The sequence below is a fragment of the Eulemur rufifrons genome, chromosome 24 (assembly GCF_041146395.1).
Source record: "Eulemur rufifrons isolate Redbay chromosome 24, OSU_ERuf_1, whole genome shotgun sequence".
NCBI lineage: Eukaryota > Metazoa > Chordata > Mammalia > Primates > Lemuridae > Eulemur > Eulemur rufifrons.
This window is the reverse complement of record NC_091006.1, coordinates 16,967,206-17,103,972: the sequence shown is the minus strand read 5'-3', so window position 1 is coordinate 17,103,972 and position 136,767 is coordinate 16,967,206. Positions and strand designations below refer to the sequence as shown.

The 136,767-nt window shown below is 51.2% G+C and overlaps 10 protein-coding genes across 19 annotated transcripts; 2 read left to right on the top strand and 8 right to left on the bottom strand.

The window, feature by feature from the left end:
* The first annotated feature begins 5,191 nt into the window (after positions 1 to 5,191).
* On the top strand, positions 5,192 to 13,789 carry LOC138374768 (sialic acid-binding Ig-like lectin 8). Of its 2 annotated transcripts, none has more exons than XM_069457889.1 (7): positions 5,192 to 5,615; positions 5,819 to 6,097; positions 6,318 to 6,365; positions 7,163 to 7,432; positions 8,058 to 8,148; positions 8,404 to 8,500; positions 13,598 to 13,789. In XM_069457889.1, exons 1-7 carry the CDS (start codon positions 5,192 to 5,194, stop codon positions 13,787 to 13,789), a joined length of 1,401 nt encoding a protein of 466 aa, XP_069313990.1. The 2 variants fall into 2 exon arrangements, with proteins under 2 accessions (XP_069313990.1, XP_069313989.1); XM_069457888.1 differs by having other exon boundaries at positions 8,052 to 8,148.
* Positions 13,790 to 41,878: 28,089 nt separating this feature from the next.
* Positions 41,879 to 56,604, top strand: IGLON5 (IgLON family member 5). The gene is made up of 8 exons (XM_069458339.1): positions 41,879 to 41,957; positions 50,333 to 50,411; positions 51,132 to 51,364; positions 52,741 to 52,860; positions 54,132 to 54,266; positions 54,444 to 54,564; positions 55,108 to 55,262; positions 56,516 to 56,604. Exons 1-8 carry the CDS (start codon positions 41,879 to 41,881, stop codon positions 56,602 to 56,604), a joined length of 1,011 nt encoding a protein of 336 aa, XP_069314440.1.
* Positions 56,605 to 60,109: 3,505 nt separating this feature from the next.
* Positions 60,110 to 67,878, bottom strand: VSIG10L (V-set and immunoglobulin domain containing 10 like). The gene is made up of 11 exons (XM_069456953.1): positions 67,858 to 67,878; positions 67,229 to 67,367; positions 66,323 to 67,150; positions 65,561 to 65,854; positions 65,155 to 65,439; positions 64,311 to 64,565; positions 63,499 to 63,777; positions 62,984 to 63,280; positions 61,138 to 61,251; positions 60,762 to 60,916; positions 60,110 to 60,265 (listed from the first exon to the last, which is right to left on the bottom strand). The coding sequence occupies exons 1-11, from the start codon at positions 67,876 to 67,878 to the stop codon at positions 60,194 to 60,196; spliced, it is 2,739 nt and encodes a 912-aa protein (XP_069313054.1). The 3' UTR covers positions 60,110 to 60,193.
* A 2,067-nt stretch (positions 67,879 to 69,945) lies between these two features.
* On the bottom strand, positions 69,946 to 80,220 carry ETFB (electron transfer flavoprotein subunit beta). Its single transcript, XM_069457072.1, has 6 exons — positions 80,095 to 80,220; positions 75,998 to 76,156; positions 75,720 to 75,878; positions 73,635 to 73,697; positions 71,273 to 71,431; positions 69,946 to 70,172 (listed from the first exon to the last, which is right to left on the bottom strand). The coding sequence occupies exons 1-6, from the start codon at positions 80,149 to 80,151 to the stop codon at positions 70,002 to 70,004; spliced, it is 768 nt and encodes a 255-aa protein (XP_069313173.1). The 5' UTR covers positions 80,152 to 80,220; the 3' UTR covers positions 69,946 to 70,001.
* Positions 80,221 to 80,811: 591 nt separating this feature from the next.
* Positions 80,812 to 82,603, bottom strand: CLDND2 (claudin domain containing 2). Its single transcript, XM_069457734.1, has 4 exons — positions 82,175 to 82,603; positions 81,625 to 81,765; positions 81,173 to 81,292; positions 80,812 to 80,926 (listed from the first exon to the last, which is right to left on the bottom strand). Exons 1-4 carry the CDS (start codon positions 82,341 to 82,343, stop codon positions 80,853 to 80,855), a joined length of 504 nt encoding a protein of 167 aa, XP_069313835.1. The 5' UTR covers positions 82,344 to 82,603; the 3' UTR covers positions 80,812 to 80,852.
* Positions 82,604 to 83,355: 752 nt separating this feature from the next.
* NKG7 (natural killer cell granule protein 7) lies at positions 83,356 to 86,445 on the bottom strand. Of its 2 annotated transcripts, XM_069457417.1 has the most exons (4): positions 84,821 to 86,445; positions 84,599 to 84,745; positions 84,378 to 84,512; positions 83,356 to 84,282 (listed from the first exon to the last, which is right to left on the bottom strand). In XM_069457417.1, the coding sequence occupies exons 1-4, from the start codon at positions 84,975 to 84,977 to the stop codon at positions 84,224 to 84,226; spliced, it is 498 nt and encodes a 165-aa protein (XP_069313518.1). In that variant the 5' UTR covers positions 84,978 to 86,445; the 3' UTR covers positions 83,356 to 84,223. The 2 variants fall into 2 exon arrangements, with proteins under 2 accessions (XP_069313518.1, XP_069313517.1); XM_069457416.1 differs by having other exon boundaries at positions 84,218 to 84,512.
* Positions 86,446 to 90,083: 3,638 nt separating this feature from the next.
* On the bottom strand, positions 90,084 to 96,444 carry LIM2 (lens intrinsic membrane protein 2). Of its 2 annotated transcripts, XM_069457936.1 has the most exons (5): positions 96,388 to 96,444; positions 95,779 to 95,959; positions 91,915 to 92,064; positions 90,675 to 90,809; positions 90,084 to 90,434 (listed from the first exon to the last, which is right to left on the bottom strand). In XM_069457936.1, the coding sequence occupies exons 2-5, from the start codon at positions 95,951 to 95,953 to the stop codon at positions 90,373 to 90,375; spliced, it is 522 nt and encodes a 173-aa protein (XP_069314037.1). In that variant the 5' UTR covers positions 95,954 to 95,959; positions 96,388 to 96,444; the 3' UTR covers positions 90,084 to 90,372. The 2 variants fall into 2 exon arrangements, with proteins under 2 accessions (XP_069314037.1, XP_069314036.1); XM_069457935.1 differs by lacking the exon at positions 96,388 to 96,444 and having other exon boundaries at positions 90,373 to 90,434; positions 95,638 to 95,953.
* Positions 96,445 to 97,458: 1,014 nt separating this feature from the next.
* Positions 97,459 to 98,688, bottom strand: C24H19orf84 (chromosome 24 C19orf84 homolog). The gene is made up of 2 exons (XM_069457409.1): positions 98,654 to 98,688; positions 97,459 to 97,975 (listed from the first exon to the last, which is right to left on the bottom strand). Exons 1-2 carry the CDS (start codon positions 98,686 to 98,688, stop codon positions 97,459 to 97,461), a joined length of 552 nt encoding a protein of 183 aa, XP_069313510.1.
* A 6,700-nt stretch (positions 98,689 to 105,388) lies between these two features.
* Positions 105,389 to 111,451, bottom strand: SIGLEC10 (sialic acid binding Ig like lectin 10). 7 transcript variants are annotated; one of them, XM_069457103.1, is made up of 11 exons: positions 111,415 to 111,451; positions 110,956 to 111,336; positions 110,557 to 110,841; positions 110,186 to 110,241; positions 109,795 to 110,053; positions 109,481 to 109,528; positions 109,094 to 109,351; positions 108,737 to 109,021; positions 108,364 to 108,457; positions 108,162 to 108,273; positions 105,389 to 105,692 (listed from the first exon to the last, which is right to left on the bottom strand). In XM_069457103.1, the coding sequence occupies exons 1-11, from the start codon at positions 111,449 to 111,451 to the stop codon at positions 105,426 to 105,428; spliced, it is 2,082 nt and encodes a 693-aa protein (XP_069313204.1). In that variant the 3' UTR covers positions 105,389 to 105,425. The 7 variants fall into 7 exon arrangements, with proteins under 7 accessions (XP_069313204.1, XP_069313205.1, XP_069313206.1 ...); XM_069457104.1 differs by having other exon boundaries at positions 110,557 to 110,670; positions 110,959 to 111,336; XM_069457105.1 differs by lacking the exon at positions 108,737 to 109,021.
* A 15,916-nt stretch (positions 111,452 to 127,367) lies between these two features.
* On the bottom strand, positions 127,368 to 132,405 carry LOC138374354 (sialic acid-binding Ig-like lectin 8). The gene is made up of 7 exons (XM_069457111.1): positions 131,976 to 132,405; positions 131,514 to 131,786; positions 131,246 to 131,293; positions 128,653 to 128,910; positions 128,225 to 128,318; positions 127,795 to 127,875; positions 127,368 to 127,426 (listed from the first exon to the last, which is right to left on the bottom strand). Exons 1-6 carry the CDS (start codon positions 132,403 to 132,405, stop codon positions 127,803 to 127,805), a joined length of 1,176 nt encoding a protein of 391 aa, XP_069313212.1. The 3' UTR covers positions 127,368 to 127,426; positions 127,795 to 127,802.
* Positions 132,406 to 136,767: the final 4,362 nt, after the last annotated feature.

Below are 136,767 nucleotides of genomic sequence, written 5' to 3'. Positions count from 1 at the left end.
TTTTAATCATGCATAATACTTTATCATATGGATCTACTATTTGCCCCAATTATCTTCCTATTGTATGTTTAGATTAATTTAAATTTGTCACTATTTTAAATAAAGTTGAAGGAATGTCTCCTCCTAGTCATACTTCCAAAAGATAAGTGCTTAGACAAGGATTGATTAATAGATCAAATGGTATGAAACAAGAAAAATGTATTTTTCTACCATAAAAGTACCATATAATTTTTTGAAAAATTAATATAAAACCAGTAGAAACAAGAAAAAAGTCACTTCAGTTGCTTAGCTTGGAGAAAATCATTGTATGATATATTTCCTTCATGCCTTTATACAATTATGTGGAAGATATGCAAATATATTTGCTGGTTCAAAAACAGATTTTTCTATCATAAAATTAATTTGTACACCCATGTTCATAGAAGCGTTATTTAAGGTAGCCAAAAGTTGGAAGCAGCCTATATGTCCATTGATGGTTGAATGGATAAACAAAATGTGGTATACACATACAATGGAATATTATTCAGCCTTGAAAAGGAAGGAAATTGTGACACACATTACAACATGGATGAAACTTGATAACATTATGCTAAATGAAATGTAACTCACAAAAAAATACTATATGATTCAACTTACATGAGGTATTTGGAATAAAAAAATCAAATTCACAGAGACAAAGTAGAATGGTTCTTGCTAGGGGCTAGAGGAAGAAGGGACTGGGGAGTTAGTGCTTAATTGGTATAGAGTTTTTGTTTTTCAGGATGAAAAAGTTCTGGAGATGGACACTGGTGAGGACTGTACCACAATGGAATGCACGTAACACTGCTGAACTGTACACTTAAAAGTGGTTAAGATGGTACATTTTGAGTATTTTGCACCATTAAAAATAAAGGATTTTATGCTCATTATGGATAAATTGGAGAATGCAGAAAAAACATACTTAAAACCTCATCACTCTGCAATTAACAGTTTAACATTTTAAGATAATCTTTTATTTACATATAAATACATCAGAAAAGTGTGCAAATCATAACTTTTATAAGGGTTGATGAATTATTTTAAAGTGACCATCAAGGTCAGGAAATAGAGGATTGTGGTCATCCCAAAATCTCTGCTCATGGCCCCTCACAATCTCATGTCCCTGCCTCCACCTGAAAATGTAACCACTACCCTGTTTTCTCCACCACAGACTAGTTTTACCTGCTTTTGGATGTAGATAAAAGGAATCACACAGTCTTTTGTGTCTGTCTTCTTTTACTGCGCATTCTCTCTGTGAAATGGATTCATGCTGATGCAGTTGCAGCACTTCATTCATTATCACTGCTGTGTAGTATTCGATTGCATGAATGCATCACTATTTATACATTGTATATTGGGCATTTGGATTGTTTCCACTTTTGTATAATGCGAATAATGCTCTTATAAACATTCTTCTATGTGTCTTTTGTTGAATATATGTATGTATATTTGTTACATACATACCTAGGAGATAGAATTGTTAGCGCATGGAGCATTGATATCTTCAGCTTATTTATTACATTCTAACAGAGAAGAAAGGCCTGATGTGCAGTGTTTGCCAAGGTCTGTGGTGTAAATACTCCCACCACGGCTGATTTAAGCTACCAGTGGGAGGTGGCTGAGTGAGGAGGTGGGAAGACGTATGCACTCCCACACCCCCATACAGTGTTTCCACCCTACAGACACAGTGTACGTCAACCACCTCCAGAGCACGGATCAGGAGTCGGTAAACTATGGCCCGTGGGCCAAATTTGGCCTGCTACTTGGTTTTGTGCAGCCCATGAACAAAGAATGCTTAAAAAATATATATATTTAAATGGTTAAAAAACATTAAAAGAATGATATTCTGTGACACATGAAAAATAATTGAAATTAAAATTTTAGTGTCCACACACTGTTTTATTGGAACACAGCTATGCCCATTTATTTACGTGCGGGCTACGGCCACAGCAGAGTTGAGTCATTGTGACAGGGACTGTATGGCTCACAAAGGCAAAGATGTTTTTCATCTGGCTTCTTACACAAAAAGTTTGCTGAACCCTAGCATTGATTATAGTAAAACAGTAAAATAATTAGGAAGTGATATGTTCTGATAACTGGCTACCTTTGTCTTTTAATTATATTTGTAAGTTCATATTATTTAATTTTTAAAAATGCTATCTAATAACTGGATCACAAAATTTCTGAATATTTAACAACCTGCTCTTGCAAGCCAGCATGAGCTGGCTCCAGCTCACCACTGGGGTCAGGTTTTCTTATGTCAGAGAGATCTAGAACATTGTCAAATTGTACTTTGAATGTGAAATGAAACTAACAGCAAAACAAAGGAAACAAGACCTGCGTACTTAATCACCGCCCCTGAAAAGACGGTCTGGGTAGCAGGTTTGCCCTCCACCCCCATCTCACATTGTACCTCAGACACTGCAGCTGGCACTGGGGGCATTTCATATAGAGTATGTGCAGTGTTTTGATACAGTCACACAATGTGAACTAATCAAATCAGGGTAATTGGGGTATCCATCTCCTCAGGCATTTAACATTTCTTTGTGTTAGGAATATTCCAATTCTATTCTTTAAGTTATTTTAAAGTATGCCCTAGTTTATTGTTGAATATAGTCACTTCGTTGTGCTATCAAATATTATTCATTCTAATTACCTAACCACAGTTTTGCACCCATTAACCATCCTCACTTTATCCTCCCACCCCGATACCCTTCCCAGCCTCTGGTAACCTTCATTCTACTCTCTGTCTCCATGAGATCAATTGTTTTTAATATTTAGCTCCCAGATATGAGTGAAAACATGAGATCTGTCTTTCTGTGCTTGGCTTATTCACTTAACGTAATGTCCTTTAGTTTGATCCATGCTGTCTCAAATGAGAGAATGATGTATATTTCAAAATAGCTAAAAGAGAGGATTATAAATGTTGTTACTGAAAAGAAATGATAATAGTTGAGTCGATGTTAAGAAACAGAACTGGGTCCTTTTCCCCACGCACAGTGTAAAGGGAAACATGGAAGCACGAGGTTTTTGCAGCAAGAAATGTTTATTTCCAGCCAGCCAAAGAGACTGGAGTCAGGCTCAAATCTGTATCCCTGAGTGGGGGTTACGACAGGTTTTATAGTTTGAGGGTAATGAGGGTGATACGAACCTGCCATGGGGGTGACGCCAGGGCTCAATCTGATTGGAACCTGGATCCTTCCGTGTGTTGTGCACTTCTGAATTCAGTCCCCACTCCTGGGCCCAAGCACTTAGGTTCCGCCTGTGGTTGCATGATCAGGGCATACTCAGGTTACCTGATCTTCAAACCGGGGGGTCCATGGCAACTGCAGGTCCTGGCACCCAGCCCTCTCGGGTCATAAGTGGATCATAAGTTCCTCTTTGGCACACGGTTAGATTCTCTGTGGCTTCCCCATGTTTCATCTGCCTGTTCTGATTTCATTTGCAAACTGGGGTCTCGGGGAAACAGAAGCCACAGCGCACCCCTTCTGACCACTGCAATGCTGCAGCTTCCCTACTGGGAGAGAGCCACTGGGCAAGGAAGGGGGCCCAGGGGGGAATGGGGCTGTGGGAGGTGATACCAGCAGGAAATGGGGGTGGGGGCGGCTGTGCCTGCTCAAACCCTGCACTGTCCTATCCCAGTCATCACAGCCAAGGGATACCCCAGGGTATGGACAACTAGAGGAAAGCAGGGGACGGGAAAATCCAGGAGGTTGAGAGGAAGAAAAGGCTGTAATTTTCTATGTGTCAAAGGCTTCAGAAAATATTCTCAAAGCCACAGGATTCAAGGCAGCATGCTCAGATGTAAAATTACAAAAAAAAAAAAAAAAACAACAAGGCGATAATTAGCATTACTGTGGGGCAGGGGCTCCTCTAGGAGGGAGTGGGGGCATCATCCCTAGCAAGGAGGAAAAGTAGGTGGTCCTGGGTGCTCATTTGTGTAAATCACTGAGTGGTTCATTTGAGGGCACTTTTATTTACGTGTCTTGTATTTCCCCCAGAAAAAGTTTGAACAAAGACTGACCTAGGTCAGTTTTTTCACGTCTCACAGCTTCCCCCACTCTCTCCCAGCCTCTAGCCACACAGTTTAAAATCATCTTCCATTCAATTCAAGTACAGGTTTCTTCTCCCTCTTAACCCTGGCCATCCCTGAGGGTGGGCAGCCCCAAGGCTCATGTTCCTTGCTCCATGTCTCCCGTGTTCCGGACACTTCTGGGAGCAGAACCTGCAGCAAAGCCCTGGGGGCCGGGGACCCATCATGCTCTGGAGGAGCCAGAAGTGTGGCTGAGTGAGGTGACAGTGGTGAGAAAATCTGACCTGATGCCCAGAGTGTCTTGACAAAAAGAGAAGTTTCTACCCCTTTAAAAATGTTGCCTTCCCTTCTCACTTTCTTTCTTGAAAAATCGCAGTGGACAACAACCACAGCCTCAGGTTCCCAGGCCTCCCCTGAGCCCAGCTCCCTTCTGTCCCCGTGGGGAATCCTCACCCTGCATCCCATGTCCCTGTGCTCAGTCTCCTGATGCTACACCTCTAGCCTCAGGGGAGCTACCCCCACCCTGCCTGTGTGTCCCCCTTGAAGCTCCTATCACAGGAAGCTCAGAGGTAGGGAGATTTATTGTCCCCCCTGGATGGTGACTCCATGAGGACAGGATCCAGGTCTGGTGTGCTGACCTCGATGTGCAGAGAGGGGACACCCACATGTGGTTGCTGAGGGTCAAGGAGGCTGCTGCCCACCCCTCCTGGGCCTCCTCCATCACCATGTCCCTGAGCCCCACCCCTGCCCTCCGCAAATGTCCACAGCCCAAAACTCAGGAGTCCAGCCAGATGGGACCCACTGTCACCTTCCAGAAAATGTCCCTTGAGGGGAAGGGCGTTGACAGGGAGGCAGGAGATGTGGCTGGGCCCTGCATGTGGGGGGAGCATAGCTGAGTGTCTCACCCTCTCTGGCCACAGGGTACCCAGGAGTGGACGTGGGTGGTGACAGTCGATCTCTGAGGGCCGCCCAGGCCCTGATAGTATCAGGGTGTGAGGTTCCTCCCCTGAGGAGGGCCACAACTCTGACCTCGCCCCCGTCTTCCTGTGGGGCCTCCTCTGAGTCCTGAGCTCTCAGTTCCTGCGAGAAGAACCCCGAGGAGCAGCCTTTCCCCGGTGGGCGCTGGCACCTGCACCCGCCATGCTGCTGCTGCTGCTGGCCCTGCTCTGGGGGAGGGCGGGGGTGGAGGGACAGAGATGGTACTGGGACAGTTACACACTGGAAGTGGAGAGGGTGGTGACAGTGCAGGAGGGCCTATGTGTCTATGTGACCTGCTCCTTCTCCTACCGCTGGTATGGCTGGAGGGACTCTGACCCAGTTCATGGCTACTGGTTCCGGGAAGGTGCCGATGTGGAGAGGGACGCCCCTGTGGCCACAAACGACCCAGCTAGGAAGGTGCAGGAGGCGACCCAGGGCCGATTCCACCTCCTCGGATTACCCAAGACCTGCTCCCTGAGCATCAGAGATGCCAGAAGGAGGGACAGCGGACCATACTTCTTTCGGGTAGAGAGAGGAATTGTGAAATGGAGCTACACATGTCCCCAGCTCTTTGTACAAGTGACAGGTAAGGCTCGGGCTCCAGGGGTGCCCACAAGGGGAGGTGGTGGGGGCTGCAAGGCAGGGCTGGGCTGGGACTTCCACCCTGGGAGGGGCTGGGGGTGAAGCCTGTGGGGCTCAGGGGAGGAGCTGGACCAGAGCCTGAGCTCCTCTCAGGGCCGCACCTCGGACCCTCCCTCCTGACCCTGCGTGTCCCCCTCTCCTCCCCAGACCTGACCCACACGCCTGACATCCTCCTCCCGGGGACCCTGGAGTCTGGCCGCCCCGTGAACCTGACCTGCTCTGTGCCCTGGGCCTGTGAACAGGGGACGCCTCCCAGGATCTCCTGGGTGGGGGTCTCTGTGTCCCCCCAGGGCCCCACCATCGGCCGCTCCTCGATGCTCACCCTCATTCCAAAACCCCAGGACCACAGCACCAGCCTCACCTGCCAGGTGCTCTTGCCTGGGGTCCATGTGACCACGACAAGGACCGTCCACCTCAATGTATCATGTGAGAGCTGGGCTGGGATGTTCAGGCCCCTGCTTGGGGTCCCCAGGGCAGCGGGATGGGGTCAGGGATGCACAAAGAGTGCTGGGCCCTGGGGTCCAGGCGGGAAGGTAGAGGAGACTGCTGGCTCCACCCTCCCCCTTGACATGGCTCCTGGGGACAGAGGCCAGCGTCCACTCAGCCCTCAGCAGTGACACAGGGGTGCCATGTTTTTCTGCCCCAGACTCTCCTCAGAACTTGACTGTGACTGTCGTCCGAGGAAACGGCACAGGTAGGACGGGGCCCTCCGTGGGCTGTGGGAGCAGGGCCTCTTCAGTCAGGGCAGGCGCATCCTCCTCACCCGGGACTCACCCTGGTCACCTGAGAGCCCCTTGTGGTCATCCCAGGGCCCCTGCCCACCCTCAGCCCCCTGTGCCCTTCCCTCCCCTCAGACTCCTCCACACCCCCCTCAGCCCACAAGGACAGGGTGACACTCACAGCAGAACCAGCCTCCAGGCCTCTTGCCATTCATCTCCTAAAGACTCCTCCAGCCTCATCTTTTATTTCCCCAATAGTTTATGTGCTAGAGGCCCATCCCCCCTCCCAGAACCCACCAGTGTTCACACAGGCTGTTCACCTGAAGGACCTCAGAGGTGGTTTGACGTCAGTAGTGCAGACTGTCCCCGTGCTCCTCTGGGACTGTGTGGTGTCCCACTGCATGGGTGGACTCTGATTCTATATACATCTTATGCTAACAGAAAATCATGGCATTATTTTATCCTACCAACAGACACACTGCAAGGAATATCTTCTATCTCCTTTCACACCTGTGTGTGTGTCTGTGGGATAAATTCCTATATATGATATGAATAGGTCCTAAGTTTCCTTTAATTTTGAGAAATATGATCAAGTGTTTCTGGATCGAGGTTGTACAAGTTACATTCCCAACTGGGAGGGGTGAAAGTGTGTGTTTTCCTATACTTTGGTTCCCGTCTGTGTGTTTGTTCTCCTCACCAGTCTCTTTCTCTGTCCTTGCTTCCTGTCTTCAGATCTCTCTGTCTCTCTGACCCTCTGTCTCTTTCTCTACAGCACCCACTGCTCTTGAGAACAGTTCATCTGTGTCAGTCCTGGAGGGCCAGTCCCTGCGCCTGGTCTGTGCTGTCAACAGCAACCCCCCTGCCAGGCTGAGCTGGACCCGAGGCAGCCTGACCCTGTACCCCTCGCAGCCCTCAAGCTCTCTTTTGCTAGAGTTGCCTCAAGTACACCTCAGGGATGAAGGAGAATTCACCTGCCGAGCTCAGAACTCTCTGGGCTCCCAGCACGTCTCCCTGAGCCTCTCCCTGCAGACTGAGTACACAGGTGGGTAGGGGAGGGTCTAGACGAGGAGAACACACCTGCCCCACCCTCACGGACAACCCAGCAGCCCCCTGAGCTACAAAGGGGGGCTCAGCTGTGAGGCCTGGAACTTCCCTGTGACCCAGAGCATCACTGTCCTCTCTCTACCCAGCAAGGGGCCTGGGGTGGGGCGAGGGGAGGAGGTGGACCTTGGAGGGGAGGGGCTGGGGCATCGACAGGGGTGTTTGGGGAGACAAGGTCCTTGCTTTGCAGGGCTGGGACTAGGGTGAGACACATTAGGAACTCACCTTGGGCACAAAATTTAAGAAGACACAAAGACGAACTAGTCAGCAATCAAGGGAAGTAATATTGTGATGTAATGATCTTGTTAAAAAAATAAAATTGAACACAAAAGAATCAATGATGAACAAAATTTCAAAATCTTAAATAAAGAAAAGCTGCACCCAGCACTTCCATGTGTCACTGGTCCCACGAGCAGTCTCCCCCTTCCTCCTTCCCATCTCTGTTCTTTTCCTCAGAGATGGGGGGAGGGGAGTAGGAGCCCACGGCCCTACAGGGGTGGGAGGAGGAGAGACCCAGCTCTTGGAGTTGAGTCACCAGAACGGCTCTCATGCTTCTGTAGACAAAGTGCGGCCTGCCTCAGGGGTGACGCTGGGGGCTGTCTGGGGAGCTGGAGCCACAGCCCTGGTCTTCCTGTCCTTCTGCATCATCTTCATCCTGTAAGCATTGACCTTCGGGGGAGGGCAGGCGGGGAACAGAGTCCCTGCAACCAGAGCTGGAGGGAGCTGGAGGGCCCCCTATCCAGGAGGGAGGTGACTGTGTTCTCAGTATTGGCATCTCTGGGACTGGAAACCTCTCTCCCACCATGGTCACCCCTCCAGCCCCTTACTAGAAAACAAAGGTGGGATCACCCTGCCCTCTGTGCCCTCATTTTCATCTGCCCAGACTGAAGGCTCTCTGGTCTCTCCTCTCAGAGTGAGGTCCCGCAGGAGGAAGGCAGCAAGAACAGCAAGGGGAGTGGGGGACACAGGCGTGGAGGAGGCAGACGCTGTCAGCATCCCAGACTCTCAGGTAAGTGACATGGGTGTCTCCACATCCAGCTTCCAGCCTGGACACCTCCCACAGGATGGCCTTCAGGATTGCTCAGCTGGACATGGCCAACGTTGCCTCCTCATCTCTTCCTCCTACCTAAAAGCTGCCCCTCCCCCCGCTGCATTCCCCATGGTGCCCACAGCACGGAAGCCCATCCCTTCTGCTTCCTCCATGGCCAGGCACACCAGAAGAGTTACCTCCTATATATCCTTTCTTTCTTATCCTATGGCCAAAAGTTCACCATGTCTTGCCTATTTTTCCCCTAAGAACAGCCAGCATTGGTCCCCACCCTCCATCCTGACCCCTCTCATTGCTGAGACCTCAGGTTCTCTTCTTGGACCTCCTCACCTCCCTGCCTCTCACCTCCTCTTCCCTACCTGGAGGGATTATCCAAAAGCCATCACTGCCTAGTCCCTCTGCATTTGAACAGCTGCTCCCCCGCCCCCAACACTGCTAGAACAGACACCAAGAAACATTTTTGGTAAGGGCCAGATGGTAAATACGTTTGGTTCTGTGGATTATATAGTTCCTGCTGCAGCGACTCCACTCTGTTGTTGTAGCATGAAAGCCGCCATAGACCATGTACAAATGATGAGTTTAGCTGTGTTCCAATAAAACTTTATTTACAAAGGCAGGCAGTGGGTGGGATTTGACCCAAGGGCTGTAGTTTGCCCACCCCTGATCAAGAGAATAAAGCCCCAACTCCTCAGCCTGCAGCCCTGCCATCCTGGCCTCTTAAATACCTACATGTCCCCTAAGGATGGAATTACCCTTAGGAGAGTGAGACTCTTGACTTGGATGCAAAATTTAAGGGGTCGCCAAAAATCTCAGTAATTGAGACAATTTAAGTAATTTTCTAACAGATGGAAATCAATGAAACAATTCATGTTGAGTAAAATATCAAAATTTTAAATAATGGCAGGTCCAGTAAACTGAAGTTAGTTAAAATTATTTAAGATCATCACTTAATCAAGACAAATTGTCTTATAGGGCAGCATTCTCAGTTGAGAATTAGGGAAGCAAAGAAGTAGATTTTGAAAATATCATCTCTTTTTTGCCTCCAGTAGAGCTAGGCTCCAATTTGCTCAGGAAAGCACACTCACTAATCTGGATTTATTTAAATTTTTATTCTTCATGGTTATTTAGCATTAATTTTATTTTTAAACTGTTGCATTGAAGTAGTCTTCATCTCAATCCTGAGATCTTTGGCTGCATTTTCATTTTGGACTCTGGCGAGTACCACACTTCTTCATCTCATCTCAGCCCTGCCCTCCAGCCACTTCCTGCCTCTTGCTCTGAGCTCCACCCACGCTGGGCTTTTCACTATTATCATCATCCACAGCAAGGGTATTTGCACCTCTGCATCTTTGCATGGGCTGTTTCTCCATCCTCAAATGCTCTTCCCTCCTCATTTCACTTCCTGTAGAAGATTTGGAGCAGCAGAATGACACACATCCTTTCATTCTTTAATTTGGTCAGGAAATTATTGAGCACCTACCAAGAGACAAGCACTATATATGCCAGGATCCCATCCATGAAAAGCACTTAAAAATACTGGGCTCAGTGAAGTCTTATTTTAGAGAGAAGGATAGATCGAAACCAATCACTAAGCAACCAACAAAACAACAAATAAATGAAGAAAATGTGAAAAATAGACGAATAATTTGGCAAAAATCCAGGTTACAGGAAATAGGAAGTGTTGAGGAGATGGCTTGTGGCTTGTTTTTGTTTCCTGTCATCTACATATCATCTATCTACATATCTATCCATCTATTATCTATCTATATATCTATATATCTCACTATCTCTTCATCTTTCCATCCATTCATCCATCTATCTGTCTTGCCTATAAATAAAAGCACATGACACAAAATTGAACATCTTAGCCATTTTTAAGTGTACAGTTATACAACAGATTTTAGAATTTTTCATCTTGCAAAACTGAAACTCTATATCCACTGAATAACAACTCCCCACTTCCCTGCCCGGCCCTCCTCTTCCCAGTGATACCCTGGTGACCGCCATTCAACTTTCTGTTTCTGTGTATTTGACCACTAGATATCTCATATAAGTAGAGTCATACATTATTTGTCTTCTTATGACTGGCCTATTTACTTAACATATGTCCTCAGGGTTCATCCATGTTGTAGGATATGACAGCATTTCCGTCCTTTTAAAGAATGATTATTAATATTCCATTCTGCATATACACACTGCTTTTTGAAATCCATTTATCTATGGATGGGCATTTTGGTTGCTTCCATTTCTTGGCAATTGTGAATTATGCTGCAGTGAAAATGGGTGTGCATATATCTTCTCAAGATCTTGCTGTCAATCCTTTTGGATATATGTCCAAAAGGAGGAATGATGGATTCCATGTTAATTCTATTTTTAATTTTTTGAGGAACTGCCATACCCTTTTCCATAGTGGCTATTTTACATTCAGATCAACAGTATCTAAGCATTCTCATTTCTCTACATACTCACCAGCAGCTGGTATTTTCTGTGTTTTGTTTGTTTTTGACAGTAGCCATTCTAATGCGTGTGAGGTGACATCTCACTATGGTGCTGAATTCCATTTCTCTTACAATTAGTGATCCAAGCATCTTTTCATGTGCTCCTAGGCCACTTATATATCTCCTTCTGAGAAAAGTCTATCAGAATCTTTTGCCTATTTTGAAACTGGTTTAATTGGTTTTCATTGCTGAGGTATATGAGGCTTTTGTATATTCTGGATATTAACCTCTAATCACATGTATGCTTTGCAATTTTTTTCCCCCATTCGTAGGTTGACTGGTGGTTTCTGTTAATGATTTTTGAGCAAAGGCCCAAAAGAGGCTCAGAGTCTGGCATTCTATTGTGTGTCTTAGAGTCTCCAAGGAGAGGAAAGAGCAGGGGCAGTGCTCAGACACAGGAGGCTGACGGGGGAGTGGGGAGCCACAGCGGGTCCGTGCGGTTAGACAGAGGGAGGCAAGGGCCGTGAGCAGGAAGTGAGTGTGAAGAAGCCCAGCCTGTGCATCCGTCATGTCTGAGCATGCAGCCGCATGCTCTGAGCATCTGGAGAGTTTTGTGCAGAAGACAGCAAGGGTGGTAGAGGAAGAGCAGAAGCAGAGAGTTAGAGAGGCGGCTGGTGGACATTCCAGGCAGGAGATGTTGCAGCTGGAGGATGGCAATTAAGGCCGCCAGGACTGGACTCCGGACCAATCTGAAGTGAAGGCTCATGAGAATTGCTAATAACTCAGGAGTGGGCCGTGAGTGACAGAGAGGGTGAGGGATGTCGCCTAGATGTTTTACCTGAGCTGCTGGAAGAGTGGAGGTGCCAGTCACTGAGGCTAAGAATATTGAAGGAGAAAGAGATTTGGGGGAGAAAAGAAGAAGTTCAGTGTAAATAGGTTGAGTTTGATGTGTCTTTGGACAAGGGAGTCAGAGTTTCAAGTATACTGTTGGATGAAAGTTTATAACCAGGAGAGAGGAATGGGCTGGAATTATGGATTTAGGGATCATCAGCCTATTGATGACGTGAAGCCAACTTAGTGGGTGAGATCACAAAGCAAAGTTGAAGAAGTAAAGAGTCCGGGGCATCTCTGCTATTTAGGGGTCAGGGACATGTGGCATCACCAGCAAAGGGGTTGCCAAGGAGATTGGAGGGACCCGGGAAAGTGTGACGTCCTGCAGTTGAGTAAAGGGCCTCCGTGCAGGTACGGCGTGCAACTGCGTCCTCTGCTGCTGCAACAACCAGGATGAGGAAGACTGATAAATGGTCATTTGGATTAGCCAAGTGAAGATCATTGGTGATCTTGATAATAGCAGTGCTTAAAAGTGGTGCGTGCGAGTGCGTGCATGTGCGGGTATGTGCGCGAGTGCGCACGCGCGTGAATCCTAATTTGAATAACCAAAAGAGAATGGAAGAGCAAAATCATTGACAGTTCTGTAGGCATGTTCTGTTGTTCAGGGGGGCAGTGGAGAAGGGCTCAGGTTAAGCAGGAGGCCTTGTGGGCAGCCTCCATCACTCTCTGTTGTGGCTTCAAACAGGATAAAGGTATTATCTTACAGTTCTGGTGGTCAGATGACTACGGTGGGTTGCCCTGGGCAAAAATCAAGGTGTTGACTGGCAGGGCAGTGCCTTCTGGCAGCTGCAGGGGAGGATGTACTTTCTTGCCTTTTCTAGCTTCTAGAGATGCCTGCGTTCCTCGGCTCTGGTCCCTTCCTCCACCTACAAGGTGACCAGTGAAGCATCTAATACTGTCTACCTGGCCCCCTCTTTTTCTTGTTAAGACTCATTGACCACATTGGGTCCACCCACATAATTCAGAATAACCTTCCCATCTCAATGTCCTTAACTTGACTCGATCTGCAATGTCCCTTTTGCCATGTAAGGTTACATACCTCCAGGGTCCATGGGGTTAGGGTGGGGATATTTTTGTGAGCCATTCCTCTTCTTATCAGAGGGATATACTTGTTGTGACTGGCTTGTCCCTACACCGGGCCCCTCACCAAACTGTGAGCTTCCTAGGGCAGGTGCCATGTCTGAACAAGGGCCTGTACTTCTCACAGACCGTGTTTTGGGCCATCATACAGTAACTCACAAATGAGTGTTTGTTTGATGGTCATTTATTCCACGTCCCTCAGTTACAGAGTGAGCTGCAAGAGGTCAGGGCCCCTGTCCACCTTGTCCACCCCAGCACATCCAGCACCCAGCTTAGGGCCTCACACACAGGGGCCTCCTCGGGACACCAGGCTGTGGGGTCAGAAAGAACTGACTGGGTTGGACCCTGGTGCAACAGGGAGTTGGGCAGGCTGCTTCCTGCCTCCGCCTCAGTGCTCGTATCTATAAAATGGAGGCAATTTGATATTTTCCTCATGGGGTTGTTCTGAGAAGCTAATGAAATTGGTAAACACCAAGTAAGTTGCTCATGAAGCACTAAATATTTATAGAAAGCTTGAATGGAGGAGATTCCACCAAAAATGCCTGAAGGACAAGTGGATGAAGGAACTCATGGACTTCCTCCCCGAACTCCCTGCCTCGTTCTGTCCCCATTGTTCTGCTCTGACTCCCTCCTTTCTCTTTTCACTCAGGTGTCCCCGATTGAACCCCAGGCAGATGACAGCCCCCCAGACCAGGCTCCCCGAGCTGTGGCTGCCCTCTTCTCAGGGCAGGAAGAAGAGGTGCAGTATGCATCCCTCAGCTTCCAGAAGAGGAAGCCTCAGGACCCTCCGGGACAGGAGGCCACATGCAGCGAGTACTCCGAGATCAAGATCCACAAATGAGAAACTGTGGAGACTGGGCCCTGTTTGAGGGATCCTGTCCCCTCCTGGCAAAGGAGACATCAGAGGCTGATTCCTGTAGAATCAAAGACCTCTATAGCCCCATGCTGTGCAGCAGAACCCCAGAGCTTTTTCCTCCTGTGAAACTGAAACCTTGTACCCATTGACCACTGTCGTCCCTTTCTCTGTCCACCTTGACCGTGCCTCCCAGCTTCTGACACCCACTATTCTACTTTCTACTTTTATGAGTTAGACTGTTATGGATTCCACATGTAAGTGAGATCAAAAGGTATTTGTCTCTCTGCACTTGGCTTATTTCACTTAACATAATGTCCTTTAGTTTCATCCATGTTGTCTCAAATGAGAGAATAATGTATATTTCAAAACAGCTAAAAGAGAGGATTATAAATGTTACCGAAAAGAAAAGACGATAGTTGAGTCGATGTTAAGAAACGGAATGGGGGCCTTCTCCCCACGCACAGTGTAAACCCAAACGTGGAAGCACCAGGTTGTTGGAGCAAGAAAGGTTTATTTCCAGCCAGCCGAACAAGGAGACAAGAGTCAGGCTCAAATCTGTATCCCTGAGTCGGGGTTAGGACAGGTTTTATAGTCCGAGGGTAATGAGGCATGACTGGATCCTGCCATGGGGGTGATGGGAGGGCACAATGTGATTGGAACCTGGATCCTTCCATGTGTTGTGCGCTTCTGAATTCAGTCCCCACAACTCGATCAAGCACTTAGGTTCTGCCTGTGGTCCCATGCTCAGGGCAAACTCAGGTTACGTGACCTTCAAACTGGGGGTCCACTGCAACTGCAAAACAAATAAATCACAACTTTGTTACATAAAATTGGAACCAGATTGATCCGATGCAGTTTCAGTGATGGATATACTGACTCTCCTGACCTGATCATTCCACAAGGTGTACCTGTATGGAAACCTCACTGGGGCTGGCTCAAGGCCACTCAGCTACTCGGGGCAGGGCTGGAATTTAAACCCCACCTGATTCTGAGGTCTCTGGTCTCATCTAACATTGAGTCAAGCAAACAGCAGGCCAGGCCCCCTTTGGCAATAAATTAGCAGGAAATAATATTCCTGAATGGTCTTAAAATTTGTTAAAGAAGGGGTAGTAAATGGCCCAGAGTCTTAGGGACAAGAAAGGTGCAGTTGAGGAGATGAAGGCTGGGGATCTCTGCTCAAACTTTTTGGCAGGTCTTCATTTATTTGTTTGTTAACACCCAATTATTAACTCTTTTAATTCAAAGTTGTTTATTTGGTTATTTTTTTTCTGAAAATTAAAATTATCATTTGTTTTTTTAATTATAGCAAAATTCACCTACCATAAAATACACAAATCTTAAGCATGTGATTCCATGAGTTTTGCCAACTTGTACACCTGTGTACCCATGTCAAGACTCCAGTCAAGGATATGGAAATTTCCTACCACAGCAGAAAGATCCTGGCTCCCATGCTCGGTCAATCCCCAACCTTGAGAGCCAACACTTTCTGATTCCTACCACTAGACATTACTTTTCCATGTCTTTAAACATTAACATGTCTGTTAAACATTTTAACAGGAGTAAGGTGTTATCTCATTGTGGTTTTAATTTGCATTTCCCTGATAATTAGTGATGTTGAGCATTTTTTCATATGTTTGTTGTCCATTTGTGTACCTTCTTTTGAGAAACTTCTTGTCTTTTGCACACTTTTTAATGGGATTGTTTGGTGTTTTCTTCCTGATTTGTTTGAGTTCTTTGTAGATTTCAGGTATTAGCTCCTTATTGGATGTGTAGATTGCAAATATTTTTTTCCTACTCTTCAGGTTGTGTATTTGCTCTGTTGATTCTTTAGCTGTGTAGAAGCATTTTAATTTAATCAAGTGCCATTGATTTATTTTTGTTGCTGCTGTAGTTGACATTGGGGTCTTAATTATAATTTTTTTCCTAGACCAATGTCTAGAAGAGGTTTTCCTAAATTTTCTTATAGAATTCTATGGTTTTATGCCTTACATTTAAGTCTTTTATCCATCTTGAATCAATTTTTGTGACTGGTGAGAGATAGGGTTCCTGTTTCATTCTTCTGCATGTGGCTATCCAATTTTTTAAGTGCACATTAACTCCAATGTGGTACTTTCTGGACAGTGCCTGATTTCCATATTGTGGGAAAGGCTGTGAAAGCAACCACAAGCCCCATGGAGATCGAGATTGTGGAACCAGCAAAAGGCCAAAGGCTGTAAGACTTAGAAAACCTGTCTTGATAAGTGATGATATTTCCATATGCAAACCTGTCTCCAGAGAAGGCACACTCCCATCCATTCAATGCAGTTGATCCTTCTAAAAAATTCCAGTGGGATATTGCCGGTGAGAAAGGGTTTTTTGCATGTTTATTCATCTGCTCTTTCTTATTCATCAGAAGGTATTTTTCTATGCATCTCTCATTGTCAATGATTACTAGGATGAAATTCCTTGTACTTCTCAAACTTTTATTAACTGACACTGTATGCAAGAAAGTCCCTATGTCTCCTTGCAGTTCCACAGACAAAGCCCTGGGAAATTCCAGCTGTTAGTGTCAGGGAGATGAGGTGTAAATGGCAAGAAGACTGAGATGGAGCAGCTAGGGAAGAGAAATGAATGACCAGGAGAGTACAAGGGTTGGGTCCTGGTGGCTAAAGGACATAGAGCTTCAGGGAAGAGAGACTGGTCATTTGTTTCCAATACTGTTTTTTTTTGTTTTGTTTTTTTTTTTGAGACAGAGTCTCACTCTGTTGCCCGGGCTAGAGTGAGTGCTGTGGCGTCAGCCTAGCTCACAGCAACCTCAAACTCCTGGGCTCAAGCAATCCTCCTGTCTCAGCCTCCCGAGTAGCTGAGACTACAGGCATGCGCCATCATGCCCGGCTAATTTTTTCTCTATATATTTTTAGCTGTCCATATAATTTCTTTCTATTTTTAGTAGAGATGGGGTCTCCCTCTTGCTCAGGCTGGTCTCGAACTCCTGAGCTCAAACGATCCGCCCACCTCGGCCTCCCAGAGTGCTAGGATTACAGGCGTGAGCCACCGCGCCCGGCCTCCAATACTGTTAAGTCCTGTAAGTTAGGGACTGAAAATGACCATTTGAATTTAAGTAAGTGGTATCACAGCTGATCTTGGCAAAAGCAGATCTGGTAGCCTAGTGGAGATATATCTTCATTGCACAGAGTTCAAGAGAGAATGGAAAGGGAGGAAGTAGAAACTGTGAATGCCAAGGACTCTTTTGAGACATGTTGCAGTAAATCTAGAGGACAGAAATGGGCCTGCAGCAGGAAATGGCTACACTCTCTAAATCTGTGCCATTTCTGGCAGAATCTGACTGCCTGTCTCCCATGACACTATATGGGCTTATATGCATGGAGCTTTTTCACCTCTTGTGGTGACTGTATTCCCATGGCTTCCCCACCACACTGTGAGCTCCAAGAGGACAAGGTTGGGTCTGATAAGATCTTCGTTATTCTACTCTGTCCTGTTCACCTGCACGGTGTCACAATCTGCAATTGAATGTTTATTACCAGTCTGCATCTGTCTTCATCTCTTTCAGTATTGGAGGTCACAGGGCCTACCTCTGCTTTGCTCCCTGCCTGTGGATTTAGTTCCCAGTACATAGGAGGTCTCAGAGAGCTCTGGGGTTGAACTCATGGTCAATGCATGTGTTACCTTGGGAAGTATCTAATTCCTCTGAGACTTCCTTTCCCTGTCTGTAATATGGGTAAAATAATAATGTTTTCTATAGAGATCTGTGTGAGTGTTCAGGAGAATTGGAAATCAATCAATATGTGCTCTATGTGTTCATTCACTGAATAAGTGGACCTTAAGAAATGTTTGATGAAATAATAGAAAAATGAAGAAATGTCTTCTCAGAATCAAACTCACTTCATGGACCCTCTCTGCCTTCTCCTGGTCTCCCTCCCACTGCCCTTTTCTGGCCGCCTTCCCTCCTCACCACACAGGAACAGCAGAAGACGTCGAAGTTCCATGGCTCCCCTGACCCATCAATCTCATTGGGGGCTGCCTCCACCATGAGAATGGAGGAGGAGCTGTGTTATGCCTCCCTCAGCTTCCCTAGGATGAATCCTTCGAAGGGCACCTCCAGCTACTACTCAGAGATCAGGACCCAGTGAGGAAGTGACAGGAGCATTGGTCTCAGCCAGAAGATCCACATCCTCTATGGGAAACACTAAAGGCTGACTCTCGGAGATTTAGCACCCTATGTGAGATAACTTTATAGACTGTATGTGAGTTACATGTTATATTGACATTATCTTAGACTTTGTAATCAGAGATATTTGGGAACAAACCTGTGCTTTCTCATTTGCTAAGAGCTTGACACCGGGTGAGCTACTTTACCTTCTGTGTCTCAATTTCCTGCTCTGTAAAATGGGTGAACAACGTCCTATCTCACAGGGCTGCTGTGAGGATGAAATAGAGGTACACATGGAAAACACCAGTCCTGGTGCGTAGTGAGAGTTTCCTGCCTATAGTTACTTCTCCCTCCGCCAGAAAGGAGTGAGTGACATTTGGTTCAGAGGCTCAGCATGGACAGTCACATAAACTGTACCAGCAACATGTCAGTGTCACTGGCTACTCAAAACACCATTGATCACGTCCTGGACTTGCCCTCCAATATCACCACTTTCCACTTCCCTTTCGATACTACCTGTCTCCTACTAGAATTTCTGCTTCCTTTATGTCCTGCTACAGGTAAAATCACATAGTAGCATTTTGGGAATTTTCTAAATCTCAGAGCTGACCATAGTCAAAATGCTGCCCTAATTCCCGAACCAAAAGAATAATTTGCAAACTTCTCAACATGAGATTCTAAGTCAGAGAAGGGCAAACCTTATTTGTAAAGGGCCAGAGAGTAAATATTTTAGGCTTTGCAAGACATAGGGTCTGTTGCAACTATTCTACTCTGCTGTTGCATGCAAAAACAGCCATAGACAATGTGCAAATGAGTTAATTATATATATGGCTGTTTTCCAACAAAATGTTATGTACAAAAACAGGCAGCCCACAGGCTGTGGTGTGCTGACCTCTGTTCTAGGTGGTCTGAATCTCACCCTGTCTCCTCCTCCATGGCCACATCTGACCCTCAAGCTATTCTCTGTGGACCCCGTTCTGATGCTCCACTCCCTGTCCGTGTAGCCACGTCCCCCTCCAAGAAGGCTCATCACCAGGTCCTCATGGGGCTAACACCTTCTCATTCTTCAAAATGAGCTCCAAAGTGGATGTCTGGGTTCAGATGGCAGAGGGACTTATGGGCTCATAATATTCCTGCTAAAAACCCTAATTATACAACGAAAACCAGTTTAAGCAACAACAGCCCCAAATTCACCAGCAGCACCCAAGCCACGACAGAAGTGAAAGCATTATGTCATAAGCTCAAAATGTCTTTAAATAAACACATGGAAGATTCTGGTGTTGCTTAAAAAAATGCCTGATGCCTAAACCCCACTTCCTTATCCACAGAAAAAACAGTTGAGTAAGACTTCCGTCTATGACTATGGCAGGTGGCTGATATGGATCAGCTGCCTGATAAAACCTTAGACGTTGACCGTTAGACCTCTGATCCAGACAGGGTGGCATCGGCCCATTTTTTCCCCTGCCGCTTTCTTCTAAACACAACCATAAGCCCTATAAATGGTCCCGGAGACAATCACAGGAGAGCTCTGGACAGTGGTTAGAAGGAGGAGAGCTGGCTTCAGACCCCAGGAGTAGAGGAACAACACAGAGGCCATCATCATGTCTCCCCCCACCCCCCACCCACCCATCTGAGGAAGGACACCCAGACCCACCGCTTCTCAGCCCCTGACTCAGCAACAGAGGGCAGGTGGCCTCATTAGGCTCATTCCTGTCCGGGGTGAATGGGGAGCCGCTCTGACAGCATCAGTGAGTCTCACACCACTGGAAGGGGGAGAGTTGGAGCCAGAAATAAGTGGCCATGAAGTGCTGTCCTTGCCTTTCAGGCCTGACACTGTCCTCTTCTGCACACTGAAGCCAGTGCACAGAGCTGGAGAAAGGGACCCAGTCACAGTGTCTAGATTCCTGACCCTCAGTCTGCTCCTCTGTCAGACACGAAGTCTAGCCCCTCACTTTCAGAGCTTATTTTTATTCTTGCGTGAGGCTGTTACGAAGCAAGACAGGCACAGAAGCAGTACAACGACCAGTAAACAGAGAGGTTTAGCAAGCACATCCTCCTTCCTTGTGGCTCAGCCAGGTGGGGCAGACAGGCAGTGTCCACAGGAGGGACATTGCCTATGAGTTGACAAGAGGAGGGAGAAAAGGAGCTGGAGAGAGAGCCCAGCACCACCCACTGCTGTTGTCTGTTCCCGCCCTGACACCACCCATCCCTCTCCTTCCCGCTGGCCTGAATACGTCCCAGCCTTTGCCCTCCTGGGCTAGCACTGGGACCAGGAGCCTCTGAGGTCAAGCCCTCCTGCAGAGCTGGCAGGTACTTGAGCTCACATGACATGCAGTGACAGCTCCCCTGCCTGGGTCTTCCCAGGGGCCAGAGTGTGTCCTGGTAGGTGGAGCATCTTCCCTGGGGGGTGGGGCAGAGCCTGGATCAGACTCCAGTGTAGATGCAGCAGGAGCCCAGGAAAGGGTCTAGTGACATCCCAGATCAGGGCAGCTGGTCAGAGGTGTCTAAGACCCTCCAGGGAGTGCCATCCTCACACTTGGGCTCCTCACCTCCTGTGGGTATTAACTAGGGATCAGGGCAGTTCTGGGGGAAGGACAGGAAACATGGGTATCCCCAGTAACTATTTGGGACTAACAAAGCTGATTTGGAACATCATTAGTAAGAAATCATTAATCACTCAAAGAGGGGTCCTCATGGCATTTCACAGCTATTGCAAGACCTGGGGAGAAATAAGATTTCCTTTTAATGTAGCTGTCCTGCTACAATAACTTCAAGGCTGCTATTTTTCTTTCTCCATCTGAGTTGATTTGCACTTTTTGAGCCTGGAACACATTTTTTCTCTTTCTATGTTTTCTCACAGTTCTGTCTGGAGCCTTCCGGTCTCTCTTTCTGTGATCTCGACCCCTCCAAGGCTCCCACCCCAATTTCTGCCCAGACACGCTCTGCAGTTCCTTTCTAGCCCAGGCTGTTTAAGCCCCACAGTCACACAGTGGCAAGAAGTCTGGGTCCTGTCGATAGGGCTCTGAGACCTAGAATCAGGAACCTCATGCCCCCCAGCACGCCCCTAGGTGTGCCTTTCTTTCTGGTCCTCACCCTGCTCAGGGGCACCCACCTGGGGACTGGCTTCCTCCTCACCTGTGGCTCTCCAGGACCTACTACACCAGGTGATCAGCCCTCTCCCCAAGGTAACACCTTATCTAAGTCCTCCAAACCCTAGAACAGGGCTCACCAGCTGATGTGCCCAGAGCCAGCCTTTTCAGGCCTGACAGCTCTACTGGATTTCCTGGCAGGGTTGGAGGTTTCTAGAGAAGGATGGAGGAGAACAACTGGAGTTCCTTTCCTCCTGAGGACAGAAGATGATCCTGGACATGGGAGCCCAATGGGAAGGGCCAGATGGGGACAAGATGGTCATTATCTCCTGAACCTCTCTCCCCACTCCTAACCCACCTCCACATGCCAGAGAGGCACTTTGCTGATTTGGCCCTGCCTCTACACAGAAAAGCAAACTTCTACTCACCTCTCAGGGTTGGTCTCCAAAACTATGTCCTCTGGTTGTGCACGCACAAATGCAGGGAAAGGAAAGGCCAACCTAGGTATATAGTTTTTTCTTTACCAAAATTAAAGCAGTACTTCATGCAAGATCCTGCTACTTGTGTATATACCTTTCTGTAGATTTGGTAAGCCTGCCCATCAACACATATTTATCACCTGCTGTGTGCGAAGCAAGTCCAAAGTGCTTGGGACAGATGCACCTGGAACTCACTTTCCAAGGTGGAGACTTCAATACACAGTTAAGGAAACTTCTCCTCTTACCTGTTCCCTGCCCACCTCCAGTCTGCTCTTCACAGAGGAGACAGAGGGAATTTTAAACACCCAGTGGTGTTACTTTCCTGCTGCCTTCAGGGGCTCCCAGTTGCCCAAAGGGAAACAGGCAAAATCCTTACGATGAGCCCAAGACGTTACAAGGTCCCTCTGACTTGGCGCACGAGTGGAGGGGGCCTGTTTCTAGGGCCTTGAACATAGCACACGCCACACGGCAAATGCACGCAGAGAGGCGAACACAAATTTCTTCATTGTATTCTATTAAAGGATACTTTTCCCAACAAGGGTAAAAGAATGACTCTCATGCAAATATAAAATTAGCACGTTAAGCATTTTAACTCACAGGCGCCAAGCTCCACTGCCTCGCTGATTGGCTACGGAATGAATAGACCTGTGCAGCCGCTGATGAGCTGCTGCGTAGACGCCCACAACGCCCGAGGCAAAGGGGTGAGACCCGGCGCGACTGTCCTGCGCCCTCGCGCCGGGCTCCCTGCGCCCCAGACTGAAGACCGCTGGCCGCGCAGGACCGCGCCGGCCTTGGGCCGAGAGGCAGCCACAGGTCGGTCAGGCCGCCAGCCGGGCTCTCAGGCCTGTGAGGCCCCCGCGAGCCCCTTGGTTGGACAGAGACCAATTCTGGATCAGCCAGATGGGGAAACTAAGGACTAGGTAGTCAGGTCGCCAGGAGCCCTTTGTGAGTTCATCAGCCCGTCACTGCCACGCCGGTCACCCGGCCAGCCCGGAGGGCAGCCAGTGGATCTTCGGGCCACCAATAACCTTCTGTCGGTTAACGATCAGGTGAGTGTCCTTATGAGTCAACGGTTTATCGCCTTGTAAATCAGTTAATCAGATAATCCACCCCTTCATAGCCTGCCCCTGTTCATCGGTTAACTAGGCTCCCACTAAGTCTCTTAGTCAGTGCCCCTGTAACGCACTCAGGCCTTAGTCACACCGTTATCCCGTGTGTGTCAGTTAATCAGTTTAACAGTTAGTCGTCATCAGTTTCCCGAGAAAATCCGTTTTTCCGTTAGGGTGAGTAGGTCAGTCATTCCTAAGTCAGTCCTTCCCTGAGAAAATCGGGAACTTTGTATCACTTACACCCTGCCATGGAAATGCACACGTGGAAGGTAAAACTGAGTGATGGTCCAAGAAAATTGCAAGTGGGTGCATGAGGAGGCGTCCCATGTATGTTCTGAAGCCTGGCAGAGAGGAGCAAGAAGAAATGAGAATTTTATAGCTAGACTGATCTTTACATCTCCAGCAATAAACCCACTCATGTTACAGATGAGTAGTTAAAAGGAAAACCAGAGAGGGGGAAATAGTCGATCAAGGTTGTTCTGTGATTTACTGTTAAAGCCCGGGCCAGGACCCAGGCGGGGCTCATTCCAACATCCAACATGAGGTTTTAAATTGGAGAAAGGGCAGTTAAAAATGGCAGTGTGAAAAGAAAGTGGTTATGCAGTATGAAGGAGAGAAGCACTCTCTCTGGTGGTCTGGGCAGCATCTTTTTCATGTAAGAAGGAAAAAGGGCAATCAGTGTTGACATTTGGAGGTTAAGGGCTAGGGCAGAGAGACCACTCAGAGGGGTCCTGTAAAGCACGCAGAAATACGGAATAGGAAAGGAAAGGGCTAGTTCCAGAACACTGGGAAGGGATTAGAAGTGATCAAGAGTGGTCCCAAATCAAATGCTAATAGGAGATAAACAGGTAATTTAATAAATAGTAACAAGCATTTATCAGGTGCTTACCATATGTGAGGTTCTGCCCTATGAACTCATTTAGTCCTAACCACAACCCTATAAGATGGGTGGTGTTACCATCCATGTTTTATATATGAGCAAACAGGCCTAAGGAGAAGCGAAGCAGCTTGCTTATTATAATAAAACTAACCTTCATACCTGGGTGATTTGACTTGAATTTAAAATAAAAAAGGAGAGAAGCTGGATGTTTGGATTTTTTTTTATGAAATATCCGGATTTTTAAATGTTATTCCATAAAAAAGTTAACTTTAAAAAGTAAGCATTTAGTAGGCCAAACAAAATCTATCTATGGGTCAAATCCAGCTAGGCTACCACAAAGTTGTAATCTCTGAAGCAGGATGACAGTGAGGGAAATGACTTACCTAGAGTCACCCAGGAAGTGGAGGCAAAGATTAGGTCTTCTGACTTCTGGTCAACTTCCAGGAAGAATCTAAGTATATTTGTGTACCACATAAGGTCATAGCTGAAGATATCTGTAATGCTGTAGGCCTAGCGACAGCTATCTATTGGTGGCACAAGGGCCAGAGCATGAAGAGAGCCCCCGCCAGGGCCAGGTATACAGGGATTGCTAAAAGTTGAAGTTGGAGCATGAATATAAAAAAACAAACCCTTCAGCGCCCCAGGCCCCACACTAAGAACAAAATAGAAGCAGCCCCCTCCTGGAGGAATTGAAGTCTATGATACAGTGAAAATAACTAACTCAATAGCAAAATCCATACCCTGATCACCTACTAATTAGATTCACTCAACCTCCCTCAATAAGGGGGCCCAATCAAAGAAGAGGTATGCCTTTTTCTGAGCACGAATACTATTTACCTCAGTCTTCACTCTTCTTCTTCACCTAATAACTGTCATTTAATAAAAAATTCAGACAAAGAATCAAAAAAACCTACCCATTTTCCAGAGATAAGTCAATAGACCCAGAGCCAGAGATGATTCAGTTTTTGGAACTACCAAACACGGACATTAAAATAACTATGATCAATAAGTTAAAATATCTAGTGGGAAAGGAGACGTCATGTATGGAAAGATGGTGAATATTAGCAGAGAAATGCAAACGATAGAAAGATTCAAATGGAAACACTAGAAATGAAAACTGTGTTAACAGAGATGAAGACTTATCAGCAGACCGGACACAGCTGAGCAACGCCTCAGAGACCTTAGAGATAGGTCAATAGAAATGGCCTAAACTGAAACACAAAAAGGGAAAAAAGTGAAAAGGAAAAAAAATCCAAAGACTATGGAACAATAACAAATGCTCTAAAATATGTGCAATTGGAGGGCCAAAAAGGAAAGACAGAAGATAGTGGGACAGAGACATATAGTGGCTGAATTTTTCCCAAACTATTGAAAGACAATGAAGTACAGATCCAAGAATCTCAGAGAACCCCAAGCAACATAAAATTTTTTTTTTAAATATAAGGGCATTTATACACATCATAGTCAAACTGCTGGAAATCAAAGATACAGGGAAAATCATAATGGCAACCAGAGAAAAAATAAATATATAGAGAGAGGAATAATTATAAAAACCAGTCTGGGCGCGGTGACTCATGCCTGTAATTCTAGCACTCTGGGAGGCCGAGGCAGGAGGATCATGTGAGCTCAGAGTTTGAGACCAGCCTGAGCAAGAGCGAGACCCTGTCCCTACAAAAAATAGAAAATTTAGCTGGGCATGGTGGCACGCACCTGTAGTCCCAGGTACTCCGGAGGCTGAGGCAGGAGAATCGCTTGAGTCCAGGAGTTTGAGGTTGCTGTGAGCTAGGCTGATGCCACTGTGCTCTAGTTGGGGGAGTAACAGATGGAGACTCTGTCAAAAAAACAAACAAACAAAAAAAAAAAAAACAGACCCTTTTTCAGAAACTAATGCAAACCAGAAGACAGTGAAGTATCATCTTTAAAGTACTGAAAGGAAAAGAAAACTGTCAACTCAAAATTCTATATACACTGAAAATACCTTTCAAAAATTAACTTGAAATAAAGATTTTCACAGACAAATAAAAGCAGGCAGCAAACCTGCACTACAAAAAAACATTAAAGGAAGTTCTTCCGATAAGAACATGACACCAGAGGGAAATTTTGATCTATACAAAGAAATGAAGAGTGCTGGAAATGGTAAAATTGAGAGTAAGTATAAAAAACAATTTTCGTATTAGTAGTTTTAACATATAAATGAATGCCTAAACGAAAAAATAGCAACACAATATTAGGGAATTTATAAAATACTGAGAAACACAATGTATAACAATAGCTCAGTGGATAAGGGAGGAAATGGAAATACAGTGTTGTATGGTTTTTATACTGTATGTGAAGTGGCAAAGCATTATCTGAAGGCAGACTGTGATGATAACTGTAGGAGGCATATGGTAATCCTAAAGCAACCTCTTAAAAATTATCTAAGAGGTATAACGATAAGCCAATAGTGGAAATAAAATAGAATCACAAAAATATTTTCTTAATCCAATACTAGTCAAGGAGAGAGGGGGAAGAAAGAACAGCTGGAACAAATAGAAAACAAATAGCAAGAGGGTAGAATTAAAACCAACCATATCAATAATTACACTAACTATAAATAATGTAAACGTTCCAATCAAAAGGCAGAGCTTGGCAAATTGGATTTTTAAAATTTCCAATTACATAATATCTACAAGAAACTCATTTTCCATATAAAGCCTTAGATAAGTTAAAAGAACAAGGAAAGATATAAAAGGAAAATACTAATCCTGAGAAAGCCAGAGAGACTATATTACAATCAGACAAAGTAAAGTTACCAAGTGCAAAGAGGGACATTACATAATGATGAGGTCAACTTATCTAGAAGGTGTTAGAGCCTAAATATGGTTGTCTCTAATAAGAGAGCTTCAGAATATATAAAGCAAAAACTAATAAGTGACCTCTAATGGGTATGGAGTTTCTTTTTGGGGTAATGGAAGTGTTGTAAAATTAGGTAGTGGTGATGGTTGTACAACTCTGTGAATACACTAAGAAAACACTCAATTATATACTTTAAAAGAGTAGATTTTCTGGTGTGTGAATTATATCTCAAAAAATCTATTTTAAAAAAGAATAAAGGTATTCTTGATTTGAAGTCAATTAGTTTCAGATGAAGAGAAGCTCGTCAACAATAACCTGGTTTCACCGTTTAGTTATGATTTAACCAGATTCCACCATGGATGAATACAGAATCAGAATAGCCATCCCCCAAAATTGCTATATTCTCCGAAATAGATTCTGAGAATTAATTCTTATCGAAATTTTTTAAATTAAGAAAACAAAAACACCTAGTCTAACTGAAAGGAGAACTAGACAAACTGCTCCCTCTCAGTAATTGATAGAGCAAGTACATGGAAAAAATCAGTGTGGATATAGAATACTACCAACCAAATTGGCCTAAGTGCCATTTATAGAATATTCCATTCAACAATAGTAGAATACACATTCTATTCAAGGTCTCATGGAACAGTTACCAAGATAGACCAAATCTGGGCCATAAAAGAAATCTCGACAAATTAAAGGGAATTGACGTCATATAAAGTATGTTTTTTAATCACAATAGGATTAAGCTAGAAATTAATAACAGAAAGATATTATGCCTAGAAAATGACCAAATATCTCAAAATTAAACAATACAATTCTAAACAACTAATGGATCAAGAAAAAAAATTATAAGGTGTTATTAAGGCTAGTTGTTCCCATCGAAGATCAGAAGTGAGGCAAGAACATATACAGGCACCCCTATATTCAGCATCGTACAGGAGATCTTCACCAGTGCAGTAATGCAAGAAAAAGAAATAAATGGCATACAGACTGTAAAAGAAGAAATGAAACTGTCCTTATTCACAGATAACATGATTTTCTACATAGAAAATCCCAAAGAATCTGCAAAAAAGCTACTAGAATTGATGAGTGAGTTTAGAAGGGTCAAGATACCAACTGGATTTCTATATGCTAGCAAAAGAAATAGAGGTTGGTGGAAATGTTCTATATCTTGACTGAGATGGTGATGAAATATGAGCATTCACTTGTCAACATACATGGAACTGTACTCATAAAATGGATGCCTTTTATTTTATATAAACTACACCTCAATAAGGACGATTTTTAAAAATCTTTTAGAACCCCAGCAGACTTCCATTTGTGCTACATAGATCAGAACTGTGTCATGTGGCCACCCCTACTGCTAGGGAAGTATTCATGATTTCTGGCCTCCCTATTGGTACCAGCAAGGGATGGCGTGGTTGGGAGGGTCCACTGGGTGACCTGGAAAGCCGTGCCAGGCACAATGAACAGCTGAGGCTCAAACTCAGGCAACTCAATTCCAAGTGAATCCTTTTTTGCCAAACCAGGTAAAAATTGTGCTTGTTCGTTTTTTTCTTTCCAGCAAATATTTATCAGACAAGAACCTTTCTCAGCATTGTGAAGGACACAAAAGTCTATTTAATGTAGGGCCTTCCCTGAAGGAGTTCACTCTTCAGTAGATTTCCTGGAAAGATATTTCATCAGTTCCCCAACTTGCGTGACAACCACATGCAGAAGAAATATGGCAGTAGGCTGTGTTGTGGTAGCAGCTCCCCAAGGAGTCAGGGAGCCCGGCTCCCTGTGTTGTTCTCAACAACATCCTCAAACCTCTGATTTTCATCTGTGTGGTTATCTCATGATCGCCAGGTGGCTGGTCCACCTCCATAATCACATCCGTCTTCCAGGGAGGAAGGAGAAAGCAGTGGTGTTGCCAAGATCAGAAAAGCAGAACTCCTCAAACTCTCTAGCCAATGGCCTCTTATAGTTGATATTTTAAGTAGACAAGTCTCTCAACATATTTGCTTAATAATAAATCTAGCAAAGTCAAAGGTTTTTATTTTTGCATTGTTCATGAGGAAGGAGAGAAGAGAGCAGTCCTACAGATAGGTATACAACTTAGGAATACAGAGGTGTCAGTGACAATGTTGTTATTACCAGAGCAAGAAATCATGTAGTAAGACAGCCCGTCAGAATCTTATTTTGGAGATAGTTTTCATGAGACCGGGAATAATTTCTAACATCTTTGGAGTCTCATAAGACTGCTTTGTTTAAGTTGTTCTTCCAAGGGCAGATTTGTATTAACAAAGACAAGAACAAGTCAGCAATCATCATGAATATTCATAGGAAACTATATTGCAGAGGAGAACATAAATGATATTCTCACAAACAATTCTTAGTTTTGCACAGTATCAAAGTAGATTCCTTGAAACATTTTATGACACAGAACAATATCTTTTGATTTATTGCTTCAGGGGAAGGAAACATTTCCTTCCACTCTTTCTGAGACTCATGTACTTTATTATGAAAACTTACCTTTTTATAAACCAGGCCCTGGAATTCTGTTAGCTAGTATTATTATATGCAAAAAGCAAAAAAGCCTTCAGAGCTCAATTATGATGGCAAAAAAAGGGCAGGGAGGCTGAATAGGCTTTTATTTGCTGATAGTAACTTGATAGAATTTTTCTTCTACTTGGCTCACTGGCCAGAACTGTGGCCCCCCCAGATGTAAAGGAGGCAGGGACATAGAGATTTTTTTTTTCAAACTTGGGCTTGATCACCTGAACAAATTTGAAATACTAAGGAAGAAGGGGAGGGTGGACATCAGACAGGAAGCTCTCGGAGTCTTCCTGGGACATTGCCCTAGAAGAGATGGACAGATGGGGTGTGGAAGCCAGTCCGAGAGAGGAGGCTCCTTTCTGGTTGTGGAAACTCGGGAAAGAACTTCCAGGAGAAGGTTACATTTGACCTGGTCTTGGAAGGAGGGGAGGATTTGAATGTGGTGGAAGACAGAGGTGCAGAAGGATGCCATGAAAAGCGGGGTGGCCCGAATAAACATACAGAAGTAGGATGTGTGGAGTATCTGTAGAAACGGTACCTTTCTCTCTTTGGCATGGGAAAATTGTCAGGGGTGTAGGGCAGGGGGCAGGGGAGAAAGAGAAAATGTGGGGCAAAATCATGGAGAGCTTTGAGTGCAAGGCACGGGAGTTTGGAAATTATGCCATCAGCCACAGAAACGTTTATTTCTCAAATGCCTCTCCTAAATATATGTGGCTTTCTCTCCATTCCCTGTACCTACCGTTCCAGCTCAGCCTTCCTCATCTTTCTCCTGGACCGTTGCCTCCTCCTCCGTGCAGACCCACGGAGACCTTCAGGACACCCAAACTGGTGCCCCATGGTTCAAAACCTTTCCATGATTTCCGTGACTTCCCCACTGACTTGGGAGCGAGTCCAAGCTCCTGAGCCTTGCATCTGAGGCCCTTTGAAGGGGGAGTGACCTGGGAATGAAGACTGGAGGAGAGAGAGGAAAGCAGACGTGGGGTTGGGGCTTCACAGGGCCATGGCAAGACTGCTGGTCCATCAAGCAGCGACCCCGCCTGACTCCAGACCTGGAGGCCTGCAACCCGGATCCCCAGCCACTCAGTGAACATCCCCCCGGGCCTCCCGGGTGCCAGGCCTCACGTTAGCCCATGCAGGGAACACGTCTCACACCTGCCCCCGAGGGCACGCCACTGCGGCAGGCAGGACGACATGCAGGAGCAGAGACCACACGCCAGGACTCGCCAGGGAGGCAGCACTAGGACACAGGCTGCTGCTATTGCTGCCGCACGGGTCACTGTGAGCCCCAAGTGACCACGGACCAAGGCCAGCCTCACCCTGCCTTCTGCAGGGAGAGGAAGTGAGAGCCGTAGGTGGGAAGTAGCTGAAACACTAAAAAACCCCCAAGGGCACCTCTGCAGGGACATTGGGGATGATGAGGCTCTATACTCCACATAGTAAATACTGTGCAAACAGGGAAACTGAGGCTCACCACCCCTCAGGCCACACAGCAAAACTGCGGAGCTGCTTGGGACTCCTGCATCCCAGGACTGCTGGCCCTTCAGCAGCCATCCTGAGCCTGCACACTTTCTCCTGACACTGTAAGACTCTGGTGCGGAGGCTTCAGGCTCAAAAGCCCACAGCGGCCAGGCAGGGAGCAATGTGAGCGCAGCTGGCCTGGTGGGGGCCCCTCCTGAAGGGTGTGGCCAACAGCAGGGGACTCCTCCTACCACCTCCCCACCCTGCCGGGGCATTGGCAACACAGAGCCACTATTGCCAGCTCCTCTGATTTTTTCTGTTTTCAGGAGAATCCAGAGATCCCGATTTCAGTGTGAAATTTCTTGATTCAAATGCATTAGTAATTGAGAACGTGTTTTTAAAAGGCAAGGTGGGTCAAAGTCAGACCTCTCATTTGCACACCTGATCAGACCAGAAGCCTAGATACGGAGGGGACCCCTCTCCCTAAACCCCTCCTGCCAAAGCAGGTGCAGTTGTTCAGAACACAGACACCTTGCCAAGGGCAACCAGAATCCCCAGGTGCGGGAAAAAGCTTAGATCTGGAAGGACGAAGAGGGTTCCCAGGTAGAGAAGAATGGTCCGGTGTTCACTCGTGTGGCCGCAAACATCCCCAGAGCCTCCATGTGCCAGGCCCCAGGTAGTGGACACAGAGAGGAGCCAGACCCAGGTCCTGCCCACAAGGAGCTCCAGGTCATCACAGCCCCATGTGGCCAGGCTGTGTCTTGGGAGCTTCTGGGGGCAAGGGGCTGGCAGTGGGGAGGGAGGGCTGGACACCACCTGGGGGGGCAGGTGTTGCCACCTGAGCAGGGAGACTTACAGGTGGGGTGATGGCAGGCCAGGTGCAGGGAGCCCCAGGATGTAAGGCAGGAGGCATGGGGGATGCTCAGAGCACTCCAGCAGGACAGGGCGGGTGGCATGTCTAGGGCCGGGGACAGATGACCGTGAGAACTGAGCCAGGTGAGGTGTCATAGGCTGGGCCTGGGCAAAGCTCCCCTGCAAACAGGCCTCAACTCTCACCCAACCCACCCTAGGGAGGGCAAGGGAGGAGCTGGTACCTGGCAGCCAGTTTTCTCTCCCGGCTGAAGGACACACACACACAGCGACAGTGTCCCTGCATTTGGCTTCAGAGTCCTGATGCCCCACCAGTCGGAGCATCATTAAGAGAGAGCAGGTGTGGTCAGTCATGGGTGGAAAAACGTGGCACCCCCATGGGTGGGCGGGTGGGGACGGGGAGTAGCTGGGAGCCAGCAGCAGCTCCACCAACAATGAACGATGAGGTTGAAAAATGGAATCGTCTCCCAAGAAGGCACTCAGGGTCAGACAGACAGACAGGGCTCCAATCCCAGGCTGTGTGACTCTGGGCAAATCACTTAGCCTGTCTGAGCAGGGTCAAGAATCAAACTTGAAGGGTAGTGAGGAGGCCCCGGGGAAAACCCCTGCAGAGGGCCTAGAGGAGCCTGCAGCACCCCCTCTGAGCAGACACTTTCTGATACCTGTTGTGTACGAGGTCCCCAAGGCCACCCTCAGGTTCAGTGACTCATTAGAAGGACTCACAAAGCTCAGCAAAGCTGTCGTCCTCACAGTTATGTTTTATTGCAGCAAAAGGACATAGACTAATATCTGCAAAGGGAAAGGATGCACACGGCAGAGTCCAAGAGACACTAGGTGCAAACCTCCGGCTGTCCTGTCCCAGTGGAGTCATAGGGACAGCACTGAATCCTCCTGGCAATAACGCGTGGCAGCATGGACAGAGTGTTGCCAACCAGAGCAGCTCATCTGAGCCTTGCTGTCCCAGTGTTTACTGGAGGTGGGTCATGCAGTCACGGCTGACCACCCACAGGACTGACTTCAGTTACTCAGTCTCTGGCTCCTTCAGAGATCAAATGGGTACAATGTGGCCCGGGACCTCTACCATCAAAGGTATTGTCAGCATAGACTATATCTCATGTGGCCCAAAGCTCTCTTATGGTGGCATGTCTGGATATCCCAAGGGCTTAGACATGATCTCCTGAGCCAGTTAAGGACTCGACTTTTCTTTAGAATGTGCAGGGTTTGGACAAGACAGGCCTGCTGAGTCAACCCTTGGCTACATGCCTGTCTGATGCCAGCTCTGGGGCTGGCAGTGCAGGAGACCCAGATCCAGTGGGTGCAGCAGACAGAGATGGCTCGGGAGAAGGGGAAGATAGCACAGGGAATCCTGGAAGTGGACACGGACACGTGCCTGAGCCCAAGTTGAGTCGTGTGGGGCGTGTGGTAGTTCCCCAGGCAGCCAGGAGTGGGGAGGATTTCCAGGCACAGAGAATCAGCTCTCCCACTCATCCCTTCCTTCATTCATTCAGACAGCTGTCCCAAAGCCTTCTGGGGCTAGGCGCGGGCTGAGTGAAGGTGGGGATCCAGCTGTGGTCCTGAGGGCTCTGTTACACGGTCTGTCCCGGGCTTACCACTGTGCTTTGTTCCTTCTCACCCTCTGAGGTTTCTCTGTCCTCCCTCCCACTCTCTGCCTGGGTCCTTCTTTCTCTCTCCAGTTTATCCCCACCTGCCCCGAGTCTCACTGTCATTCTCCACCTCGTCACCATCCTCTTCCCTCTCTCTCTGTCCCTCCTTAGTTTTTTTCATTTTGTATTGTATATATTTAAACTGTGTAGCATGATGTTTTGGTATACATATGCATAAGAAATGGTTGCTATAGTCAAGCAAATGAACATATCCATCATCTCACAGTTTCCCCTTTTTCTCATGGCAAGACCACCTAAAGTATACTTTTTCAGCAAAAATACTGAATACCACACACTGTCGTTCCTACAGTCCTCTTGTCTGCCTGAGGTCTCCCGACCTGCTCATGCTGCACGTGTGTCCTCTGGGCTCCATCTCCCCGTGTCCTCCCCACCCTGCCCGTGATTCTCTACCTGTGTGTGTTTCACTTCCCTCCCCTCCCCCCAGATTTCACGTATAAGTCAGATCATGTGGTTGCTGTCTTTCTTGCCTGGCTTATTTCAGTTCGCATAACGTCCTCCAGGTTCATTCATGCTGTTTCAAAATGGCAGGATGTCCTCTTTCAAGACTGCATGATATTCGTGTGTGTGTGTGTGTTTGTGTGGTCCTCTTCATTTCCGGCTCTCTCTGTTTCTCATTCTTCCCTCCTTCCCTTCATTCACTCATTTAGCAAACATTTCCCCAAGGCCCCCAGGTGCCACACTCTGGGGACACAGAGATGAGACGGCCGATGCCCGTCCAGACCAGGACACAGATTCATCCAGTGGGGTGGGGTGGGGCTGCCGGGGCTCAGAAGTGGGAGCCAAACAGCCTAAAGCACCAAGACCCATCAGAGGAGGATGCTTGTGTCCTCTTCTGGGCTGAGGTCACTCTGGGTCCTTGGCACTCTCCGTGTGGACCAAAGAAGGGGCTGAGTTCCTGGAGTAAACTGCTGGTCCCACCACTGGTCAGTCGTGTGGACGAGTAAATCTATGAGGAGGAGAGCCAAGGAGGAGGACGTGGCCAGAGGCTCGGCATAAGTCTCCTCTATCTCCCCAGGAGATGATGGAGCAACAGTGATAACGTCCCTGGCCAGGACTGAGTGTGCCCTAAGCCCTCACATGCCCTCGTTCATGCAAGCTGCCCTGTGAAATCAGTCCTGTTACCATGCCCATTTCACAGAGGTGGAAACTGAGGCCCAGAGAGGTTAAGAAGCCTTCCCGGGATCTCACCCCTACCTTCTGAGACAGACGCTACACCTGCCCTTGGCCATGATGAGCTCAAGTTCAGAAGGGGGAGGGTCCTTCCCAGGGTCTCACAGCCCGAGGGGCAAAGCCACAACCCGGTGACCCCTGGCCTGTCCTGCCTGCCCCTAGGATCTAGGCCCGTCAGAGTTGCTTCTCCCCATTCCAAGACAGGAAGGCGGGAGTGCAGACTGGGGACGGGATCTGTCGGGGGCTACGCAGCCCGCTCAGGCTCTGCTGCCTCAAGGAGCAGGTCCAGCTCCCCCTCCAGCCTCACCCCCAACATCTCTCTCAGTCTCTCTCAATTCCATTCACAGATCATTAACCTTCCGCTGCCCTGCACCCAGCTAGGTTTGGAGACTGCTGTCCCTGCCTCTCCTGGGTAAGGATCCCCCGCCACAGGTCACCGAAGGGGGTGGGGGCCTTGGTACCATGAACCTTTGTGTTTGGCCGCTTGGACAGCAGAGCTCGCAAAAGGGGCGGCCTTGCTGAAATAACAGGAAAATATCTAATCCCGCAATTTCCTGATAGCCAAAGATCAATCATGAGCTCTCCCGGCCCTCTCGCCCTTTCTCTCCCTGGCCGGCAGGCACCCTGCACAGTTCCGTTTTCACAACACCTGAAAAGACCCAAAAGACAGAAAGAAAATGTAAATCTTTCTCTGAACACTACCAGCTCACAGCCTTTAGAATCTGTTTCTGTGGCCTCAAGGAGTTCCTGAGAAGCCCCTGAACGGACAGCAGGGGGCGAGCTTGAGGCCTCCGTTTCCTGCCCAAAACCACATCTCAGGGGCAAAATCACGTCCTCTGCCATAAGCCTGACGACATCTCAGAGATGACCAAGTCCCCAGGAGCAGAGGAAGTGAGAAAGAGACAACCTGATGTAACACAGCTGCCTCCTGCTAATTACCACAAAGACGCTTCGGCTTCAACTGACAACGATCACTATTTTTTCTCCTTTCTCTTCGTGCCCCTTAAAATCAGCAAGCCACTTGGCCTCAGGGCTGGCACCCCCTTCTCTTTCTTTGGGATGCCAATGCTGTCTCCCTGCTTGCCCTCCCTTTCCTCTCTCTCTTTCACTTTCTCATTCTCTCTCTCTTTCTAAAAGGATAAAAGAAACTTTTTTACTTTTATATCTTAATCTTTGCATGAGAAACTTTCCTCCGCCCACGTAGTGAGCACCAACTAGACTGTCCATTGTAACAACTGTGCCACCTGTGTTTGATCCCAGCTCTGGCCCCGAGTGTGGCCAGTTCTACGTCCCTGAACCCCAATTCATCGGCAAAGTTGGAGCACAATAGAGCCTGCGCCACGGGGAGGTGCAGAGGGGTTAATGCCTGTCTGGTGCCCAGCATGGAGCTGAGGGCACCCAATAGCCACTTGTGTCCATTGAGTGCTTTGTCCGTGCCAGGCCATGTTCTAAGCACCGTACACAGGTCCTCCCGTGACGGCTCCACTAGAGAAATGGAACGCGCAGCAGATCCACGTTAAGAGACATATTGCAAGGCAATGGCTTACTCGATAGTGAGGGTTGGCTAGGCAGGGGCTATGGACTGGATGTTTGTGTCCTCCCAAAATTCATGTGTTGAAACTTAACCCCCACCTCGGTGGTATTCGGAGGTGGGGCCTTTGGGAGCAGATTAGGTCCCAAGGGTGGAACCTTCAGCTGAATCTGCCAGGGCCTTGATCTTGGACTTCCCAACCTCCAGAACCGTGAGAAAGAAATTTCTGTTATTTGTAAGCCGCCCAGTCTATGGTATTTTGTTATAGGAGTCCGCATGGACTGGGACAGCAGGCAGATGAGAGGGGCAGGCTGGAAATTCTCAGGCAGCAGCTAAAGCAATTTCCTTTTTTCCTGGGAAACCTCCATTCTGCTCCTAAGGCCTTTCAACTGATTCAATCAGACCCACCTACATTATTGAGGATAATCTCCTTCACTTAAAGTCTACTGATTAGAACAACAACAACAAGAAAAAGGTAACTGTGGGAGGGGATGGATATGTTAATTTGCTTGACTGCAGCAATCATTTCACTATGTATGTGTGTAGCAAAACATCATGTCGTACACCTTAAATATACACAACGAAGTCAACTGATTAGAGATGTCGTCACATCTACAAATACCTTCAAGGCAACACATTTCTCAGTGTTTGAACCATTGGGGACTCTCAGTGAGCCACAGTGACACATAAAACAGACTATCAGCCACGTGGTCCCCACCACAGCCCTGTGAGGTGGATGCTATGATTATCCTCATTTGGGAGAAAAGAAGGAAAATCTAGTGGGGACACTGTAGCCCCTCTCATGTTGAGCATGAGCACACATTTGTGAAGATGTGTGAGCCAGCCCTTCATGCTTTCATCTCCCCCTGTTTTAGACAACCAATGTGGTATCTACTCAGTCCACTTCTCCATCAAGCCATTACTGTGAGTAGGATATCTCCCTGCCCCTTGTTGGATGTCATGCACTGTACAGCATGTTCCTGGGTCTGAAGACATGATGGTTGTCTGTACAAATCCATGCAATATCTTCTGTTCTGATTTTTTATAACACCCTGAGCATTTGCACCTTCTACCAGGTAAGCAAACCTCAGTCCAGAGTCAGTGTCTATTCCTGTCAAGATCAATTTGTATCTCCCAGGGCCACCAGCATCAGTCCCACGTACCAGCTCTGTTCAGGGCCTTCCCACCAGGGGATCTGCCCCACAGCCACCTGCTGTCTTGGTCTCTCTTGCTGGCAGTCAGAACAATTCTTATTGGCATTATGAGCCTCAGCGGGTACAAAAGGAACATGTCTAGATTCAGCCCATCTCTGCACTGCTGCGGTGCCCTCAGAGCATCTCATTTTGTGGACCCAGAGGGCCAGCTGAAGTGAGCACACAGGGATATCTGCCTGTCTAATCCAATCACCTTTCAAACCTGGAAGGAATTTCTTCTGACGGGCCATCGACAAGTCCACCCCTCAGGTTCCCACAGGGCAGTGTCCCATGTGAACATCCCTTTAATAGGTCCGGTTTCCATTGCCCTCCTGCCTGAGTGTATGACCAGGCCATTGGCCACCTCGCGTGAGTCAGGAAAAACCCAAACACAGGGACCTTTTACCAATATCCAACTCTTGAGCGTGCAATCCTTCAGCCCACAGAGCTGATTTGTTTTTATCATCTTTGATCAGAATGGCATCCTTCTAAACAGGGTGTTGTCTGTTCATCGTGGAACTGTCATCCACTCATCCAGCACCTCTCTGTTGGCAAGTTGAGGACTGTTTGTAGGGCACTGTTGATGTGATAACAGAATCCAGCTGTTCCTCATACAGTTCCAGAGTCAGTCCTAGGGGAAAAGAGGCTCCTTTCTCATTAGTGTCTCCTCCTTGCATCCCCCAGGTAGCACGATGCTATATAATCTATTTCTGTTTTATTATGGAACTCTTCTGGGCACTGCCATCCCCATTTGAGTATTTTTCTGACATCACCCAAGACATCGTTGGCATTTCAGGTTTTAGATCATTTTATGTGCTCAGTCATAGAGGTAGCTTCAATTAATGTCCCATAGCAAGGCAGTAAATGCTCTTCAAATGGGAATTCTCTAGTCCAGAGCCCCAGTTGTTGTCGCTGGGAGTTGTTCATGGGCTTCTGCTATAAGCCCAAGTCTATGCTCCATATATGGCTATGGCACAGAGAATCTGCCCCCACCAGCGCTCCAGCTTCTGTTGGGCTTATGCAATCTTACCAGTTCCCATTTAGCACATCCAATTAACACTGTTTAAAGGCAGATCTACGTGCCTTCTGTTTTATAAGACTAAGTGTGGGAAACACTTCCCAGTCAGATACAATGTCCATCCCCACAATACAATCCTGCAAAACCACTTCACAGAAAGTGTATTCAAATACACCAATGCCCCTATAAACTTTATCTTAATTCCATCAACCTCACTTTCCTAACTGTAGCCTCCATTAGGACTTTATCAAAATGTTCTGGTTTTACAATACTAGGTAAGGGAAGTGTTCTGCAGCCAGACATAATATCCATTCCCATAAAACATTCAGGTAATGGAGACAATTTCTTTACGTAAGTCCTGTTTAAGCATTCCAACCTTCATAATTCTATCAACCTTTACATTTTTATTGTCTCCCAATCTAATTGTATCCCAAGCCAGGAATTCACCAACGGATCTTGGTGCCACAGTGCTTGGGCCTTCTGTACCAAAGAATTCCAGGAATTTCTCTTCACCACCCCCCTGACCATTTTATCCACTTGTGTATATAAAGCTTTGGATCCCCAACAGAGGGTTAGATCCTTGCCTATTTGTTAATCTTCATCTCAGTGAATCTGCCTGGCTGTTGCCCCAGGCAATTTCAAATCAGATTTCACATTGTAATCTTTGCCTTCTGTTTTTTTAAATTTCCCAAAACTGGGGTAAATACAGCAAACTGGTTTGGAACTCTTTAATGCTAGGGAACCAGCAAGGACTCCCTTTGGTCCACCCAACCTTCAATAGTCTTGTATTAAGACCTTTGTTTTAACCCCATTGGTTTCCATTTTATTCATCCCACTTCTGACACCAAATCTGAGGCTACAGAGAGAAAAACCAAAGTGCTTTCCCCCCTCCCCACACTCTGACTCAACAATCAACACAGAAGACTTCTGTCACTTCTGATCATCAAGAAGTATGTGGGGCAGCCAGGCATGGTGGCTCACACCTGTAATCCTAGCACTCTGGGAGGCTGAGGCAGAAGGATTGCTTGAGGTCAGGAGTTTGAGGTTGCTCTGAGCTAGGCTGACACCATAACACTCTAGCCCTGGACAGAGTGAGACTCTGTCTCAAAGAAAAAAAAAAAGTAGGGTGGGGGATTTCTGCCCACCAGCAACCAATCATTTCTGGAGTGAGCATCAGCTGGGCGTCCTCCAATTCAATTCTGATAGTATCTACCTGTAGATAATGTCAGATCCCACAAGTTGAGGGCTCAGTCCCACAAGACTGTCTCCACTTCTGATGCCAACTGCAAGCCCTGGGTGGTTTTACCTGTACTTCTGACTGAACAACTACAAAGTGGGATTCCCATGACCCTCTCCTTGGGTTCAAATAAGTTGCCACAGCAGCTCACAGAACTCAGAGAAACACTTACTCATATTTACTGGTTTATAATAAAGAATATTACAAAGGATACAGGTGAATAGATGCACAGGGCAAGGTGTGGGAGAAGGAGCACAGAGCTTCCACACCCTGTCCAAGCACACCACCCTCCAGTAACCTCCATGTGTTCAGAAGCCCCCTGAACCCAGTCCTTTAGGGTTTTTATGAAGGCTTCATTATACAGGCATAATTGATTAGATCATTGGCCAATGGTGATCGACTTAACCTTCAGCCCCTCTCCCCTCCCCACAGGCTGGAAGTTGGGCTGAAAGTCCTAACCCTTTAATCCTGCCTGGTTCCTTCCTGTGACCAGGCCCATCCTGAAGCTGCCTAGGGGCTGCCAGCAGGGGAGGGAGGAATAAAGACCAAATATATATATTTCACAATCACACATCTATGGCTTTTGGCAATTTTTTAAATTCCCTATGTCTCTGTTTCCTCGTCTGTGAAATAAGGTTAAGGTAAGACTCACTTCAGCAGGATGATGCTTAAAGGAAATAATGTGCAAAAAGTGATTCCTGCACAGAGTAAGCACTAGTATTGCTATCAGGCCTGGGATGACCAGTTCAGGAAGAGGGTGCTCCTGTTCTCATTCTAAGTCTGAATGGTCCTGAATTCAAAGGGGAGCAATACATGGCATTTTGCCAGGATCACAATGGATTTTGGAGAGTGGTGTGCTGGTAAACTGGTTCTTCCAAAAATACAAAGTCTTGATTTGTGGTGTTTGCCATTTCCTGTGGTTTATATACTCCCACTGTGGACCATTTCAAGCTAATAATGGTTTAACATCTGGCTTGCAAATTTTCTGAAAATTTAACAATCAGCACATTGAGCCAGTGCAGGCCAGCTCCGGAACACCACCAGCTCTTGCACCACCTAGTTGTGTGAACTTGGGTGGGTCTCTTCCCCTCGCTGGGCCTTAGTTCCCTCCATCCATCCAAATGGAGCTAATAAGTCATCCAACTCATTCATGCAATCCGTATTTATTGAGTTTCTACTATGTGTCAGTCACTGGGTTGGGTAGACCCTGTCTACCCCAGTGAACAAATGAAATGAGGAAATTGTAAATGCTATGAAGAGGTATGGCATAGAATTACTGTGCTTTGGATAGCATGAGCAACGGAGCCTTCTGAAAGGCGAGACCTACACGATAAGGAAGTCATGTGCCAATCTGGTGGGAAGAGCATTTTAGCAGAGGCAATAGTAAGTGCAAAGGTCCTGAGGCTGGAATAAGTTTGGCTTGTTTGAGGAACAGAAAGAAAGCTGCAAAAGGCTGAGTACTGGAGGCGGGTAGTGGCCCCACCTGGTCCACCTGTTAAGTGATCGTTGATCTGAAGGTGGAGGCAAAGGTAGAGGTGGAGAGACCTGGGCATTGGCTGCCGCAGCGAGTCCTACAGGGAGAGATGATGGCAGCTCAGACCAGGGTAGAATAGGAAGAAACAGACTAAATAGAGATCTGTTTTGGAGGCAGAGCCAGTGCCTCTTGCAGACAAATTGGTTGTGAGAAGAGAGGGGAAGAATTAAAGATGGATATGTTTTTGAGGTAGAACAGCCCCTACTGGGGGACTTCAAAAGCTCCTGCCTTGGACTACTGCAGAAATACAGTAGGCTCAGAGATTGTTTTCCTCCTGCCTCCGAGGCCTGTGCCAAGGGGCCAGGGATGGGAGGGTGGACTTTACAGCTAATAGATGCAAAGTGCACGGAGAGGACGGAACTATCTACAGGTTGTTAGGTGCTGGGTGGAGTCAGGAGCTCCTCCAGCGTCTCTCTTCTTCTCAGTGACCTTAGGCAATACGGATTTTTTTTTTTTTTTTTTTTTTTTCCGATCTTGCAGGAGAAGACACTGTCGTTCTGGGAAGAGAAGTGACTTGTCCAAGGTCACACAACCAAGTCAGTGAAAAATTGGGGAGTTGAGACTTTTTGCTCCTAAACAGTGGATTATGGTTTCCTTCCCACCCCCACCCCCAAGGTCAGGTCCCCCAGGCGCTTCCCATTGTCCTGTTATTCTGGGGACAAGGGTTGGGATGGAGGGAAAAAGAAAATTTTACCCTAAAAGTCAGTGTTTTAGTTATTCATAAAAGTAGATGGAGGAGCTGAATTGTGTCCCACAGGAAGAGGGGGCTGGGGGCCTGAACTCCTGGGTCTGAGGGAGGAGGGGCTGAGGTCTGGACTCCTGGGTCTCAGGGAAGAGGGCTGCCGGGTGGGGGCTGGACTCCTAGTTCTAAGGGAGGATGAGATTCGGTCCTGAAGGAGGAGGGAGCTGGGTTCTAGAGTGTCCCAGACCCGAGGTTCTGGGGATCCGGGTGGAAAGACCTGGGGACGCCTGGGGCGGGAGGGGGTAGGGGCCCGGCCGCAGTAACAAAGGCCTCTCCCTCCAACAAGCAACCCCCCCCGGCCCCGCCTCCCCGGCCCCCCGCCTCTCCTGATTGGCCGGTCTCCCTGCCCGTCAGCGCCGCCCCCCTCCCTGGGTCTGCAGCAGCTCCGGCCGCCTCGTCGCGCCCCCCCAGCCCCCTCCCCCCGCCCCCGCCGCCCCCCGGGCCGGTGCAGCCGCAGGCGGGGTCCCCCTCCCCCTCCCCCTCTCCCCCCAGGCCTCGCGCGCCCCGAACCGGCCCCCCCTTTCCCCTCCCCCTCCGCGCCGCCGCTGCCGCGATGCCCCCCCCTGCGCCCGGGGCCCGGCTCCGGCTTCTCGCCGCCGCCGCCCTAGCTGGCCTGGCCGTCATCAGCCGAGGTACCGCAGCGCCGGGGGCGGGGGGCTCGGCCGGGACGCCGGGGTCTTGGGCAGGGGATTAGGGTGGGGGTGGGGAGCTGCATCCCCTGGCGGGAAGGGGAGGCCCCGGGACGACGGGGTCTGGGCCCGGGGGCGGGGGCTGCATCCCCTGGCGGGGAAGAGGGTCCTTGGCCATCAGGGTCTGTGCCCAGCGCAGGGGTCTGCGTCCCGGGGCCAGCGCCTGGGCCGGAGCCTGGGCCTAGGGGCGGAGGTCGGTTCTCCGGGCAGGCAAGAGGGTCGAGTCTGTGGCTCTGGATCAGAGGGGGGGCTCAGACAGTGGAGTAAGGGTCCCAGGCAGGATCTCTGAACTGAGTTGGGGTCGGGGACAGGGGATGATGCCCTCTCAGGGGTCCTGATCTCTGCGTGGAAAGGGTCCCCCAGGAGGTCCCAGCCTGAAGGCTGGGGTATGCGTCTGTGGGCAGAGGTGGGGGGATGGATGTCTTCCCAGGGTCAGTAAGAGGAGGGCAAGGGTGTCCACAGACCTAGGTCCCAGGGCCAGGAAGAGGGGAAGGGGCTGCAATTCCCCAGCAGGGTCATCTACGCTGAGATAAAGTGTTGGTATTTTGGGGGCTGCAGTTATGTGAGGGAATGGGGCTGGTGATCCCTGAAGTTGGGGTGCTGGGCTGGGGACTCAGATTCAGAAGCTCTGATTCCATATCTGGATTCCTGGGACTGGACAGAGGATGAGAGGTGGACACATGAAGGACAGAGGGAAGGGAAGGGTTAATGCAGGGTCAGAGGGTTCATCTCGGCCTGGGGGGGGGTCTCCAGTGGAGCTGGGAGGGAGTCTCTGCCTAGGGGGTGGGTCTGTGTCTGTCCAGCAGGGCCTGGCAGGGAGAGTCGGGTCAAGGAGATGACCCCTAAGGAAAAGGGAGGGGAGAGCAGAAAGGCAGGAGGTGCTCGGTGGTCCTCAGGGGGCAGGGAACTGGGTTAATTCGGTGCTTCTGTGGCTTTCCCCCAGGCTCTGCCCTGAACTCAGAGTCACAGAGTCAGGGACTCACAACTGGGGATAACCAAGAGCCCAGACAGAGACACCCCCGCCCCCCTCCCCCCAGTCTCAGGGAGGCAGCCCACACAGACTGAGTCACACATAAATACACCGTCACAGCGTCACAGCGTCTGACCCAAAGCTGCACCTGCAGGCACCACAGTCACACAAACAGCCCCATCCACACAGGCCGCCCCTTGTCCCCAGGCACAGGTGCGCTGGGCCAGAGGGACCTCAGGCCAGGGACCAAGTGGCCCAGAGCCTCAGCCCTTCACTGGTTCTTCTCCCACCTGACCAGTCTGATTTCTCTGACCCCCTGTCTCTGTGTCTGTCTCTGTCATGTGTCTCTTTAGGTCTCTGTGTCTCTGCCATTTCTGGAGGCTTGAATCTCATCTGTTATTCACTGGTGACATTCCCTCTCATCTGTCTCTGTCTCTGGGTCTTTGTGTCTCCTCCCTGCTGGTCTCAGCACAGTTCCAGGGCTGTCTCTCCCTCCCTCTCAGACTGTTGCCCACTGTCACCCATATGTGAGTCCTAGCTCCCTCGCTTGGCCTTAATCCTCACTCACTTCTCTCTGTTTCCTTCCTCCTTGTCCTTATCCCTTTGCCTTCTTCCTCCCCTTTTCCTTCCCCACCCCTGTGCCCTTTGTGACCTCTTTCTCCCCTCCCTTCCTCTCTTCTCTCTCTCTCCCTCCCTCTGTCCCTCCCTCTCCCTTTACTTTCCAGGTAACTTCCCACTTTTCCACTTTCCCTCTTGAAGTCCCCATAATCATTAGAGCCAGGAAGTAGCCCGTGACCTTGGTCAAATCCTTTCCCACCTGTGGTCTGGGGTTCCCCATCTGAGAACTGAGGGCAAGAGCAGAAGGGGTGGGTGAGCTGAGACAGACCCAGGTGTCAAGAAGACACCCCCACTCACACCCCACTGACAGATTGAGCTATCTGAAAAAAAGCCCAAGGCAAGATATGCAAAATAGCATCTTCTCTTTTATCCCTGATGTTTTCCAAGTTGGGAGAGGAGAGGAATGCCCACAACAAAACAATCCACCTTTGATAAGAGGAAGCCCATGGGCCCACTCCCACCCTCCTGTCCCTCATACTCACTTTCTTGACCGCATCCTGGCACAGCTTTCTCTCACTTACACAGACTCAGGCACAACATATAGAGGTTAACATAATTAAAGGATTGGTTTGTTAGTTGATGTTTTCTTCCCAAAATAGAAGCAAAATATGCCCATTTCTCTGTAACTGGCCTTTTTCCACTTAACGATACCTCTCTGGCATCCATAAATATTAATCTATCTTTAATCTTTTTCTAAACCATTTATGCCAGCACACACCCTCACACATACATATTCATTTACAAAAGTGCTACAATGTCATATTTTTAAACAATTCAACAAAATCAAATGGCAAATTCAGTAGCAGCCAAAGAGGTGGGCGGTTCCTTTGCTTCTTGGGCAGCTGGTGGGGTGATGGCAGCCAGGAGGGGGCCCTGGATTTGAGTCCTGGCACTGCCACGACCAGCTCTCCGCGGGACCTCCAGGAGCCGGGTCGCCAGGCTCTGCTTGGTTGGCTCACGTTGCAAATGCTCGCGGAGCACCGGCTGGCTGTTCTAGGTGCTGGGGACATGCGTACAGGGAAGTGAGTGAACCAGGAGGAGCCCCTGCCCTTGGAGCTGTATTGTAACGGGACACAGAGAGATCAAAAACCAAAGCCTAAAAGCAAACAAGCAAGTCCATAGCTCATTTCCGAGGGTGATGAGTATTGTCAAGAAGGTAAGAGTGACTTGGCCCTCTGAGCTCAGGTGGTCAAGGAAGCCGTCTCTGAGCAAGTGAGAGTGGAATTAAGACCTGAAGGAAGAGAAGTCAACCTGTAAAAGATCCCGGGGGAACAGCAGAGGCAAATGCCCTGAGTTGGGACCAGCAGAAAGGAGGAGGCCAACACGCAGCGTCCAGTCCTGGGCTTCTTGGCCCAGCGTCTGGAGTCCCGCGGGGCATCTGTGGTGCCAAGGCCCTCAGACTTCCGAGTCTGGGGGCTCCTGGATGCCAGCCACCCCAGGCCCAGCCCCTTTTCACAGTCCTTCCCCGCCGGAGCCACACAGCCCTCCGCTGTCCCACCACCCAGTCTCCTGAACCCCCACCCTCCCCTGAACGGGCCGTGCTAACTCCCTGAGTGACCGGCAGAAGCTCACTCATGCTCCTGGGCCCCAGGCCCCCCACCTGTGGCTTCTAGGGCTGTGGAATGAGAGCATCCCCTCTGTTGGAGGGTCCTAGGGTTGCCGGAGTTCCTTTGCAGGGTGGCAGGAGATTCTTACCCCCTACTCAAGGTCACTCAGCTTGTTAGAGGTCTCTGTCTGTCTTAAGGGAACTCACCCACCTACAACCTTCACTCCACGGTTTATCAAACATGTACGAGGCCCATTCGTCTGGGCTGTAAATGCCATGAGGATAGGGACCTGGGCAATCCCTCCAATTACCACTGGACACCTCCCTCCCGGTCACAGGCCGGTGCCTGCTACACAAGCATCCCACGGCCAGCTCACAGACAGCGGTTTGTAAGCACCTAACTGCCGGGCGCTGTCCTAAACCCTTTGCTTGGATTTCCTCTTTTGATCCTGCCCATAACCAGATGAGGGATTCCCATTTACAGGTGGGAAAACTGAGTCCCAGAGAGGTGAAGTAACCTCTGCAGCTTGGTGGCAGAGCTGGGACTTGAACTCGGGCCACCTGGCAACCCCACTCCATTCCCCAGGCCTCCTGGTTTTGCAGGGTTGCTGTTATCACAGATGCTTACGGGGCGTCTGCACAACCCAGACCTGGCCCCACCCTCCCCCACCCCGAGCGTAGCATCCAGGGACATTGACGCCAAACCAAGGATAGCAATAGATGTTTCTTTAAAAAGCAGGTGCTGTTAGGAACAACTAGCATTTACTGGGCCCTTCCTGCATGTGGAGCGCTGAGCTAAATGCTTGGCATATTCTCATGGACTCCCCCACAAAAACCCTTGGAGGGAAGAACTCTTAATTTTCACCATGATGGGGAAACTGAGGCTCAGACTGGCCAGGATGGGGAGGGTGGGGTCACCCAGCCGGGAAGTGGTGGGACAAACATTTGATCTTCCTGCCTAGCCTCCGCAGGGCTTTACGGTCCGGTCTCTGGGAACCATCCATTCCCTTTCCACAAGCGCTTCAGAGCTGTGAGGTAGGCCCACCCCTGGGGGACACAGCCACATGACAAGCCCTCATGGAGCTCCAGGTCAGGTGAGAGAAGCACCATGGACATCATCTCAGCTGAGTCCAAGGATGCCCAGAAACAGGGGTAGGGACTCTGCCTTGAACAGTCAAGGAAGTCTTCCTGGAGGAAGGGGCATTTGCATTGGGATCTTGAAGAATGAGTAGGAGTTCAAGAATTGGAGGAGTATCACGGGCATCCATGTATTTCATTCATTCAACAAATAGTCCCCAAGGCCTCTGGTGGGCCAGGCCCTATGCTGGGAGATGCTGGGGACACACTTGAGGCAGAACCAAGCTCTGCCCTCGAGAAACTTCTAGTCTTATGGGGAAGCCAGACCCAGACAGTCACCACGGTGTAATTAATCTGCATACAGACCAGCCCCGGAGGGCTTCACTGAATCGAGTTAGCATTCCAAGCAGAATTTCTACAGGTGGACCTTGTGTGCACTAGGTTGTTTACTGATACATTAAACATTTCCTGAGGCCTCCTGTGGGCCAGGCCTTGCCCTGGAGGGAAGCAGACACAGACACAATCCAGGGTCTGCAACAGAGGCAGGGGCCGGGCCCTGGGACTGAACAGGTCATGGACTCTAAGGTCAGCCCTAAACAAATGAATGGCTAGCCTGACCCCCAACCCCATGTGCTGAAGCCCAGAGAGGGAAAGGGGCTTGCCCAAGGTTACACAGCAGGGAGCGGGCCTCCTAGTACTAGAGGCTGGGGACTTTGTGAGCCGAATATATGTGACATCCAAATTCGCAGACACACAGACCAGGAATCAAAGGCCCTCTTGAACTGCCCTCAAGCCAGACCCCAAGACTGACAGGGAGGCAGACAACACTGATCCAAGGTGCACCTGATCCGAGCTCTGGGAGCAGGCAGCAGCTCACACGGGCAACTGGGGTAGCCTCCTGGGAGGGCCCCCCATGCTTGGGCCTGGAGGAGAAGGGTTTGATGGGGTGAAGAGCAATACCACGCCGGGGTGAAGTCTCAGGGCCTGGGTCCTGCAGGCCGTGGGGAGTCCGGGGGAGCCGAGTCTGCTCTGTGTTGGGAAGACCCCTCTGGCAAAGGGTGTGTGTGTGTGTGTGTGTCCATGTTTATGTCTGCCAGGATGTGCGGTTGAGTCCCACCTGCCTCTGCAGGGCCCACCCCCACCCCAGGGCCCTGGTGTGTGGGCTCAGCTCCTGTGGGTGGCACCAGTTCAGGTCACCAGCTGAGCGCAGCAGCCCTGGGTTCCCTGAGCCCTCAGTGGGGGGGGGGGGCACCTTGGACAATGCCCTCTTGCCCCTGCTTTAGCCATGGGCCTTGGTTCCTTTAGGTTAAGGCTCTCAATGGGGGAGTGGAGTGTGATTTTGTCCCCTAGGGGGCCGCCGGCAATGTCTGGAGGCCTTTTCTGGTTGTCACCACTGGGGGGTGAAGGGAGCTGTTGGCATCAAGCAGGTCCAGACCAGGGATGCTGCCAACATCCTGCAGAGCACAGGACAGCCGGCCCCAAGTGCCAGCGGTGCCGAGGTTTAGGAACCCTGGCCTAGGGTGTGTGTGTGTGTGTGTGTGTGTGTCTGTCTGTCTGTCTGTCTGGACCAGCCTAGGAAGGGATGTTGGTGCTCACACATGATTCTGTTTACAGAGCACTGAATACAGCACTAATTGTGCCACTACCCATGACTACCTTTCGGCCAGCTGTATCTTTGTATGTGACTTTCCAACTCCCTGAGTGTGTGTGTGTGTGTGTGTGGCTATGTATGATCTGATCATAGGTGACAACATGACCTGATTCTCAGCCCAGGGCAGCCCCTTTGTGTTTGAGGGGTGATCTTGTTCCACAGGTTGTGGTTTTGCACAGGTCTGACTCTGGACCCTCCAAAGTGGGGGGTGGCGCCTGGGCTGCTGGTATTGGGGTAAGCACTGGGCCAGTGTTGGGGGGGCACCCCTCTGGGGAGGGCTGTAGCCACCTGCGGACTTTGCAGCCATGTGTGGGGGGCCGTTGGGGTCAGTAGAACTGTGTGGGAACCAGTTGTATATGGTGAGGTGACTCAGTGTGCAATGGTTGTTTGGCCTGAGACTATTTGTGGTTGAATGTGACAATATGACTGCTCCTGGGACAGAGCCGCCTTTCTAACTGACCTTCTGCTGCGTGCCTATGCAGGGCTGTGTGTGTCAGTGTCCCTGTTACATATGCACCTGTCCCTCTGAGCGGGGCCACAGCTGTGCGTGTGACTGAGAGGATGGGACTATCTCCTGTGTGTGTGCGCGTGTGCATGTGTGTACTCGTGTGTGTGTGTAGCTGTTTGTGTCTGTATGGCTGGGTGTGCACCTGTCTCTCTGGGCAAGGCCATAGTCAGTGTGGAGACCATCTCTTGGCCTGGGCAAGTCTGTGTCTTGTCCAAGCCTCTGTGTGTGTATGTGTGTGTGTGTCCACCATCCATCTCCTGCTGTTCCCAGGGCTGTTTGTGGCAGCGTCCACTGTGTACAGCTCGGGGAGGGCCAGCCCCCTCTCTCCATCCTGGGCTCTTCAAAGCCCAGCAGTGACTCTGGCCTGAGCCCAGGGTGAGGGGCTGCAGGACCTAGCCCCAAACCCCAAGGCCTGGCCAGCCCACTGCGACTGGCTGTGTCCTGGCCCCATCCAGAGGGGCAGCTGATGGAGAGGCCCCCCGGGAGTCATTGGGCCGGCACGGGCAATTAATTCATTAGATTAATTAGCTCCTGGCGCAGGCTGGGGGCAGGGCAACCCCGTGCAGGGTCCTCCCATTCCAGCCGTCCAAGGTCATCCAGCCGGCCTCCCTCCCCTCCGCTCTGCCTGGTGCCAGCTCCACCGCTTCCCCGCCTCCATGTGCCCAGCCCCCATTGCCTGGCCCAGGGCCAGCCCGCCAGCCATGGGGCACAGACACACAGATGAGGGGTAGGGGTGCTGGGGCCCACGTGCTGCGCTGGAGTGTGTGGTGGGCATGGACGCACAGTGTGTCTGCGTAGGTGTGTCTGCAGAGGTTTGTGTGTGTCTAAGGGCATTTGTGTGTCTGTGAGAGAGGTGTTCTGAGTGCATATATGTGTGCATGACTGTGTACATGTATTTGTATTTGTGTGTCTTCATGTCTGTGTACACATATGTCTGTGCTGAGTATCTGTATGCAGCCACCTCTGTATGGGTCTGAATTAATGTGTATATTTCTGAATGAATATATGTATGTATGCATGTGTGCATGTGTGTGTCTATCTGTTACCTGTGGACTTGTGCATATGTGTTTGTATCATGTACATATGTTCAGTATGTATGTGTGTGTACATATGTATACTGTGCGCTCCTGTGCATATGTACATGTGTGTCTGTACACTATACCTGTGATTATTTGTATGTGTGCCTATGAACATGTGTGTTTGTGTATGTATGTGTGTATACATCTATGTGTGCATGTGTATGTGTTGTGTACATATGTATCTGTGCATATATATTGTGTGTCTGTAAATTTGTATGTGTATATGTGTGCATATGTATCTATGTAACTGTGACTATGCATGTTGATATGTAGGTCTCTGTATACTCTGTGAATTTATATGTGCTCTAGGTACACATGTATCTATGTGCATATGTGTGTCTGTATACTCACATATCTGTGTGTCTGTGTACATATGTCTCTGTGTTTATACACATGTATTTGTGTGTGCATGTGTGTATGTATGCATGTGTGTCTATGTATTCAAGTATACACATGTAAAAATGCACGTGTGTACACATGTATCTGTGTCTATGTGTGTACATGTGTGTCTCTGTGTATATGTGTCTGCATGTACACATGCATCTGTGCATGTATCTATCTGCATATTTGTGTGCTGCAACTGGGGTGGTGTCTTTGTGTCTCTGGAGGTGTGTAGGTTTGCATGTCCACATGAACCTACCTATCCCAGTTTGTGAGTCAGTGCAGGCCCATGGGAAGGTAGGTGCCACGTACATCTGCTGATTGTGACTGCTATGTGTGTACCTCTGAAAACACCAATGAATACGTGTGGTGGTGGGTGCAGGAGATGTCTGTGTCCACAAGGGCATGTGTGTGCACACGTGCACAGTCTCTGCCATGCCCAGCCCTGCCTGAGCTGCCATGGCTGAGCTGCCCCCTCCCTTCTCCAGGGCTGCTGTCCCAGAGCCTGGAGTTCAACTCTCCTGCCGACAACTACACAGTGTGTGAAGGCGACAACGCCACCCTCAGGTACCTCCCCCAGCGGGGACTCGCAGTCCTGCAGTCCTGCCCCTTCACCTTGCAGAGCCTCACCTTCCTGGGGGGGGGGTCCTGACTTTAGGGACAGCCTGGGATGGATGGGAATGCATGGGCTCCATGAGGAGCCAGGCTGGTAGGGTGCGAACGCCCCTGGGCCTCAGAGTTCCAGTCTGTCAAAGGGGTATAGAGAAGGTAACTGCCACATGGGTTACTGCAAGAATTCAAGAGCTTGTACACACACCCTGCTCGGAGAGCGTGGCATACTGTGACTGCTTAATAAACGAGAGCCAGGATTACAGTTTCCCAGACCTCTGCCTCCCTCCCTGGGTCTCTGTCCCCCTCTCTCTGGGTCTCTGTCACCCCCACCTCGGTCTCAGTCCCCCTGTCTGGGTCTCGGTCCTTCTCCTTCTGCGTCTCTATTGCTCTCTCCCAGAGTGTGTGTCCCCTCCCACCTTTCTGGGCCTCTGACACACAACAGTCACGCAGTAACCATCTGCCATCATTCCATGCGCACTTGGCTCACAGCTTTCCCTATCTGAGCCTCAGTTTACTCCCTCTATAGTGGGCACAGTAACATCCACCTCAGGGTTTTGGTGGCACCTGGAGATGTTGTGGGCCTACTTCTCCCTCCTGCCTCCTCGATGGGGGACCCTGGGTGGCCGAGCTGGGGGGGGTGGAGAAAAACCCTCCTACCCTCATCCTCCCTGGCAGCTGCTTCATCGACGAGCATGTGACCCGCGTGGCCTGGCTGAACCGCTCCAACATCCTATACGCGGGCAACGACCGCTGGACCAGCGACCCGCGGGTGCGGCTGCTCATCAACACCCCCGAGGAGTTCTCCATCCTCATCACCGAGGTGGGGCTCGGCGACGAGGGCCTCTACACTTGCTCCTTCCAGACCCGCCACCAGCCGTACACCACTCAGGTCTACCTCATCGTGCATGGTGAGCCTGGCTGGGGCCCTGGCCGGGTGGAGGGGGTGGAGAGCGCAGGGGAGGGCGGAGGGCTCCCGCTGACTCGCCCACCCAGCGCGTGCTCACCAAGTGCTGCTCCCCAGTCCTGGGAAGACAGATGTGACCCCACCCTCAGGGATCCAGCCCAGTTGGAGGGGGACAGTCACACAGACGGTGACACTTCAAGGTGATCGTTTCTAGGGCAGAAAAGCTATGGGGGTGTGGGGTTGCTCAGGGGAAGACCATAGTCATTCGCTCAGCCACATTTATTGAGTGCCTACTATGTGCAGGCATTGTTCTAGGCACTGGGGATACAGAAGGTACAAGGCAGCCTGGCCCTGCCCCTGGGGAGCTGATTTTCCAAGGAGAGCTCAGGGGGGGTTTCCTAGACATGACATCTTGACATCTGAGCTGAGACCATCACTGGGCACAGGGCTAGTACCAGAAAAGAAACAGTGGCCAAGAGTGCAGAGGGAAGCCCCTGTGGCTGGGAGTGCCAGAATCCAGAGGGGGCGGACAGGCTGGAAAGCTCCAGGGAGGGGACAGGAGCGGAGGGAGGGACAGGGACAGCCCTCAGGAGCCTGCCTATGTGGCAACAGAAGTGGTCTGGAGGGCAAGGAGCAGCCAGAGAGCTAGAGCTCAGAGACAGAGAGAGCCCAGAGGTCACAACAAGCACCGGCTCAGGAGGTAGGCTGCCTGGGTTCCAACCCCAGTGCCACTGCCCGCCAGCCGAGGGACCCTGAGCAGCCAGAGAGGCCTCGGACTCCTCGTCTGCAAGGATGGTGCAGTCAGTCACCAAATCTAAGACATCACCTTTACTTTATGCCCTGCTACAAAAGGAAAAAAAAAAAAATTCTGCTAATTAAACCCTGGCATCTGGCATCTACATTGAAGAGCCATCCTGATTGGAAAAACGTTCAAATGTGAGAAAGAGAGGGAAAAAAAAGCACAGACATGTCTTAGAATTTATGAAATATAGTAACATCTACCCCAGAGGCTGGTAGCAAGGGTGTAATGAGTGGATTTGGGTAAAGCACTTAAAACAGAATCTACCACACAGGAAGTACCATATGGGTATTTGCTAAAGAAATTAATCAAAAGTAATAATAATTCACACAGAGGCAGGGAGAGGGGAATTCAGACCAGAAGACAGAGAAACTAAGTTAGGATGAAGGTGAAGAGAGACATGGAGACTGAGAACAGCAATCAGACGAGGTGCTGGGCCCAGACAGACACTGCGGGCAGAAGCGCAGAGGGATTCTTACAGAAAGACAGACGCAATGGCAGCGGGGCCCCCGGTCTGAGGGAGGAGGCCCGGATCCTGGGCGTCCATGTCCAGCCTCTCCATGCCCTCTCCCCCCCTGCAGTCCCTGCCCGCATCGTGAACATCTCCTCGCCTGTGACAGTGAATGAGGGGGGCAATGTGAACCTGCTTTGCCTGGCCGTGGGGCGGCCGGAGCCCACGGTCACCTGGAGGCAGCTCCGAGGTGAGGACCCCACCCCAGGCTGAAAGCCGCTTACCTGGCTCCACCATCCAGGTCCCTCCATTCCCATGCCCCGGGCTACTTTCCCAGACCCCCCTTTCCATCATTTCTGATCCCCTCAACCCTTCTGGCCACTTGATTTCGCCCTCCCACCCTGCTCCCAGGTAATTCATCACCAGACTCCACCAGTGGCTTCCCATGTGCCGTCCTAGGCCTGGGCCACGGCCTCCCAATCTCCTGCCAAACCCCAGCTTGCCCCTGACAACCCCGATATCCCTGGTCCCTGCCTGGGTGCACAAAGGATTCTCCTGCACTCAGATCCCTACCACTGGTGCCTGGAGCCAGGCTGACCCCTGTGCTTTCCCTGGTCACATCCCTACTCCCTTCTGCCGGGTGCCCCAGCCCAGCAGGCCTCATGGTGTGGGGCCCAGACCAGCAGCAGCAGCATCCCCTGGGAACTCGCCAGAAATGCACATTCTCAAGCCCCAGCCCAGACCTGCTGAATCAGAAACTCCCTCCACCCTCACCCCACAATCGGTTTGAACAAGCTCTGAGAACCACTGCTGAAGGCCACCCCCAGACACAGCTCCAAGATGCCTGAACATGACAGCCTGGGTCCTGGACATCACCCACCCGCCCTTTACTTCGGCCTCCACCACCAGATCCCAGATCCCTGGATCCTCACGAGCTGGGTCTTTGGAGACCCCATGATGCCAGTCACTAGATCCTGTTCCCTGAATCCTCTGAGACCCCAGAACCCAATGACTAGATCTCACATCCCTGGAGCCTCGATGTCCTAAGTCCCAGAGGGTCTTCTAAGATCACTGATCTGTCATGAGACCCCCAGATATGCTGATCCCAATCCCCAGACCCCATGAGCTAGATCCCAGAACTCCAGGCCCTTCCTTACTGGGTCTGTATTTGCTGTATCCTTCTGAGACCCCAAATCCTAGGATACTCCTCTCCACTGGGTCCTCTGAGCCCCATGATCTGAGTCACAAGACCCCAGATTCCTGGATCTCCTGAACCTCCAAATTCTAGGACCCTCCTCACTGGGTTCCAGTTACTAAGCCCCAGATCCTCACTCCTTCCCCCATCCTTAGCTGGAGAGACCCCAGGCCCCCCACGCCCCCCCCCCACACACTGCTATCGACCCGGGGCACTCCAGGCCCTGCTGTGCCCGCCCCGCTGATGTGTGTCCGTGTTGTGCCCGTGTTGTCCCGTGTTAAGTGTTTGTGTCTGGCCCCGCCCCCTCCCGCTCCCTCCCCGCACAGACGGCTTCACCTCGGAGGGCGAGATCCTAGAGATTTCTGACATCCAGCGGGGCCAGGCCGGAGAATACGAGTGCGTGACTCACAACGGAGTTAACTCCGCGCCCGACAGCCGCCGCGTGCTGGTCACAGTCAACTGTGAGCCCCCCTGGCACCGGGCACGAAAGGGCAGCGGATCCGGGGTCCCTAGGGAGGAGGGGTCTGATGGAGGAGGAAGCCGGGGCAGGACTCCCGGGTCTGGGGGGTAGAGGCAGGGGATGCCACCCCTAGTTTCGCGTGGCTTGGAGAATTCGCTGACCCTCCCCCCCTCTGCAGATCCTCCGACCATCACGGACGTGACCAGCGCCCGCACCGCCCTGGGCCGGGCCGCCCTCCTGCGCTGCGAAGCCATGGCGGTGCCCCCCGCGGATTTCCAGTGGTACAAGGATGACAGACTGTGAGGACAGCACCGGGGCGGGCGGGCCGTGTGGAGGGGGCAGAGGGAGGTCCGTGGTCTCTCGGATTGCGGGGCGGGGTGACCCTGGCGGAAGCGAGCCAGCCCTGGGTCCCGAAAGCAGGAGTATCTAGCTTCTAGCACCCGTCGGACCCCAGGGAGCCAAACTTGGGTGCCGTAATGCTGGAGCCCGGTCTCCCCATACTATCCAGGGAGGTCTCCGGATTCGGGGATCGATGCTGAGGACCTGGCGGGCAAGGTTCAGGAGACTGTTGTGGCTGGGGCCCAGCAGGGCTTGGGAGCTCCTAGCCATTAAGGGCGCGCCCCGAAGAGGCCAGTGGCCCTGAGAGGCCAGGGTGCCCGGAGAGGGGCGGCGACCGGAGTGATCCGGGATCCATGAGGAGCTAGCACCCGAGGGGTGGCTGGGGCAGGAGGCAGAATGCTGGGTCTCCAGGGAAGGGAGGAGCCTGAGAGTCGCGAGACTGGGCTGTGCGTCCGGCGGGGGTCCCGGGCACGCTTTCGGCCCCTAACCCAGATCCCCTGCAGGCTGAGCAGCGGCGCGGCCGAGGGCCTGAAGGTGCAGACGGAGCGAACCCGCTCGATGCTTCTCTTCGCCAACGTGAGCGCCCGGCACTACGGCAACTACACGTGTCGCGCAGCCAACCGTCTCGGAGCGTCCAGCGCCTCCATGCGGCTCCTGCGTGCGTCTGCGCGCGGCGGCGGGACCGGTCGGCGCGGGGCGGGGGCGGGGGGTGGTGCGGAGAAGCCGGGGGCGGGGCTGAGGGAGGCGGCGGAGACTGGGGGATCGCCCCCTGCCCCCTACCCGACTGACCCCGAACTTAGGAAAGAGACAAAGGCGGAGACTCCAAAGCAACGCGACTGAGCGCCCACTAAGGGCCAGGGGCGTTGGGCGTGGGCGACACAACAGTATACAAAAGAAACAAGGTTCGGCAACTCGCCAAGCTTATGGTCTGGTAGCAGTAAAAAAGCAATAGACAAGAGGACACCTAGATAAACAAGCAAACACGTACATGAACAAAAAATAATGCTGCATGTCGATAAGAGCTAGGGAGAAAAATCGACAATAGACAGGATTAGGGGTGGTGGCTATTAGAGAAGTTCACCAGAGAAGGATTCCTGGAGGGGGTTCCATTTAAACTGAGATCTGAGTGGTAGGAAGTCAGCGCTGCCAAGATCTTGGGGAAGAGCTTTGCAGGCAGAGGGAGCCGTGTATGCAGAGGCACAGCAAGGAGGCTAGCGTGTCTGCAGCAGGGCGGTCAGGGTCTCACAGGCCACCACAAGGAGTCTGGAGTTTATTCTACTGTGGGGCGAGGCTGCTGGTGTTTATTAAGCAGGGGAGTGACATGTTGTTGATGCTTCTAAAAAGAATCACTTCGACTGCTGTTTGAGGGATGGGAGAGGGCAAGATGGAGGCGGGGAGACCAGGGAGGAGGCTGCTGTGGTAACCCAGGCCAGGAGTGACAGTGGATGGCACCGAGTCCATATTTGGAGATGCTTTGGAGGTGGAGCCCAGAGGGTTAAGTCGTTAGACTGGATGTGGAAGGGTGAGGGGAGAGGGACGTTGAGTCAGAGGTGACTGTGAGGTTTGGGCTTCAGCCACTGGGTGCATGGGGATGTAGTATTGAAGTAAAGGGGCCGGGGGCGGGTGGGGGGACCGTAGCCACTGGGGGGTGGGGGGAGAGTCCAGAGAGCAGTTTTAGACCTGACTGGGAGAAATGCCGGATAGACGAGACAGACACTGAGGGTCCCAGGCTAAGACAGTGAGAAAGAAGCGGAGACCCGAGAAGGTGCTCAGACTCCAAACAGAGTCAGAAAAGTAGGCACAGGGAATGAGGGACCCAGAAGGGGCCCTAAAGAAGTAGGCTCAAGAGAGGCAGGGCGTCATGGGGTCTCCCCACCCAGGCCTCCCTTGTAACCCTTTCTCTTCCCCCAGGCCCAGGATCCCTGGAGAACTCGGCCCCAAGGCCCCCAGGGCCCCTGACCCTCCTCTCCGCCCTGGGGTGGCTGTGGTGGAGAATGTAGGCGCAACCCCGTGGAGCTCGCCTCCCCCTGCAGGGGGCCTCGGGCCAAGAGCAAGAGGAAGGGGGAGCAAGAGCTGTGGGTCTCGAGGGGGCGGAAGAGCTCTCGGCCACCAAGGAAGAGGAGAGGAAGAGGAGGAGGAAGAGGAGGAGGAGGAGGAGGAAAGATCTTTAGAGAACCCATCACTGTGAGGGATAACGCAAAATTATGCATCTTTCTACAGCCATTTCCACCACCCGTTCACGTTTCCGATTGTGACCCACCCCCACCACCCCATAACCCTCTCTTAGCTCAGGCTGTCAACTGGCTCGTGTGGGTGTGGGTGTGTGTGTGAGTGTGCGCCTGCATGTGTGTGTACGTGTGTGTGTGGGTGGGTGGGTGGGCTGGGGGAGGGGACTCAGCTGTCCTCCCTCCCCTGACACCCCCATGTCCACTGCCCCCACCCCGGCTGCCTCTCCCCTCTGGCTGGAGGTAGGTATGGGAGCTCTGCCGCGGAAGCTGTGAGGAGGTTCGCCAGGCTCCCCACTTCCCCAGTATATGCACGCACACTGACCCTCCCCTCCCTGTCAAAAGGGCGTCTCCCGGGCAGGTTGGGAGTGGGGAGGGGTGTGACACTCACCTGTCATGCTGTCCTTCAGCCTTTGTGAATAAAAGGGGGATGTCCATCTGGGCTCCGGGCCTCCCTGCTGTCAAATACCAGCTACCTGTAGCCAGAGGCCCCATCACTGGCTCAGTGGCCTGAGACCTTCCCACTTCCCCTGTCCCCCAACCCTGGACTCTTTGGCCCTCTCCTGGGCCAATCGGTGCTTCCATCCAACTGTCAGGCTGGTGGCAGTAGTCGCCTGTCTGTCTCAGTGCTTTGCCCTACCCCCGCTGCCACTCCCCTTGGCCGCCTGTGGCATCAAGCAGCTGCCCTCAGGGCCCCTGCAGCTGGCCCACAGGTGTGGGCTCGCTGGTCTACCACTCCCTAGCCTCTCTACCAACTGTACCTCCCAAAGGCTACCTGACCGCCCTCACACACACTCAGACACACACACACACCAGCGACTGTGACCAGCAATAGCCCCCTGGCTCCAGCTGTCCTGTAGCTGGTGACTAGCTGTAGTTCCCCCAAGGGTGGGCGACTGTTGTCAGGAAGGGATGCTGAGAGGCTGTAGCCTCAGCTCTCATTGGAGGAGTACCCCGCCCTGGTACACCACACCACACAAAGTGGGGGAGAGAGCGGCATCACACAGACATCCTGAGCCCAGACAAAGATGCCATGTCACCAGCTCCAACTCCCAGGAGACCCTCTCTATAAACACCCACCCCAAATCACACCTCCCAGAGCTTGGTGGAGAAGAGGGCAGAGCAGGGGCAGAGGGCAAGGGGCAGTGACTGTACCTCAGACGGGGGCGTGGGCCCCATCCCACATTGTCTTCCATTCCCAGGGTCCAGGGGACAGGGCGGGGCAGGGGAGGGATGCAAGGGAGGGGGTGGGGGGCCCTGGGGGCCGTGTGTTCCAATTCATGGGGAGTGTTGAGACCACCACACCAATAAACGCCTTTTTCCAAAGTCTCTGCCTGCAGCTCTCAGTGTCATTAGGGATTTCGAGGGCAAAGGGTCATTTGCGGTGATCACTCCTACTCCCTACCTTCTCTGGTAGATTTGGAATTGACCTGTTTCAGAGGTGGCCCTGATTGGTTTAAGCCACTAAGTATAGCTCATTCCCACTGTGATCAGTTCAGAGATGGGCACGTGACCCACTAGGGGTCATGGGACAGTGTATGGGTTCACAAGAAGGGATGCTCTTGCACTGGATAAAGTGGCTTAATGATTTGAGGTCTAGTCTGTAGGGTTGCTCTTCTCCATCTCAGGGAGAGACCTTGGATCTATGCGGATGGCAGTGGTGGAGAAGACAACATGTGGAGCCTGAGAATGATAGAAACACTATAGAATGCAGAGTGGGAGGTCTAGAGAAATAGAGTCCATGATCACATCATTTGAGCATCTGGATCAAAACTTACCTGTTGCCCACCTTCACTTACATAAGCAATGAGGTCCCCTGTATACTTAAGCAAATTTTCGTTAGGTTTTTTCTCTCTAGTGAGCAAGAAAGAAATGAAAACCCTAACATACAGAAGGCCCAGGCAGGCACCCAAGACTCCAGCTCTCACCTTTCCAAAAGGATCCAAGGGCTTGCATGGCCTTTTCTACCCCAACCATTAACCAGATGTCCTCACACCCTTTTCTTCCCTGAGATAGATACTGGTTGCCTACACTTTAGTTCTTTGCTTCCCCTTTCTTCTTTGCTGGCAGACCCACTTGCCATGATACAGGCTGAGATATTTGTTTTGCCAGCCTCCTTTGCAGCTATGTGGCCAGTTTTGGCCAAAAAGACATAAAAGGAAGTTTGCTGGTAGGCTTCCAGGAAAGTTTCCTCCCACCCACTCCACTCATGAGGGAGGAAGGCAGGGAGGGATGTGTGTGGGAAGGGAGATCTGCCCCCTTTCTTTTATCTTTAGATACAGTTGTGTGAAGATGTGATGACTGGAGCTGCAGCAGCTGTTTCGCTACATGAGGCAATACACAAGGAGACAACATGCCAACCCACTGATGGTAGCAAAGCAGGAGGAGGAAATGGGCCCATGTCCTTGATGTGGTGTCTGAGTTGCTGAGCCAGCCTGAAACCACCCACCTCCATTTTTCTTGCCACCATTTGTTTTGTTACTTGCAGCCCAAAGAATCCTCATGGATGCACTGCCCAAATTCTCAATGGGAAACTTAAATGAAAAATAAAGACTTATGCTGGAGAGAGCAGCAGCAAGCCAAACCCTTCAGTGGCACCAAGACATTTGGTCGGTCAACAAATTATTTATTGATTGCCTGCTGTGTGTCAGGCTCTGTGTTAAGTGCTGAGATAACCCATGATCATGGGAAGGGTAAGGGAATGGTCTTCATTGGTGGCCATAGTTACCCTTAGAATTGAGAAATGAACAACATGGGGAAAACGAAGTGTTCCAAGCAGAGAAAACTCTAGGGACAAAAGCCTGGAGGCAACATAAAATGTGGCTGAGAGATGCCTATACTGGAGTCGGGGAGCAGGGACAGTCTTGGGAGGGGAGGTCCGGAAGGCTGACAGAGGACAAACCACAAGGCTTTGAAGGTCACAATGAGTTGTTCTGATATCTGAAGGGCAATGCACAGCCACAGAAGGGTTTACAGGGAAGAGGGACGTGATCTGATCTGTTTTATGATGAAGAAGCTTGGAGCTGGATGGGGTGTGGCCTGGAAGAGACAAAATGAATGTAGAGGGACCTTTTCAGAGAACGTGGCCAGGCTCCCTCTCCAGCTCGGAGCCACACAGCAAGCCTTGCCTATCTGCCGCAAAGCCTCGGAGGTTGTGCAAACCACACAGATAGACAGGAGTCTCTCCTAGCCCAAGAGTCACATCTCCTTAGGTGCACAAATACAGGTAAAGTCTTCTGCAGTGAGACAGGAAGTCCCACTTTCAGGGTCCAACCCTCAGTCACGGCAGGCCCTGCGTTCTGCTGGGACAAAACAGGAAGTTCTGCCCCAAAACACCCTGTGCATGATAGGACACTGGCTCTGATCACACCTGCGTGGCTGCCCGAACAGTTTTTGTGCCCACACCTGAAGAGACGACTGGACTGGGGCCTGTGGCCTGGAAGAGAGAAACAGGTGGTGGGGAACTAAGGAGGTACCCTGGGAGTGGCATGACTCACCCACCTGATCTTTTCTGGCTCTTCTTGAACCTTTTAGAAATTAGCTGGGTTCCCTTCGTTTGCAGGTAAGGGGCGGAGTGAGGGCCTCTGGTCACCCTTGGGGAAGCTAAGTCATGCAACAACCCAACTTTTATGGAGAAATGAGCAAATTCTATCCCACTTCGGAGAGAAAATGTAAGTCTTGTTCATTTTTTATGGAAAAAAAAATGTAGGTCCTGCTTCACCCTCCTTTGGAGAAGAAACTAGAAATCACTCTTCTTTTAATATACATCAAAGTTGGGTGAAAAGTCCTGTCTAACTTTTGTGTATTTAAAAAAAGGACAAGATTTTGCCAACTTTGTAAATTAACAAGTAAAACTGGAGGGAGAGAATGGAGACCATCTCCTGTCCCTGACTACAAGACAAAAGTCCCGCCTCAAGGTCACTCACACTCACTCGGTAGGGCTTGGTTGGGCTAGGGTCCTCCAGCGGGACTTTGAGGGGCAGAGGCCATGAGGTCTGCACTGGGGTCACACTCTGCTGTTTCTTTTCTGGTGGGGCGACCACGGGGGCCAAAGTGAGGGGATGCTTCTTCTTCTGAGGAGTCTTTCCTGAGAAAGACAGAAAAGGAAGAGAAACAGGAACATGTGATTGGCTGCTCCAACATGCCAATGGCAAGGGAAACGGGTCTGAGTGGTGGAGTCTCAGTCTGATTGGCTGATTTGGAGGTAGGAAGGAGGGAAGTTTGACCTATGACTGCGTTGATTGGTTCAGCCAGGTCTCCTATGGGCTTCTTTCTAGGGACCACCCCGGTTGGACGCCCTTCACTCACCCCGAAAGCGGCACAGGCAGCAGATGCACAGGAGGAGAAGCGCTGCCAGCAGTGCCAGGCCCAGTAGGGAGCCCAGCACGATGCCAGCGATGGCCCCGGGGCCCAGGGTGGGGCCTGGAAGAGAAAAAGAAAAGGGGAGCAGGAGCCAGGGCTGGACCCAAGTTCCCTAAGCCCCTGACTCATCCTTCCTGCGGGGACCCAGGAGTCCAGGTTCCTGCCCCTCCCCTCTCAGAACCCAGGAACCTGGGACCCTAGCACTCTCAATTCATTTAACATTTTCTGAGTGACTGTGGTGTGCCTGGCACTCGGCCAGGTGGTGAGGCTTCATTGGTGGGCAAAATAAACAAGATACCTCCTCTTGTGTCGATTAATTCTAGGAGGGAAATCAGAAATAAATGAGCAATAAATAACATATTTACAGATTGTGCAAAGAAGGGGAAACCGGTGCTATGATAAAAAATAATGGGAGAGGAGGAGAGGAGATGTTTAGAAAGGGTGTCTATTTAAGGTTCCTGAAGAAGTACCATTTGAGTAGAGACTTGAAGAATAGGGAGCCAGTCATGCTAAACCTGGGCGAAGGGTGTTTCAAGAGGAGGGAACAGAATATGCAAAGGTCCAGAGGTAGGAAAGAGTTTTCTGTGTTCGATGAAGGCCAGTGTGGGTGGAGGACACAGAATGAGGGGGAGAGAGGTAGAGGATGAAGCAGGAGGCATTCCCAGGGGCCAGGTCCTGGGAGTTCTTGTAGAAATTAATAGAATGTTTTTAAGTAGGGCAGCATCGTAATCTGATTTACATAACTTTGGCTTCTATATGGAGAATGGATTATAGGTGAACAAGAGGGAGTATAAAGAGACCAGATAAACAGCTGCTGCAGTCCAGGCAAGAGAGGATGTGTGTTTGACCAGGGTCCTGGAGCAAAGATGGAAAGAAGCAAATGTATTAGAAAAACATTTTGGAAGGAAAATTGACCAAACTTGCTGGTGGTTCGGATGTTGAGGGTTAAGCATGTGGGTAGTGCCATTCATTAGGATGGGGAAGACTGGAGGGTTAGGGGATGCAGTTTGGGGAAAAAACCATCAAGGGGTCTATTTTAAACATGTGACCTTTGCGATGCCAAGTGGACATCCAAAGTGAAGATGTCATGTAAGGAGTGTCCTTTTCAAGAGAGGTCAGGGCTGGGAATAAGACATTTGGGAGTTGCCGGAGTAGTAATGCTATCGAAAGCCCTGAGAGTGGACAGGTTCATTCTGGGGAGAAATACAGGTCTTTGGATTTGATCCTCAGACACTCCAATTGAAGACTGTTATCGATTGAAATGTGTTCCCCGCAAAAAAATGTGTTGGAGTCCTAACCCCCTGTACTTGTGAATGTAATCTTATTTTGGAATAGGGTCTTTGCAGATGTAACCAAGTCCAGATGAGGCCATTACGGTGGGCTCTAATCCAATATAACTGATGGCCTTATTAGAAGAGGACAGAGACACACACAAGGAGGAGAAGGCCATGGGAAGCTGGAGGCAGAGACTGGAGCGATGGCAGCTGCAAGCCAAGGAATGCCAAGAGTGAACAGCTACCACCAGAAGCTAGGAAGAGGCAAGGATGGATTCAACCCAGAGTCTCAGAGGCAGCAGGACCCTGGGGACACCTTGATTCCAGACTTCTGGACTCCAGAGCTATAAGAGAATCAATTTCTGTTGTTTCAAGCTACCCTGCTCAAGGTACTTTGTCATGGCAGCCCTAGGACATTAAGACAGGGAGAGAAGGAAGACCCAACACAACAGACTGGGAAAGGCTGCTCAGACTGCTAGGAGGAAGCCCAGGAGAAAGTGCTGACAGCCCCAACTCACCAGCACGGTAGATCCGGCTTTGTGATGGAATCCCTGGCTGGCCACCCAGGGTGGGCAGGATACGCAAGACCCAGGACCCAGGGTTCCGTGCTCGAAGAGGCACCACAGCTGACCGCTCCCGAGGCCCCAGGGTGAGCAGGGAGACCCAGTCCCTGTAGGCAGGAGTTCTGCCCGGGCCAGGCCCCTCTGGCCGTGCTTGGATCTCAAAACCACTGATCAGGGCCCCTCGCTCCACATCCCAAGTCAGCACTGCTGCATCCCGGGCTCTTTGAAGCCTCCACGAGGAGATGGAGGGTCCTAGAGGGATGAATGGGAGGGGGCAACTGGATTCTTGGGTCCGAGAGGGGAGAGGGAAGCGGGCTGGGGGTCTGGACTTTTGTGTCTTAGTGAAGAGGGGTCTAGAGGCTTGGACTCCCGGGTCTGAGGGAGGAGGGGCTGGGGGCCTAGATCTCTGGGTCTGAGGGAGGAGGTGCTGAGGGTCTGGACTCTGTGTTCTTCAAAAGGACATGGCTCACCAATGAGGGTGATCTGGTCGCCCCCAGCACCCAGCGCCCCACTGCACAGCACGGAGTAATTTCCCAAGTCCCAATCCAGGCTGAAGTTGCCGAAGAGGAGCTTCCTCCCATCTTGACTGAGCCGCAGGCGACTCCCACCCCCTGGAGCCAGCGGCCGCCCTTCCCGGGCCCAGGATGCTCGTGAGGGTGGGGGACAACCAGAGGCCTCCAGGGCCACCTCTGCCTCCCCCGACTGTCTGTCCTCCACCAGCGGATGTAGCAGCACCTCTTGGGGGGCCTCTGCAGGGGGAGAAACCCCGTCAGGAAAGTCAAGACCTTACCCTGGATTCAAAGAACAAGCCCATGCCCTTTGTTAAATCAAACAGTGGTAAAGCCTGGCCCTTTGGCCACAGGAGGAAGAACTGCCCATTCACTCACTCACTTATTTACTCATTCATTCATCTATTATCTGAATTCTACGCCCTTACTGAATTCGTACCCTATAGGCCTGGCCCTGTGCTGGGAAACTCATATTACTCTAGCTATTCATTACTCTGAAAAAAAAAAAAAAAAAAGGTTGATTTACCTCTCTGAGCACGTGGGAAAGTGTCAGCCCTCTTCCTGGTTCCAGAAGGAAACGCTCGTCCCTGCCTCCACCCCCCCACCCTGAGGTATCAGAAAAACCTTATTCCTTCTCTAGGTTCAAAGAAAGTGAAGTTCCGCCCCTTTTCTGGAATAAAGAAGTACCCTTCCCGCTTCAGAAGTCCCAAAGAACCAAAGAAAAAGTTCTCCTCCTCCTCGGGACACAGCATAGAAGCTCCGCCCTCTCTCACCCGGGGTGACAGTGCAGGTGCGCGTGGCCACCAGGTGGCGAGCAAGGCAGGTGATGGGGACGCCGCTGAGCCGGGAGTGGACCGGGACGGCGGCCAGGAGCGCGGAGGGCACCGGCCCCGCGCGGACGCCTTCGGGGAGACCCTGGAACTGCAGGGATGCGGCAGGGACCCCGCCCGGCCATGAGCAGCGGAAGCGAAGGCTGCGGTCCCCGGGGCCCCCTTCCACTGAGCACTGTGGGGAGCCGGGGGGCAGATCTGCGGAGGGAAGGGAGAGACCAAAGATCGGACCCAGTAACTCTCCGGCTAAGTGGACAGCCCGCAGCCCCACTGACTGTCCCCCTGTCCTAGAAAACCGCATCTGCGCACACTGACTCCTGCGCTTCCAAACCTAGCCCGGTCGCGACCTTTTGGGCTCCAGCCCTTCCACCAGGTGACTCCGTCCCCCCTTGACTACTCCACGAGAAGCCTCCCCTTTTCCCAGTTATCTCTGCCCCGCCTTTCGGCCCCCGCTGCCTTTCTCAGGTGACTCTGTGCCCTTCCTAACCACCCCCAGCCCCTCTCTAGTGACTCCGCCCCCTTTTCAGGTAACTTCTCCCTTTGCTGCTCCCACTTACCGGCCGGGGCGACTTAGTCCCTTCCCTTTCTAACCCCCACTCTTTGCCATTTAACTCCGCTGCCTACTTTGTTCGGGAAGCTTCCTGCCCAGCAATGTCCGAGCTCTGCGCGGTGCCCCAGCCCCTCTCTCCTGGTCACCCTTGCCACACCTTTCCGGCCCCTGGCCCAGTCCCTCCGGATGGCCCCGCCCCCTCCAGGCCGCCCCTCGGTCCGCCCGTGTGGCTCTCACCCGCCACCCTGAGGTTGAGCAGAGAGCGGCGGCGGCGGCCAGTGCGCGGGTTCGCGGCGAGGCAGGCGTAGGCGCCGGCGTGGCCCGGCCCGACCGCGGGCAGCAGCAGCTGCGGCCCCGCGGGCACCGCGGCCTCGGCCGGGTCCGCCAGGCTCCATGCGATGTCGGCGGGCGGCCGCGAGGCGGCGGTGCAGCGCAGGGTCACGTTGCTGCCCGCGGTGACATAGTGGGCAGGGGTGGCGTCGCGGTCCGAGGAGATCGTGATGACCGGCGGATCCGGGCCATCTGGGGGCAGGAAGGGGTCACTAGGGACTCCTCCAGGTCTCCCAGAGACGGGGCCCCCCAGCCCCCTTCTCCCCGGGGCCTCAAGACCCCTACCCCGACCCGAGGCATTTTCCCCACTCACAGAAGACGCTGACGTCCGCCGCAGCCTCTGTGCGGCCGAAGGGGCTGCGGACGCTGCAAGTGTACCGGGCGTGGTCCCCGCGCACAGGGCGTGTGATGAGCAGCTGGTCGCCCTCGGAGCGGATCCGGGGCGGCTCAGCTCCCTCGGGGTCCGTCGCCTCCAGGGCGCGTCCGTTCCGGCTCCAGCTCAACACCCCGCGGCTTAGCTCCCACCCCACGCAGCGCAGCCGGAGCTCAGCCGCCCCCTCCTCTGTCTCGGGGGCCTTGGGCTGCACCGAAAGCTGGGGTAGGGGCTCTGGGAGAAGAGGAACGGGCTCAGGACTCGGTGTGGAAGCCCATCTCCTCGTCCCCTCCTCCCTCCACCCAGGACTTCTGGCCCCAGCCGCTGCCTCCTCTTAGCCCCAGGAGTCCAAGCCCCAGCCCTCTCCTCTCCAGGACCCAGGAGTTCGAGAGCGAGCGAGCGAGAGAGCGAGCGAGAGAGAGAGAGAGAGAGAGAGAGAGGAGGCCTCCAACCCCCTCCTTCCTCAGACCCAAGAGTCCAGGCCCCCAGGAGTCTTGATCCCAGGTCGGCTTTGCTCAAGTAACCCTGTCTTGGCCTCAGCCCCGCTTCTCCTCCAGTCCTCGACCCAGAAGTCCTCTCTCCCCATCCAGGGACCCCTTCCTCTGAGGAGGAAACATCCCAGAACAGTAGTGACTCACCCAGAGGTCTCCCAGAGCAGGGCAGCCCCGGCAGCCCGAACTCCAGACCCCAGGGCACACTTACCATACACACCCACCGTGAACTCCCGAGTCTGCTGGGAGACCCCTGCCCTGATGACCTCAGCCGTGTAGACCCCTGCATCATCCAGCTGGGCAGAGGCAAGTTCCAGACCCCCTCTGGCCTGGTCAAATCGCAGGCGGTCCCGGTGAACAGGGTCCAGGCTGATTAGAGGAGCCCCTGGCCCCAGGCCCCCGGCTGCCAGAACCTTGGAGCCCCGGCGCCAGACCACTAGAGGGGCAGGAGGGCCAGGGCTGGGGACTGGGACCAAGGGGAGCCAGATGGTGGTCCCCACCAGCACTGCAAGAGGCCCCCCCACCTGCTGGGGGAAGCTTGCAGCTGGGTGGGTCTCTGTGGAAACTTTTGATTCCAGACTGTGGTTAAAGAGTTCAAGATGTTTTGAACCTGGGACCTCAACAGACACTTTGGTATCGGAAACTTGAGCAGAAATGTTTGAAGCTGGGGTCTTGGCAGAGAAAGGTGGCTTGGAGTCTTTGACAGGACCTTGAGGATCTGATGTATCAGGAAGTACTTCGGAACCAGGAATGGCATCCGGGCTCAAATCTTGACCCTCAGCATAAATATTTGACCATAAGGACCCAGACGCATTGTTGGAATTCAGGGTCTCAGGAAACCAGTCGGAATCAGAGATTCCAGCAGAGGCTTTTGAACTGGAAGACTGATCCAGAAACTTCAGGTTGGGAGGTTTGATGGAGGGAACTTCCGAACCCAGCCCCTGGGAAGAGTTTTCTGAGTCCAAAGAGAAGGCAGAGGAGAAATTGGTTTGCTGAGGTCCAGAGGAGGCTCTGAGGGCGGGGATCCCTACTCCGGAGGCTGCAGAGGAGAGGAGGGAGGTGTTGGGAGGCAGCTAAGAAGCAGGACTGGGGGGAGGGAGCTGAGCAGGGAACTTACCCAGGAGTAGGAAGAGTGGCAGAACCCCCCAGGTGTCCATGGTACTGGCCGTGCTGGAGAGGACACTGGATCGAGACCCAGGGCCTGTGCCCGTCCCTCCTGGGTAGGACGAGTCTGACAGGACTGGCAGCTTAGCTTCCTGGGTGGGGAAGGGAGCCAGACCCAGCGGGAGGTGCCAGGATCCCCCACCCCATCTGGTGGCTGAGCCACACACCCCACCCCACTCTCTTCATCAGCTGGCCCTGATAGGCAAGCCCAGCCTGACCCCTGCACTCCCCGCCCCAGGGGGAAGTTGGGAGAACTGAGTCCCAGCTAAGACGTGGTAGCATGAAGCCAGGAAGACTTCCTGGAGGAGGATGAGGTGACCTTTCAGAGCCCCCCACCTCTGAGGCTCAGGCCTCCACCTCCCCATCCTCCTGGCCTGTTCTCTCTGTCTTGCCAGCAGCCTCAGGCCCCGTGTCTGCCCCTGCTCCTCCTCTGCTCCAAACCCTCCCATGGCTCCATGTTGCCCTCAGAACCAAGTATCTAGTTGCTATCTCCTGCCCAGTCATCATCTCTCCTGAGAACCACAGCTGCAGTTCTGCATCCTCAAATCTTTCCCCTAAGCCAACCTCCTCCTGGGTTCTCACCTGGATGGCTCCACCATCCATGCAGGTGCCAGGGCGCCTTCCCACCTCCCCTCTCCCCTCACTACTGTTAATCTGAATCCTACCCCTCCTGCCCTCTGCACCTCTCTACCCCATCCCCTCTGCTTCGTCCCACTGTCCAGGCCCCCTCCTCTCTCCCTGCCACCTCACCCGACCCCCTCTAGCCTCCTTCAGTCCCCCTGAGAGTCTTTCTACACCCAGAGCTGCCCCAGCCCTCCCCAGCCCCCAGTGCCCTCTGGAGCCATCCAAGCTCTGCAGTGAACCTGCCCACTCCTTCCCCACCCCAGCACTACCTTTTTGAACGTCCAGCTATTCTTATCCTGCCGGCTCCATCTCTCACTTCCCAGTCCTCTACCTAGAATGCTCTCACTCATTCTCCACCCCCTCCAACCGGGCTAAACCACAACTTGTCCTTCAGGTCTTATTAAGAACCATAATAATTACTACTCATGTTGAGCCAGGAACCACGCTAAATGCTCCCCATGGATTGTCGGGCTGAATGCCCTATGAGCCAAGTGTCATTAGCCTCACTTTACAGACCAGGGGACTATGGCTGAGAGGTCAAGGGGCCCACAGGAAGTTGCACGGCCAGAGGGGGAAGCTGGACTTGGGCCCAGGATGGTCAGACTCCTCACTCCTTCCGATAGCCCCCATGCTGGGCTTAGGGCCTCTGCTCAGCTCCCCGTCCCCGGAGCTTACCCTAGCACAGTCCTGGCCATGCTGGTAACATAATAATAATGGTAATAGTGTATATTGAGTACTTTTTGTATAACAGGTGTGGTTCCGGGGGTGCTGCATAAATTAACCTTTCAAAACTCCCTGGGGTAGTTTAAAGATGGTTGCAAATTCAACCCTCCTCCTGTTAAGAAGTGGGGTCTGTCTCCCCAACCCACGCTCCAGGATCTGACTACTAGAACAAGTGAGTACAGTGACCATGTACTCCGTTGGATGTACCAGTTTCTGCACCTAGGCTGGCACATCCCACTTCCTGTATCGTAGAGCGCTCCCTTGTGGAACCCAGCCGCCATGCTGTGAGGAAACTCAAGCAGCCCCTCGGCGGGGAATCATGGCCCCCGGTCAACATCCCTGGCTGAGGCCCCAGCCCTGGCCAGCTTGCCGGCCATGTGAGTGAGCCCTCTTGGAAGTCAATCCTGTGGCCCCATTTGAGCCACCTCACCTGATGCTGCATGGAGGAGAGACAAGCTGTCCCTGCCAAGCCCTGTCCAAATTTCAGACTTATGAGCAAAATGAACGATTGTTTTAAACCACCAAGTTTTGGGGTGGTTTGTTATGCCAGAACAGACAACCAGAATACAGGTATTATCACTAATTCCATCTGAATGAAACCTAGGCTCAGGGAGTAGTAATCTGCCTAAGATCCTCCCAGAGCCAGGAACCGGCCAAGCTGGGGTTTGAACCCAGGACCTTGGGATCCAGAACCCACACCCTGTCCACTATGCTGTGCTGTTACTATTTGATCTGCCAGATGAGGAAGCTGAAAGCTCAGAGACAGGAAGTAACTCACCCAAGAACTCGGAGCTGGTGAAGGTGAGAGTGAGGGCTGGAAATGAATAAACCTTACCTAGGCCTGGGCTATTCATCCTTGAGCTAGGTTTTGATCGTCTGTTGCTCGTCTGTCTCTCCGACCAGAACCAGAGTTTCCGGCCTCATTCCCTCTGTGCCCTAGGTCTCTGCAGGGGCCTGGCACCTAGGAGGCCTCTGCGAATGTTCCGCAGATAAAAGCCCTGCTCACCCACCTCACTGGTATTTGTCTTTCAACACTCAACTAGGATGTCATCTTACTGGGAAGTCTCTGACCCCACAGGCAAGGCCAGGTGTCCCATCTGGGTTCCCAAGGGCCCAGTGTGCCTCCACATCTAACGCATGTCACCCTGCACTACAGCTGCCTTTGCCCACGTCCATGCCTCCCTTCAATACAGAGGCTTCTCAAGGGCAGGGACTGGATGTGACTCACCTGGGTCCCTGGCATCACACAACACAGGGTCTGGCACCCGTAACACTTAAGTAAATGTTTGTTGAGTGAATCAAAGAATAGGTCTCCAAGGAATGAGTTAACAGAGACAGATGTTGAGAGTCAGTTTTATTGCCGAGTTTCGGGGAGGGGCTCAGATCCGCCCGATCTCCCTCAGCTTGGCCACCAGGTCCTCGGTGGTCTCCACCTTGACGCCGGCTGTGCGCTGGGGCGGGTCCTCCACACTGATCACGGAGAGCTTGGAGGTCAGGTCCACGCCTAGGTCCCCAGCCTTGATCACTTCAATCTTCTTCTTCTTGGCTTTCTGCACATGGGAAGCCACAGTTCACAGGGCTGCAGAAGCCCCTGTCCACCCTCCCGCAGCCTCCTTCCCATGGGTCCCTTTGCTGCAGAACCACTCCCATTGGCTGAGCCCTTCTGGATCTATCCACCAGCCAGGACACACACGACCTCTCATGGGCCACACCTGGTGCAGACAATTTCCGTGGCTAGGATGTCCTAGGAGACCTGACTATTGGAGCAGTCCTCCTTTATTTAACCACCTTAGGAAGCCCTTTATTGGCTGCAATGGACTGGCAAACCAATCCTTTTGGCAGTAATGACTCAATGGACTTTTGGCTGAGATGACCCAATGAACCCTCCCTATAGGTTGAGATGACCTATTGAACCCTCCTCCGATTGGCTGAGATAACCCACTGAACCCTCCCTAAAGGCTAAGAAGACCCATTAAACTCTCTACAGGCTGAGATGACACACTGAAACCCCCCAAATAGCTGAAATGACCCACTGAATTTTTCCTATTGGCTGAGATGACCCAATGAACCAGTCCTGTTGGCTGACATGATGCACTGAATGCTCTCTATTGGCTGGGATGACCCACTGAACTCTCCATATTGACCAAGATGACCCCGTGAACCCATCCTACTAGCCATGATGATCAGTGAACTCTCCCTGCTAGCCAAGAGACCCCATAAACCCTTCCTAGTTAGCCAAGATGGTCTACACAACAACTTTCTGTTGTTGTGTAGATTAACCAGGAACCCTCCGTAATGATTCAAGATAACCAAATGAATCCTCTTTATTTGGCCAAGGTTACCCAATGAACTTTTCCCATTGGCTGGAATCACAAGGGGAACCCTTTCTGTTGCCCAGGGAAGCCTTTCTACTGGCTGAGACAACCAGCAAGCCCTCCCTGTGAGCTAAACAGTCACCATGAACTCTCACTATTGGCAGAGATGACCCAGCGAACCCTGCCTGCCAGCCAAAATGACCAGGCGAACCCTTCCTTTGCATGAGACATCCTTTGGATTCTTCCCTCCTCCTATCTGACCATCAGGGATGAGGCAGAGTCTGCAACGTGCTCATCCAGCCCGGCCCTCAACGACCTGTCTGCCAAGGGCTCACCATGATGTTGGGCAACGTGGCATAGCGGGGCTCGTTGAGCCTCAGATCGGCAGTCACCACAGCAGGCAGCTTCAGGCGCACGGTCTCCAGGCCCCCATCAACCTCCCGCTCCACTTTCACCTTGTCCCCCTCCAGTGTCACCTGGGAGGCGAATGTTCCCTGGAGAGGGACAGTGTAGAAGAGAGTGGTGAGGTTAATTCAGGTCGCGCCCAGAGCAGTGCTCTGTATGTTCCCGCTGAGTAGACCCCGATGAGTGAATGAATGAGACGGCAAACGATGGAGCGGCCTGCAAGATTCAAAACTGAAAGCCACAGAAAGAGATCACACAGCTCTGGGTGAGGGTGTCGTTACTTTCCCTGGGAGCCAAGGAACATGTCCTAATGGCCTGACTCTGCCAGTTAGGTCTCCCTACCTTAGTAACAGCAAATAAGTACTGAGTGTTGGGCCCTGTGCTAAGCAATTTGCATGTTTTAAATCATCAAATCCTCATAAGAACTCTACAAGGTAAATGCTATTATACCTACTTTACGGATGAGGAAAATCGAGGCAGAGAAAGGCTGAGTCACATGCCCACTGCCATCCACAGCTGGTACATCTGAAAGCTGGCAATCTGGCTCCCCAAGAACTCCCCATGAGGCCCCTCCACTGGGCCAACAACAGAACTTCATGTGCCCTCGTCAGTCTTTAAACTGCCTTCTGAGACCCCACCCTCCACCAAAGAACCTTTGCCCCTTAGTCAGGAAATGAATCAACGTTTCCTCTCCCTGGGAACTGGCACGATCTACACTCCTCTTTGTCTAAGCAACCTGCTGTCTCCATTCACTTTTTTTTGGGACAAATCTTTTCACGTCTTTGTTTGAACATCACATCATTCGCAGCCTCCTCCAAGTGCCTGTGGGCCCAGCTCTGGGGATACACCATGAACATACCAAGGCAACAGCCTGGGTGGGCATAGAGTCTGCCAGGGAAGGCAACCAGTAAGTAACCAAGGAAACACACAGACAAATGAGATCATTTCAGTTAAGAAGGATACGAAGAAAACAAGACACAATGACATCAGAGCAAGATGGGGGCAGCTTTAGAGAGACTGGGCAGACAGTGATAAATGCTTAGAAGATAAAGCAGCACAATATTCTAGAATGTGCTGTCCAAGATGGAAGCCACTGGCCTCATGTGGCTACCAAGCACACGAAATATGGCCAATGCAGCTGAGGAATGGAATTTTAAATTTTATTTCATTTTAAATATCAATATTCAAGACACATTTTCATGACTATGGTGATGGTTTCATGGGTATACCTATTTGTCAAAACTTATCAAAGTGTACACTTTAGATATGCCCAGTTTATTTTATATAGCTCAAGAGTATCTCAATAATGCCGTTGAGAATGCTGTCGATCCAGTTATTGGAAAACTTTCAAGTCTGTTTGGAACAATTTGGGTATGTGAATCTTCTGTTTCAACTGTGAACTTTAGGAATCTAACTTAAGTATTTCTGATGAAAATTTAGCATCTGCATTGTAATGTGCTGTAAAGATAAAATACACACTGGATTTTGAAGACTTAGTAAAAAAGAAAAAGAATGTGAAATACAAATAGTCCCCAACTTAGGATGATTTGACTTAAGATTTTTTGACCTTATGATGGTGTGAAAGCAATACATATTCAGTAGAAACCATAGCAAGTACTCATTCAACCATTCTGTTTTTCACTACCGTAAGGCATTCAATAAATTACATGAGGTACTCGACACTTTATTATAAAGTAGGCTTTGTGTTAGATGATTTTGCCCAACTGTAGGCTAACGTAAGTGTTCTGAGCATGTTTTAAGTAGGCTAACCTATATGGTGTTTGGTAGGTTAGGTGTCTTAAATGCATTTTCAACTTATGGATATTTCCAAATTACTATGGGTTTATCAGACATAACACCATCGTTAGTTACGGAGCACCAGTATCTCTATATTTTTTATGTTGATTACATGTTAACATGGTATTATTTTAGATATAATGGGGTTAAATAAAATATTATTAAAAGGAATTTTGTGTGTTTCTTTTTACTTTTTTAATGTGGCCATGGGAAATTTAAAATTACCTAAGTGGCTTGCATTTCTCTTGGACTGGCACAGACAGGGACTGGAGGACCTGGCGTGGAGGGGTGGGCCTGAGTATTTCACATAGGGTAGGCAAGGAAGGCCTCTTTGAGGAGGTGATATCTGGGCAGACACCTGAAGGAGGGGAATGAGAAGGCCATCAGGTGACATGAAAGAACAGTGTCCTAGGAGGCTGAAACAGCAATGCAAAAGCCGTGACATCTAAGGGATGAGGCCTGGCCCACAGCATGTGTGCCCCACTCTAACCTTACCTGTGGCCAGTCCAGAAATCCGGCTGTCATCTGCCCTGTCTGGTTACAGTCATCATCGATGGCCTGAGTAGGGAGAGAGGAAAGACTGTACGACGATGGATGGAGATGCTCGTGGCCCATTTGGGCCTCTGTCTACAACAGGGGTTGGCAAATTTTCTCTGTAGTGGGTCACAGAGTCAGTATCTCAGGCTTTATAGGTCATATGTTCTCTGTCACAGCTACTCAACTCTGCCATCATAGCACACAGGCAGCCCTAACAATATGTAAGGACCACATGTGGTGGTATTCCAATAAACTTGATTTACATTATCAGTGGTAGCTGCTGACCACTGGTCTAGAATAATCCCCTCACTTGGGCTCAGAGATAAGCAGTCACTTTGTCCAGGGGCATGTGGGGCTACCTGGTATCCCCAGTGCCAAATCTTTGTCCCTGTATGAATCCTCCCGTGAGCCAGGCCCTGTGCCGGCCACCATGGGGAGCTGGATGCAGTATCTGGGCCAACGAGAACATTGGGTCCTCAGACCCCAGTGACTGGTTCAAGGATGGGCACGTGACTCAAACTGGGCCAATGAAGAGTCAGCGCTGGAGGCTTTGCTGGCACCATCGGGAAAGAGGCTCTTTTCTTTCTGCTGGGGTCACTAGGCTGGTGGGGTCTGAGCCCTGAGGTGCAGAGTGAAGCCAAACTAGAGCAGAGCCCAGAGCTCATGTGTGACCCTGGATCAAGCTGTGCCTGAAGCACCTCATTTACATGAGCTACGAAATTTACTTTTGGGCTCGGGCCAGTGCGAGATGTGACTGTGCTGCCTGGAACAAAGAGCATCCTGCCCGTTCATCTGGCGATTCCCAGCCGGGGAGGCCTTGGCTCCAGGAACTGTCCCTGACAACCAGGACAGGTGGGACATCAGAGTCTGAGACCCACCAGCAAATGCAGGGGCCTCCATAGACCATGCCGCCAGCACCTGGGGCCTGGGGAGCTGGTGTGAGACCTGGGCCCCCAGAGCCCCACCCAAGCCCTGTCTTCTTGGTCTGTCCTCTGGTTAGGCCCTTCTGTCTCAGTTTACCAATGTGTACTCTGACTCTCCTGAGCTTGGTAACCTCTCTCTGTTTTCTACTGTCTGACTTTTGAGGGGCAGGGTAGGACACCAGTGACCTCCCTGGACCCATTAGCCTCCTCTTCTTCCCAGAGCTGACCTGGCCCCGGGACTCGGCCTCTCCCCGCTGGGACTCAGCTCTGCCTCTGAGCCTCCTGCACCTTGTTGTCTCTGCGCTCACGGTACCTCGCAGTCCTTGAACCTCCTTCTCAGCCTCTGGCCCCAGTTCCCTGCCTCTTCTCACTTCTGAGAAGTGAGCGTCTGGCTTTTCTGATGTCCCTGCTCTGCCCCTCCCCAGGTGAGGCCACAAGACAAGCTGAGGCTGAGGAGGCTGCACCAGGGGAGGGGTGGTATCCCTGGGCCTCCTGCGGGAGGCACACACACGCCTGCCGCCGTGGGCAGCGCCAGTGCGGTGGGGAGAGTTCCTTACCCTGCCCCAACCTCCTTCCCAAACTCTCTGCCTCCAGCCCATTCCTCACAGCCCCAGAGAGGACCTTTCTGCACCCAGCGCTGATGCTATTCCTCTCCTGCTCACAGACCTCCCATGGCTCCCAGTGCCCTCCAAGAGCCTCCAGTCTCTGTTTCAAGCCCAGGCCTGTCTCCTAAACCCGCATGATGTCACCTGGACTCTTCACACTCCCCATGTTGCCACGGGATCTTCCTCTAATCCTGTTCTGTCCACGTTTCCCACCTCTGTGTCACTAAGCCAGAGCCAGGCACCGCCCTTACCTCCTCCCTCCGCCTCACTCTCCGAGGCTAGCCCTGTCCTTCCTGTCACTTCGTGTCTTTCCTGTCTCCTCGCTTGGCCCAGGATGATCACCACAGCCTCCCGGGCTCCAAGAGGATCTCAAGGGATCCTTTTGACACCCAGTGACCCTGCAGGAGTGATGGCAAAGTCCCAAGCTGCTCCACCTAGGCTGCCTGAATGCCCTGGGCCTGGCCCCTCCTGAGCAGGGATGAGGTGCGGGCACAGGGAGGGGCGGCCACACCCACCTGCTTGCCCAGCAGCACCAGGTCCACCTTCTCCTTCTCTGCCAGCTTGGCCAGGACTCGGGCCACCTGCAGGGGACCCAAGCGTTCCGCCTCTGGAGCTGACACCTCCACGTGGATGCCTCGGTCTGCACCCATGGCCAGGGCAGTGCGGATGGTCTCCTGCCAGGAACAGAAGGGCTTGACTTGGCTCTAACCCCAGAGGGACCCAGGAGTCCAGGCCCCCAGCCCCTCCTCCCTCAGACCCGGAGTCCAGGCTCCACTCCCAGGACCCTGAGCACCTGGCACTGTGCAGGACCGCAGCTGACAGCGATGACCTCCTTCACCAGCTTCTTCTCCTTGAGCCGCACAGCCTCCTCCACGGCGATCTCGCAGAAGGGGTTCATGGAGTGCTTCACGCCGTCCGTGACCACACCTGTCCTGTCAGGCTTCACCCGGATCTGCCCAGCAAGGGAGGGGGCAGGGGCACGGGGAAGCAGACAAGAAGGTGGGGGCCTCAGTGCCAAGCCTCTCACAGGCTGGGCGGGTACAATAGTGGCCTGGAAAGGGGCAGTGCCTTGTCCAGGGACAGAGCTGGTTAGAACTCATAGGCAATAGAGGCACAGACGGGGCAACTGAGGCACAGAGAGGCCAAGCACCTTGTCCAAGGACATATAGCACGGAAGTGGCAGGACCAGGGGTCCAACCCCAAGTCTGTCTTGGGAACTGTGAGTCTGGAAGATGCTAAGTGTGTCCGTGGAGTCAAGAGAGCCAGTCTTTTTATTGGTTGCCCACTATATGCAAGAGGTTTTTTATAAAGTGATTTCTAGCAGCTCTTCTTGAACACCTGACACAGCTCAAGGACTTCTATCTGGTTCTGTGCTCTAGTCTTTTCTATCAAGTAAGTCCCTGGGCACGCGCTGGGGCACAGAGAGAGCAGGACAGCCAAGGGCAGTCAGATGGGAGGGGCAGGGGGTGACGGTAGCCATCGAGTGATCCCACATGGTCAGTGCCCTGAGACCCTTCAACAAGGGAGCTTGTCTGGGCAGACAGAGAATTCGCCCCTACGGAGGTGACACGTGTGCCCCATGTGTGCCCTGATGGATTAGGAGGCCTGCTGAGAGCAGGAGGAGCAGGTGTGGGGCGCCAGTAGGGGGACATGAGTGAGAAGCACAGGCGTTCCCTGACAGAGAGAGGGCACAGCTGGTCGGGGTCAGGCCCAGAGATGGAAACATGTTTTCTAGGCCTGAAGTTTCTATCCTTTAGGGTCTTCTTCAAGAAAGTGAATCTCAGATTATGAATACAAAATTACTTAGCCTCTCCTGGGGCCTTGAAAGAGGCTTCAAAGATTAAGTTTCATCAAATTCATGGAAAATGTGACCCTGGCCAGGCCTGGGTATTAGTGGGTTGCAAATACCTAGTAACCCCCTACACACACCCATACATAACACACGTACCCAAACACACACATACACAAGCACACACACATTCTGAGCAGAGCATGTGTTATATTTTGAATAAATGACTAAATAAACTTCCATTACTTCTACCAATACTCACTGAGTATCCGCCAACACCTACCATGTGCCAAGCACCGTTCTAAGGGCTAATTTAATTTTCATTACAATCCAATAAAGTAGGTACTACCGTTATACCCAGTGTATAGAGGAGGAAAATGAGGCACAGAGTGGCTAAGTAATTTCCTCAAGGTCACACAGCAGGAAGTGGACCTGGCAGCTGGGCTCAGAGTCCGTGTCCTGAACTGTTCTAGTGGTGCACCCACTGTCCAAGGCAGCAGTCAACACGTCAGTCAAACTCTGTCCCCCAAGAGCTCAAATTCCAGAAGAGGGGGGACACATACTTAAAGCAATATATAAGTAAATTACACTATGATAAGAGTATGAGGGAAATATAGCAAGGAGCAGGACAGGGACTCTGGGGGCTGTGATTTTAAGTAAGTGACCAGGGAAGGGCCTCACAGAGAAGGTGATGTTTGAACAAAGACGTGGGAGTGAGTGATGCTGGGAGCTGCCAGTCTGGAGATGGGGGTGGGGCAACGGAGAACAGCAGGGTACACAGAGGATCCCAATCCAGTGTGTCCAGGAAGGATGGAGGTAAGCCCAGGGGCTGCAGGAGCCCCCCAAGGACACACGAAGGTAGCCTGAGGGTGTGGGTGGGGGCTTCCCAGAGGAGGTGATACCAGAGAATCAGTAAATTTTGATACAATCAACAGGTTGGAGTCAGGCAGGACAAAGGAAGGACAGGAAGCAAGGTTGGAGGGTGGAGCAGGAAGGGGACCTAGGCAGAAGGCACAGCAGAGGCAGGACGCAGCCCGGTCTATCAGGAAACGAGGAGCAGGCTGGAGCTGTGGAAGCACAAAGGAACATGGACAGTCGAACCAGACCATGAAAGGGCAGCCAGACCACAAAGTATCCAACCAGCCTGAGGGTGCCAAGGAGCCATGGGAGGGCTGTGAGCAGGGAAGGGCAGGGTCAGCTCTAAGTTCAGGAAGACTCCGAAGGCTGGATAGAGATGGGCGGGAGGGTAGAGACTGGGAGCCAGGGAGGAGGATGGGGTGAGGGTCCAAGTGACATGATGAGGCCGAGACGAGGCTGAGAACTGATAGCTGAGGGAGGTGAGTTCTGGAAGGAGGCGTGGGATAGTGCCCGGGGTCTGGCCCCATGGTGATTAGGCACCTGGCAGTGTCTGAATCATTTATTTGTTCAGAAAGGGACAGCAACAGACATGTCCAGTGAGAGGATGTAATGCAGGCAGCTCTGGGGCACTGCAGGAGAAGATGGCACTAACCCTCCGGAAAGGACAGGAGTTGACACAATACTGCTTTCACACTTCCACTCTCTGTTCTCTCATTGAGCACACTGGAGGCACTCACGCCCAGGCTCTGTGCCAGGCGATGCTGGGACCAGAGCTGAGTCAAACATGGCCCTGCCTGGTGGGGGAGACAGATCTGAGCACAGACTTCCTAGGCCAGGGAGGCCAGGGTGGGGGCAGAAGGACAAGGCCCAGGGCAGGCAGAGGAGTCCAGAGGAGGGACCCCAAGAAACAGAGACAGAAGGCAATCAGGAGAGTCGGGTCCCAGGACCCCAAGAGGAGGGTGTCTCAACAAGGCTGGGGCAACAGCCATGTCATAGGCTGCCATAGGCATCATTAGGCCAAGTAGCCATTGAGTGGAAATGTGAAGAGCAGAGTCTGCAGCTGGACTTGCCTGGGTTTCAGTCCCGACTCTGCCACTTACTAGCTGGGAGATCTGGCAAGTAACAACCTCCACAGGCCTCAGTTTCCTCATCTATTCAATGGGATTAATAATGGGTATTGAAAGGATGGAATGGGGTAATCTCTGTAAAGAAATTAGAACACTGCCTGGCACATAGTAAGTACCCACTAAATATTAGCTATTATGATCACTGATGTTTTCATGCCCGAGTCTGTCTGTCTCCTGTACATTCCTCCCCAGCCTCCTCTCCAAGTGGGCAAGGGCAATATCAGTGTTGTCAACTTTGTGGGCGGTCCCACACTATGCCTCTGGGGTGCCAGACCCCATGCTGGGGATGCTGGGGACACAGAGCAAAGTTCCCAGGCTGACGGGAAGGACAGACATAACCAGACAGTCACCATCTTAGATTAGGCCAGGCATTGAGAGAAAGTGGCCTGAGAGACCATGTCTGATTCACCTTTGTCCATACCAGCTTCCCTCTGGGGACAAGCCAGGCCCTCAGAGACACTGCCCCCTCACCTCTTTCATGGAGAATGTAAGCCACTCCCCCAGCTCAGTCAGGTTGGCCCCTTGAACTTTCATCTCTAGCAAACACACTTCTCTTGCCCTTCCTTGCTAAAGCCTCCCCTCCCCGCTCACCCTGTGGCTATGGAGGGTGAAAGACAGTTTCAGGGTTCCACAGAGCCTTGTCTGATCCCATTAGAGCACATTTTGGGTACTGTAATAATCAATTGGTAGGCAACGCAGCCTAGTGGGCGAAAGCTTGGCTGTGTCCAAAGCACGAGTCCAGGTGAGAAATCAGAGGAACCCGGATAGATCCCTTCCCTAGCTGAGTGACCCCTCTATGCCTCAGTTTCTCCGTGTGTTAAAGAGGGACCATGACTCCCTTCAGCAGATAAGAAATAGACAAAGGAACTCGCCCTGCACAATTATCAAGGGTGAGTCCAGAACTAGGGAAAAGGGAACAGGGCCGTGACCCCAAAGGGATCGGACGTCAGAACCTCACAGTCTTTGATCATTGCCCCCACGTGTAACGTAGACATTTGGGGAAGAGCAGCAGAGGGCAAAGATTACGAGAAGACCCCCCCCACACTGTGTGCCCTCGTGACCTCGGAAGCACACGGCTACGGGACTCAGGGGGGCGAGAGAGGAGGACTCGGTCACCTTCACGGCGTAGTCGATGACCCTCTTGACAGCCACGAGCGCGCGCAGCTCCGCCATCTTCCTGCCGCCCGCCGCCCCCAGCCAGGGCAGTCCGCAGCACCCTCTCGGTCCAGACGCCCCGCCCTCTGTCCCTCTTTGCGCCTGCGCGCAGCGCCACCAACCTGTCAACCGAGGCGGAGCCCTCCTCCGCGACAGGGACCAATCGGAAGGCCGGAGGGCGGGTCGCGCAAGGGCAGTGAAAGGCCTTGCGAAGGGGGCTGGTGGGGGGGAACTAGAGGAAAGGTCGTGCCGGAGAGGGGAGCGCGCCTGGGAGCGGAGATCCTCCCAGCTCTCATAAACTCCGCCCAGTATCTCCGTATCTACTCTGTCCATTCGGGCTCCCCACTTCTTCCCCAGCCCTCCAACTCGTCCTGCCGCCCCATTCTCTTCATGCCTGTGTTCCCCGTCCTCTCCATACCCTTGTTCTCACCTGTCCACGTCTACACTTTCCCTCTGTGTCGTCCCCACACCCTCTCCATCAGCCGACATCCCCTCATGGCCCCACTCCCCCTTGTCCCAGTTCCCCTTCAAATCCATGCCACGTGTCCACTACACGTTAGTGTCTCCATGACCCCTCTCCCCCGTCTCCTAGTCCTCGCTGAGCCTCTGTGCACCCTAATATCTGCCACCCCGTGCTCGTGTCCCCACGTCCCCCAGAAAGCCACACGGAGCAACGGCGCTAAAAACTATTCCTTTATTCTGCCCCAGGCAGGCTGCGGTCACAGGCACACGGGGAATCCACTGATGGCGTCGGTGCTCTGCACGATCATGTCTGCCAGCAGAAAGCATAAGCCTGGTGGAGGGGAGCGGAGGGCGGGTGGAGGAAGGTGTGTCCTGGGGCAGATGGCCAGACAGGCCCCGGGGACTGGGGTTTGGGGCTCCAAGGGCGTCTCTGCCGGGTCTGCGGGATTCGGGAATGGAATGTGTTGGGGAGCTCCTGGGGGGGGCCACTGTAGGGTTTCCTAGGAGGGCAGCAAGGGAGTCTCTGGGGGAGAGGGTCGTCTAGGCAGTCTCCACCCTCTTCCTGCTTCCAGGTTACCCGCGAGAATTGAGAAGGGTAAAGCCAGCCACCCAGAAAAATAGGACCAGGAGAAGAAGACGTTGTTCTTCCACGCATTCTTCACCGTGTAGCCTGTCAAGGCGATCAGCAGCAGCAGTCCTGGGCCCCGCCAGGCGGCCGGGTGAGCTTGGCCAGATGAGGCAGCCCCAGGCCCCGCCCCCGGCCAGGCCGCGCCCCTTCGGACCCAGCCACCGCCCCCCCATCTGACCTATTAGGCCACGCTCATTTCCTCCCAGCCCCGCCTCTGGCCCTGCCCCCTTCATGCTCCTCCTCCTCCTTCACTTGGAACCCCGCCTCTCGGCCTCCAGCCCCTCCCATCGGCTCCCGGGCCAGTTCCTCAAGCCCCGCCCCCTGTCCCCCGGGCCCTGCTTCACTCCCTAGGCCCACCCTCTGCCTGGGGTCCAGGGGCCCGGGGCCTGCTGCCGTCTCACCGCAGAGGAAGTGGAGGGCGCTCGTAGTCTGGCCCCGCAGCGACTCGCCCTCGAAACACCGAATCCGCAGCCCCATCGCCAGGCCTATGATGCCGAAGCCCGCCGCCAGCACCATGCACGCCCCGGTCACGGCCAGCGTGGCTGGGGAGATCGGGCAGCATCAGCCCCGCGCGGGCGCCGCCCCTGCCGCAACAGCTTCGGTCGCAATCGGAAGGTCTCCTGGCCACCACACCCACCGACCATACGTGGCTGAGAACCCGCTCTCCCTGCCCGGAGTCAGGCGTTTGGATGGGGACTTGGAAGTCATGTCAGGACCGGTGGTTAACGTCCTGACCGGAACAGCGAGGTGAGGGGGAGGAGACAGGTCCACAAGTAGGGGGTCGTGGCGGCCTCGGTCATGGTGGGGCAGCTGGATCTGAGATGAGTGGGAGGAGTGGGGTGGGGCACCTCGTCATGTGCCCTGCGGGTGTGTCCCGAGCGGTGGGGCTGGCGGGCTGGCTGTGGGGGTCTGAAGTGGGTCTGACATCTGGGCGGGTGGGTGGGGCCTCACTCTGGCAGGGTATGTTGGAGCAGATGCCGTGATTACACTCCTGCCACAGGCCACTGTGGCCCTCGTGGTGGCGGATCCAGTAGTTGGTGGCAGTGGAGAGCACCATGAGGATGTTGGCCAAGAAGCTGAGCAAAGCGCCCCCACTCTGAAGGCACCGCCTCACCCCCATGCCACGGAGGCAGCTGCCAAGGGCCAACAGGAAGGATTGGCCAATGCCCCTCTCGCCTGGGGCCCTCACCTCAAGAGACCTCCCTCCTTACACTCCTCCCTCAGCTCTCCTGCCTGGGCCCCTACTTCTGGGGACCTGAGGACACCCTCTTTCAGATTGTTCAGGGTCCCAGGCCCCTCCATCAACAACTCTGCCTGGGAACCCAGCATCCTCTCCCCCCAGACCCCATCCTCCATGCTCCAGTCCTCCTACTGGGGACACTGAAACGTCCCCTTTGAGGCCCCTGAGACCTTCATGGCAGGCTTCCCTGCTTAGGAACCTGTCTTCCCAGAGACCTCCTCCCCTAGTGGAATGTCCCTTCCACCTGTCCTGTGCCCTCTCCACCCCTGCACACACACCCACCTAAGTGACTCACACACAGCTCCCCAGGGCTTCTTAGACACAGAGCCCAGAGAGGTGGGGGAAGGGAGGCTGGGTCACTGTGAGGCAGCAGGAGTTCCAGAACCTCCTCCCCCCATCCCCTGCCATTTAAAGGGATAACGGCCCCCCACACACACACATACACCGCCCAGCAGCTCTCTTGACCAAGTGACAGCCCAGAGTCAGACAGCAGGCCTGGGGGGAGCTTGAGGGCCCTGACATGGTAGACCAAGTCCTTCTTCTAGAAACTGCTCTTCCCTTGACTTGCAAGGCACCCCAGGCCCTCTCAGGCCCCCATGCATGCTCTCACTCCTGCAACTCTTCCCCTTCACTCTTAAATGCCCGTTTCCCCTGAAGCTCTGTCCTGCACCCTCTTGCCAGGTGAGCCTCCTCACTCCCAAGGCTTCAGTGACTCCTAATGCTCCGAGGGCAACCAAAACTCCATCTCCACCCCAGAGACTCTCCCCTGAGCCCCCGACTCGAGTCTTCACCTGCTCTAACTGTGTCGCTCAGAGCCCTGACACCTAGCCACATCTCAAGTCAGCTTAGCGTCTTCCACCAAACTGGGGATGGCCCCACCGTCCCACCCAGTTCATCAGGACAGACCCCAGGGCACTATCCTTGCCCCCTTCCTGCCCCTCACCCACAAAGCCCTTGGATCCCCAAGTCCTGTTCCTCCTGTGCCCTGAGCCTGTCTGGCTCATTCCCTCCTTTCTACCTCAGACCCTGGTCTCAGGTCAGGCCTCATCCTCTCCCACCTGTGGCTTTGCCAAGTTCCTCCCTAAACTTCTGACCTTCCTTCCATGTCCCCAGAGACTCTTTCTGGCACCCACAGCTGACACTGTCCCTCCCCTGCTGACAATCTTCTCCTAACTCCTGACATCCTCAGGAGAAAGGCCAGCGTGGCAGTAGAGGCCCCAGCCCCCACCTGCCGTCCCGTCTTCATCTTCTACCACCTCCATATTCCACATTCTGGCCACAGAGCACTGTTCTCCATCCCCTCAAAACTCCTGGCCTTTCCATGGCTCCGTCTTTGGGCCCCTCTCCCTGGATGTTACCTTCCCTTGGCCAATGTCTCTCCAGCCATCCACGATATAGTCAGTCTTTCTCAGTGCCCTCCCAGGCTGGGACTGCTGTCTGGCCAGTGTTAACTGCTTTTAGTCTGTCCTGTCCCCTTCCCCAGGCAGGAGCACCTTGCGAGCTGGTCTGGCTGGTAGGCTCTCACCATCCTGAGTTACCCACAATGGAGCTGGCATGCAGTTGGCTTATGTCTCGGCTGAATTAATCTCAGAATAACCAGACAATTCCAGACAGTTTTTATTGAACGAATGAAGAAACAGATGAAGGGGCTGGGGAAGGGTTGGGAGTGAGGGACGAAGGCAGGACCAGGCATTCCCACAGCTCCTGATAAGGCTTTCAGAAGATAGTGCTCAAAACATCGTGCCACTCTTGCCTTCCGTTCACAGGGTTTCATAGCCCGCCTGGCGAGTGCCACAGTGAGCACCCAGACTCAGGGAACCTGGGGTGGCCAGAGAGAGTTTAGCAGTTGCCCCTGCCCTGCTCCCTTCAGCTGGACCCTCCCGAGCTCCCTGGGGTGGCAGGCAGGGTTGTTACCTGCGCAGAGCAGCAGTATTGCTGAGACCCAGCCCAGGTAGAAGGACCAGGAGAAGAAGGTCTGGATCTGGGGGTGTGAAGGCTGTCCCCACCGCTCGCTGGTGTATACTGCCATGGCCACTGTCATGGAGAGAGCTGGGGGCGAGGACAAGAGAGATGGCTCAGCCCCTCCACAGGAACTCACCGGCCCCCGATGCCTAAGGCCAGCCCAGAGTCTTTACCTGCAGCAAAGGCTGTGATGGTTGCGACAAGGGGGCTGCGGCCTGGGGCAGACAGTGAGGGGATGCAGGACAGAACCAGGAAGCCCACGGACACCAGGCCCCACAGAGCGGCCAGAATGCAAAAGCTCTGCGTCACGTGGATGTAGCCTGATCAGAGAGGAGACCTCTGAGTACCCGTCCCCACTGGCCATCCCCCCGGCAGGACAGTCCACTCCTCCTCACCTGCTACGGGGTCTCCGTGCTCCCTTGGCCAGAGGCCTGAGTGAGCTGAGGAGGTGGGTCCCATGGCCACAAACCAGAAGTCGGTGCTCAGGGCAACCAGGGAGGACGTCAGGCCCAGGGAGCCAGCGAGCAGGGCCAGGGACCGGCAGGGCTCCATGGGGGTGAGCGCTGGGTTTCTGGGCCCTGGGGGGTGAAGAGGCTGCTGATCCAGACTCCTGAGTCTCTGAGAGAGAAGGAGGCTGTGCACCCGGACTCTTGGGTCCTCTGAGCTCAAGCAAGAGAAGCCGGCAAGCAGCAGGGGCAGCGAAGAGTCTGTGCTCCTTCAGATGAGCTGGTTAGGTTTCACACAGTTCCCGGTAGCTAGCTCTTTCACACATCCTCCCTTCCTGGACTGCACAGACCACGTCCTCCCTCCCCTCTTTGGGCCTGGTCTGCACAGAGTGTGTGGTCGGGGAGGGCCCTGAGGGTGTCAGATCATCAGTGGTTTAGGTGGTGGCTGAGAACTTGCTTCTCTGTCTCAGGTTCTATGCCTCCCACCCTTGGAGCTGTCAGCACCAGGGGGCTTCCTGGAAGGGGTGAGAGGGAAGCTTGGGGGCCCAGAGGTGAGAGGTGGCGAATCAGGCTAGGGTGTGAGTTAAATGGGAGGGTAGATGTGGCCAGAGGGGACAGTTGGGGTTGTGTCATGCTTTCCTGTGGTTATACAACCTTCCATTCTGGGAGAAGAGGGCCCCAACTCTAGAGTTTCCACTAAAGGAGGGGGCAGGGGGTCAGAACCCCTGGGGCTCGAAGAAGAAGGGGCCTAAACTTCAGGCCCTGGGGGAGGAAGGGGCAGGTAGGGAGCTCAGCCTCTTGGGTCCCTGGTGGGAGCATTTGCTCAGGGCAGGCACACGGTAGAGAATTGCAATTCCTAAAGCATGTGGAGAGGAAGACATGCCCACGTTCTCATCTGATAAATGAGATCAGAGGCAGCTCTGCTTGGGGTGGGGCCTCCAGTGTGGTGGGCCACGTCACCAGGATCCGGATGCCTGGGGGTGCAGAGGGAGAACAAGAGTGTGAAAGCAGGGTCCTCTAGCCTTCCAAGCACTAGCCTTCTCCACCCACACCCCCATCACTTCACCTGTGAGCAGGTATAAGGTGAAGGTGCCACAGCCCAGGTAGAAGGCCCAGGAAAACGTGACCTCTGAAGTGGGGCATAGCTGGGAAGAGGACCTCTGTCATGAAGATGAACTGGGCCAGCACTCCCGGGACTGTTGGCGAATGGGGAGAACTAGAAATGACCCAGGAGGCTGGGTCCTCTCCTTTATTGGAGACTCCATTCGGCAGTCCCCCCATGCCTCCCCAGCGAGGCAACGGCCACTGTGAGAACATGTGCATGAGGACAGGCTCCCCGAGGTGGGCGGAGGTCATGAGCATGGGGCCACCAGCACAGAAATGGCCATGGCCAGGGCACTGGTGAGGCTTCAGACAGTCTGGGTCATGGTGTGTGGTGAGTAGAGGGTCAGAGCACAGAGCCCATCTGTGACCTTGACTCCATCCTTAACCCCAAACCTAATTTCCTCCCCAAACCTAATCTCAAGCCCAGTTGCAACCTTAAATTCAACCTCCCATCCCCGGACTTAACCCCATTCTCATTACCCAGCCCAATTCCATTCCCAACCCCATTATCAACCCCAGCTCTAACTCCCAATTTAACCCCATTCCCATCCTCAAACTAGTTCCATTCTCATTCCCAAACCCAACCCCATTGTCATTCCCAAACTGAACTCCAAACTCAACTCTGTCCTTAACCCCAGCTCCAACATAAATATAAACCCATCCCTATCCACAAATCTAACCCCATTCTCATTCCCAGACCCAACTCCTCTCTATTCTTTAGACTCCCAGTCTAAACCCAACTCATCCTCATTCCCATCCACCACCCCAACTCCAGCCCCAGTCCTGCTTTTTTCTTCATTCTTCTCCCCAACCCCTATAATTCCTACCTAATCCCGCCCATTTTCATCCTCCTCCCACCTCCAGGTCCAAGCCTGTAACCCTGCTTCTCATCCCCCCAGGTCGATCCCACCACCAACACCATACCTGTGCACCATGCACACAGGGGACCTGTACCTGGTCTCCATATGCATAGGCATCACAGGCTGACCACAGGCCCAGACTCTTGGTGCCTGCTGGCACACACACCTCAGACCAAGGCTACCTGAATGCACCTTAAAGATGGAGCTGCCTCGCAGGACCTGCATCCACTTTCACAGCCAGGTGTGGTCTAGGCTTGCCAGAGGGAAAACCCAGGCCTCCTTCTGATGCTTTTCCTTGGATCTCATGTCCCTGCTTGACCACGCTGTCCAAACTGTTGGTTTCCTTAAGTCTTTACCAGTCTTCCCCAAGCGCTGCCAGTTTTTCCAAATCACCCCAGGTCTTTTCCATCTTTCTCCAGCCCCTTCCAACCTCTCCCAGGATTGGAATTGCCTCAGCAGCCCCCAACTGCCACAGAACACCCCTGACATCATTGCAGGGGGCTCCTGAGGCTCTGCCAGCCCTGTGGCCCACCCTGACCACCCAGAGACCTGGTCTTTATTCTGTTGTTATTGGTTCTGTCTTCCAAGCTGATTCCCCCACCCCACAGTCCCAAGGCTCCAGCCCCAGGCTGGAACCCTCCTCCCACACCCCTACCCCAATTAGTTTTTCTTGGGCCTTCCTTTACTTGGCCTACTCCAAAGTGTCTCTCCTTCTACCACTTTCCGCACATTCTTTCAGATCTCAAGAACTATAAGGCAGGAATGAGATCTGATTAATTTTGGAGCCCCCAAATTTGGGGGTATACATTGCACAGACAAATAAGACCGTCATCCTCAGTGAACCTACATTCTGTTTTCCATTCTGTTAATGACTGAATGCTGTTTGTAAACAGTGATTATGGAAGGCACCATCGTCTCTGTCAAGGCCCACTCTATTAACATTGAATGTGATCTAGCATAATGGTAAAAAGATATTAAAAGATATTAAATCTCAATCAGTAACATTTAAGTAGACCCCAATAAGTAATATTTTGTGTAAGCCAATCAATATCACTATCAGTTGGCCTGAATAAGTATTTATTGTTCAACAAATATTCTTTTGACTGATTACCATGTGCCAGGTGCTGTCTTGTAAGCACTGGTGATCTATAGGTGACCAGAAACAGACACAAATTTCTGCCTTGATGGTGTCTACCTTCCAGCTGGAGAGACAGACAATAAGATGTCTAAGAAAAATATTGTATTTGTGAAAAGTGCTGTGGAGAAACAAAAGCAGGGAAGGGGAAGAGGGAATATGTTGTGGTTTTAGATAGGGTAGCCAGGGGCACCTCACTGAAAAGGGGACTTTTGAGCAAAGACCTGAAAGACATTTGAGAAGAATGGTCCAGGCAGAGGTGGACACATGCCAGGACCAGCAAGGAGGCCAGCAGGGCTGGAGCAAGAATGAGTGGGCAGGAAGGGATTTTGCCTAAAGAAATGTCTGGCCCTTGCCCAACTTCTGCAAGGGAACCCCTAAACCCTTGGAATGTCCTGCCTGGTAAGATTGTGTTTGTTTACCTAGGGGCCGTGGGCCGTACCAGGTAGTTAATGCTAACACCGTGGTTTATGGTGGAGCCTTGGGCCACTGTATCAGTTTGACCTCTAGGGGGATGGAGGTTGAGTGGCTGAGGTCAGCCACACGGGTGCTCCATGCCTATGAGAATGACCCCTGGTAAAAACCATGGACACCAAGGCTTAGGTGAGCTTCCTTGGTTGGAAGTACCATGCATATTGCCATACATCATTGCTGGGAGAAGTAAACACTGACAGCACAACCGCACTGGGAGAGGACCACTGGAAGCTCACGCCTGGTCTCCTGGCTCTTCTGCCCCGTGCACCTTTTCCCTTTGCTGAATTTAATCGTATCCTTTTGCTGCAATAAAACTTAACTGTGAGTATAACAGCTTTGCGGAGCTCTGTGAATCCTTCTAGTGAATCATCAGACCTGAAGGTGATCTTGGAGACCCCTGAACTGAAGTCAGACAGTTAATGGGTGCCAGAGTGTGTGACATCTTGCACAACATGGATGAACTTCAGCTATTTATGTGAGATGGGAACCACTGGAGGGCTCAGAGCAGAGGAGTGACATGGTTTGAATCATGTTTTAACAAAACTCCCTCCAGCAGCTGTATAGGGTACATGCTGCAGGGGGTTGGGGGAAGCAGGGAGGCTACTTAGGAGGTCATGGCAATAAGTCAGGTGAATGACGACTGTGGATGAGCAAGGAGTCAAGTTCTGGATACATCTTTAAGGTGTTTGCTGATGGATCAGATGTTGGATGTGAAAGAAAGACAGAAACTGATGATGATCCCAGAGTTATTGGCTTGAGCAGCTGGATAAAAACGGAGGTGTCATTTCCTAAGATCAGGCAGACCATGGGAAGAGCACTTGGGTGCGTGCAAGAGAGATCGGGAACTTATTTTTAGACATGAAATTTGAGTTGCCTCCTCTTTTCAAGTGGAAATGTTGAGTAAGTTGAGGATATGATTCTGGAGTTATAATTATAACATCATTATTATTGTTAGAGTAAGTCCCTATAAATATGATTACTGGAATAAATACCTCTATATAAATAGGCTTCAATAAATTGTTAGAGAAGCCTCCACTTGCCATTATTATTAGAGAAAGCCCCTATAAATATAATGTTATTGTTATTTGAGGAGGCCCCAATAAATATTATTTTAGAGAATAAGTCTCTATTAACATAAGTTATCAACATAGACTGTAATAAATATTCTTATTATAATCAACTTTGCAAATAGTATTACTATTTTGACAGACATTAGTAAACCTCAGCAGCTGCCATCAGTCTGTTGAATGCACTGATAAATGAGTGCAGGAAGAGAAGGTCATGGTCATGAACAGAGAGTAGGCAGGTGCTGGAGGTAAAGGCTGGAGCTCTGGTGCCTCTAGCTGGAGGGGCCCATCCCAGGAGGGGAGGGGAGAGGAGGTCAGGGAGAGCTGACCGGAGATGGGGGAGGGTGGGCAGGGAGGTTTTTTCAGAGAGATTTTTATTTACATTATCCTATGCATCGGTTTCCTAGAAGCTGAACTGTGGTTAACTTCTGGGCAGGGACTCTGATTAATTTCTGTTCCCATCGCTCCAAGAACTGGGCAGGTTGGGCCTCCGTAATACAGCATCCTGTCCCACACCCATCACACTCACTCCTCTTTCTCCTCACCCCAATCCCTCAAGGATTCACACTTTATAGTTTCACATCAGTTTTATTTGACCCCAAAACATTTCTCTAATGGATATTACATTTTTCTAACAACTTGCCTGGCAGATGGGGACTTGGGTCTCCTTAACTCCCTCCTGCCAGGCCCCATTCTCCCTCTTTCCCGCTTAGGACACAGGAGTCAGGGGCTCACACCCAGAGTCCAGGCCCGAGCCCCCTCATGCCCCCAGAAACCAGGATTTCAGGCCTCTAGACCCTCCCCCTCCTCTCCAGTGACCTCATTTTAACTTCCAGATGAAGTTGGGGAATACATCGGGGCTCAGCGGGGAGTAGACAGGCGCCGACATTCATGCATCCGGTAGGCACACATGTAGAAAATCCCTGCATGAGAAGAGATCACAGTTGATCCCCGAGGGCCCTCCTGACCCCTGTTTCCCCCCACAAGAGACCCCAACACCACACTCCCTTTCTCCTTGGGTATCCACGTCCCCAGCTTCCTTGGGCTTGGGTTCTGCCTCCCACCCCAGTGCTGTGCGTTCCGTGTGGGACACCCAGTGGGATCTCCCCTCTGAAATGCTGCCTACCCTGCACCAGACACTGACCTTCCCTTGGCCCCAGTACCTGCGAAGAAGGTCATGAGCAGGGCCACCCAGCCCAGGATGTAAGACCAGGAAAAGCGCCAGTCCCCGAAGCGGCGGCCGAGGAAGCTGACGGTGACTCCAGTGTAAATGGCCAAGGCCAACAAGACAAAAAGGGCTGGGGAGAGAGGGTGGGAGGGTGTGGGTGGGCACAGGGATGGGGTAGGGGTGGGGCCTGAGATTGGAAAAAGTGGTGGGAGTGAGTGTGGGAATAGAGGGAGTAGGAAGGGTGGCTTGAGTTGGAAGTGGGAGTAAAGATGATTATGGGGTAGGGTTGGGGTGGGGATGGGGCGGGGTTGTGTTGTATAATGAAGAATTTGAATGGTCATTGTCCCTGGTTCCTGGGAGACTCTGAGTGCTTGGAATTTCCTGTGTAATAGGAGTGTCTTTGTTATTCTCGAGCCCTTTGGACCACACCTGAGTTTATGCTAATGAGATGAGATGACCCAGGCTGAGGACTGGTCACCGGAAAGACCAACCATGTGATTAGAGGGTTGGGGCTTTGAGCCACTTGATATCAGCCCAACCTCTGGGGGGCAGAGGGAAGCTGGAGATTGAGTTCAGTCAATGGCCAATGATTCAGTCAAACATGCCTATGTAATGAAACTCCAAAATAAAAACCCTGGACACAGATGCTCAGTGGAGCCTCCTGTTGGTGAACACACCTATGTGCAGGGCGGGTGACCCCTAGTTACACAGGGGGAAGGCCTGGAAGTGCTGCACTTGGGGCCCTCCCAGGCTTCTCCCCATTCATTTGCCTGGTCCTGAGTTGTATTCTCTGTAATAAAACTGTAATTGTAAGTATAGCACTTTCCTGAGTTCTATGAACTGTTCCAACAAATTTTTTAACCTAAGTGAGCCTTGGGAACTCCTAAGTTTGTAGCCAATTGGTCAAAAGTGTGGGTGGCCTGGGGACCCCACTTGCAGCTTGTATCTGAGGTGGGGGCAGTCTCACTGGGGACTGTGCCCTTAACCTGTGGAGTCTGACACTAATTGCGGGGGTGGTGGTGGGTGTGAGTGCCAGAATTAAATCACAGTCCACCAGTTAGTGTCAGAAGAGGCTGGGACTAGAAATAGTCATGAGGTTGGTTCGGGGCGTGGGAATGGAGTTGAGAGTGAGGAGGCGTAGGGAGTAAGAGTGGGGTTGGCGGGGGTGGATTGGGTTTAGAGATGGGAGCAAGAAGCGGGGAGAGGGAGTGAAAGGGGAGGGTGGGCCCACTCACTTGAGGTGAAGAACATGATGCCGGCAGAGAAGGGCCGGGAGACGCGGGAGAAGGTGGGCTGCTGAGCGAAGGCCAGGATGCCCATGATGATGCCGGAGGTGGCGCACAGGGCAGACAGGATCATGAAGGCCCGGGTGGCATTCCAGTATGCTGTGGGAGCACCCCACAGTCACTCCCATGCTGCCCCTTCTCTCAGTGAGGGATGCTGCTGCCTCTGGGAGGAAAATGCCTTGCCCCTCTCCATATCCCTGACCCAGTTCCTCCATCACTTCTTTGCAAATGCCTTCTTCTTCACCTGGCAAACTCCTACTCATCCTCCAAAGCCCAGCTCCCAAGGCACCTCCTCTAGGAAGCATTCCTTCACCCCTCAGGCATCATCTTCCCCCCTTACTCGGGGTGTGGTTCTTTTGTCTACCCCTCCAGCCTGATGGCTGCCCCCTGAGGACAGAGTCTCATGAACACCTTGACCACAGGTTTGGTTTGCACGTTGTCCTGGAGAAATGTTTGTTGAATGAATAAATAAATGAAAAAATAAATGCTAATTCCTTATATCCTCCTGGTAGGCACTATCCTCTTGTACATTGTTCTCTTCCATTTCCTTCATACCACTTGCTCATGTCTACAACTGTCCTATTTATTTTTCTTTAATTTATTTAAAATGTCTGTCTCTCCCCACTAAGTTCTCATCTCTGTGAGGACGAGGGCCTTACTCTCTCTCTCATCGTCATATCCCCAGCACCGAGTGCCTGGCACATAACAAGTGCTCAATAAACATGTTGGATGAACGAATGTTGAGCACTGGGGACCGCTCTTCACCTGTGCTCCGCTCAGGGCTGGCCCTTTAGGAGATGCAGTGGGAACAATAGTCATAATCTCATCCTCCATTTCACAACTGCCACCTACGTGCCAGGTTCACTTCCCAGGTATGATCTTATTCCTTCCACGAGCCTTATGCTGTAAGTATATTTTAATTCTTATTTTTCAGGTGATGAAACTGAGGCTCAGAGAGGAAAAGTGACTTGCCCGAGGCCCCATAATTAGAAGCACGGCAGAGTTGAAACCCCAACTCCAATGCCGACACTCTTAACTGCTTGGCTATCCCGTCTCTCGGAGCACCCAGGGCAATTGTACACGTCAGGCAGAACTTGGACCCTGCCATTGAAAAGTATTATAAAAAGCCTAGGATCTTTGCAAAATTGCAGTCTTTTAGGCAAGCCTAAGTGAGAGAAATTCCTGGCTATTTCTCCATGGATGTTATTACAGGTCAAATTATGCTGCCTTGTCCCCCAAATTTATATGTTGAAGTTGTAACTCCCAGTGCCTCAGAATGGTACCTTATTTGGAGATAGGGTCATTGCGAATGTAATTAGTTAGGATAAGGTCATGTTGTAGTAAGGTGGGCTTCTCATCCCATGACTGGTGTCCTAACATAAAAAGCAGAAGTGTGGACACATACTTGCACACAGGAAGAGGAAGTTCTGTGATGAAGGTAAAAACAGAGGTGATGCATCTACCAGCCACGGAACCGCCAAAGATCGCCAGCAAAGCACCAGAAGCCAGTGGAGGGGGAGACATGAAACATTCTCCCTCACAGCCCTCAGGAGGAGCCAACCCTGCCAACACCTCGATCTTGGACTTCTGGCCTCTAGAGCTATGAGACAAAACATTTCTGTTGTTTAAGCCCCCCAGTCTCTGGTACTTTCTTATGGCAGCCCTAGAAAACTCAAACAGAGGTCTCCGAGTATTTAAAAGTCTAGAGGACTTATGGGGCTTGTTATAGCTTATTTCTTTCTTACGATGATGCAAGGAGTGGAACATGCAAGTGCCTTTGAGGGCTGGCCACAGCTGCAAATGAGGGCAGGGGATCTGCTGGGGAACAGGCTGAGGTAGAGGCGAGGAGGAACTAGACATGTATGTCCCATGTACCAATTGTCAGTGTATTGCCTCTCAGCTCCACTGTTAAGGGAACCTTCCCCATTCAATTACTGTCCAGTTTCTGTCTCCTGAAGGGGCCGTGACTGGTATACCCCTTTGGAAGGGGTAGCCACTGCTCTTACCCAGTTGTTGTCCTGGGCCATGCAAAATTTGGATTTTTTTTTGTTGTTGTTGTTGGGTTTTTTTGCAGATATTTTTGGTTGTTTGTTTTGAGACAGGGTCTCGCTCTATTGCCCTGGCTAGAGTGCAGTGGCGTCATCACAGCTCACTGCAACCTTGAACTCCTGGGCTCAAACGATCTTCTGCCTCAGTCTCCCAAGTAGCTAGAACTACAGGTGTGCGCCACCACATCCGGCTAATTTTTCTATTTTTTTTTTTTTTTTAAGAGATGGGGTCTCACTCTTGCTCAGGCTAGTCTTGAACTCCTGGCCTCAAGCAATACCCCCTAGGCCTCCCAAAATTCTAGGATTACAGGCATGAGCCACTGTGCTTGGCTGGGGTGGGTTTTTTTTTTTTTTTTTTCAAAAAGAGCTACAAGTCTATATTTCTATGTAAAAATCTCCAGATTTTTAAATACTGGTAACTGATTCAGAAACTTTAAAAACACCAGGCAGACCCAATAAAACCCATTGGCAGTTGGGCTTGGCCCCTGGGAATCAAGTTAATTTCGGTGAGTCACAGTTGATGAGCAAGTTAAGCCAGCTGTTTCGACGAATGCCCAAGGGTGAGGTATGTCCCTGAGGTTTTCGTCTTTTGTGGTCCTGAGAATGTGGAATGAACCCAAGATCTTTACCAAGCCTCCCTCTCTCCCTGATCCCCAGCAGAAATAAGATATGGAGGTGACTGATCTGTCCCTTGGGGCGTTCCCAGTCTGAGGCAGGAGAAAAGGTGGAAGTATCACAAATGAGACAGCTGTGGGTGAAGTCAGGCAGACTGGGCTCTGAGGCTGGCTGCCAGGGACAACCCTTTCCTCTTCTCTCTGCCCCAGTCTACCACTGGCAAACAGGCACCATGCTGCCTCAGGCTGGTTCAGTGGGATGGGGCCAGGGAGATCCCTGCATGTGCCTGTCACGCCCAGGGCTCCCTGAGCGCCAGCTCCTCCTCTCACCCCCCTTCAAGAGAATGTTTGAATTTTGAGGTCAAACCTCACGTTCTCTTCCTGTATGCAATTGAGCCACCCTTTTAGTGTTGTTGGGAGAAGAAATAGAATTAATATATGTAAAGTGCTCATAATAGCACATAGGGCATAGTGAGCACTCAATAAATGCCAGATATTATTATTACTATTAGTAATAGTAATATACAATATATTATATATTGTTAATTTAGTATATAATATTTAGTGTAAGATATACACAATATAGTATGTATTATTAATTTATTAATTCATCACATAATATTTTAGTGTAATATGATGTATTAGATATATTATTAATTTATTAATATATAATATATGATATGTGTCATAATAGGCTATATATCTCTATGTATCTACCTCTCTCTCTCTCTCTCTCTCTCTATATATATATATACATATAATATGGCCTGGCACATAGTTAAGTAGTAAAAAATACTTCATCCAGTATTTAGCAAACTTAGGGCCCCTATTGCTTCTGTATCCCCCAGTACCTAACATAGTTCTTGGTCCATAGTAGATATTTAGAAAATGTTGTTCTGGCACCCCCAGCCCTAACTGCTAAGCCTGACACCTTCTATGTGTCAGGAAATGCCACCTCTCTTGACTTAACCTCCAAATCCTGCAATCCAAAAACATCCTGCAATTACAACCAGAAAACAACCCTGAGATCCCAGTTCTGCCCCTTCCATGCTGAGTCTCTTTGAGCCACAGGGTTTTCTGTCTGGGATACAGGTGGCCCCTGGGCCCTGAAGGTCTGCCCTGCGCAGCCCAGACCCCGGCCAAAGGCTCACCGATGCTGTCTGTCTGCAGGTAGCACTTGCCGCCCAAGCAGTACCGCCACAGGCCCTGGTGAGCAAAGGCCCCCGACAGCCGGTACTGCATCCAGTGGTCTGTTGCCGTGGCCACCACCAGGAGGATGGTCCCCACCCAGGCACAGAAGAGGCCACCACCCATGAAGCTGTACATGGTGATCTGTGGGGAAGGGGAGAGATACGGTTGGGAGCTGGATTCCGGGTCCTGGCAGAGGAAGGGACTGAGGGGAGGGGCTGGGGAGTGGGACACCTGTTTCCTGGGAGAAGGAGCTGGAGACCCGGACCCCTGGGTCCTGGGTAGGGGGTCTGGGGGCCCGGACCCCTAAGTCTGAGGGAGGAGAGGCTGGGTTCCAGAAGCCCTGGGTCCTGGGGGAAAAGGGGCCTGGGGGACCTGGAAGGATCAGAGGGAGGAGGGGGCTGGGGACCTGGACTTCTAGGCTCTGAGCAAGGAATGGTCCTGGATTCTCCGGTCCTAGGTGAAGAGGGGTCTAGGGGATGGGCCACCAGGTCCCTGGGAGAGAAAGGAGCTGGAAGGAGCCTAGACCCCCCTGGAAGGAGGAGGCTGCAGGGCCCATGCCTGTTGCCTACCTGAGTGGCAGAGCCTGCCCCAAGCCCTCCTTCTGCCTCGGCCCCTCTGTGCAGACTGAGCTGAGCCAGGTTTCTGGCCTCTCTGCACCCTTGGATCCCCCAAATCCCTTAAGCTTCCCCACACAATGGCCCTGAGGCCCAGCAGCTTCCAGCAGGCAGAAATGCAACGGTGGCAGAGGCCCCCAGTGGAATTTGCTGAAGCAGGGATCCAGGTGGCTCCCCGCCCCCAGCCCTTGGCTCCCTGGCCTCCCTCTGTGACCCTCCCCAGACCTTCGCACAAGCCTTGCTCACAGCACCACTGGGCTGGGCTGGCCTGAGCTATGTAAGCACACACACAAACACACGAGACATAGGGACAACCATCTGTTTATTGTTCAACTGGGGCTTCCTGCCTGAAGAGCAGGAAATGGGGTGAGGCACTACAGGCATCTGAACACGTTGGGCCAATGGGGCTGTTTGTGGGGTGGTGGCATGGCATGCCACAGCGGGGGCTGGGATAGAAAGCGGGTTGAGGATGGGGCTGCTTGGGGCTGGAGTTTAGGAGAAGTTAAAGACGAGGACTGGGTTGGGCTGAGGCACATAGGGAACGAGGAGAAAGAGGGTGGGTTCGGGCTGAGGCATGGCAGGGGCTGGGGCTAGAATGGGACCGAATGGGCTTGGGATTTGGTGTTGAGAGTGGGATGGGGCTGGGCTGGACAGGCAGGTGGCAGTGGCTTTGGGGTTAGGAACAGGGTTGGGGATAGGGCCAGAGGAGCCCTGGGGGTCGGGAATGAGGTTATGACTGTAGTTGTAGCTGGGGGTGGTGCTGGGAATGGGGTTGAGGCCATCAGGGGGACAGGTACAGGTTTGGGCATGGGTGTGAGGTTCAGGGTTTTTCTCTGGTTTGGAATCCTGAGTCAGGTGACTTAGGTCAAGGCTCATCAGGTGAGTCGAAGAGGCCATGGTTTGGGGGGTGGAGGAGAATGGGAACAGGATGTTTCTTGGGGTACCTCAGACAGGGCTTATGTCACTCTGGGCTCCAGGAAAATCCCCTGGGTGACCTGAGTCTCGGGTGCTGGACCCTCCAGCATCCTAGTACTCTGTCTCCCAGTCCTCGGCAGCAGGTGGAGTGTCCAGGGGTGATTCCGGATCTCGGGCTTCCTTCTTCCCATCCTGGGCAGGCAGTGTTGGTGGCATTCTGGGTGGGGTCTTGGGGCCAGCCCCAGGGCCCCCCGCCCAGTCCCTCTCTGCCTGCTCAGCTCTCCCAGGTCCCCATCGCTGCTGTCTTTGGCCCCAGCCTGGCCTACGTCCGACTTCCCACCCCCCGCGTCCCCTGGGAGGCCTCCTGGCTGTGCCCGGCTGGGTGTGGCATGCCTGGGGACAGCAGGGGCAGGAGGGCAAGGACTGCTGGAGGGTGTAAGCCCCCAGCAGGGCGCTGTGCAGGAGGCAGGAGAGGGTGTCCAGCCGGATGGGCACAGTAACAGAGGCCACGCTCTCAGGGAGCCCCAGGTGGGCAGGGTCTGGGGCACTCAGAAGCGAGGCTGGCAGGGCTGGGATGGGTGCAGAGGGCCACGGCTCAGCTCCAGGTGATGGCAGGGACAGGTTGTTCCTAGAATGACAGCAAGACAGGTCAGTGGGTCTTATCTCTGAATTTCTTCCCTTATTGCTGCCTGGCTGCCCTGTACGTCTGGGGCAGTCCTCTCTCCCCATCCTCAGTCTGTCCACCTCTGACCTCACTCTTCCTTCCTTCCTCTGTTTGTGTCCACTCGGGTCTCTTTCCAGAGAGACAGACAACTGTTACCTTCAGTATCAGACAGAACTCAGTTTCAATTCCCGCTGTCTTGCTTGTGGTGCATTGTTGGGCAAATCATTTTCCCATCCTGAACCTTAATTTTTCATACCCAAAGATGGCCTTCAGTGGTACCAATGGTGCGTGTAGAAGGCTGGTCAATGTTCAAAAACTGTGGACAGTTATTATTTCTCTAGCCCTACGGCTGTCTCTGGCATCTTCAAGTCTCTTGGTTCACTCTGGGAAGTTTCTCTGTTTGACGAATGAATATCTGTTTCTAGCTGTCTCCCCATTTCTAAATATCTCACCCAACTCTGTCACCAAGATCCTTTAAGATTCTGTTTCTATGAGTTGATACCTGATCGACTTTTTTTTTTTTTTTTTTTTTTTTTTCTGATACTCTCTCTGGGTCTGTTCAACTCTCTCCCTCTGAGATTCTGTGTCCCCTGCTCTGTCTGGGTCTCTGTCTCCCTCCGAGGAGGTCTTTGTTTCTCTCACCCTTCGGGCTCAGCCCCGTCGTTTAGCTGTTCCATCTTCAGGGGGTCTCTGAGGCGCCTTCTAGCAACTTTCTCTAGATCCTTCCAGAGCCCTGGAAGGTGGAGGAGGAGCCCAGAAAGAAAGAGGGCTGGGTTTTGGCTAAGTCGGACTGGGGGCGTGGCTGGGGCGCGCGCAGAGCCGCGGAAGGAGTGCAGAACGCTGGACTCAGGACCGCGGACGAGTTCCTCAAGCTTGCGTTTCTGAGCACACAGCCCTCACCTCCCCGGACTCAGGGCCCCCTGCCCCTTCCTCCCTCATACCCGGGGATCTGGACCTCCAGCCCCCTTCGTCTCTCAGATCCAGGAGTACCAGGCTCCCAGCCCTCTTCCTTTCTCTATCTTCCTCTCTCTCTTTCTTCCTGTCCATGCCCTCAGGACGATTCTTTAGGACTAAAGGGACGTTTTAGGCAGTGAAATCTGGACATTTGGCCCTCCCCTAGGGCAGAGGGCATAGTAGATGGTCTGAGTCTTAGCAATTCCAGGGGCTGTATTCCATTCGGTGCTCTGTCTCTGACTGGCGTTGCGACCCTAGGTCCTTCTTGTCTCTATGCCTCAGTTTCTCCATCTGAGAAATGGGGCTAATATTACCATCCAGGTTTTTTTGAGGTTCTTGTGATATCACATGTGTAAGGTAAACACAGAGTCTGGACTACTAGCCTGAATAAGGGAGATTTACTTATTGTTATTGTTGATAGTCACGGTAGTATTTTATTGAGAAGCAATTGTCATTCTTTTTTTTTTTTTTTTTTTTTTTTTTTTGAGACAGAGTCTCACTTTGTTGCCCAGGCTAGAGTGAGTGCCGTGGCGTCAGCTTAGCTCACAGCAACCTCAAACTCCTGGGCTTAAGCGATCCTACTGCCTCAGCCTCCCGAGTAGCTGGGACTACAGGCATGCGCCACTATGCCCGGCTAATTTTTTCTATATAGATTTTTAGGTGTCCATATAATGTCTTTCTATTTTTAGTAGAGACGGGGTCTCGCTCAGGCTGGTCTCGAACTCCTGACCTTGAGCAATCCACCCGCCTCGGCCTCCCAGAGTGCTAGGATTACAGGCGTGAGCCACCGCGCCCGGCCTTGTCATTCTTATATCCAGTCATTTAAGAACTAGTTATTCAGTGCCTGCTATGTGCTGGGTTCCAGGCTGTGCACTGGGGACGAGATAGATGCAGCCCCTACTCTCAGGAAATTGCTTACTTGTGAGGGAGACAGAAAAAACATAAACCGTACATTTTCTGTAAGAATAAGTACCTGAAGATGTGAAATCTGGACCAGGGGATGGAGAGGCACCGGGGTGAGGGGATATTTTCGGTAAGGTGGTTAGGAAAGGCTGTTGTGGAAGGTGCCAGAAGACCTGGAAGTTGAATATTCCTGGTGGAGGGAACAGCTTCTGAGGGTAGAACAAGCATAGTGTTTGAGGGACTGGAAAGGAATCAGCAAAGAAGAGAGAAAGAGTTCTTTTAAAAAAAACTTTTACTTTGAAATACTTTTATATTTACAGACGTTAACAAAGATAATACAGAGAGTTCCCACACTCATGACTCTACTTTCCCTAATGGTACCATCTTACACTGTCATGGTACATTTGTCGCAACTAAGAAACCAACAGAACTATGAAGTAAATTCCATGCTTTATTAGGATTTCATTGGTTTTTACACTAATATCCTTTGTTTCTTTTTCCAGGATCCAATCCAGAATATCTCGCTGTATTCAGTTATCCTGTCTCCTTGTTTTCTTCTGATCTGTGGCTGTTTCTTGGTCTTTCCTTGTTTTTTATGCTCTTGACAGTTTTGGGGAGTACTAAGTACCAAGTCCACTTTATAAAAGGGAGGTCTATTTTAATTGAATAATACTAACTCCTTTAATCCTTATTTCACAGATGACCAAACTAACTTGCCCAGGGTCACAGAGCTAGTCAGTGGCACAGCTGGAATTTGAAACCAGGCAGCCTGGCTATGGATTCTGTGCTTGGGAGTTTTTTCTTGTTGTTGTTGTTGTTTGTTTTTTGACACAGGGTCTTGCTGTTGCCCAGGCTGGAGTGCAGTGGCAAGATCATAGCTCACTGCAGCCTTGAAGTCCTGGGCTCAGGTGATCCTCCTGCTTCAATGTCCTGAGTCCTAAGTAGCTGGGACTATAGGTACATACCACCACACCCTACTATTTTTTAAATTTTTTGTAGAGACAGGGTCTTGCTCTGTTGTCCAGGCTGGTCTCAAACTCCTGGCGTTGAGCGATCCTCCTGCCTTGGCCTCCCAAAGTGCTGGACTTACAGGCATGAGTCTGTGCTTTTAATAAAGACACAAGTAGGAGCCACATTATATAGGGCCTTGTAGGCGCAATAAAGATTTTTGACTTTTTATTTCTATCTTTTAATTATAAGAGTATTGAGATTACGTTGAACATTTGTAATTAGAGAGAGGGGTGACATACTTTGACTTATGTTTTAAGATGAGCACTTTGTAGTTTGGAGAAGGGATTGTTATAGAAAGCAGGAGTGGCGGCAGAAAGCCTAGGGAGGATGCTGCTTGTAAGGTTTTAAGAACGGAGTGGCCGGTGCCAGAGAAAGAAAGATGAGCAGAGTTGAAAGGGATAAGTAAAGAGGCTTTATTGGGGCGCTCCTGGATGGGGGTAACGGATCCCAAGAGAGGGGCCTGGGTGAGCCTCATGGTCCCACAAGTGGAACCAGAGAAGCCGCCCCGCCCAGAAGTCTGGGTGGGCTTATATACGTTTTTTTAGGGGTGGGGGATGGGAGTTTTCTTGGAGGGAAGGTTTCAGCGGGAAGAGTGAGGAATTTCTTTGTTTCAGCTTTAGGGCAGGTATGGAGGAGTAGGAGGGGCTTCTTCTTTTTCCATTAGGGAGGGGAGGAGTGCCCGCCACCAGCCTTACACTGCTGTCATCCAGGAGAGCAGTGGTGGCAGCTCCAATGAGGGCAGGGGTAGTAGAGATAGGGACATATGGGTGGATTTGAGATGTATTTTGGTGGAAGGGCCATCAAAACTTGCTGCTGGTCTGCTGAGAGTGGGTAAGGGGGAGCCCAGGATGGTGCAAAGTTTTTAGCCTGAGCAGCCCCTTTGAATATGCATTTTCTTACAAGAAGTTCATGACATTCCATTTAAGGATGAGAAATCCCAAGGAGTAGGATCACCCTGTGCTGGATGATGCTGGTGACCCTGAGTGGCCGGAGTAGAAGGATTTTTATCAAGAGAGGTGGCTTTCTTTTCTTTCCCGGTAACTGTGAGAAGAACCCAGATCTCCAGATTTCAAGTCTGGGTCTATCCTTCTGGCTGCCTCAGATCCCAAAAAGGCACCTTATGTCTAGACAGGGCTCAGAAGTGCAGTTTCAAATCTCCGCTCTGGTACTTATAGGCGCCTGACCTTGACCAAGCTGCCTAAGCTTTCCGAATCTCCGTTTCTTTGCAAGATGGCGCTCACTGCTCAACTCCCGCGTGATGGGATTCCCTCTAGCTTGTTTTATTGCTTCTCCTATTACTGTGATCAGAGTCCAGCTCCACTTGGAAACTAAGGGTCCACCCTCTTCGCTTACTACATATCTGGCCCTTTAAGCTTGCCTCTCCCTCGGCCCTGTCCTTGTCTCTGGCCAAACTGAGAGAGCGGGCCGGGATCTAGTTTGCTAAGGAAATGTCTTTTACTCACCTTCCAAAATTGGCAGGCAAGTTCTGAAAAGGGACCAGTCAATTTCTGCGTTGGGGGGAAGCGAGTAAGATAGAGATAATATATGTATAAAGGAACTTTTGGAAAATTCCATCTCAAAGCTTTTATTGTTGCTGTCGTTGCTGTGAGTTGCTGTGTAGTGATCTTCATCCGAGAACCAGATTGATTGGTCGTAAGCTGTTATTGGGAGAGCTTGGAACCACAAAGCTTGGGCCTTTTCATTCACAGGAGGGGATTTTTTAATGAGTTGTGACTAATGAAAGGAATAAAATTATGAGTTCTTCAGTTTTCACATCTGGCTGTGTCATAAGAATTTTTACATGTTACCCTCTTTGTAATATTTATATTAGAGAAAAGTCAGAACCTGCCTCTTGGTGCCTCCAATGAGAAGGAAAGCTGTGATTGGACACAGGACTGACAGTCATTTGAGATGTAAGACAGGCCAGCAGGTCACCTCACAGAGAGGAAGCAGTGGCCGGGCTGTGTCCAAGGAGCTGGCCAGTGTTAATCTCTTTTTCTTCTCCCTAAGACCATGGGTTGGGGGGGAGGGGTGCAGTCTTTACTCTTTGGAAGGATAAACACAGTTAGATAAAGAACTCTTGTCAGTAATGGCTTAGAAACCAGTGCAAGATATAGATGCTTATTATCTAATACTATGTTAGCTAGACAAATTAAGGGGTTTTGTTGAACTCTTCTGGACTAATATCTGTCTCTTAAAGTTCTAAACCTTTTCTTGCTGCCTTATGAAAAGAACTAGCTAATTTAGGGGCCCGGCAAAATGAAGGGGAACTTCTCCAGTCTTTGGTTTAAAAAAAAAAAATTCCTCTTAAGACTTTGTGAATATTAAATGGGTTACTATGAGAATCAACAGTAGTGCCTGGGATATAGTAAGTGCTCAATATATGTTAGCCACTATTATAAAAACCTTCACAACTAAATAGCTCTGGGATTTGAGAGGGTTTGGCTAAAGTGGGTGTTACGTGTGAATATACTGTACTATTCTCTTGTTCAGGACACAACACAAAGGCTATTTACAGACTTCCGGCCAAACATGTCTGCATATGCTTGGAAAACATTAACAAGTCCACTATCAGCTTTTCCTCTCAGTGAAAGTCATCACCTTTTGAAATTATGCTTTTCTTTCTAAATCTTTTGCCTGCCCTTTGGCACTTTGATCGTGTTGACTGTAACCCAGGTCAGAGATGGTGCCTTTGGTGCCTCAGTCCCTCCACAGAGCCAAGCGAGTGCCCCGGGTCTGGCCTGGGGTTCTCGGAGCTGCTTCCGTCTCAGGAGCGCCCCTGCAGGAGACACTGTGAAACAGCAGGGAAAGCTGGCTTTGGCGAGAGACAGCCGTGGAGGGGGCTCCTGCTTCTGCAGATTTCTCTCCTGTGTGGCTTTAGGCAAGATAATTCACCTAAGCCTCCTCTATCGTCACAGCGGAGATCCCGTCTGTCTTACACAGCTTTTCTCGAAGGAGGTAACTATAAATACATGCTAGGTGACCAAAAATATTAATTCCCTTCCTTCCCCTTTCATTCTCATTATTACACTGCCCGCTTTTGCACTCTGTGTGACCTGAGAATACCTTCGGTGTCTGTTCTGCTCTACCCATTTTCTTTCAGTTTTTCCAGTCTTTTCACTGTGTAATTTATTACTTTAAAAAAATACGAAGGCCAGCTCCTTTTCTGTGCTTTCCACTATTCTACGAGTGGTGACCATTCCCCAAGAAGACCTTCTTGGAGCCAGTTAGGGCTGTGAGCTCTGGGGAGGGAGGAGGTCAGAAAGGTGAAAGAAGAGGGACATGCTGTGCCCTGAGTAGGCTCCTCTTCCACTCCGCTCACCAGCTGGAGAACACGTGTGGTTCACAGCACGTTGCACGTTTGCTGTCACCTCCATCCCCTCATGCCTTTGCTGTTCCTTAGATTGGTGGGTCTGAGAGTGCATTAGCACCCACCCCACACGTGGACTCCTGACCTTTAAATCTTTACCCGGGGAACCCTCTGGGCGGTTACAGACCTAGTCATTTTGGCCATGGCTACTCTTGAACTCTTTCTGGACTTCCTCTTCTGCTGCTGCTTCTGCAAAAACAAGTGGGTTAGTGTAGATTAAGATCCAGCAGACTTTTCCTGTAAAGGATGAGATAGTAAATACTTCAGGCTTTTCAGGCCAATGAACGACTCAACCTTGTCTGAAAACAGCTGCAGACGATCAGTCGAAGGGGCAGGGCTGGGCACCAAACTTCATGCACACTAAAGTTTGGATTTTATCTCATTCCCACATTTCATGAAATAGTCTTCCTTTGATTTTTTTGTCCCAACCATTTAAAATGTGTAAAACACTCTTAGCTTGCAGGTGATATGGAAATAGGCAGTGGGCTGGATGTGATGGGGGAGCCTCCTAGGTGACTCCTGTCTAGTCATCTTTTTTTTTTTTTTTTTTTTTTTTAAGACAGAGTCTCACTCTTTTGCCCGGGCTAGAGTGCCGTGGCATCAGCCTAGCTCACAGCAACCTCAAACTCCTGGGCTCAAGCAATCCTCCTGCCTCAGCCTCCCGAGTAGCTGGGACTACAGGCATGTGCCACCATGCCCGGTCAATTTTTCTATATATGTTTTTAGCTGTCCATATAATTTCTTTCTGTTTTTAGTAGAGACGGGGTCTTTCTCTTGCTCAGGCTGGTCTCAAACTCCTGAGCTCAAACAGTCTGCCCGCCTCGGCCTCCCAGAGTGCTAGGATTACAGGCGTGAGCCACTACGCCTGGCCTGTCTAGTCATCTTTAAAGGAACTCCTGCCTTTGAGACCCTGAGACTGAGTAATCCCCTGGGCTGGTGCCGTGGTATGTCAGAGGCAAATCTTTGGCTTCTCAGAACACTGTATGCAGACAGGCCGCTTGGGACAGATTTATCAAGCTGTTCAGAATACCCGGGTCTGGGGTGTTATGACCCATCCTTGGAGGATTTAAAACAAGAGAGAGAGAAAGAGAGACTTTGTACTCTGTTCTCCTCAACTGCTTTATTGCTCTACTTTTCTCCCTAGCAGAGGTCCCGCTCCTAAAGCTCAAGAGACCCTCAGTGGAACCTGATTTCTGCATAATCCTCCTGGGTATCTTTGGGCCTCGGGGCCTCAGGCCTGGGTCGGTTGCCCGGGAAGTTGAGCCCAGCATAGTGGAGCTCCTCCGGGTTGTTCTCGTATTCTGGGTCTTGAGTGGACAATTCAGGTCCTGGGCAACCAAGGGAAACAAGGTGTAGCTCCTTCTGGTTCTTTGATTCCAGGGAGGGCGTGCCTGGAGGAGGGATCCGGGAAGGGGTGGTTGGTGTGGCCTTCCGATTCCGAGCCTGCAGGAATAACCACCATTTTTCACGCATTCATTCAACAAGTATTTGAGAACCTGCCATGTGCCAAGCACTGATTTAGGAACTAGGGCTACAGCGTGGAGTAAAACAAAGTCCCTGTCCTTGCTGAGCTTGCATTCCATCTTGGAAGCAGGAACAAACAATAAACAAGCAAAAATATAATAACTAGTAGGTGATAAATGCCATCAAGAAAATCAAGCGAGGTCAGAAGTCAGTGGAAGGGAAGGTGGGATGTCTCTGTAAATAGGGCATCCAGGGACGCTCTCCAAGGGAATGATATTGAATCAGAGAGAATGAGTTAAATGAGGCCAGGAGTCAGGCAGTATCTGGGGGAAAATGATCCCTGGGGGAGGAAGCAGCAAATTCCAGTACCCTGAGCTGAGATGGGGATTGTGTGTTCGAGGAAGGGCAAGTCTGGGGAGAGAGGTAGGAGATGAGACTGGGGAGGGAGTCCAACCCTGGAGACCCTGGCGAAGGCTTTGGGTTTACTCTAAGTGTGCTGGAAGTCATTTCAGATTTTAGCAGGAAAGTGAGATGCTTTGATTTGTGTTCTTTTTTTTAACTTTATATTTTGGAATGACTATAGATTCACGGGAAGTTGCAAAAATAGTACAGAGAGGTCCTACGTGCCCGTCCCCCCAGTTTTCCTGAGTGGTCACATCTTATATGATTATAGGACAATAGCCACACCAGGAAGTCGACATTGTTGTGTGTGTGTAGAGTTTTATGCAATTTTATCACATGAATAGTGTTATGGGCTGAATTGGGTCCCCCAAAATTCATATGCTGAAGTCCTAATCCCTAGTACCTAAGAATGTGACTGTATTTGGAGATGGAGCCTTTAAAGAGGTCATTAAATTAAAAGGAGGTCCTGTGGGTGGGCCCCAGTCTCTGACTGGTGATGGACACACACAGAGGGACAACCACGTGGAGCTACAAGGAGAAGAAGACGGCATCTACAAGCCAAAGAAAGAGGACTCAGAAGGAACCAGCCCTCCCAGCACCTTGGTGTGGGCCTTCTGGCCTCCAGAAGTGTGAGACATAAATATCTATTGTTTAAGTCTGCCAGGCTGTGGTACTTTGTGATGGTGGCCCTAAGACATGAACGCAGGTAGATTCTCCTACCCACCACCACAGTCAAGATAGGGAACTGTTCATCGCTACAAAGATCTCCCTCGTGTCGTCCTTCTGGAGTCCCACCCATCTCTCTCCAGTCCCTAACTCCTGGTGACCACTAATCTGTTCCCCATCTCTAATTTTATCATTCGGAGAGTGTAGTATAAATGGAACCATGCAGTAGGTGACCTTTTGCAATGGACTTTTTCACTTTTTTTTGTTTGTCCCTAAGATCCATCCAATTTGTTGGACATATCAATTGTTTGTCCCTCTTGGTTGCTGAGCAGTAATCCATGGGTTTTTAAAAGGAGAGCACACCTGAGTAGACTGGAGGAAGTGAGAATGGAAATGGGGAGAGTATGCGGAGGGTGATGGGATGCCTGGGGGCCAGATGTTGGTGCGAGGACTGCGGAGGTGAGGGGAGAGTGGGGAGAGGTGATGTGGGTGTATTCTGAAGGGGATTTGAGGATGCATTGGTCATGGAGTGACAGAGAAGAGGAGAGGAAAAGAAGGTTCTAGGGCCGTAGCCTTGGCTGGGCAAATGTATTACTTGCTAGGATGAAGATGACGGGAAGCGTAGGTGGTGGAGTTAGTCTTGAGTGAGTTTTGGTTAAGTTTGAGGTGCTTATTACACAACCAAGGGGAGATTACATTTGGATATGAGTATGAAGTTCAGGGAAGAAGTCAGGAGATGTAAATGTTGGAGTTATCAGCATAAGAGGTTAGCTCATAATATTTAGCATTTAATAAACACTTACTAGGGGGCAGGCACTCTTCTGAATGTTTTGCAGGTACCATATATTTAATGCCTGGAATAATCCTAGGAGGTGAGTGCTACTATGATCCTCATGTCACAGTTAAAGAAATTGACGCACAGAGAAGTTAAATGACTTGTTGAAGAACACACAGTGACGAAAGCAGGATTCGAACCCAGGCAGGCTGACCTCAGACCCTCTGTGCTTAACTGCTAGGGAATACTGCCTCTCAGTGATACTAATGATTATTAAACAGTTCGTTATAATTAGTATTGTCAATTGTGACGGTAATAACAGAACAGCAGCTATGTATTGAGAAAATGCATGTATTCTAACACTCAAACCAACTCTCAAAGGAAACAGGAAGAAATCAAGCTTCCAAGGCAGTGAGCGACTTGGCTGATCTCATAGCTAGTAAGTGGCAGTCAGATTTGAACCCAATACTGCACTTCGTGCTTGTTCTACCTTGATGTCCCTGAGGCCAAGGGTGGGGGCAGGACAGGGAAGAGGTGTATACAGAAGTCAGAAGAGGGGATGTTAGCTGCAGAGAAGAGAGAGGCAGCGTGGCCTGGCCACTCACCAGCGGACCGGTCCTAGGGACCACGTTGATGTAATCCAGGATCGTGCTGCCCCGTGAGAGCCCGGGCCTCGGAGTCTCTGCCTGAATCTGTTTCTTCCACAGAATCTTCACGCTGAGGAAATGGACCCCACGTTGGCAGGCACGTTGCACCTTCCCTTTCCCCAGGCGCAGACCCCAGACCCAACCACTCCTCCTAACTTACGTGATCAGAGTGAGGCAGAGGAAAAGGACGGTCGTGATGCCGATTCCCAGAAATACTCCATTAAAGAGTGCTGTTGAGCGGGGTGGCTTCCTGTCTGCAAGAGGGAGGGTCAGGTGAGCATTGCCCTCCATGGGGGGCCTCACAGGACCCATCCCCATTGGGCGTCCAGGCTTCCCGATTCCATCGCAGACACTGTACCTGCAACCACTCCTCTACTTCTAGGACACGCTGCCACACCCAGGGCCCAGGTCAGGACTGCCATTGTATTCTCACTACATCCAGAAACCACAGGTTCCCCCAAGCTCCTCCTCTAACTGCAGGACCCCAGGCCCTGCCCCACAATAGAACCTCAGCAGCCAGGTGGCCCTCTGACCTGGCAGTAGCAGGACGGTGCCGCTCCAGGTGCCGTGGATATTCCAGGCCTCGCAGCTGAGCCTGAGGCCCGATCTGAGCCTGCCTCGGAGGCTCAGGGAGCTGTTGGCCCAGGGCCCACCTGAACTGGAGGTGGCCGTGAAGGCGCCATGGCTGCCGTTTCCCACCCACAGCTCCTCCCCGAGCTGCCAGCGCAGGGAGGGGGCCGGCTGGGCTCTCGAGCAGCAGCTGCAGCGCAGCCCCTCGGCCTCCCAGGAGCAGGAGGGGCCCAGCAGCTGCGGGGGGTCTGTGGGGACAGAGGACAGGACTCACCAGGGGCCCCATTCCCGGGACCCAGGCGTCCCTCTTCCCCACTCACAGTGCACTGAGAGGCTGAGAGAGACATGCAGGGAGCCCAGGGGGTGCTGGGCGTGGCAGGTGAATTCTCCTTCGTGCTCCATTTGGACCCGAGGCAGCTCCAGGACCCCCGGGTCTGAGGGCTGGGACGGGCTCAGGGTCTGGCTCCCCCGGGCCCAGCTCAGCGTAGCTGGGGGGTTGCTGAGGGTGACACAGACCAGCCGCAGGCTTTGGCCCTCCAGGACCAGGAGGGACGTGTCATTCCCGAGGGTTTCCAGGACTAGGGAAGGGAAGAGGCAGAATCGATGCCCTCCTGAGGGCACAGGGACCCACCTGCGTGGTGATACTCAGACACCGGGCCACCCATTTGGCTCTGAGAGGCCCCTGTCCCTCTGTCCCCCTTTCCTACCTGTCCTGTTTGCTTGGGACACCAACACTGTCAGGTTCTCTGGAGGATCTGCATGGACACAGGGTACCACTCTAGAGAGACCAGGGGCTTCCCTCGGGGCAAAGGGAAGGTCCCCGGAGACTGAGATTGGGGATAGGATGGGATGGGAGGGGCTGAGTCACCCACTGAGTCTCACACACCAACTGCCCAAGGGTGAGAAGGCCTGGTCCCCTAGGCCTGGGTTCCCAGCCCCCTCAGAGCTCTGGGGCCCTGACCTAACCCTGCCCTCTCCCCCTCTCCCTCCAGGACACCAGGCCCCTGCTGGTCACACTCACACTGCACAGAGAGTTCCAGGCTGGTGTTCTGGGAGCCAAGCCTGTTCTCCGCTAGGCAGGTGTAGCGCCCTGAGTCCCCAGCCCTCACCCCGGGCAGCTCCAGGCCCAGGGTTCTGGCGCCCCAGGGGTGGGACCAAGACAGGACTCTGTCCCCCAGAACCCAGCTCAGCGTGGCAGGGGGCTGGCTGTCAGCAGCACAGAGGAGCCGCAGGAACTGGCCTTTCTGGGCTTGTGCATGTGGGACGGTGCCCTGGGGCTGCTGGGCTGGAGACAGAGAGAGACAGAGACAGAGAGAGAACACACGAGGGCTGCAGGGGGCAGCACGTCCTCCCACTCTCACCCTCACCCCCAAAGCCTGAAGAGGACTGGCCCAGCCCCAGCCCGGAGGAACCTCAGTACCTGGCCCGTTGTCCCAGGAAATGCTGACAGCCAGGTCTCTGGGGGCGTCTGCAACAAGGTTGGGAGGGGGCTTCAGGGAGGGATGTTTTGTTCCCCAAAAGTGCTAATAAATCCCTCAGGGCAAAGAAACAGTGACTATCCCTGGGAAGAGAAGTGACAAGCCAGTGCCAGAGCACACGCGTGTGGACAGAGAGCAGACACCATTCCCATTCCCGTCCCAGGGATGAGGCTGCATCCGGGACCCTGCTGCTTCCTCTCCGTGGACCCTCCTGACCTCGGAGCCGCTCGCTGCCCCAGGGGGCTCCTCCACCTCCCCATCCACCGGGCCTGTTTGCACACCGCACAGTCTCATATCACACTCACAGGCCACGCTGAGTCTGACAGTCCTCTGCGTGCTGACACCACTTCTGGGGAAGGTCACTCGGCAGGTGAGGTCGGTGTCATGGTCCTCGGGTCTTGGTGTGAGGCTGAGCACGGAGAAGTGGGGGGTGGTAGGCCCAGTTCCTCGGGAGGAGAGGGCAGTCCCCGTCCAGGAGAAAAAAGGGGCTGGACATTCCTCGAAGGTCCAGTTAAACACACAGATGACTGTCACCGGCTGCCCAGGCTCCAAGGTCTCCGGGATATAGACATCTGGCTCCTGAGTCAGGGCTGGGGCAGAGAAGGGGTCTTAGTGCCCTGAGAGCCCTCCCTGCTCAACCCCTCACCCGTCCCCTGGGGTCCCTCCCCAGTGTGAGAGGAAGGGGGTCCCGCCGCTTTCCATACCTGTCACTTCCAGAGAGAACGCTGTCCTGAAATTATAAAGTACATAATTTCCTCTCTCCACTCGAAAGTAGTATACTCCCATGTCCTCCCTCCTGGCATCTCTGATCACCAGGGAGCAGCTTTGGCTCTGGGGGTTCCCGAGGAGCTGGAAGCGGTCCTGTGTCCTTGTTTGCACCTCTCGATCTGGGTTGTTTGTGGCCACTGGAGCATCAGTCTTTGAGTCAGTCCCTTCTTTGAACCAGTAGCCATAAGCTGGGGTAGAATCCGTCCAGCCAATCCAAGGGTAGGAGATGGAGCAGGGCACATAGACACACAGGCCCTCCTGCACTGTCACTGACCCCTGCATGTACAGCTTGAATCTCGGGTCCTGAGCCTGGGACCCTGTGGGGAGACAGAGGCTCAACCTGTAACCCCAGCCCTAGCTCTGAAGTGAGTCCCGCTGGCCCTCGGCCCACTCACCGGCCAGCAGCAAGGACAGCAGCAGCAGCAGCAGCATCTTGGCATCAGACGGCACATGGGCCTGCCCTGAGACAGGCTGCTTCCCCAGTCCTGTTGTGCTGGGCTCCGGGCAGAAGGGGAAGCTGAGGGCGGAAGCTGAGCCCTGGGGACTGATGCATGAAATGAGCTTCTGATTCAGAGGCCACAGGAATCTCCCTCCCTCCCCGCTCCCCAGCCCACCTGAGCCCTGTCCTCTCTGCCTCTCAGAGGGTGCTGCCTGGCCTTTGCTCTTGCTGAGCTGGTCCTTCCCTTTCCCCAGCCCCTGCGGGGGAGGGGAGGGAGGCCTGTGTTTGGCCATGGGCTGGCTGTGGAATGGTGAGGGGAGCTGGGGGCTCTCCCTCTGGGCCCTGGGTCACTGACGAAGCAGAAGTGAAAGTCCCCAGTTAGCTCTTCTTATGGGAGCACCATCGGTGGTGGAGGTGGGTGCCGGGGAGGGAGGATTTCTGGAGGGCACTGGCTAGTCTTGCCAGATAAAATGCAGGCCACCTGGTTAAAGTTGACTTTCAGATAAACAATGAATAATCTTTTTTTTTCCTTTGTGTAAGTATGTCCCAAATGTTGCATGGGACATACTTATACCACAAAGGTTTTTTTCTTTTCTCAGCCTGGGCAATATAGCAAGACCCTGCCTCTACAAAAAATAAAAAACTTAGCCGGGCGTGGTGGCGCGCACCTGTGGTCCCAGCTATTCTGAAGGCTGAAGCACGACGGTCACTTGAGCCCAGGAGTTTGAGGCTGCAGTGAGCTGTGACTGGACCACTGCACTCCAGCCTGGGCAACAGAGCGAGACCATGTCTCAAAAAAAGAAAAAGTTTTCTTGTTCCTCTGAAAATCAAATTTAGCCATGCATCTTGCATTTTGCTTTTTGGCAGATCTGGCAAGCCTGGGCTGGTGGCAGCCCCACCCCTCCACGCTCCCTGGTGAGCACACTGACTCCTGGTCCCCCACAACCACCCTCCCATCCCACCCGGCCTTAGTCCACTTCCCAGTCTCTCTTCCTCCTCTGTCACACAATGGGGCAACACTTACCTGTAACACCTGGTGTGATTTGAATGCCTGTGCCCAAAGGTGACGCTGAAGCCTGGAGTTTTAGGCAATGTCAAAGGCAAGGGGATGTGGGGTGAGTGGAATAGACTCTCCGAATTGTTGTCCCTTCTCCCAACCCTTCCTGAAATGACTCTCTGCTTCGGTCACGTACAGGCAGGGAGCTCATCACTCAATGTCCCTGCTCTCAGGGACCAGGCGCTAAGTGCGGGCAGAGGACACAGAGGTGGATCCAACAGGGCACCTGACCGCCAGGGCACCAGGTTGGCAAATGAAGATTCTTAGACACAGAAAAGCACTGACTGGCTCATAAGCGCCCTGGATACTGGACAGACACTCATGACAGGACCCTGCGGAGGGAGTGGTCCATTCCTCCTGGTGGAGGGAGTCAGGAGAGTCTTCCTGGAGGAGGTGACCTTCAGGTCTCCAGGCCCCCACCCAGTCCTTGTTCTCTCATCCACTGTACTAATTGCTCGAGCTGCCATAACACCGTGCCAGACATTGAGTGGCTGAAAGAACAAAGCTGATTTCCTCCCAGTTCTGGGGCTGGAAGTTCAATACCAAGGTGTTGGCAGCGTTGGTTCCTTCTGAGGCCCCTCTCCTCGGCTTGTAGATGGCATCTTCTCCCTGTGTCTTCACATGGTCTTCCCCTGTGCGTGTCTGTGTTCTAACTTCTCATAAGAACACCAATCACGTTGGATTAGGGCTCACCCTAATGACCTCCTGTTAACTGAATTCTACCCTCCATATCCCAGGTTCCACATCTTTGGACTCAACCATCTGGGGATCGAAAATATTTAAAAGCAAAAACCAATGAACAACCACATAATAATAAAAAGTGATACAAATTTCAGAAATACGGGATAACAACTTGTCGCATAGCATTTACATCGTATCAGGCATTGTAGGAAACGTGGGACTTACAGAGGAGGATGTGCACAGGTCATGCGAAGATACAACGCCATTATACATCAGAGACTTGAGCATTATGAATTTTGGTATCCAAGGTGGGGCTTGGAACCAATCCCCCACTAATACCAAGGGAGGACTGTATCTCTTTAAAGACACTGTCTGCAAGTACAGTCCCATTCATAGATCCTGGAGTCTGGGTCTTCAACATATAGATTTGGTGGTGGGGGCACATTTCAGACCATAATACCACCTTGCCCTCTGCTCTGATCCCTGTGTTCCCACAGCCCAACCTGGCTTTCTCTGAGGAAAACCAGGTTTCCCTTCCCTTCCCTTGTGTTGAGGGACATCACACCCTCCATGCCACAGGGCCTCTCACAGGAGGAGTGGGGAGAATGGATGTGTGGGTCCTGGTGAGAGCTTGGGGACCACTGAGGCCCCCCCACGAACCCAAGCCCAGCCCACCTCTGCCTTGCGCCTTTTCCTACCCCATGGGCCTGGCTGGGCAGGAACCAATAGCTTGGTTAAGCCCGAGTCCTTCTGTGGGTCCCCACACCACTGTTCCATGCTGCCCAGAGCCAGAGGACCCTTTGCCTCTGAGGGACTGACAAATGCCAAACTGGGACTCCTAGGCTGACCTGGAGACCGCAAAACCACCCAGAGACTGTGGCCGCCCTCGGGTTAGATCTCCCTTTGAACTTCAGAGCTGATCTCAGGTGTGCGGGGGAGCACACATGGACACCAGCACCAGGTGAGGACAGCGCCGCGTCTGGCCGGGTTTGTGTGCTCAGCCAAAGTGGACCAGAGCTGGGCTGGACGGGAAGGGGAGGGGTGAGAGTGGGTCAGGGACCCTCAGTGACCCTGCTGTGGACAGACCCTTCCCCCTCCCGGAGGCCACTGCCAAGAGGGCCCTGGAGGGGCTTCTGAGGCTGTCAGCCCCTCCTCCCCTCCCCCCAGCAATCTTGAGGTCCTGTCCTTTTTTCACAGGCACATTTCTTGGAGAAACCATCCTCCTCCATTTCCTCTTCATCCTAGTCCCACCTAGCTCTGTCCCCACCACGTCATGCAAACAGTTCTCATTTAGGATCGCTAAGGCCCCCCAGAATGCTAACACTCATGCAAAATCTCTACTCTCAGTTCACGGATGTGCCCCTTGACTTGGGCTCAGTCATCCCTTCCTTTTTGAAACACTTCACAGTTTGCTTCCAGGTCACCCGGAGCTACCACCGTGCACCAGGGCAGGGACAGCACCCACGTCATCCCTGGGAAGACACCTGCCTGGGTCCTATACATGTCACATATAAGGGTCCCCACACTGCCCTGGTTTTCCTTCCACCTTTCTGGACACTCCTGGTCTTATTTAAGGTTCCTCCTCTGTCCCTGACTTCTAAATGTTGGAACCCATCAGAATCCCTCTCCCGACATGACCGATTTCATCCATGGCTTTGAAAACACGAGCTCCCAAGGTCAATTCTTTGATTTCCTAATTGTCACTAATATACTTGTGTCAGATGTAGACATTGGGGCAGGCTGGGAGGAAGGGTTATGGGACCTCCCTGTACATTTCTTTGCAACCTCCACGAATCTATGCTGCTTTCAAGTAAAAAAAATTGCAAAACAAACCAGAAAAATGATCATGAAAACACACAACCACCACCAAGAAACATGCTACTGTCTCGCAATATTATATTTCAACCTGACTCTTCCCTGTCTATCTGACATGTACTCAGGGATGCGTAATGGGCGTCTTCCACTTAGCACACTCCAGCAGCCCTCGGCACTTCCCACCTCAACCTTTCTCCTCTGTGGACGTCTGGATCTCAGCGTCACGTGGCACCCACACCTCCCCCTATCCCCGTGTCATCCTCATTTCCCCGCTTTCCTCATTCGCACATGCAACCTCCCCACAGACCTGTCCGTTCAACCTTTCACATGATTTTATAACCTCTGCCCAGGCGTCCCATCCCCACTGCCTTGACCTGAGTCAGGATTTCCCAGTCTCAGCCCTGTTGACATTTTGAGCCAGACAATTCTCGGGCGTTTCTCATTTGCAGTCGACACAGAGCAGCTTCCCTGGCCTCTACGTAATAGATGCCAGGAGCACCCCTCCCAGGCCACTGCTGACAATTAAAAATACCCCCAGAGACTTGTTGTTTCCCCTGAACTCTGGGCAGCCAACTGACCCTGGATTGAGAATAACCACCCAGGTCCAACCGCCATCTACTCTCATCTGCACGACAGCAGGGACCTGGGGGTCACCCCTTGGCCTGCGTGGTGCCCTCGCTACACAGCAGCAGAGAGAGTTTCAAAATACAGATAAGAGCAAGCCCCTTTCTGCTGAAACATTAACATGGCTGCTTATCTTATTTAGAAGAAAATCCTAACCACTTCTCCTCCCTATGAGGCTTTGCAGGGCATAACCCTGCCCCCACCGTCCTCACCAACCCGCCCTCCCTGCCCACTGTGTGTGGCATTCACTCCACTGAAGTCTACTTGTTTTTCAAATACCCCACATTTGTTCCCGAGTGGGGAACATGACACCTAAGTTCTCTCTTCTTAGAATACTCTTCCCGTGGCTGCCCCTCACCGTGGTTGGCTCAGAGGTCACCTGCTCAAAAAGGCCTCCTGATCTTAAAATTCAAGCACCTCCCCTCCACCAATACCACAGCTGTGTGTGGCCTCCTCCGCACTTGCCCAGAGCACCTCCTGCCTCCTCTTCCTTATAGTTGAGGGCCCTGGAGGGGCTTCTGAGGCCGTCAGCCCCTCCTCCACTCCCCCCAGCAACCTTCCTGTCCAAGCCGTCCCTCCCACCTTGGTCACGCAAGATACTACGGGCTACGTGAGGCCACGAGATTCTTTTTCAGTCAGCATCAGGCCTGTCTCCTGTGCCTGGGAATGGTCAGACTTTCCCTGAGCTTATTCCTTCAAAAGCCAACTCTCTATGCCTCTCACCTTCTTAATTCAAGAGGTGTTGAGCACCTGCTGTTCTTGTCCTTAAGTACACACTGAGGAATGTAGGAGACAGAAGACCAGGTACCAGACCTCCAGAGCTGCATTCAGGGCAAAGGTGGCTATGGGAAGGAAGTGAGACGGAGAGTTGATGGGAGAGGTGCAAGGGATGGGGAAAAGTAGGTAGGTAGTGAGGCAGGTGGTTAGTTCAGGGCTCCACCCCAGGAGGTGTGCAGGTGGGGGTCTGAGGGCTTGGGTCAAGAGGAAGGATGAGGCCAAGCACAGAAGCTCCCGCCTGTAATCCTAGCAGTCTGGGAGGCTGAGGCAGGAGGATTGCTTGGGCTTAGGAGTTCCAGAACAGCCTGAGCAAGAGCAAGACCCCATCTGTACTAAAAACAGAAAAATTAGCTGGGCATCATGGCCCCTGCCTTTAGTCCCAGCTACTCAGGAGGCCAAGGCAAGAGGATTGCTTGAGCCCAGGAGTCTGAGGTTGCAGTGAGCTATGATCATGCCACTGCACTCTCCCTGGGCGACAGAGTAATACTGTATCAAAAGAAAAAAAAAAGAGGAAGGATGAGCAAGAGCAAGGGTCCCAGGGGTGAATGGAGAGTCCAGGTGTGTATGCAGCTGACACCCAGGGGGTGTTGAGGAGCTGTTGATGGGAGAAGTGAGTGTCTTGGACATTTCCTGACCAGTTAATGTCTTTGTATCCTTTGGGTCCAGGGTATGACCTGGTCCTGGGTTCCTTTACCCAAGCCTTTGACAAAATTCAGGACTCTGTCCCCAGGGGCCGCTCTACCCCACCAGCACAGGCACAGTGGCCCAGCCCCAGGCCCCAGGGTCTTGACTGTACATGGTCCTGGAGAAGCGCTGCTCTCAGGGGAATGTGTCTCAGGCTCTGGACGCATTTGCAGATATTTCTCTTCCAAACAGGCTGCATTCATTTTCATTGCACCTACAAATTATGATGGTAAACTTTCTACTGCACCCCGCAAAGAACTACGTTTCTGCCAAGGGGAGCATATTAAAGCAAAAATGAAGTCACCATGACCACTCCACTTCCTCCACCCCAAACACATTGTTCCCCAAACATAAACCTTTCAATATCTTTCCATTGTCTACAACATCGTTCTCAAATGACTTCCACCCAGGCACACTAGACATGTGACGCCCACATGAGAAAATGTGCTCCAGGGGGTTGTTCGCGTCACGTGATTTTGCTTTGTCAGGTTGGGGCCATGTCATTTTGCAGGGACTCTTAGTTGAACTTTCGTCCTTTCCTCCTCATGTCAAAATAGCTCCTTACAAGGCAGGAAGGAGAGTGAAATATCACTAGGACATAAACTGGGATTCACTCGAATTTCTAGTGATGGAAACATTTTGGATGTGCAGTACTTTATTATCAGATATATTTAACACTAGTTACTCACGGATGTGTGAGTGTGATCTGACACTGAGTGTGATGTGTTACCATTCCAGAAGAAAATATCAACTCTTCGTGTCAGAACTGAAGGCTGTCGTCTGTGGTCTCATCCTGGTTGAATCTCTATCCTCACATCTTTTTACATTTGCCCTTTAAGAGAGAGTAAAGCAGCCACTGATGTGCTCATGGTGAACTGGCACTCGTAGGCAAGGCCTTGGTGGAACTGCAGTTGTCATAATTTCACAGGACATCAATACCATAAAGGCCACTCTTGGACCATGGTGGATCGAGACAAGAATAAGACCACTCCATAGTCATGTCTCAACACACACACAGACTAAAACATTGTCCAAATCACAAAATGATCAAATATCTCCTACGTTAACATCAACAACTGCTGATTATTTACAGCTTTAGCCTTTGCTATGGGCTGAATGTTTCCTCCCCAAATGCGTATACTGAAGCCCTAATCTCCAATGCAATGGTATTTTGAGGTGTACAAAGTCTTTCATATTTTTGAGTTCTAGTTTCATTCCATTGTCATAAAAGTTACTTTCAATCTTCTTTAAATCTTTTCATTAAGTACATTGAGACTTGCTTCGTGTCCTAATATATGCTCTGTCCTGGAGAATGTTTCATAAAGAATATGGAAAATGCTTCCTGGAGAACGTGCATTTGAGAAGAATATTTTGCTGTTGTTGGGTGGAGTGTTCTTTATATGTCTGTTAAGTCTAGTTGGTTTATAGTGTTCAAGTCCTCTGTTTTCTTCTTGATCTTCTGACTGGTTGTTCTATCCATTATTGAAAGGAAGATATTCAATTCTCCAACTATTATCGTAGAACTGTCTACTTTTTCCTTCAATTATGTCCATTTTTGCTTCATATATTAATATTGTGGGGCACTTACGTTCATATACATTTATAATTTTATATGTTGATATGTTGATGCTTTTATTAATACATATAATATTGTTCTTTGTGTCTTGGAACACTTATGGGCCTAAAGTTTGTTCTTTTCCTCGTACGTTAGTTGAGCCCACTCTGTAACAAACTTCCCTTCCTGGCAAGATACCACAGGCCTGGATTTGGAGCTTGGAGGACTCCCTCCCATCCAGGAGAAGGTGGGGTGTCGCCCACTCACAGGCCCTTGGCACTGGACAGTTATGTTCCTGGGATGGGCAGATTCTAGGGTCACCTGGATGTGGATGTCAGGTGTCTGTGTCTGAGTGCAGAGAGACAGAGAGAGAGAGAGAAACCTGTGCCTTGGAAGTAGGGACCCCAGAGTGTCCCCCTAAGAGCAGACTTTGCCTCAGGAAAGGAGACTCTCAGAACCTGTCCTTGTGTCCTTTCTTGACCTTATTCTTTAACCATTACATGCATAGAGGGCCGGTTCTCATTGTAATTGTACCTTGCATAAGACCCTCTCTCCACCCTGCAACCCTCCTCTGTGGGTCTCTGATGTCCAGGGAGTAGTTGTTGATCCAGGATCTCCAATAATGCTGAATCAACCTTGAGTCTCCTCCTGCACTTTTCAATTTGGTTTGTTTCTGGCCACTGGAGTGTCCTGGTGTATATCAGCCCCTTCCCAGAACCAGTAGCCATAGGCAGAGTTGATCCTGTAGTCACAGATTTGGGGATAGGACAATGTGCAGGGCACAAGGATGCACAGGCCCTCCTGCACCGTCACTGGCTCCGGCGCCTCCTGCAGGAATCTCACAGCCTGAGCCAGGGCCCCTGTGGGAAAAATGAGGGTCAGCTCAGCCCAGTTCCCCAGCCCCTCTCCCTGCAGCCACACACCTGCCCATGGCAGGGGCAGCGTCTCTGAGGTGGAGGGTTTCTGGGCTTCCTGGGCGAGCAGAGATGGGGAAGGCAAGTGGAGGGGAAGGGCTGTGTGACCCACGGGGATCTGGGGAGGAGCAGGAGCCTTGGCAATTCACAGATGAGGAAACTGGGACCCTCACGCAGTGAGAGCTCATCCCCCAACCACACAGACACCTAAACACACACACACAGAGAGAGAGAGAGAGAGAGAGAGAGATCCAGTGGCTTTTATCTTGGAACTCTAGTCATGAGATATTAATACAAACTCACCAATTTATGAAAGATAGTCGGCTACCAATTATAATTTTGACAAAATTGGCATTTGACAAAATTGGGAGCTTGTTTGTTTACATGGCTAAACTTTCATTGCTGATCGGTAATGTAGCAAAGGCTGTGGGCCAAAGTTTTGGGTAAAGAAGTTTCTATGGCAATTTGATTTTGAAAACCTCTTTTACGCCTTTTTCCCCCCTTCAGTTTCAAATGAGTTTTCACTGTTTCAATTTTAGCTAGAACTGGCTGGACTGTATCAGAAAACCAAGGTCTCCAAGTAGCCTTGAATTAGTAATACTATAAACAGGGAGTTTTACTTCAAAGCAATAGAAAAAGTTAGCAGATTCAGAGTAGGCAGAAAAGAAAATAGAGAGAGAGACAGAGATCTTAACAGACTCTCTATTTTAACTCTGTAGTGGCAGGTTGATCGTTTGAGCTCTGAATTTTCCTTGATGTCATTTGTTCATCAGGTTAAACACGTGCACAAGAACAAGCCATAATATGTGACCCCCTGGAGTCCTAGAACACCTGGCTTGCCTTTGAACCTTTCTATGCACACAAATACTTGCACACAGAGACAATATAAACCAACTGGGGTGCCCAAAGGGGGTCGTTCTCTTTGTGTTTCCTCATTGTTAGAGAGTTTGTTTCTCACCTGTTTTTCCTTTTTCTTTCTTGGTGGAACCAAACTGCAGTCTAGGATTTAATGTCGTGGAGCTGAGAAGCTCAGTCTCTTACTAACCTAGAAGGAGGACAGTTTGGTTTCTCACTCAAATGCTCAGAGGAGCCAATTGAGATTACTTTCGGGAGAAAGAGGCAGTGGAGGAGACCCCTGAGAATGCACCCCCGAAACAAAATCAGGATCCCCAACAACAACTTCCTAGGAAAAGAAGACAGCTCAGAATAAATCATGGACCGTCAACCAAGAGCGGGAGATCCAGGGCTCAGGAGGAAAGATCAGATCCGCCCAAGAAGCTGAGAGTCGGGGGCCCAAGTGCAGCCCACCCCAGTACCTAGAGTCGAGTTCAGTCTTCTTCGTGGAGCCCTTCTCCAAGCCACACATTGGGCACCAGAAATTGTTAATGGAAGAAAACTGTACACTCTGTAAACTAATGTGAAGAGGTTTATTCTGGGGTCCCCTTGGCCAAGAGGGGGTCTGTCCAGTCAGAGGGGGGCTTAGGGTTTTATTTTTAGTTTACAAATCTGGTGGACGGGAAAGGCGTGCAGTGAGAGAACAACAGGGTCCCAATCCGGAGGTTCCGTGTTGTGGGGAAATCACCTCCGGGGCCCTGCAGGGAAGGGCTGCGGGTGGGAATGAGGGGCAGACAGACGCAGCCTGGTTCTCAGCTCATTTTTTCCTCACCGCATCCTCCCAGGTCTATGCAGCTGTACCTTCTTTTCTCTACCTACAGTCAGCTTCCCCCTTCTTCAAAAAGGTTTTAATTTTGTGGTAAAAGACACACAATATAGACGTCACCACTGTAACTATTTTATGTGCACAGTTCAGTACTGTTAAGCATATTCACGTGGTTGTGCCATCAATTCTCAGAACTCTTCCGTACTGCAAAACTGAAACCCTGTGCCAATTAAACAGCAACTCCCATTCCCCCCGCCCCCGCCCCCGCCCAGTGCCTGGCCACCACCGTCACACTGACTGTCCCTGGGAACAGGACTCCTTTGGGCTCCCCACCAGTGGAACCTGCAGCATTGGTCTTTCCCCCAGCACTATGTCCTGGAACTTCATCCACGTGGTCGTACAGATCAGAATTCCTTTCATTTTTAAGACTGAATCATATTCCAATGTATGTATTAATATACACCACTTTTTGCTTATTTATTTGTTTTTCCAGAAATACCAGGGTTGTTTCCACCTCTTCACTATGGTGAATAATGCCACCGGGAACATGGATTCACAAATATTTATTCAAGTCCCTACTTTCATTTCTTTTCATTGTATAACCATAAGTGGAATTGTTGGATCACATGTTAATTTTCTTTTTAATTATTTGAGGAAGCGTCAGACTCAGTATTGACGTTTTTGCCTCATCTCTTGTCATCACTTTATGCTATAAAGATTTACACTACAGAAGTAAATCCATGGGGGCATGTTCCAAGACGCCCAGGGGATGCCTGGAACTGCAGATGGTACCGAACCGTATATATACTATGTTGTCTCCCATACATACATACCTATGATAAAATTAAATTTACAAATTAGGCAGAGTAAAAAATTAACAATAGCTAATAATAAAATAGAACAATTATACCAATATACTGTAATAAAAGTTATGGGAATGGGATCCCTCTCTCTGTCAAAAAACTTACTGTCTTCTACCAAAGGTAACTGGATCCGTGGAAATTGAAAGTAGTGATAAGGAGGCAGAACTGTATAAAGATTATAGATGTTTTGGTCATTATAACCTTAATATCTCCAGACTCCTCTTCTGATCTCCAGACACTTACATCCTGCTGTCTACCCGATATCCGTTTATTTAAATTTTTTTTTTTTTTTTTTTTTTGAGACAGAGTCTCGCTCTGTTGCCCGGGCTAGAGTGCTGTGGCGTCAGCCTAGCTCACAGCAACCTCAAACTCCTGGGCTCAAGCAATCCTCCTGCCTCAGCCTCCTGAGTAGCTGGGATTACAGGCATGCGCCACCGTGCCCAGCTAATTTTTCCTATATATTTTTAGTTCTCCAGCTAATTTCTTTCTATTTTTTTTAGTAGAGACGGGGTCTCGCTCTTGCTCAGGCTAGTCTCGAACTCCTGAGCTCAAATGATCCTCCCGCCTTCGTCTCCCAGAGTGCTAGGATTACAGGTGTGAGCCACCATGCCCGGCCATGATATCCATTTAGATTTTCAGAATTAACATCCGCCCTCAAATCTCTGCTTCTCTATGGAACACAGCTCCTTCCTCCTGAGTGCTCAGGAGCACATTGTGGCATCACAGTGTCACACTTGCTCTTCCCGTCCCCTCACTGACCATGCCCATTAGAAAACCCTGTCCGCTTGACCCTCAGCACATATCCCAAAGAGCATGTACATCCAAAATGATAACTCCCTATTCCATCCTGCCCCCAGCCCACAGCAACCAGCCTTCTACTTTTTTCTTTATGATTGTGCTTATTACAGATACCTCAGAAAAGTGGTATTATACAGTATTTGTACTTTTGTGAATGGCTAATTTTATTTAGCTACTGTCTTCAAGGTTCATCTACATTTCAACATGTGTCAAAATTTCCTTCCTTCTTAAGGTTGAATAATATGTGTTGTCTGTATGTAACACACGTTTTTGTTTTTGATTATGCATTTGTCTGCTGGTGGACACTTGGGTTGCTTCTACACTTTAGTTAAGTAGAACAGTGCTGCTATGATATGGATGCATAAAAGCCTGCACAAGTTCCTGCTTTCAGTCCTCTTGGGTATATACCTAGAAACGAAGTTGCCGGATGATACCATCATTCTATTTTTAATTTTTTGAGGAACCACCACACTGCTTTCTGTAGCAGGTGCATGATTTTATGTTCTTACCATCAATGTATAAGGTTCTAATTTCTCCATATCCTTGTCAACACTTGTAATTTCTTATTTTTTATTGTATATATCCTAATGGGTGTAATGTGTTATCTCTTGTTTTTGTTTATTGCATATATTTAAGGTATATAAGCATGATGTTTTGATATTATGCTTTTGATTAGCATTTCCATAATGGCTAGAGCTGGTGAGCATCTTTTCAGATGCTTATTGACCATTTGTATATATTTGAAATGTCTGTTCAAGTCCTTTGCTCATGTTTATTTTTTATTTTATTTATTATTTTTTTAAGGGCTGGTCTAGCGAAGCAGTGGGAGTTTACTCATTTTTAAATAGCATTTGTTTTATGTTGTTGGGTGTCTACTATTTTTCAACAAATAAAACAGGTTTGTTTTGTTTACTTAATGTTTTGTTTTCAAACTCCTCCATATATTCTGGATACAAGTCCTTTCTCAGATATTTTCAGTATTTTCTTTTCATCTGTAACTTTTCTATTCACGCTCTTTGCAGTGTCTTTTACAAAACAGCCAGCCTCTGTCCCCCAAAACAGCTGTTACTCAGAGGTGACCCATCAGTGTCTCAGGACATGGAGGCTGAGTAGTGGCCACCCAAAGAAACCCGGGTCTTAGTTCCTAAAAGTTGTAAGTACTATCTTATAAGTAAAAGGGTCTTTGCAGATGCGATTAAGTTAGGGATTTAGACCAGTGGAGATCATCCTGGATATCTAGTTGATCTTTAAATCTAATCCCATGTGTCCTGCTAAGAGAGAAGCAAATAGAGATATTATTCCTCAAAAGGGGGTAAGCCCGTGTGACCAGTGAGGCAGAGATTGGGATGTGGCCAGAAGTCAAGCAATGCACCAGCTTTAACAATCTGGAAGAAAAAGAATAAGATTCATGGCACGGATCTCTGGAAGGAATGCAGCCTAATCAACACCTTGATTTCAGCACAGGGTAACTGGTTTCAGATTTCTAGCCTCCAGAACTGTGAGACAATAAATTTCTTTTTTTTGTTGTTGTTGTTGTTTTAAGACATCAGCTTGTGGTAATTTCTCAGTGTATATAGGAGACTAACACAAGGAGGAATTCATTGAGCTCCTCTGGGACATTGCAGGGAAGGACCTGAGAAAAGCCCTCCTTCTCCACATCCATCTCTCTGTTCCTCTTTGCAGCAAAACTCCTCATGCGCTTGTTTGTACTCACTCTTCTCACCTCCTTTTCTCTGATTCTTTTTCAAACTCGCTCCAGTCAGGTGCCACCATTTCCCAAACTTCCAGATACATGCTTTGTCAAGTATCTCACACCATATACAACAACAACTCAGAAGAGATTAAAAAATAAAACACGAGGCCGGAAATTGTAAAACTCCTAGAAGAAAACAGAGGGAATGAAGTTTCTTTACATTATCTGGGCAAAGATTTTTTGGGACATGATTCAAAAAGAACAGGCAACAAAAGCAAAAATAGAGAAATGGATTTCTATCAACTAAAAAGGTTCTGCACAGCAAAGAAAGAGAATACCTATGGAAGGGGAGAAAATATCTGCAACTATACCTCTGGTAAGGGGTTAATATCCAGAATATATAAGGGACTCAAACAACTCAATAGCAGGAAACAAATAACCCAATTAAAAAAAGAAGCAAAGAATTTGAGTAGACAGTACTCCAAAGAACACATACAAATATATAGTCAACAGACATGGAAAAACTGCTCAACATCACTGATCATTAGGAAAATGCAAATCAAAACCACAAGGACGTATCTCCTGACACCTGTTAGAATGACTGTTACCAAGAAGACAGAAGACACCACATGTTGCCAAGAGAGCACCAATAACAAATGTGTATCACTTTCTCCATCCATAGTAACCCCCTTTTCATCTCCCTCATCTGTTGTCGTCACGTCACACGAGCTGTACACTGACACATCTCCAGCCTGGATCCCTCTCCTGAGCTCCAGACATCTGTATGCAGATGTCTCCCTCCAACACCATGCACTGTCAGGTGGATTCTCAGAATTAATATCCTCTCCAAATCCCTGCTCCGCTGTGGACACAGCTCCTTCCTTGAAGGTGCTCAGGAGAAGATTCAGGCATCATCTGTGCTCTTCCTGTCCCCTCACTGACCACACCCATCAGAAAACCAGTCAGCTTGACCTTCAATACCCACCGAAATCACGTCCTCAGCCCAGTACTGCCTCCCTGGTTCAGCCACCATCCCTCCCCTTGGAGGGTCCAGTGGCGCCTTCCCAGTCTCCCTGACCAGGGCAGCTGGGGGTCCTGTCACAGTGCAAGTGCAGTTGTGTCTCTGCTGTCCCCAAAGGCTCTGGGTTCTTGCATCTCTGCACCATCCTCCCCGCTGCTCCCCGCCTCCTGCCACCCTCTGCTCTCTCAAACACGGGCCTCTGGAGCACCCATAGCACCTGGCCTGCCGCTGCCTCTGAGCACTGCACTAGTTGTTCCTCCTCTTCCCTTCTCCTGGGACCTTTTCCTTGCTCAGACTCAGGGCCCGATTCCTCATGTCTGTGCCCAAACATCATCTCCTCACACGGTCAGACACGGAACCTGTCCCCAAAATGTCACGAGCTCCTTTTCTGGTATGATTTTTCTCTAAATGCATATCACGGTCCCACATGTTCCCATTTTGTTAATTTATTTTTCCTTCTTTTTTCCTGAATGCCAATGTCTTGTTTACTTCTTTTATGGTGGTCAAATATAAGTAATGTAAAATTGGCCATTTTTAAGATTTCATAAGATACAATTCAGTGACATTAAGCACATTCTCGGTGTTGCACAACCACGACCACTATCCATTTCTTGAGCTTTCTCATCATCCCAAACCGACACTCTGCACCAGTTGCACAATCCCTGCCGGTCCCCGCCCTGTCCCCAGCCGCTGGCAACCACCGTTCTACTCTCTATCTCGATTAATTTGCCTATTCTAGGCAGGTCATATAAGCAGAATCACACGTTATTTGTCCTTTTGTGTCTGTCATATTATTTCACTTACCATATTATTTCAGAGTTCATCCCTACTGTGATGTATCAGAATTCTGTTCCTCCCTGTTTAAGGCCAGAGAATATCTGATTGGATGTGGGCACCACCTTCTGTGTCTCCATTCATCCATCAGTGGACACTTGGGCTGTTTCCACCGTTTAACTACCGTGAGTAACACTGCTGTGAACATTGGCTTAGATGTAACAGCTGAAGTCCACACTTTCAGTTCCTTTAAGAATATATCTAGGAGTGGATAGCTGGTCACTTGGTAATTCTATGTTTAACTTTTGGAGGAAATACCAAGGGGTTTTCCACAGGATTACACCATTTTACATGCAATGCAAAAGGATTTCAATTTCTCCATGACTTTGCAAACATTTATTGTATTCTTTTCTTTTTAAATAAGAGCTATCCTAATGTGTGTGCAGTAGCATCTCATTTGAATTTTGATTTGTATTTTTCAAATGACTATCACGTTGCCATCTTTCTGTGTGCTCAATTGCTTCTTGTATCTCTTCTTTGGAAGAGTGACTATGCAAAGCTTTGGATGACAGAGATTGTTGAAGTTATGTTCACTGATGCAACTCTCGCACTGTGACAGTGTTGGCACATAGTAGGTGTTCAATAATTCCTCCTGAATGAGTCTAGGAATGCCTGAAGGACCGAGTGTCCCCCTTCCACTCAAAAGCATACAAGGAACACACACAACCCTGAGTGACATTTAGGACTGAGCCTCAAGGATGAGCAGGACTCACAGGCAGAAATGGGGAGGGAAGGGTGTTTCAGGACAAGGAACTACAGGTGCAAAGTGTCAGATCACAGAGAACTTGGCCCGGTGGGTGTGGGGAGACATTGGGAGATGCAGGGAAGGGAGGGATCAGGAGGACAGTCCAGCAGGGGACAGACCCTGTGAGGCCTCCAGTCCTGGCCATGGCATTTGCACCTTGTTCCGCAGCAATGGGGGAAACACGGCTGTTCACACTACACAGGGGCTGGACGAGGATGCATCTGGAAGCACAGTCTAGAGGCCTGTGCTGGGGAGAGACGGAGGCAGGAGGTGGGGTGGACTCTGGGAGCAGGGAAGGGGTGAGGCCTCAGGAATGACCAGGGCCGGGGTGGAGAAAAGGGCACCGGGATGAGCCGTGCTCAGGAGAAGGAGGGACAAGAGTGAGTGACTCATGGATATGGGGGAGGTGGGTCAAGGTGACGAATCTCACCCTGGTTCTGCATATAGAGATTCAGCCACTGAGTCATCGGTGGGGTGGGGTTCACAGCAGGACAAGGGGGCTTGGGGGGGAGACAGGCGGCTCAGCCTTGGCCATGCTGAGCAGAGCGATTCTGGAGGCCATCACGGGGGAGGTGTCCAGTGGGATGTGGGAGGGTGAGATACCACGTCACTCACCTGAGGGATTAGCCCATGACAGTGTCTGCATCCTCTACGGCCACTGCTGCCTGAGCCGCCTTCCTTGTGGGGGACCACACTCTGAGGGAACAGACCAGGGCCTGTCAGCCGGGCCAGACCGGGGTGCAGAGGGCAGCAGCCTCACCTCCCTGTGCCCTGTCAGGGGCAGGAGGAGATTGAGGAGGAGAGAGCAGGTCTAGACACCAAGGCCTCCTGGATGACAGCAGGAACCTCCCCCCACCCCCCAGACACTCGGCCAGAGCTGGGGACAGACACCATTGGCCCTGTGGGATTTTCACCACCAGCTCAGCCTCCCGCCTTGCCCAGGCCCTTGTGCTCATTTCCGGTCCCTCCAGCACAGGGCTGTGGGGTTCAGTGTCGTGTCCCTGGCTCTCCCACTCCTCCCCTAGGTCCCTGGGACAGAGTTCACCTGAGGAAGATGAGGCAGAGGCAGAGAAGCAGCATCTTCACAGCAAATTCTATGATGGCCACCAGAATCACTTCTGCGACGGGCCACGATTTCCCTGAGCAAAAGTGAGATGAGCCAGCTTCGCCTGCTAAACCACAATCCCGTGTCCTACCTCCCTTATTTGACTTGGCTGTGGGCTCTGCAGGCCCCTGCTGTGTCCGTGAATGGGGGGCCACGTCAGCACAGGGCTCACCCAACCCCTGCCAAGCCTGACCAGCAGCAGACAGAGGGCTCTGGCCCCGTGGACACTCTGGGATCACAGCTGAGTGTGACGCTGAGCTGGGCACAGCCCTCTTCCCCCCACTGAGCCCAGGGACCTGCTTGCTCGGCCACCTGGGGGCTGCAGGTCAATGTTGCTGGGGGTCTGGTGTGCAGCCCCTGACACTCACTCTGCAGGGAGAGGCTCAGGGAGACGTGCTGGGAGCCCAGAGGGTTCTGAGCTCGGCAGGTGAATTCTCCTTCATCGCTTAGGTGCACTCGAGGCAGCTCCAGCACCCCAGGGTTCGAGGGCTGTGAGGGGTACAGCGTCAGGCTCCCCCGGGTCCAGCTCATCCTGGCAGGGGGATTGCTGTTGACAGCACAAACCAGGCGCAAGGACTGACCCTCCAGGACTGACACAGACGAGCCATTCCCCAGGGCTGTGGGTACTATAGAGAAAGAGACAGAGGGTCAGAGTGATAAAGATATTGAGAGAAAGAAGGATGTAGAAAAACACCAGGTGGAGGGACAGATTCAGACACAGAGATGGAGACTGAAAGAAACAGAGACACTGTGAGATTGACCCAGAGAGAGATTGAGCACGAGCCCCGAGCCTGGCTCAGGCCCCAGTTTCTCTGTGCAGGGCGATGTCGATTCTTCTCAGCATGGAGGGTCCTTTTCGGCTGGACTCAGGACCCAGAAGTCACAGAGGGAGGGTCTCGGGCCTCACAGGACACCCAGATATGATGTCAGTTCAGGCCCACGTTCCAGGCCCTCTTCAGTGCTCTGGCTGACAACTCAGAATCCAGGTTCGCCTGAAGAGTCTTGTTCTTTATTCACATCTTCCCGTGACAGTGGTTCACTGATTTATCATTGTGCCTCTAAGTGGGCCTCACTGCCAGAAATTCAGAGGCTGGGGCGAGGAGTAGGGACTTAGAAACTGGTGCCCCCAAGGTCACATGACATGTGGTGGAGGTGACTCAGGCTGCACTAGCCCTGGACAATGTAAATGAGAAAATATAAATGCTGTGGTCCAGGAGGGCTTCCTGGAGGAGGCACATCTGCTTTGCACGTGGAGGAGGGTGTGAAGGACAAGCAGGCGGCTAGAGGATGAGGGATGGAAGGGCATTCCAGACAGCAGTAACAGACACTGCAAAGATGACCAGGACCTGTGCCAGTTCAGGGAAATGTGAATAGACCTGCAGGGCTGGTGGGGGGTGGGGGCGGGGCGGGCCAGGGTGGGGTAGGGGCTGGAGTCCAGAGACAAGTCGCAGGAGGAAAAGCGGGGAGATTTGTTTTCATAACCTCAGAGTGGGGAATCAGAGCCCACCAAAGGCAATGATAAATGCAGCTACAAAATAAATAGGTCCCTGTACATTGTGAAAATCGTAGACATGCAAGGACAAAGCCACCCGGCATATTGGGAAACGTATTTACAATTCATCTCAGCCATAAATACTGACTTCTCAAATTCAAAAGAGCTTCCAACAATAAATAATTAAGGTTAAGTCGTTCTGGAAAGCTGAGCAAAGACTATGAACAGACAGTTCACAGAATAAAAAAAACACACGTCTTTTTGTCATAGAGAAAAGATGCACAACGTTATTCATAATAAAGGAAATGTGTATTAAAACTACATGGAGAGTCCAACTTTCACCTGCTATTGGCAGAGATCAGAAGGTTTGGACCCACACTGGGTTGGCGAGGCTGGGGAGACACTCACACATTCACTCCTTCCTGTTGGAAATCTAAACTTTTATCCTGGATGGGGAAGAACTTGGGCATATTTCTCAATATTAGACTCAGCTATTTTGCACTTAGACAATCATCCCACAGAGATACAAACCCATTTGTAAAAGGAGATACAATGGCCAGGCGCGGTGGCTCACGCCTGTAATCCTAGCACTCTGGGAAGCCAAGGCGGGTGGATCGCTTGAGGTCAGGAGTTCAAGACCAGCTCTGAGCAAGAGCGAGACCCTGTCTCTACTAAAAATAGAAACAAATTATATGGACAACTAAAAATATATATAGAAAAATTAGCCGGGCATGGTGGCGCATGCCTGTCGTCCCAGCTACTCGGGAGGCTGAGGCGGTAGGATCGCTTAAGCCCAGGAGTTTGAGGTTGCTGTGAGCTAGGCTGACGCCATGGCACTCACTCTAGCCCGGGCAACAGAGTGAGACTCTGTCTAAAAAAAAAAAAGGAGATACAAGATTATTCCTGGTAGCTTTTCTGTTGGTAGAATAAAATTAGTGCCTTGATGTTTCACTAAAATAAAGTGTGTCCGAAATCAGAGTCCACCCATGCAGCGGGACACCACACAGTCCCAGAGGAGCACGGGGACAGTCTGCACTACTGATGTCAAACCACCTCTGAGGTCCTGCAGGCGAACAGATCAAGGCTCGGAGCAGCCTGTGTGGACCCTGGTGGGTTCTGGGGAGGGGGATGGGCCTCTGAGGACAGACCCTGCTGTGCCTTTTGAATTGTCGCCCATGTGACCGTATCAGCCACCCAGAAGTATATAAACTATTGGGGAAATAAAAAGATGAGGCTGAAGGAGTGCTCAGGAGACTGATGACAAGGGGCCTGGAGGTCAGTTCTGCTGTATGAGTGTCGCCCTGTCCTTCTTCTGGCCAAGGGAGTGGGAGGCATCTGAGGGGAGGGAGGGGCCCTGAGGTCACCAGCAAGGGGGTCTCAGGTGACCAGGGTGAGTCCCGGGTGAGGAGGATGCGCCTGCCCTGACTGAAGAGGCCCTGCTCCCGCAGCCCAGGGAGGCCCCGTCCTACCTGTGCCATCTCCTCGGAGGACAGTCACGGTCAAGTTCTGAGGAGAATCTGGGGCAGACAGACATGGCAGCCCCATGTCACTGCTGAGGGCTGGGTGGACACTGGCCTCTGTCCCCAGGAACCACATCGGAGGGAAGGTGGAGCCAGCATCTTCCTGTCCCTCCCCTCCTGGATCCCAGGTCCCAGCACCCCATGTGCATCCCTGACCCCATCCCACTGCCCTGGGGACCCCCCAGCAGGGCCCCGGGCGTCCTGGCACAGCTCTCACAGGACACGTTGAGATGGATGGTCCTTGTTGTGGTCACACCGGCTCCAGGCAGGGTCACCTGGCAGGTGAGACTGGTGCCATTGTCCTGGGGCTGAGGGATGAGGGTGAGAACCGAGGTGCGGCCAACAGTGGGGCTCTGGGGGGACACAGAGGCCCCCACCCAGGAGATCCTGGGGGGCGTCCCCTGCTCACAGGCCCAGGGCACAGAGCAGGTCAGGTTCCTGGGGCGGCCAGACTCCAGGGTCCCCGGGGGGATGATGTAGGGTGTCAGGGCTGGGGAGAAGAGAGGGACACGCAGGGTCAGGAGGGAGGGTCCAAGGTACAGCCCTGAGAGGAGCTCAGGCTCTGGTCCACCTCCTCCCCTGAGCCCTACAGGGTTCACCCCTAGCCCCTCTCAGCACGGGGTCCCAGCCCAGCCCTGCCCTGTGGCTCCCACCACCTCCCCCTCTGGGCACCCCTTACCTGTCACATGCACAGAGAGTTGGTGATACGTGTAGCTCCATTTTATAGCTCCCCTCTCCAACCGAAAAAAATATGACCCATTGTCCCTCCTCCTGGCGTCTCTGATGCTCAGGGAGCAGTTGTTCCTCCCTGGATCCCCGAGGAGGTGGAATCGCCCCTGGGTCTCCTCCTGCACTTTCCTAGCTGGGTCATTTGTGGCCACTGGAGCCTCCTGGTGTGATTTGGCCCTTTCCTGGAACCAGGAGCCATGAACAGGGTCAGAGTCGTTCCAGCCATCCCGGGGGTAGGAGAAGGAGCAGGGCACATGGACACACAGGCCCTCCTGCACCGTCACCACCCTCTCCAGTTCCAGCATGAAACCTTTCCCATGCCCTCTCTGTCCCTCCACCCCCGCCCTCCCCCAGAGCAGGGCCAGCAGCACCAGCAGCATGTCGGGGGCAGGTGCCAGGGCCGCCGGGGAGAGGCTGCTCCTCAGGGTCCTTCTCTCAGGAACTGAGAGCTCAGGACTCAGAGGAGGCCCCACGGGAAGACGGGGGCGAGGTCAGATCCCTGACCCTCCTCAGAGGAGGAACTTCACACCCAGACACTGTCAGGGCCGGGGCAGCCCTTGGAGATCAACTGTCACAACCCATGTCCACTCCTGGGGACACTGGTCAGAGAGGGTGAGAGTCACCCAAGTTCCCACGCTATGAGGGGACCGACCACATCTTTTGTCTCCCTGTCAATGCCCTTCACCTCGGGGGACATTTTCTGGAAGGTGACAACGGGTCCCATCTCTCTGGACCCCTGAGTCTCTGACTGTGGATGTTTGTGGACGTCAGGGGTGGGGCTCAGGGACATGGTGATGGGGGAGACCCAGGAGGGGTGGGCAGCAGCCTCCTCCCCCCTCAGCTACCATGTGTGGGCGTCCCCTTTCTGCACATCAAGATCAGCACACCAGACCCCGGTGCTGTCCTCATGGAGTCACTGTCTGGTGGGCAGATAAGCTGTTAGGTCTTCCAGAATGAAGGCTCCCAGCGATAGGAGATACAATTCTGTGAATATTGGTGTCTTGTATGTTTCAAGACTCCATCAGTAGATGCATGCATATTTTGAATTTTTATATTTTTCTAGTAAATTAAATGTATGAACTTTATGTTTCCTTTCTTTATTTGTGCTTCGCAGTTTGCCTTGAGACTCACTCATCTGATATCAGGAAAGTGGCACCAACTTTCTTTTGTTCACTGCTTGCATGGTATATCATTTCCCATTTTCAATTTGAACCTTTCTACATCCTTAAGCTTTTATTTATGGTTCTTGTAAGTAGCGGGAAGCCATCTTTCGTTCACTTACTGTGTCATTTATTCCTCCAAACACATAGAGATGGGTCCTCTCTCTGGGGGGAAGAGAGAAGGAGGTGAATGTGACAGACCCGGCTGCTGTCCTCACTGTCCTGCAGGGAGCTGGACAGGTCCCCGGGAGGAACCTGTGATGGGGGCTGCACAGGCAGAGGCTGGCGCTGCTCCCCCCAGGCTGAATTCGAGTCCTGGGGAAGCAGTGGGAGAGGGCTGTGGCCAGGACCCCCAGGGTGGGGGGGCGGTGAGGAGTAGGGGGGATGGCGCAGACCACACAGCGCAGTGCCAGAGCAGGGTGAGTGCTCAGTAGAGGTGCTGGCACGTTCTGAGCACTGGGGCTGTGGGAGGTGAGAGAAGGGACCAGTGCCCCCTTGGCCACCACTGCCCCGGGCCTCCAAGACTGATCTCTAAATACCTGCTCCTGTGCCCGGCCCTCCTTCCTCTCCCTTTCCCAGAATCTGCCACTCTGCCCTGGCTCTGGGGCTTTGCTCACACAGACCCCTCTGCTGGGAGTCTGTGCTCAGGGACACAGAGTGAGGACTGCCAGGTGTGGAGTGACCCACCACTGGGAGCCATCAGGCTTTGTTGGGAAAAAATTCTTGTCCCTGGATGTGGAGGACATGTACCTGCTGGGTTGTTGGGGGCTGTGGAGGAAGTGGCAGGGATTCTGGGACAGGAAATTTAGGGGGTCTTCTTAAATGGACTGAGTGGCAATTTTCACAATTGTTTAGAATATTCTAGTTCTTTGATTTTTCCATATAAATTTTAGAATCAGCTTGTCAATTTGTACAAATGCTCTCAAAAAGATATTGTTTGCGATTGCATTGATTTCACAGATCAATTTGGGGAAAACTGTCACTTTCACAATATTGAATCTTCCAAAGCATGAACATGGTATATACATCCATTTTTTAGGTGTTGTTGAGTTCTTTATATATTCACATTTGTATTGCCCACAGGCATTTGGCCTGGCTTTGCAAACACTACATGTTAGATGTCCATCAAAAACATAGTTTGTCAAATCTATTTGAAGGAAAATACCCTTGTAGCGAAAGATGATAGACATTATGCTTTTGTTATTAATTAATGAAAAAGTAGTGGATCTATTTCTCAGTCTAGTTTCTACCTATTTAACCATCTGTTCATCCCATCAATCAGCTTGGCGCTATGATTTTGGGGCCATAGGATGGTTGGAACATCCTGGTGTCCAGGAAGTTGAGGGGACTGGGAACAGGAGAAGTTTGGTAGCATCCCCACTCCTGGCCCCATGGCTTGATGGTGCAAGTCATGTTTTCAATACAGTTGGATTTTAGATTCTCTGGTACATGGGTCTCAGTGTCTGGTTCAAATCAAGAGAAGAGATAGAACCTCTGCGTATGCCCCTGGGAGTCCTGAAGTGGCTTCTCCCTTCACCCCAGGGTCCTATCTGCCCCCCATCCCTCACCTTGACCATGGAACAGGTGTTGTCCTTTGAGGCCTTAACCCTTCTGGTACATTCTGAGAAATGTCTTATCTTTGTAATCATATTTCATATAACTTCTCTCCATTCAAAAGCAATACGTCCCTCCCCTGTGTCTTGTAACTGAGCGTCTCTGTTATTCAGGGACAAGTTCCAGGTCCCAAGTTCACTAAGCAGGTGGACTTGACCTTTCAGCTCCTGTACTTTTTGTCCGGAATAATTTGTGGATACAGGAGCATCCCATCCATGAATATCCCTCTGGGAACTAGTCCTACGATCTGGGAGCTTAGTGCAGGAAACCCAAACGTAAAAGACGAGGTGAATCACCAGGATTCCCGGGTGCTCCTGCGTCGACAGCAAAGCCTCAGTGCTAGTTCACACTCTGCATCCTAAGCAAAAGCTCCTGGGGACATGCAGAGTGAGGCTCCAGTGACTGTCCCCCCTTTATTCCCTCTGGTCTTTGGTGCACTTACCCTACCCTCCTGCCTCAGTTAGGCAGCAGCAGCAGAAGGATCTCTTGAGTTTTAAGTGCTGAGCTCTGCACTGTTCAGTTCCCAGGGTCCCCAGGGCTGAGAAGAGTGGGTGGGAAAAAACAGGGGGGAAACATCAGCAGAAATCCAGTGAGAGTGGACAGAAGGAGACAGTTCACAGGACTACAACGTGTGTGAGGCAGGTGGGGAGGGTCGGGTTCATGGGCATTGGCCATTCCCCTTCTTCAATCTGCAGAACGATCCACTGAGACCCAGAGAGGAAGAAAGACTTAAAATAAGTCACTGCAGGATGTCCATTTTCCTGCTGTCACATGTCTTTCTGTGTTTGCAAGAGTTTATGTAATGTTGAAATTGCTTCCACTCTGCATGTTTGGCAGAATTTTCCCATGAGTTTTCTTGCTGGGAGATAAGTTTGATTTCTGAGTTGTTTCCTTTAATGCTATAGGGCTATTAGGATTTTGTATGTATTTTTGAGTCAGTTTTGACACATGACATTTTCTAAAAGTTTTATATTTCACTTAGACTAGACATTTTATTAGCATATATTTGTGACCTAGTCTTAATGTAATTTTAAGGTAAAATTTATTGAAACAAAACTAGCCTAAGAAGTGTGCACAAATGACAAATGTAAACTTTGGTTAATTTTAAAAAATTTATACGACCACCACTAAAATCAAGAAATGTTTTAAAAACATCTATACAGCCACCACCAAAATCAAGAAGTATAATAAACTCAACAACAACAGTAACAACAGAAAACCTGATTTAAACATTGGAAAAGGAGGCCAGGCACAGTGGCTCACATCTGTAAGTCTAGCATTTCGGGAGGTGGAGGCGAGAGGATTGTTGGAGGCCAGGAGTTCTAGACCAGCCTGAGCAAGAGTGAGACACTGTCTCTACAAAAAAGAGAAAAAATTAGCTGGGCGTGGGGGCACACACCTGTAGGCCCTGCTACTCTAGAGGCTGTGGCAGGAGGATCACTTGAGCCCAGGAGTTTGAGGTTATAGTGAGCTATGATGACACCACTGTGCTCTAGTTGAGGGGGTAACAGATGGAGACAGGGTCTCACTCTTGTTCAGGCTGGTCTCGAACTCCTTCTGCCTAATTCTCCATCTGTGCCTGCCTGGCCCTGGGATGGACGACGGCCCTTCTAACGCATTGCACTCTCATTGCTCAGGATCTGTAAGCAAAAATCTCGGAACTTGTTTCTTGCTGTGGTGGTGTCTTCAACTTTTACCCTCCCTCTGGTGAGCCAGGGGCTGCCCCAGGCTGGGTTTTCCCCAGGACGCTGTGGAAAGAAGTATTCTGTGGAAGGCGTAGACATCTGCGCCCAGCTCCCCTTCATTTCCTGTTGGGGCAGGGCTGCTAGCTGCTCTGGCACTGGACCCCCCCCCATTTAGCTGGGGGCTCTCCAAACAAGTAGCCTTGTGATGGAGGAGAGAATCAATTTGAGACATTTTTCAGAAGGTGGAATTTGCAGGGGTGTGGTGTGGTGGGTGAGGGAGAGA

What these genes read in the sequence shown, in the direction of transcription:
- LOC138374768 (XM_069457888.1), top strand. Translation starts at nt 5,192, where the DNA reads ATGCTGCTGCTGCTGCTGGCCCTGCTCTGGGGGAGGGCGGGGGTGGAG. An exon ending in CGTCCACCTCAATGTATCAT is followed by an intron (nt 6,098 to 6,317) that starts GTGAGAGCTGGG and finishes TTTCTGCCCCAG; the next exon opens with ACTCTCCTCAGAACTTGACT. An exon ending in CCTGCAGACTGAGTACACAG is followed by an intron (nt 7,433 to 8,051) that starts GTGGGTAGGGGA and finishes ATGCTTCTGTAG; the next exon opens with ACAAAGTGCGGCCTGCCTCA.
- IGLON5 (XM_069458339.1), top strand. Translation starts at nt 41,879, where the DNA reads ATGCCCCCCCCTGCGCCCGGGGCCCGGCTCCGGCTTCTCGCCGCCGCC. An exon ending in GGTCTACCTCATCGTGCATG is followed by an intron (nt 51,365 to 52,740) that starts GTGAGCCTGGCT and finishes CCCCCCCTGCAG; the next exon opens with TCCCTGCCCGCATCGTGAAC. An exon ending in CGCCTCCATGCGGCTCCTGC is followed by an intron (nt 55,263 to 56,515) that starts GTGCGTCTGCGC and finishes CTCTTCCCCCAG; the next exon opens with GCCCAGGATCCCTGGAGAAC.
- VSIG10L (XM_069456953.1), bottom strand. Translation starts at nt 67,878, where the DNA reads ATGGATGGTGGAGCCATCCAG. An exon ending in CTGCCTGTGCCGCTTTCGGG is followed by an intron (nt 60,917 to 61,137) that starts GTGAGTGAAGGG and finishes TGTCTTTCTCAG; the next exon opens with GAAAGACTCCTCAGAAGAAG. An exon ending in GCCCAACCAAGCCCTACCGA is followed by an intron (nt 60,266 to 60,761) that starts GTGAGTGTGAGT and finishes TCTCTCTTCCAG; the next exon opens with GCCACAGGCCCCAGTCCAGT.
- ETFB (XM_069457072.1), bottom strand. Translation starts at nt 80,151, where the DNA reads ATGGCGGAGCTGCGCGCGCTCGTGGCTGTCAAGAGGGTCATCGACTAC. An exon ending in TGGTGCTGCTGGGCAAGCAG is followed by an intron (nt 73,698 to 75,719) that starts GTGGGTGTGGCC and finishes CTCCCTACTCAG; the next exon opens with GCCATCGATGATGACTGTAA. An exon ending in CCACGTTGCCCAACATCATG is followed by an intron (nt 70,173 to 71,272) that starts GTGAGCCCTTGG and finishes TCCCATGTGCAG; the next exon opens with AAAGCCAAGAAGAAGAAGAT.
- CLDND2 (XM_069457734.1), bottom strand. Translation starts at nt 82,343, where the DNA reads ATGGGGGTGAGGCGGTGCCTTCAGAGTGGGGGCGCTTTGCTCAGCTTC. An exon ending in CGCCCTCCACTTCCTCTGCG is followed by an intron (nt 81,293 to 81,624) that starts GTGAGACGGCAG and finishes GGCGGGGCCCAG; the next exon opens with GACTGCTGCTGCTGATCGCC. An exon ending in ACCCTTCTCAATTCTCGCGG is followed by an intron (nt 80,927 to 81,172) that starts GTAACCTGGAAG and finishes CCCCTCCACCAG; the next exon opens with GCTTATGCTTTCTGCTGGCA.
- NKG7 (XM_069457416.1), bottom strand. Translation starts at nt 84,977, where the DNA reads ATGGAGCCCTGCCGGTCCCTGGCCCTGCTCGCTGGCTCCCTGGGCCTG. An exon ending in GCACGGAGACCCCGTAGCAG is followed by an intron (nt 84,746 to 84,820) that starts GTGAGGAGGAGT and finishes CTCTCTGATCAG; the next exon opens with GCTACATCCACGTGACGCAG. An exon ending in CATCACAGCCTTTGCTGCAG is followed by an intron (nt 84,513 to 84,598) that starts GTAAAGACTCTG and finishes CCTCGCCCCCAG; the next exon opens with CTCTCTCCATGACAGTGGCC.
- LIM2 (XM_069457935.1), bottom strand. Translation starts at nt 95,953, where the DNA reads ATGTACAGCTTCATGGGTGGTGGCCTCTTCTGTGCCTGGGTGGGGACC. An exon ending in GATCTCAGGGTTGTTTTCTG is followed by an intron (nt 92,065 to 95,637) that starts GTTGTAATTGCA and finishes GTGCTCCCACAG; the next exon opens with CATACTGGAATGCCACCCGG. An exon ending in GCTCATGACCTTCTTCGCAG is followed by an intron (nt 90,435 to 90,674) that starts GTACTGGGGCCA and finishes CTTCTCATGCAG; the next exon opens with GGATTTTCTACATGTGTGCC.
- C24H19orf84 (XM_069457409.1), bottom strand. Translation starts at nt 98,688, where the DNA reads ATGGAACAGCTAAACGACGGGGCTGAGCCCGAAGG. An exon ending in GACGGGGCTGAGCCCGAAGG is followed by an intron (nt 97,976 to 98,653) that starts GTGAGAGAAACA and finishes CTGTCATTCTAG; the next exon opens with GAACAACCTGTCCCTGCCAT.
- SIGLEC10 (XM_069457103.1), bottom strand. Translation starts at nt 111,451, where the DNA reads ATGCTGCTGCTGCTGCTGCTGTCCTTGCTGCTGGCCG. An exon ending in TGTCAGACTCAGCGTGGCCT is followed by an intron (nt 110,242 to 110,556) that starts GTGAGTGTGATA and finishes ACCTTGTTGCAG; the next exon opens with ACGCCCCCAGAGACCTGGCT. An exon ending in CCTGGAACTCTCTGTGCAGT is followed by an intron (nt 109,529 to 109,794) that starts GTGAGTGTGACC and finishes GTGTCCATGCAG; the next exon opens with ATCCTCCAGAGAACCTGACA.
- LOC138374354 (XM_069457111.1), bottom strand. Translation starts at nt 132,405, where the DNA reads ATGCTGCTGGTGCTGCTGGCCCTGCTCTGGGGGAGGGCGGGGGTGGAG. An exon ending in ACTCTCTGTGCATGTGACAG is followed by an intron (nt 131,787 to 131,975) that starts GTAAGGGGTGCC and finishes TCTTCTCCCCAG; the next exon opens with CCCTGACACCCTACATCATC. An exon ending in CCTGAGCCTCTCCCTGCAGA is followed by an intron (nt 128,319 to 128,652) that starts GTGAGTGTCAGG and finishes ACTTTTGCTCAG; the next exon opens with GGAAATCGTGGCCCGTCGCA.